The 144,179-nt window shown below is 40.8% G+C and overlaps 1 protein-coding gene across 1 annotated transcript; it reads right to left on the reverse strand.

Moving 5' to 3' along the window:
- Positions 1-23,755: 23,755 nt before the first annotated feature.
- Positions 23,756-78,578, reverse strand: LOC126335158 (juvenile hormone acid O-methyltransferase-like). Its single transcript, XM_049998132.1, has 7 exons — positions 78,540-78,578; positions 76,218-76,446; positions 72,111-72,331; positions 68,047-68,179; positions 57,517-57,664; positions 44,853-45,033; positions 23,756-23,869 (listed from the first exon to the last, which is right to left on the reverse strand). Exons 2-7 carry the CDS (start codon positions 76,368-76,370, stop codon positions 23,857-23,859), a joined length of 849 nt encoding a protein of 282 aa, XP_049854089.1. The 5' UTR covers positions 76,371-76,446; positions 78,540-78,578; the 3' UTR covers positions 23,756-23,856.
- Between the last annotated feature and the right edge of the window lie 65,601 nt (positions 78,579-144,179).

The raw sequence follows: 144,179 nt of genomic DNA on the forward strand, positions 1-144,179 counted from the left end.
CATTTCAGACACATTAAATAACATTACAGAATACAATCTTTCACTCCATTTGCTCCACATAAGAGAAAACACAATCATTTTACATTCGACAATAACAAGCTATAATTGAAGTGCCTCTTTTGTACACTATGGCAGGACCCGTTTTGCCAGTGTAATGCTATATCACGCTGGCGTTTAGAAACAATTAATTTGCGTCTATCTTGTAATAGAACCTCCTATAAGATTTTACTGTGTCTATCTCTTCCGATACATTGCTCCTTTTAATACAACCTCCTATAAGATTTTAATACATCTCTCTGTCTTCTGATGCTTCGAGAAACAAATGTTATCTTTGTGTTGACACGAAGCACATTACATATAAACGTATCACTCCATTGGAGCTGATGGGCAGTGGTCGAAGTCTCTTGCACAGATCTGCACAAATTTTTTCAACTGTACTGGAGGAAGACCATATCCAACAGACTATCAACCACAAGAGAGGATTTCTCTCTTATTCATTCATAAGCAATTTAGTATATCGTTTTGTCTTTTTTGTTGTTGTAAGCAGTATACAACTACAGCTTTGTGCGCTGCCACTTTTGCTACTTTGCCCTCAAGGTCAGTGTCACGTGCTAAACCGACATTATTACGTTTCAACCCATTGGCTCTTACAGAAATCTGAACACAGCATGGTGTAACTATGCAGCTACCACCACATACAGGTTGGTAGAAATAAAATGCAGAGGTGATGTTACCCACTGACAAAAGTCGGGAATACATCGCAACATGTTGAAATTGGAAGAGCTGGTGGCATTGTAGAACATTTCCAACAGCTATCTGAAGGTGGTACACTGTACAGTTAATCTCACCTTCCACAGTGATGGGATAACGGATATCTGAGTGTTCTGTATCGAAGAGCATTGTTCCCTCATTTTTCAGTCATGTACATGATTACTGTTCTAGTGTTGACCCTCGCCGGAAGGTGTTTTCACAGCACATGTGAGGAAGTAATAATAAAAAAGGTACTGTTATCTTACTGGTAGAAAAAAACATCTGAAGGCCATTGCAGCATATAGAAATAGGATGAGTCTGCAGAATTGAGGAACGCATCCAAATAACTGGGGAGGTGATGACCCCAACGTTTAATACCATACTCCAAAGTGACAAGTAGCATATATCCAGTGTTCCGCCTACGCTGTTTCCATCTCAGCCAAATGGTGTCAGTCAATATTATGTGGCACTGAAAAGCTTATCAGTGGATGGATTGGACTGTCAAACGTCGTTCAATATGGGATGATGTACTGTAATACACACTGCAGTTGACGGTAGGCGAATTTTTGTAGTTTCACCAGTCTTTCCGTAATTTCAATGCCAGCCAGTGACACAGCATAACGCTTCCCAGTTTCTATACCATCACTATATCAGCCCTCCAATACTTTGTAAGTACCTTATACCAGATATTGAATGCAGATATATGACTACCCAGTATGTTCACTCGGCCATATACACCACACACTACATTGCGAAAGCAAATAGATGACTGTACCGTATGTCCATTCAGTCACATACACCAGACTATACCACTTGTTCCACAGTTTCGACGCCACACAGTACAACGATTACCAGATTCTGTATCATCGCTAAACCACCCGTCCACAACAATGCAAGTACCGTATACTGAATTTTGACTGCAAGTAGATGACTGTGCTGTACATTCATTCGGTCATATGCACCAAAGTATATCAGACAGTGTTCCATACCGATCCAGGTAGGTTATCTATATATTCCACCACATCGATCGTAGTGCAGAATTTATGGTTACGACTGCTCATCATGGAATGTGTTAGTCCATCAAATAACAACTTAAACTAATAACAGATAAAAATAAATGGTCATGAACTCGAAAAAAATCAGTCGACAAGTTCAAGTAAACGCAATCAGCAATACAATAAGAATCAGCTTAATTTTTCAAGGAACTCCTCGACAGAAGGAGTCTCCCATGAGGAAACACTTTAGTTTCGATTTGAAAGAGCTTGGATTACTGCTAAGATTTTTGAATTCGAGTGGTAGCTTATTGAAAATGGATGCAGCAGTTATATTGCACACCTTTTTGCACAAGAGTTAAGAGAATTCTATCCAAATGCAGGTTTGATTTATGCCGAGTATTAAGTGAGTGAAAGCTGCTTATTCTTGGTAATATTTTTAACAAGAAATGACAGTAAGGAATATATATATTGAGAGGCCAATGTTAAAATACCCAGACTCGTGGATGGGGTAAACATGAGGTTCATTAACTTACTCCTCTTATTGCCCGAACCTCACGTTTCTGAGCCAAAATCATCCTTTTAAATATAATACCATGCGACGTAAGCGAATGAAAGTAAGCGAAGTGCACTAATTTTCGTGTCGAACGATCACTCACTTATGATACCGTTCGAATAGTGAAAGTGGCAGTATTAAGTCTTTCAACAAGATCCTGAACGTGGGCTTTGCACGAGAGCTTACTGTCTATCTGAAACCTAGAAATTTGAACTGTTCAGTTTCACTAATCATATGCCCGTTCTGTGAAATTATGACGTCAGATTTTGTTGAATTGTGTGTTAGGAACTGTGAAGACTGAATCTTACTGTGACTAAGCATTAGTTTATTTTCTACTAGCCATGAACTTACGTCATGTAGTGCACTATTTGAAACCGAGCCAATGTTGCACACAACATCCGTTACTACCAAGCTAGTGTCATCAGCAGACAGAAAGATTTTAGAAATACATGTAATACTAGGGGGCATATCATTTATATAAATAAGTAACAGGAGTGGCCTCAACACTGATCCCTGGGGCATCCCCCACTTGACAGTACCCCACTTAGACTCCACATCACAGCTGTTATCAACATTGTGAATAGTGACCTTTTGCTGCCTGTTGCTAAAGTAAGGGGTGAACCAGTTGTGAGCTACTCCTCGTATTCCAAATTGGTCCAATTTCTGGAGCAATATTTTGTGATCAACATGATCAAATGCCTTAGTTAGATCAAAAAATATTTCAAGCGTTCGGAATCTTTTGTTTAGCCCATCCAGTACGTCACAGAGAAAAGAGAATATAGCACTTTCAGTTGTTAAACGACTTCTAATGCTGAGCTGTACATCTGATACATAAACGTGTGATATAAATTGATCACATATCCTTACATACAAGCGTTTTCAATAACTTTTGCAAACACTGATGGCATGAAAAAAAATGGTTCAAATGGCTCTGAACAGTATGGGACCTAACATGAGGTCATCTGTCGCCTAGAATTTAGAACTACTTAAACCTAACTAACCTAAGGACATCACACACAACCATGCCCCAGGCATGATTCGAACCTGTGACCGTAGCGGACGCGCGGTTCCAGCCTGAAGCGACTAGAACCACTTGCCTTCACATGCCGGCACTGATGGCATGAAAATAGGTCTAAAATTATTTACATTTTCCTTTCTACCTTTTTATAAAGCGGCTTTACTACTGAGTACTTTAATCGCTCAGGAAACTGAGCGTTCCAAAAGGAAAAATTACAAAAATGGCTAAATACAGGGCTAACATGTGCAGCACAGTACTTTAATATTCTGCTAGACACTCCATAATAACCATGAGAGTCCTTAGTCTTCAGTGATTTAATTATTGACTCAATCACAGAGGAGTATTTCAGGCATAAATCTCGGAAATGCATTTGCCAAGAGAGTTATATGATTTCCTGTATAAACTACATTTTTATTTAATTCACCAGCAGTGCTCAGAAAAGATTGTTAAATACTGTACATGTATCTTATTTATCAGTAACAGAAATATTTTTACTGCGAATTGACTTGATATCGTCGACCTTGTGGTACTGACCAGACAATTCGTTCTCAACTAACCAACGGTTTTATTTTTATCCTGTGAATCTGCAGTTGACACATACTACATTCCACTTCTCGTGAAGAAACAGGGTGAGCTGTGTCTGTAACTGCCATTCAGTAAAGACTGTTCCGCATCAGTCTTACACACGGCATCCATCCAAATGCACAAGATGTCTCCAGATCAGTGCATATCGAGGAGCGTAGCACCTCTTATCGGTGTATAGTAGAGCAGACAGTGTTTCAATGATATAACGGATGGTTAAGAATAAACGTGTAGTTTATACACGATGGAGCTCCAGACAGAGGAATTTGAAACATTTCATGTATATCAACTGTGCTATCAAGTCTGAAGTATTATTGCATTGTCTGGAGTCACTAACAGGAAGGTACCAGTATGAGAGAAATGATTATAGGGCATAAACACGCATTGCTGTAGCTACAACGTTCTGCCCCTAAAAATGCTATATTATTAAAGCCATATGGTTTCTGAAGTATTAATCATGTGGAATGCAACGCTCTTAACACTCCAATGCACGATATATTTGTGTGACATCGGACAGTTACCCCGCAAGTTTACTGTCTCAATCACTAATTCGACAAACTTTAAAATGGTAAAACTACTTCGTTTTGCACTACTCTGGTGACCTAGGAAGGCATCGTCAGTGTATAACCACTGCTCGAGCAGCTTACAAACCAACTAGAGCGAAGACAGGACACTGCTGCCTGTCTCTTATGAAATTAATGGTTTTTGTATGTCTTTTTAAAGGGAGTTAGACCATATCCGAACAACGTAAAATTTAGTCACGTGGCTTCAATGCGTTTCCGGAACCCCTGTTGCCATTGTCATGAAACTTCTAGAGGACATTAAACTGTATGTTCTGAGTTTTCTGAAGTACAATAATTGCATTTCAGCCACTGCTTTCGGAAATACAATTTTTTAATTACACAGTTAAAATTTTGTGTACTTTTTTGTACGTTTTCCCAAACAATTTTAGTTATACAAAACGCTATGTTATAGCGTTGAGTCTACAGGCCAAGTGTGCTGCATACACTGCCTTACTAATGTAAACCTGGCCACATGTTATTACTCCCTGAAATTTGAATACTCCATTCAAAATGATTTTTGAGAAAAATGCAACAGAAAACGTAAATTCTCATGAACGGCTTCTGAAGTTTCGAAAGACTGTAACTCACTTAATATATGCTAATTTTTTTTATTTTTAGCCATTCAGAAGCATCCTGCACCATAGAGTGTATCATACTCTTGATATCTTTTGCGAGTTTTTTCTTCTTTTCTTCTTTCTGGACTCCTTAGTGGCCAAGTGTGCTGCATAGAGTGCCTTATCAATGTAAAACGTGCCACTTTTCAGGTTCTCTGATGCAGTTTCCTCCAGCATTAATTCTCACATGCTGCAGCACTTTCACCGTACCAATGTTGCCACCACTAAAAGCAATAACAACAGCGCTGAGTCCCCACTTTAGTGTCTTCATTCCAACAAAAACGCAAGGGAGTCCATATAAGATTATTTAACGACTCCTTGGGATTTTGAGTCTGACCATGCACACTTCAGTAATCCTGGATTTTCCAGGTATCTGTAAATATGTTTTATGATACCCATGACTGCTGCTTGGAGGGAAAGATTATGGCTGTATGAACTGTTTGTGTAGTGGGCATTGCGGTAACTGCACCATGACTCAGGTCCAGGAGGGCAAAGGTGGCGTACTTGGTGTTCATCCCCTTTACTACTATCATGAAACCCACGTTTCTTAAAAACACTTCATTTTGGAATCATACTTTACTTTAGAGAGATTTACCAATATATTCGACACTTAAGACGGTAAAGTGTGTACCCTCATTGAGATTTGTCCATTCAGTTGTGCTTATTATTAGTATAATTCACTAGAAAACAGAGCGTGGAAAACCGACTTGAATATTTTCGATAGCTGATACATTGTGGTACAACCCACACCCTGCTACACGAAGAAGCAGCTGCTTCGTACGAGGGACTAAGCACCACGAAAGGAAATGTAACTGTCTTGTTGCTGTTTACGTTAGCATCACCACAGCTCTGGTACCATTCCTCTTGCACAAAGAAAAACTGGTCGGATGTTAGGTAGTTTTGCTTATGTGGGATAATACAGCAATTTCGTCCTAACACCACGTATCTTGAGTATAATCTTATCACACTAATGACGGTGGTATACGTGGCTTCAGTCCACTCTCCTATAGAATACTCTAGGGAATGGGCTAAGTCTGATGAACGCATTGATTGTTCTTCTTAATATTTAAGGAATAACATTGGTTGTGGGAACCAACTACAATTCAGTAATATCTACATTTGACAGCATGTGTGAGAATACAGCTATGGATTGGGATATATATGTTTCGCCTGCTTTAAAATAACGAATTTGTGTAATACTTACGTCGCCTCTGTTGACGTATGTGCTACGAAAATCCGCATAGCTTACAGAGGGAGGGGTGGGTTGAAACTGAACGCAGCGAGAGCGTAATTGTTAAGCTTTTCTCAGTCTTCAGTGTCCTGATACTACCAACCCACCTCAATTCCTTGCATTTCATGTTATTTTTATGTTAGTTTGTATATCTTCAGTCTGTTTAACTAATTCTGAAAGCTTTAATCGCGATTTTACAAATATCGTCGTATGTCCCTATATTTTACTTATTTACTCATTTATTTGTCATAATTATATAAAGTTTACGTCGATTTTTAGCAGTTTTATGCCATCTGCTTCATATTTTTCCGTATGTATTTGGTCATATTGCTGGCGTATCCATGTGCCGCTTGATTTATACGAGGATATTTATGTGTTCTGTACACCAACCTATTAAGAAATGTTAAGAATTCCCCTCTTTCCAGTGATCTAAGCGCATGCATTTTTGGATACGAAGTTCATGAAAAGTTTGGTAATACTCTCCTCGTACCTAAATGAGACTCAACGAATGGTATAGATTGGAAACTCGTAGTATGGGAACAAATCATTGTACTGCCATGAAACATCTGAGAGATTTCTTGCAGACTCATGTAGCGATGCACTTGGTGGAAACTCAAAGTCTGACAATGCTGTACGCATTCACCTGATGCTCCCTCTGTAGTGTAGGGATATGCAACAGGAAGCTGACATGTGCACAGAATTGATTTCAGCTGCTGCTCTCATATCTTTTCCCATAAGAATATGCTCTTATTTCTTACCAGACGAGCTTAGCTACCTTTGTTTACTCCTTCTACCGTTGATACGTCCCGACAACCATGTCAGGACTTCTACAAACAGTATAGTTGGTTTTTTTTTTATCCTAGTTATATGTTATCCGTTAGCGGACAGTGTGTCAACTGCACTGAGTATCCTGGAATGCGAGAATTTCCCTTCCTCGTACTTACAGAGTACACACCCAGGCAACGTAATTTATATACAAACAGCAAGTTATGCTTTTGTACTGCATCCATCCACCGCTGACAGCTCTCCATCCATGCATGCATGATAACAACTGGGGAGTATCGGTTTCAGCAGCATGTACGTTATTTTAGACACTGCTACAGTCCCGCAAATAGCGAAAAACTCTTTGCAAAACGGTTCTATTTCATTCTGCTAATGAACATAGCATCTTCGATGCAAATTATATTACCAACATTTCGTAACAATATTGTCTATGTTCTCCAGTAATAACAAAGGCATCCTGCTACGGTTATCACAGCTCTTAAAGATGCACGATGAAGGCACTTTACCAACCAAATTTCGCTATTTTGTGTGCTAGATGTCCGCTGGATGGATGGAGAGTCCTTCGTGAGTATTATTCTTATGTACAAGGTAGAACAGAACATTAGTCGAATGGTGTAGTATAGCTCTGTACTCGAATGCGGCCACTCACTATCAAATATTCTACAGAAGCTATGTATTACCTCTATTTTCTGTATGTCTGTGTCCGTGTGGTTGTTGCATATGACTCCAATAAACCCGACCCGGTCTTCCCGCTGGTGGATCCACCACGCATTATATCCAGAATTGTGTCAAGAGGATTTTTGGCAAACCAGTGTGTCTGGGATAGAGTTCGAATGTGGAGCCACCAGCTAAAGGACGAGGTAAGATTTATGGCAGCCATCCATGACACTCGCATAGACATACACATGCAGAAAAATAAGCACATGCATTGCATCTGTGGAATACGTGGTTTTGAGGGACTGGGTGCATTCAAGGACGGTACGATACAATACGGTCTGACTTAATGCTATTCTCTCTTGTACTTAGGAGTAATACTCAAGAAAGGATTGTCACCCTCCGTAAAACTGACACCTAGTATTCCAAATAGCTGAACTGGGATGATCATGTTCATTCATTGTAGATCTTTAAGAGTGTAAAAGGAGAAGTGATAGGCGAGGCAGGATGCGATGGTTTGTTGTTAATACTAGAGATTACAAACAATATTGTTAAGAAACATCGGTAATACAATTTGAATCGAAGATGTTATGATCTTTAGCAGGATGAACTAAAACATGCTTACATCTCCGACAGAATCGTTTTGCAAAAATATAAGAAACTATCACCTTCGACTGCGGTAATGAATCCAACCTTTACCTAGGTTTCAGCCCAAATAATTGAGCCTTCTTCAGAAGATGTACCTAAATCTATAATTTGTCTAGGAGGTCATGATCTAGAAATAAAACTAAAGCAGTCTCAAAAGGCGTAGTCACGTTTTAAAAATGCGGTACTTAAGTCCTAAGTCACCATGAAGACTTGACAAGATCTGGGGTTCGCCTCGTCGCCATGGACGCAGTGCGGTGCGCCTCGGGTGGTCACGTGAAACTAAGTAGGACTAGTAGAAGCGCTGCAAATCAACATGGCGGGCCATTCTTACATTTGTGTCACTGGTCAGAGTCGTACCAAAACGTATCAGGGGTCTCTTACCACTCTAACTGCACAGGCCCCACTCCATTACAGAGCCTACACTAGTTTGAACAGTTCCCTGCTGACATGCAGGGCCCATGGATTCATAATGTTATCTCCATACCCGTACACGTCCATTCGTTCAATTCAATTTGAAATGAGACTCGTCCGACCGACCAGGCAATACGTTTCCAGTTATCAACAGTCCAATGTCGGTGTTGACAGGTCCAGGCGAGGCGTAAAGCTTGGCGTTGTGCAGTCATCAAGGGAACACGAATGGGCTCTCTGCTCCGAAAGCCCGTATTGTTGATGTCGTTGAATGGTTCGCAATCTGACGCTTGTGATGGCCCAGCATTGAAATCTACCGAAATTTGCGGATGGGTTGCACTTCTGTCGCGCTGAAGAATTTTCCTCAGTTGTTGTTGGTCCCGTTCTTGCAGGATCTTTCTCCGGCCTCAGAGATGTTGGAGATTTGATGTTTTACCGGATTCCTAATATTCACCGTCACTCGTGAAATGGTCGTATGGGAAAATCCCCACTTCATCGCTATCTCAGGGATGCTGTGTCCCATCGCTCGTGCGCCGACTGCAACACCACGTTCAAACTCACTTAAATCTTGATGACTTGCCAGTGTAGCAGCGGTAGCCGGTGTAACAACTGCACCAGACACTCGTTGTCTTGCATAGCCGTTGCTGACCGTAGCGCCGTATTCTGTCTCTTTGCATATGTCTGTATTAATGTACCCATGCCTATAGTAGTTTCTTTGACGCTTCAGTGTAGTAGTGAGATTGAGTGAAGAAGGAACGCTTACGAGAGGGAATGAAAAAGAAAGCCGACGCGCGAATACGGCGTCATGATGCGAAATCGCAATGTGCTAAGTTCGCAAATGGCCTCGTTCTCGTTAATGATAACGAGATATCAAGCGAGACTGATGATGAGATTCCAAAATTTAAATTTATTTAAGGTGGACCATTTATGATTGTCAGTATACCTCACAATAACGCTTACTGCTTAGCTTTTCGTAATTCTGGTAAGCTGTTAAGTGTACGTAACTTTGTTGGCCTGAAGTTGTATCACGCAAGAACTGATTAATCTGAGAAATAATTTCCAGTAAAGATCTAATTGGAACTGCAATTTTCAAAATTTGTTCCAAATTTATTTCTTGGACCAGACTGTCATCAACGAATTTTAAAAAAAAGTATAAAGAGAAATTTAGCATAAAAAGTAAATGTTCTGGAAGCAACTGAAATAAAAGGGAAACCCAAGCTGTGACCAATCTGTGTAAATGTCACTCTGGTATTTGCATCATGTGAATGTTTGTGAATAATATGTAGTAAAAATTCTTTGATACGATTTATTATGTAAGCGAATACCGATGCACTCAGAAAATGTGAGTTTCAGGTCTGTGTATACGTGTGAATATGGACAATGTTGAGTTACCCACATAGACAGAAATATGAGGATTCTTCTAGATTACTCTAGAGTGAGTTTCCGAAGCATGCAAAGCAGGTGGACGTTCTCGAATGTCACAAAACAACCTGAGAAATCAAACGTGCCACTGCGCCATACGCAACAACGCCAGGTCGCCACTGAGACGCTGCGGGCTCTTGGAACGCTGTGGCGTCCTTTGTAAATAGGCGTGTGGAACGCAGTGTTTCCCTTTTCAGCACAACCTCTGTAAACCTTTCTTGTAGACATTTAAGTTTTCTCAGGACGCTTGCTTGAAACAAAATCTCATAATGAGAAACGAAATCTGTTACTAATTGTGATATTTATGAAAAATTGTCTAAAGTAAACATTGTAATTAGAGATTTCTTACATTGCTTCTTATCCTTTCAGTCTTTTTTTGTATACCTTTAACTATGTTCCTTACGTCTTCTTGTACAGCACTGAATGAAGTTTTCGTTTCAGATGTAATGATTTTTTAAAATTTTATGGTATACTATGATGATTAGAGCTATAATGACACAGTGTTGTCATGCTATTTAAATGTCCACACTTAATTATGGTAATTAACGAGAATCTTAATAAATGATTAGAAAATTTTTTGTAGACAAAATTGAATGCATTTACCCATCTGCATTTCCTTTTTTATTTTCCAGACATTCCCCCGATTCTTTTTCTCCTTAGGAAAAAACTCATGGAATGTAGGGCACATGTAACACCAAAAATGTAGATAAAATACCTTCTGTACCATATAAAATTTTTCGCCTTTTAATATCCGTTGATAACATGTGCTGTATGTCTGATTCTGAATGTGTATGCTTTATTACAGAAACTATATTTAATACATAATTATTTAAGGTGTATTTATTTCTTACCGTCTACACACACCTTAAAAGTTTTGCATCACCTAGGTTCCGAGAGTTTCGTAACCTGTACAGAAAATTGAAATAGAGATAAACATAAACATCATTTCCGCCTTTTTTATTGTTTATGAAAACCTCACATCAAGTGTTGTATCACCTATATAGCGAGACTTGCACAGGTAGTGGTCCAGATTGCTGCACACACTGGTACCTCTAATACCCTACAGCATGTCCTCTTGCATTGATGCATGCCTGTATTCGTCGTGGCATACTACCCACAAGTTCATTAACTCACTCCTAACCGGCGATTCGGCGTGGATCCCTCAGGATGGTTGGTGGATCACGTTGTCCACAAACAGCCCTTGCTTGTGCTATAGGGTTCATGTCTGGAGAACATGCTGACCACTCTAGGCGAGCGATGTAATTATCCTGAAAGAAGTCATTCACAAGATGTCCACGATAGCGGAGCGAATTGTCGTCCCTGAAGACGTATGTCTCGCCAATATGCTGCCAATATGGTTGCACTATCAGTCGGAGGATGGCATTCACTTACCGTACAACCGTTACGGCGCCTTCCATGACTTCCAGCGGCGATCATCGGCCCCACGTAATGCCACCCAAAAACAGCAGCGAACGTCCAGCTTGCTGCACTCGCTGGTCATGTGTCTAAGGCGTTCAGCCTGACCGAGTCAACTCCAAACCCGTCTATGACGATTGTCTGGTTGAAGGCATATGCGACACTCATCGGTGAAGAGAACGTGATGCCAAGCCTGAGCGGTCAATTCGGCATGTTGATGGGCACATCTGTACCGTGCTGCGTGGTGTCGTGGTTGCAAATATGGACCTCGCCATGGACGTCGGGAGTGAAGTTGCGCATCATACAGCCTATTGCGCACAGTTTGAGTTGTAACAAGACGTCCTGTGCCTGCACGAAAAGAATTATTCAACATGGTGGCTTTGCTGTTGGTCCTCCTCCGAGCCATAATCCGTAGGTAGCAGTCATCCACTGCAGTAGTAGCCCTTGGACGGCCTGAGCGAGGCATGTCATCGACAATTCCTATCTCTCTGTATCTCCCCCATGTCAGAACAACATCGCTTTGGTTCACTCCGAGAAAGTCTGGACACTTCCCTTGTTGAGAGCCATTCCTGCACAAAATAACAATGCAGACGCTATGGAACAGCGGTATTTACCGTCTACGCATGGTTGAGCTAAAGACAACACGAGCCGTGTACCTCCTTGCTGTGGAATGATGAACTGATCTGCTGTCGGACCCCTTCCGTCTAATATCCGATGTTCGTGCATAGTTGTTTACATCTTTGGGCGGGTTTGGTGACATCTCTGAACAGTCAAAGGGACTGTGTCTGTCATACAATATCCACAGTCAACGTTTGTCTTCAGGAGTTCTTGGAACTGGGGTGATGCAAAACTTTTTTTGATGTATGTATAATTGATTGTAATTATAATAAAAATACTGTAAATTGCTGGGTAGTGTCCAAGGGAATTTTATTTAACTAATTCGATAGCATCGGCAAAGTGGTAGTAGCTGTCCCATTGTTTATCTTTGCGTATGGAGAGTCTCTGTAGCGTTAGGAGGAAAGAGGAAGCAAAGTAGCTTGAGTCATGAAAGAGTGCGGAAGTGTTTGTTGGCCACTCCCGCAGACACAGTGTTCCGCTATAATCGCGCCTGTGTATGCGCACAAATTTCGTTGATACGCGAGTATTGGCAGTACGGTAGGAGCGGACAGGCGGAGGAAGCTGCAACTGTATCTATTGCCTTTCCTATAATTACCTGTGGCTCTGGAGACGACTCGGTGTTACCAACCAGCAACAGCGACAGCTCAGTATTGTCGTCGGCTGCATTCACCGTCGTTTACACAGCTACAATTTTAAACAGATGTAGGCATTACCCATCGGCATTTCTGTCACAAAGTATCGCTAACCTGAATAATAACCTGCAATAGCTAAAACTTGTAGGGTACCTCTATTGTCATTGTACTCAGTTTCAGTCTACATTTTCTGCCTCAGTAACTGTTCATTCTCGTATTGCATAATAGAGGCTTAACTAACTTGCAATTTTGAGTAATAACTTCATTCATTTTAATAAACGCAAACTTTCACTGGGAAAAGTAGTAACTACGGATAGAGCACAAATTAAGTGCGCACAATTTCGTTTATTCAGTATTTAGCTTAGCGAGTGACTTCTTCTGGCTTGGTATGTATTTTATTGTTGTTATTTTAGAATTAAATCAGTTACTCACTTGCTTAAAATTAGGTCAATTAAATATTTCAATAATCAAAACTAAATTGCTCGAATTTTTCTAAATTTTGCATTATGTTGAACTGAGGTTACTGAAAGTCATTTTTTTACATAGTAAAGTTGAAGTTAAGCCAGTCATTTATTTAACAACTAGATTCCTTTACTTTACTTTCAAAATTTAGTATTTCAGAATAAATAACTACAAACTCAGTGTTTTCTGATTCATTTATATTTACGTGAAGTGTTCTGCTTTGGAAAAGCGTGACAGCCTGTAAGCATAGAACTGAATCGTTGACTATCGATAGTCGCCTCTCTGACGAGCGCAGAGCAGGGGTGGGGAGTGTGGCGTAGCTTTCTTGGAGCGTAGTCGGAGTGTTGTATTGATACCGTGGCTGCAACACGTATCTTAGAAGTTACCGTGAAATAATTGAAAAGGTTTGCCACACAAATTTTGCGTTTACTTTCAGTGTTTACGACGCAGTGTCAATACTAACCCAAAAGGTGCTGTTTCTCGGTTCCGTGTGTCGTGTAGGAACAAAAACGATCAACCGCGACACGACGGTTACGAAAAAATAATGTGGACTGGTATGATCCTAATTGCAAGTTCTAAGTGAAAGAAACACACATCTTTTTGACTGGCTGAATATCACGAGAGCAGGTACTTTCTCGTTCGTAGATCGGACGCGAAGATTTACGGAGCATCCGCGTAGCGATTCGGTCACGCTCATGGTAGTGTTGTTAGCTGTTCAATTGTTTAGCACTCTAGGAAGAACAGTGCCAATCGTCGACTGATAAAACATCCTTTGAACAGTGGTTACTTTTGGTTCTGTGCACCGTCTTTTTGCAATGCATGCCATCAATTAGACAGCAACCTTACACATCACAACCGACACCTACTTGGAGTACAAATACTGATCACGACCATCCTGGAATAATGTTAATTGTGAACAGTGCAGCCACACGCTGTGCGAATGTTTAACAGAATACAACGAATTCCACCAGATCAACTTGGTATTGTTGGTGTGAATGTCTCCTCTCCATGCTAGACAACAATTATTACAGGACACATCGCAGCAGGCAGTGCAGAGAGCAGCAGATCAACCGCCATGGGAAGGACCATGTACTTGGGTTTAGGCACACGGTCCTTAAATATCCAGCCCCGTTCCTCTGTCTAGGGAGTGTTGTACAGGCTCGAGTGCTAAAGGCTAGCTTTTATTCGGACTGCATATCTACCACCTTCTCTTCCCGGGCGTGTTAAGTCTTCTGTTTCTACGACAGTGGCATTTCTTTGCTATTACCTTTCTTAAGATTCTGGAGACTCATTGCCCTTGAGTGCTGGCGACCGTTTAATTATCCCCTTTTCAGTTAACCAGTACCTTTAGTGTTATTAGTATTTATTTTTATTTAATATTACTTGGTACGCTGTACCCCCCCCCCCCCCCCCCCCCCCCCCCCGGATCCGACTGTGTGGTTCGTGAGCAATTCCACCCATTCCAAAATTATCATCAGTAATTTGCTAAAGTTTAGACTAGAGTCATCCTTCAGAAGGGTCTGTTGTACACTTTCCTCCAACTAATCGGTGTCATTTTCATTCGATAACGATAGCGTTACTCACTGTAAAACTTTATTAGGCATATGCGATCACGGTCAGTTATAATGCAATCCAGCAGGCCGATTAGGAGGAGGGAGGTTACATGTTAGCCGTCAGTTTGCTACATGGTGCGCTTGACGGCCGGCTCTCAGGGAGCGGTGATATAGCTATCTCGTTTGCTGAACCTCTCAGACGGTGTAAAATTTGTCATGTAGGCTAGCAGACTCGGTTGACTGTGTGAACATCAACGCTCGCGAGGTGGCCGACCTACAGTCTTTCTCAAAAGTTTTCAAAGAAACTATTCGGTAAGGAAAATTTGATTCTTAATCATCTTATAGTTTCATTCATCAGCCTCTTGTGAACTGCCTATCGTTCTTTCAATGATTATAGTTGTCGAGATAATTCGAGAATAAGTAAGATACTGCAACAAATTTGAAAGATTTGCAATGAAAAAAAGGGTCGCAAGCCATTCAGTTTGATCAATGTTTGATCGTATGTCGCTACAAACGAAGTGTAGCTAACCTACTGAATTATTCTTTAAACTTTGGAGGATATCACCGTCGGTCTACAGTGTCGAGAAAATGGAATATACGTAAAGCACTGTGTTCCAAACACGCGTGACAGCGAAAAAGGCAAATGTAATATTTACAAATTCCTTGTATCTTATAAACGGTTTGAGAGATCGAAACAAGATTTTGGCAAATGATATCACGCAATGGGGAGAGTATTTTGTAAATAATTGATATGTGAAACATCTGTAACTTCCACAATATTTAGGGAACTAAAGGCTTTTCAATGAAATAATGTAATTTTAAAACCATCGATAGCTAGAAATGATGTGTGTTGTGCTGCAATATAAGTAAAGACATGTCACGTTTATTTTAACACTGACTATGGGTTTTTTCATAAGCTATTTACCTATCTTACCCTAAGCTGATAGTTTGATAATGCATTCATTCTCTTAGGACTCCGTCATAATTTTGACTTCATTAAAAGTTTAATGACATGAATATTTCTAAACAATATTGTGTTTTGCCAAGAAAAATAGATTTAAACATGGTAACAAGAGAAGTTATGTATAACTCAAAACTTGTCACTAACGACATTTCTATGAAGGAGAAAGCTCTGGCGAAAATAAATTGCCACTTTTGTTGAAATTTTGGTATAATCTTATAATGCAGTGTATTTCTGTTAAAGAATGATTGGTACTGAAACTGGATGGTGGGTTTTATATATATATCTCAGTTATTTGAAAAATATGAAAACATTTCAGTTTGCACACACTTGCTTTTTACACATTAAGGTATAACGAGAGTGTCAATAACCTTGATGTTTGTGGTGAAAAAATACAATCCTTTACTCTGTGTAGGGATAGTGACTAAAAGACCGTATACTATGTGCTTTTACGTTGTTTTTATATTTCTCAGATAACTGAAATACATAAATAACATCCTCTGGCCTGTTGCCGTGTCCTGAGAGGGAGTTAGAAAGACACGCGCAAAGCACGAAGACTTTGATAAGGAACTGTTTGTGCGCCGCCTACTGTTGCCGCCATCTTGGCTGAAAGTAGACTGATGAGTAGTGAAGAGCACGGAACTCGGTAGGATTCGGTCGGGAACTGGATGTAAATAAAATATTGGTAGGAAGGAATACATTCCCTGGAAGATTCCCCTGGCACGTCCCCTATTTTCAAGTATGCAGAAGTGGCCATATTAGACTGTACTACTCTTGTCTGCAAATGAAGGGTTTATTTCAATAGTGGTACAAGTCCATTTTTGTTCATTCTGAGATACAGAGTACTAAAGTTAAATGAGCGCTCAAAAATCTGCAGTTGAGATACTAGAAATATTCAAGTACACATACTTGAACAAAAATGGACTTGTACCACTATTGAAATAAGCCATTCAAATACAAGTCCTACTGCGGCTAAACCTCTAGAATTTTTCTAAATACTGCCTATTCCAAATAATACAAGTACAACCCTCGGCCCCGAGCGACACAGAGGTAGTGCCCCAGACAACTACCGATCTGTTCTCCCCCTGCAGGCGGTGGTTGGCCTATTTGTAAGGAGCAGTTGCACACTGCACCACCCGTGTCGTGTGTTCACTGATGATTGTGCCGATTGGGATCGTCATGGAGTTGCCGCATGACATCCGCCATACTTTTGTGACGTATGCTTGTCGGCGCTGGTGCCTGTACCGTTCAAGGGTCAAGCTGCTTAGCTCGCTGCTGGCGAAGTGACGTTCCACTTCTTGTTAGCTGATAAAACATTGGATACCGGCATCTAACACGTCACACAAATATTTCACTTCTTCTCTTCAAGAAACGATTTTTCAACTTTCTTACCAACATAAGCTGAATACGTTACTACTGAATATTTTACATTTCGCGACACTGATTCGGTACCAGTCGATCATTATCAAAAATACTCTGGGTCGTAGAATTACGCCGAAATTGCAACACAAGTAGTAGTTCTTCTTCCCCAAAGTTCATGTGCAATTTTCCCTTCAAAAAACAAGTTAGTAGTATGTGAAAATGGCCATTCTCCATATAAAAGTAAACTATAATTTCTTCACATGTGTTATCCCTAACTCACAGCAGTTTTCGTTTCTACAGCTATTGATGGTTCTTAAAAATTGCATTATTTCACTCAAAAAATCAGTATCGGCTTGACTGTCGCTATACATGTGTAAGTTTCTCAATATAATCATATGGAAAATGTGTACTGTAATTTCCAAACTCTTGTTTCGATATCTCAAACTGTTCATGAGATATGAGGAATGCTGCGAATATTCAATTCTAGCCTTTTTGTTGGCGTGCTTGTCTGAGATGAAGTGCTTTACATACATCCACCTTCTCGAGAGTGGAGAAAGTTAGCGATACTCTTCCAAGTTTAAAGAATAATTCAGTGTTGTCAGATACATTTCATACCAAGCAAATATGACTTAACATGCCCAAACGCAAATTCATAGTGTCACCTATTTTTCATGGCAAACTTAAAAACTTCGTGCAGTAGCTTATTTTATCTGTATATATCACAGTAACTATAACAATTAGCGAAACGGTAGACAGATCATCATGAAGCTAATTATTAAGCTGTGAGATGTGTGAAAATCACGTTTTTTTACCAAATAATGTCCTTATAATCGATTGAGACAGATAGCAGGTCGGTTGGGGGCGCGTGACATTCAGTTTCACCTCGACAGTTAACTGCGGTTGTCTGAGAGTTCTCATCCTGTAGGTATTGATATCAGATGCCGAAAAGGACTCATGACTGGCCAGCATTCAGGAATCGTTATGACTTACAAGGAAAACAGTAACAGAGCTATCATGAAAAATTTATCCACTATAAGGAAGAGTCCAAGAATTCTAGTGAAACAGAACGAATTGTCTGGAGAATTTAATACATTGTACGTGAGTTTACGATCAGATTCCAATAAATTCCATGAATACACAGGGTAACGCAAAATCAGTTAGGCCATCGAAATACATAAAACCCTAAGAACATGAATAGAGAGGATGGACTCAGGCTTGCCACATCTTGGCTGCCAGCAATCGGAGCCCAACAGACTGCACTGCCAACACGAGGCACGAGCACCACCGGCGAGTAACTGCCGCTGCGCGGCCGGCTTCCAGCATTTGGTAAACAGCAGCCAACCTCATTGGACGGTGACCACCAATCATGGTACATAACACAAGAGCCAATACGCAAAAGAGGGTACGCTCTCCCTCCACCGCAATAACCTATTAAAATAAAATTCCCTCCCCTTCTTCCTTAAGTGACCAATGTAACGAACTATCTTTTTAAAATTATGACGTAATGGCATGCCCAGTGAACAGTAACAATACAATATAAGAGACTCTACATAGCTAGAACGCACCAGTAAACCCAGAAGAAGGCCACTGCAACCGTGGCCGACACGTTGGTTTTTCTTCAGCAGCAGTAGTACCTTATGACGCGGCACCATACGCAGAAAACTATTATGTAAATTACTACTAACATCTAATGGTGTAAAGTCAAGCACAACAGAGGTAATTTGAGTAATGTGTGATGTGTAAATTATCAAGACTAATTTGCCTGATACTGTCATAGTCTGGGAAGAGAAGAATAACCAATCTGATTCTCACTCGCAGCTTCAGTCCACCACTCATCGCCCTTTTCCCCTGAAAACACAATTTCTGTATTGTAGATAACTTCTTCACAGAAGACAAAATACTCATGAGAAACATATGACCCTCATCTTCTTTTAATTTCTCATGTGGTTTATTTTCACTTGAACTTTTCTCAATCAGTAAAAGTTTGTGTTTTTGGAATGCCAGCATGTATTATTGCTTCCTTTTTGTAGAAGCCGATGAGTAAGCTGTGGGTTGAGATAATCCATCAGTCTCGTAATGTTCTACATAGCGATCTCGGTAGACGAAATAATAGTTTGTCACTAATAGCAAGAAATGTTTGTGAATTACTTTTGCCAAACCAGTGTGACACAATAACAATGTTTATTTACTATTAACATTAATCTTAAATGCTTAGAATCGACCTATTATTATATTGACAGTGACTAGACTGCCAAATTTCTGGCCTTTATTGTACCACTGTGATAATTTTTTCAATAGACATAGCTCATAGCTCCCTGAACGCTCTAGAAACACAAATTGGGCTCCATCACATGTGCACGCGGTGCTGGACGTTGATATTGCTAATTGCAAATGCCCCCCAAAATGCTTGCATCCAGGACACTACATCTAACCAAGTTTGCGTTGCTTGTTGCGGGGGAAATCACAATCATGCTGCTTGTCCCACTCCTTTCATACCATGCCTAAGGGCCAGATTTCAGCAGCTCAGGGAAACAATTTCTGCTAAGGAGACGATCATACTTGCCACTTACAGACAATGAATTACCTCAGCTGTAATTAGAATTATACAAATGTAGCATCGTAGCTGAATTGATTTTAGTCAACACTAGGTACAAAGCCATGTAATTACATCTACACAAGTTCAGAAACTACTACAGGCGTGTGCTTAATTGTAGGCACATCTACCAGTAACAAGTAAGAATGTGTGCACAACAGCAATCATGTTCCCAAATCTTGCCTTCTCATTAATTTCATTTAAATTTTCTACTATTTTCAGCACTAAAAAAATCACTCATAAGTATGAGAAATATTTTTGAGCTAATAGTAGGTTCACTCAATCGAGTTTGTAAGTTAAAAGATACAAAGTGAGGATCTGTATATGATCTACAAATTTGCTACAGATTCTAATTTGCAAATTAGTATAGTGTCTTTTTCATACTGTTTGCTCTTCCTGGAGCCTGTGTATGAATGTAGTCCATGCTTAGCGACCAACAGTCGTGCAATATCACATCATTAGAATTATTGCCATTTAACATACACAAAAAGGAAGTAATATATAACGGAGTACTAAAAGGTAGCATTTTCGTAATTTTGAGTTCCACCAAAATACAAAAATCACAAACATTAAGTTTTAACAGCTTATGGTTTTAGAAAGGAAACGTTCTTCTGTAACCTTGTTGAATTAGTTCCTTTGTTTTCCAAGTTATTGAACAAATCCTGTATTCGCGATGTAAAAACGCAAACCCTTTAGCGATTATGAACTCCTATTACTATTAAATTACAGAATAGGAATTTCAGCACATTATTCGCAACATAGTACAGGGTGTCACAGGAGGAATAGTCAACATTTAGGAATATTACAGGAATTCTCATTTGAAACTAAAAACTTCATATGGACATATGTCGTACTTAGAGTGTTAGTATGCAGACTGCAAATCATGTTATTGATTGAACACTAGTATGAAATGTTCCCCTGGTAATTTGGTTATGCTTAGTAATCATACGATATTTTACTAGCATCTGATGCAAAACCAGTTCCGAGGATTCATATCAATTACAAGGTAATAATTATAAACAATTCTCTTGGTGGAACATTCCCAACTGAGCAATATACCAGAGGCTGAAAATCCCGCTACAGTTGTAAAGTTCTTTTATTATCACACGACCGGCTTCAGGTTCTTATAAGCCCATTTTCAGGTGTCGTAACTTGGTGCTGTGACACCCAAGAGCCGAGGTGGTACACTTTCACCGCGGCGCTCGGGGTCACACCACCAAGTTACGACACCTGAAAATGGGCTTATAAGAGCCTGAAACCGGTCATGTGATAATAAAAGTAATAAACATAACTAATCTCTGAAGTATTTTCAGTCAGAATAAATTAAGTATCCTTAAAATCTGCAAATAAGAAAGAAATCTATGCTTGTGTGTCCTTTTCTTATTGATGGAGAGCGAGGTAGCACATACCGCATTTCCAGTTATGTACAGACAATAGGCATTGCACAGAACGAATAAAACAGTTCGCTTAATAAATAAATTCCTATTACAAAAATAATTAATTGGTTCCTACTATAAATAGCCATAAAATCTTGTTGAATGTCTAATACAGATTACTTTTTTGCAACACATTCTGAATAAGAACAACATCCATCAGTCTCCTGACGAAATATTTAGTGTAAGAAGATCAGTAATCGATTAACACGACAGAACCCACAGATATGATAACTACAGCCTTCACTGTGTATAGATTTCAATGCAAAAAACGTTTATATTAAATTTAAGAAAATTATTCTGTGATGTAAGTTATTTTTTCATGATGATGGCAGACCCATATATTGTCACTTCTTGAACTGATGATGATACTATCTAGCGACCGTTAGTCAGCACCAATATTGCACTTTTAAAAATCGGTTCAAATGGCTCTGAGCACTATAGGACTGCTGTGGTCATCAGTCCCCTAGAACTTAAAACTACTTAAACCTAACTAACCTAAGGACATCACAAACATCCATGCCCGAAGCAGGATTCGAACCTGACTGTAGCGCCTAGAACCGCTCGGCCACTCTGGCCGTCTATTGCACTTTCAAATCGTTATAGCTGATAATACCTATCTCAAGATACACGCTCATCTTCGCACAGGGAAGAAAAAAGAAAGAGGTATGTGTTAGTAATTATTTTTATCACCTGATACTCAGGTTGTTAAAGTTATTAAATATTTTTATAAAATGTGACTTAACAGAACAGCCATATGTTGTTGTTGTTGTTGTCTTCAGTCCTGAGACTGGTTTGATGCAGCTCTCCATGCTACTCTATCCTGTGCAATCTGCTTCATCTCCCCGTACCTACTGCAACCTACATCCTTCTGAATCTGCTTAGTGTATTCATCTCTTGGTCTCTCTCTACGATTTTTACCCTCCACGCTGCCCTCCAATGCTAAATTTGTGATCCCGTGATGCCTCAAAACATGTCCTACCAACCGATCCCTTCTTCTAGTCAAGTTGTGCCACAAACTTCTCTTCTCCCCAATCCTATTCAATACCTCCTCATTAGTTACGTGATCTACCCATCTAATCTTCAGCATTCTTCTGTAGCACCACATTTCGAAAGCTTCTATTCTCTTCTTGTCCAAACTAGTTATCGTCCATGTTTCACTTCCATACATGGCTACACTCCAAACAAATACTTTCATAAACGACTTCCTGATACATAAATCTATATTCGATGTTAACAAATTTCTCTTCTTGAGAAACGCTTTCCTTGTCATTGCCAGTCTACATTTTATATCCTCTCTACTTCGACCATCATCAGTTATTTTACTTCGTAAATAGCAAAACTCCTTTACTACTTTAAGTGTCTCATTTCCTAATCTAATTCCCTCAGCATCACCCGATTTAATTTGACTACATTCCATTATCCTCGTTTTGCTTTTGTTGATGTTCATCTTATATCCTCCTTTCAAGACACTGTCTATTCCGTTCAACTGCTCTTCCAAGTCCTTAGTCGTCTCTGACAGAATTACAATGTCATCGGCGAACCTCAAAGTTTTTATTTCTTCTCCATGAATTTTAATACCTACTCCAAATTTTTCTTTTGTTTCCTTTACTGCTTGCTCAATATACAGATTGAATAACATCGGGGAGAGGCTACAACCCTGTTTCACTCCTTTCCCAACCACTGCTTCCCTTTCATGCCCCTCGACAGCCATTTATCAGGGGAGAAACAATGTAACAGCCCCCATAACGTAGGCAAAATTCACGATAATCTGATGGTATGACTAAAAAATGACGCGATCTAGCTAGCTATATGAAAATGTGGCTTACCATTGTGAGATCACACTGGTTCGTTACACTGTTTCACTTAAGCGCCTTTTAGTCTCCACTGTGTGATAAAGAATGTTAGCATTATTAGCAGAAGATGACAGGTGTTTTGTACAACAAGATAACGATAATGATTATTCATTGCGGTCACTGTACTCTTTGACTCACTTATATATTTTAAAGGAATTAAAATATATTTTTGACATAATAATACAGACAATTTAGACTTAGACTTTTGTGCAAAGGTCAAACTATTCTTGTCGACAAGTGCACTTTAAGCTATAAGTTACGTCAGTAGTAACACCTGTAAGTGTTCTGTCGTGTTATAGAAGAAACTTCTATGTATTTCGATAAACAATACACACACTTTTGGTTTTATTGAAATTGTGTACCAAGATCGAACTTTCATCGACAAGTGTCATTTAACCTGTAGGTGAAATCAATAGTGCTTTGAGTGGGCCAAGTCTATTTTTCTAACAGTACAGAACAATCAGGCTTGGTGGGAATGCCATATCTATTTTGTACTCAAAATATTACGTATTTTGCTAACTAATTTTATTTTAGTCCAAAGATCGTAGTTTGGTTCACCATTAGAGATCTGAAATTTACTTACATACTGTGACAAACAAGCTGCAGGTTTGGTATGTTCTAGAAATCATTAGGTATATGATGAGCACTTTTAGTTTGATGCAAAGATCGTCTTTTCAGATACCAAACTTTTACCTCAGTGTGGAAGTTTGTTCCACCAATGCCTTTGGTGTTGTGGGCATTTTGTGTGTTTACAGCTCATATCTGGAACATTAAGAAGGCATATATCTGTACTACGAAAATGTGTAGTTAAGTGATACTATTTGTTAACTATATAAACAAAATGCAACATTTTTAGTAAGATTCCGTCTGCTAAAGTGTCAGAAAATGTAACTTAGGCGGATGACCATGCCACCACAGGTAGGCTCTAGTTCAAATGTGACGAAATCTATATTAGCTAGTCAGTAACACCAATTATATATTTCTAGTGTAGAACATGAACCTTATTCATCGTGCTTTGTGAGGTGATGTTTGCGTTACTGAAAAACTTCTGAAAAGTCAAGGCAATGGATTTGTGTACCACAACTAAAATAGCTCCAAGTATGCCTACACATTACAGAAAATTTAGACATGGAACAGACGTTCCTCTCTGTGTGGAACCTTGTCCTACATTTTCTTTGATCATTTTGTGTGTTTACATATCGTATTTTGATTTTGCTTGTCACGATTACATCTCGGTATTATTTGGCAGTTGATTAGGGAAAGAAAAAGGAAAACACGCTGAAATGTTTTTGGAAACCCTCTGCACCGTAGTTCCAATCAATAAATATCGCAGCCTTTCTTAAAAGATCATATTCGTGCACAGCCTTATCTATACCCAAAAACGAAGTATCAACAAATTGTTAAGCACGTTTTTTTAGCAATATGTGCTATATGTTGTTATATGACAATTAGGCATGGCAATAACAATTTGTCAGTTCATTTTAGAGTCTACAGTCAAGTGTCAGGCATCGCACATTAAGTGAACTGTTCCATTTGCTGACAGTTACAGAACAGTGATTCGGACTGCCTATTGTTTGCATGTTTGCATGCTGAGATTTGTATTGTAAGCAACATGTGTTTTGCACTGTTACAGGCCTGGTCAGTTCGTGTTTGGGCAGAAGCTCGTTTAGGTCTGCTTAGGAAGTTATTTTAGCCACATGTGTTTTTTAAAGTGGGATCACGTTTTTTTTTCTAGTTCAGAACTAATATTCTTCCCCCCTAAAATGATGCTTTGTAAGGTGTAGCATTACTGAGCTACATCCAAAGTGTGGTCTTCGTAACACTGCCTGAATAATGTTTAAAACTGAAATGCTGTGTTTGCGTGTGTGAATTTAATTCATCGTACATTAAGTGTGTGGTGTATTAATCGGAATAAGCTTATTCACATGAGTTGTTCAACGTGTAAGTTAGATCCTTAATCCCTAGTTACCCCACCATTGTCACACTTTTATCTGTTATTAATTAATAGCATTATACTGGACTTTAACATTTTTAGCTGAATGTTTTGTGACTGTAAGGTGTTATTTGACATATTTTCCATTCTGATTTTTGTTTTTCTGTACCGCGTCAGCTTTTCGTACATATGACATCTAATGTTTCAGGTGAAATCACGTTTTATTCTAAAAGGAGATTCTTTTATTCCATTAAAATTACTAATTTTGTATCATGTGTATGATTACTACACACTCCGTTAGAATAGATAACAGCATATCTTAACATAAAATGCTAATAATTAGGCGACTGATGACCTCAGATGTTAAGTCCCATAGTGCTCAGAGCCATCTGAACCAGCTAATAATTGTTACAAAGCACAACACATGTGTGGTAATTTAATTTCGCTTCGGTGGTTCCACTGCATGAGGTTCCTTCTGACAAGGGGCAAAACTTCTCGTCATTGATTGTCTGCCTTCGCAAATGCTATCTCTGTTTTGCATAATGTTTGCGTTTCGCCTTTCGTGGTGAAACCATTCTACTTGTTCTTCAGTAACAGTGCCCAGGTTTTCAGGCAAAATATCAGTATGTCAAGGCAGAAAATGAACCTTCACACTCATGTTACACTCACATTTCATGAAATCTGGCAACATTGTTTTAACCGTGGTTTGGCAATTTAGGTGTTTGTTGTTGCTCCCGAAATTGGTCACTACTTCTTCAAAAAGAATCAAAGACCTTTTCTCCACTGGATGCATTGTACTTTGAGACAAATTATCTTTCATTAAATTTCTTTTCTGTGGCCCCATAAGAAGCCGTTATTTATGTTTCTCATACGATACTTTTGGAAATCTTGTTACCAGCTACATGAAGCAGTCACCATTTCTTGGAAATGCTTTAGTTAATTCTTTCGTGAGTCCAAGCGTGATATGAAAAGGTCATTGTATCTTGGATGGTTGAACAACTACTTCATTTATTACATTCTATGAATTCAGTTGGAGGGTTTTTCTTTCACCCCCATTAGTTGCCCCTAAAAGCCTGTTTTTCGCTTGGCTGTCCCATTCACAAATGACATAAGGCATTTTTGTGAAGCCGGATTGTTGACGTTGTACCGTGCTAACTGCTTTCAAATCCCCACATATTGTGCCAAAATATTTCTCATAGTTCCTGTACTTCAACACAGCTTCGAGGTTTTCATATTCTGGGAAGCAGGTAGGCCCAAGGACAAATAAAAGGCTGACATCTATAAATTGAGTTACCAGTAAAATAATATCCGTCTACTGAAAACACTAAAATTACAATTTGACTAGCTGACAAACCTGGAATTACCCGAGTATTCATTTTTCCAATTTTCTGGTACATACGGCAACAAAAAATGAACTGTATTTGTAGTGAAGTATCGAAAAAACACATTTCCATGTATTCGTGAAAACAAATTTGAAGTTATGAAACAGTCGTATCAAAGAAATGTGTACGATGAACCGATGTATAAGTACAGTATTCAGATTAAGAAACGTGATCACGGATAGTTTCTGTACACTCGACTCAGCTATTCACGTGTCTACAAAGCGGTTCTGTAAACGTCTCCATGGCAACAGCTCTTCATAGCTCAATAGATAGCCGTCGTTACCGCCTACAACCGTTCGCGCTGCATAGTTGAAAGCTGTCAAAGGCGTTTCAAGGTGTCAGGGATTTCCTTAAGTTGACTGACTGTTGGAGTGCCTCATTGTTATCAGTCAAGAATAAATGTTTTAAAATTTCATGAGCGTTGTAACATTTTTTTTTCACACATCTCAATGTTTTTGACGTCACATCTCTCGGACTATATGTCGTATAGTAATATATGTGTGTAGGCACATTCAACGGCATATGTGGATACTGACAGCGAAATATGTTGTGGGCAGAGTTAGTATCAAAACCGTAAAAAATTTAAGCGTCTTAACACGATGCGGTAGTTTTTGCACGTCTCAGTGTTTACGAGGTCATATCTCCTGATCTATATATCCTATAATGATAAACTTTCGCAAATACATTCAGTGGTATATTGGATACTGTCTACAAAATCTGTTGCGCATAGAAGTAATAGAAAAGAAGTAATAAATTTAAATTTCATGCGCAATGCGGCAGTTTTTCATAAATCTCAGTGTTTATGACGTCATGTCTGCTGAAAAATACGTGTTTCCATGATGCAGTATTTAAAGTACATTTAGCGGCATACGTGGATACTGCCTCGTATTGCGAATTCAATACGTCACACACGACATGGCAGTTTCTCACGCATCTCAGTGTTTAAGACGTCATTACTTATTTCCTGAACTATAATATATAGTTAGTTCTTACCCCCACAGCGATTGTTGCCTGATAGTAAGGGCTACTCGTACTAGACTGATCCAGTGGCTTGGAAAAAATGTGGAACTTACATACATACACATACACATACACACAAACACACACACACACACACACACACACACACACACGCACGCACACATACACACTGCACTTTTATAATATGTATGGACTTACAACAAGGTACAGTCATTAAGCCTATGAAAATATTAGCCTCAAAAATTATAACTACAAAAGAATTTAATTTAAATTCTAGCCCCACGTTTAATATTGTAGCATTAGACAAAATGTTGGTCATGCGAACTTAGGACAGCAGTTAAATACATTGTTTTGCTCCAAAATTCAAGATATAACAAGACTCTTATGACAACGTTTAATTAAAACATTTCAGTGTCATAGCATACGAGGCAATAAGGTTCTGTAAGGTTCAGAATGGTCTGGACTCGATTTCATTTTGTTAATAATCACTCAATTAAGAATAATGAGGTAATAATTACAATAAACACAAAGCTCTCATTGGCAGGAGATCAACGTGTTACACAGGCCTTGGTACCGTAGCCACAGTCCATTAGTGAATACACAAATAAGGATATGTCAAAGGCTACCCAGAAACAGCTGAGTGGTACCAAAACTAAACTAGGAATTCTTGGCGCGGTAAGAGAGTATAACAACACTTTGTGCAAGTTTCACAATCTGGTTGCACATGGACAATGTGCCGTCCTACAAGACTCCAGTTACAGAACAGCTTTAAAATATATGTGCGATTCATACAAGGCTAAAGGTAATCATACAACTGTCTATCCACAACACACACTCACACAAAGTCTATCGCTATTAGAACCAGACGACACAACGTAGGGTCACGTGCCCTAAACATGATATAGCCAAAATTTTCCAATTATCTGGTCCATCGAGTCTGTTAATAAGAAAACTGTACCTACTACAAACATTCCTACTGTCAGTTATACAGCCAAAATTTAGATATAGGCAATCATAATTTGCTTTTCCAACAGAAACATCACTTTTGAATTAAAATACTGAAAATGAATATGCACACAGTTCTAAAATACTTGCCAGATTTACGCAATTAATGAAATTTGTGCTACATAAAAAATTGTGCGGTGTAGGTTGGATTATTCATTATTTACACATTTATTATAATGAGATAATTGTTAAGCAACCACTATAATACTTAAAAATGATACGCTTCATTCCAAAATACACGGAGGTGACAAAAGTCATGGGATAGCCATATCCATGTATACAGATGACGATAGTATAAATTACACAAGGTGTAAAAGCGCAGAGCTATCATTTGTACCCACCTGTTTCATGTGAAAATGTTTCGGATGTGATTATTGTCGCGCAGTGGGAATTATGGGGCTTTGAACAAGCAATGGTAGTAGGATTTAGACTATGGGACATTCCAAATCATTAGGGATTTCCACATTCCATGATCCACAGTGCCAAGAGTGTGGCTAGAATATTAGATTTTAGGCATTACCTCTTACCAGGAACAATAGTGTCACCGAAACTTTCACATAACAACCGAGAGCAGCAGTGTTTATGTAGAGTTGTCAGTGCTAACAATCAATGTGGGGCCAATGACTAACGTATCCATTATGACAGTACGAAGAAATTTGGCTGCAGAAGACCGGCGCTAGTTTCTTTGGTAGCAGCACAACATCGCCTCTCCTGGGCTCGTGACCATAATGGTTGCATCCCAGACAACTGGAAAACCGTGGGCTGATCAGATGAGACCCGATTTCAGTCGGTAAGAGCTGATGGTAGGGTTTGAGTGTGATACAGACCCCTCGAAGCCATGGACCAAAATCATCAACAAGGCACAGTGCAAGCTGTTGGTGGCTCCATAAAGGTGAGACGCGTGTTTACAGGGATTGGATTGGGTCCTCTTGTCCAACTGCTTGGAGACCATTTGCAGCCATTCATCGACTTCATGTTCCCAAACAACGATGGAGTTTTTACGGATAACTTAGCGCCATATCACGGGGCCACCATTGTCCCCTAATGTTTTTAAGAACGTTCTGAACAGTTCGAGCGTATGACTTGGCCACCCAGATCAACCGGCATGAATCCGATCGAATATTATGGGACATAATCAAGAGGCCAGTTCGTGCACAAGATTCTGCAGCGCCAAACTTTTAGGAATTATAGGCGACTGTAGAGACAGTACGGTTCAGTATTTCTGTAGAGTATTTCTAACGACTTGTTGAGTCCATACCACGCCGAGTTGCTGTACTACGCCAGGCGACGGCCGGTCCGCCTCGATATTATGAGGTGTCCTGTGACTTTTGTCATCTCGGTGTATGACACAGTTCATTTCAACAAGTGATACACTGTCAACTAATAAACAGCACCCAGCCTTACAGAGGTGTACCGTGAGCTGTCGTCGTTCCATAAGCAGTAAACTCATTGCTGAAAAAGAAATGCCTCCTAACAATGGAGGACCTCGAATCTCGGTCCTGCTCACAGTTTTAATCTGCCAGGAAGTTTAAAAAAATGATCAAGAAATATAGAAAGCTATGTTTGGACCAAAGTTACGACAAGTAAACAAAAAATAAAAGAAACTAAGGAGGCTTATTCTGTTTCTGACATCTCTTTCAAGAGTGATGACAGCTTAGCTAATGTCAACCCATTTGGAGAATCCACACTGGATCCTATTGTAATGACAGATCAAGACCATATTGTTGGAGGACTTTGTATCTTGGCTAAATTTCGACGTGGAAAGATGAATGCATACAGATACAGATATGTCTACAGCATACAAAGAGTAAAATAAATATCTCTTATTAATAAAACTGATTTGATACGGAAACTGGCGATTTCTTATGTCCCTACATGGGTTGTAAACATATTATACGACGGACCTGCTTCATGTTTAACGGTCCTGTTGATGTAAAACAGTGATTTTCTTTTGAGAATATCCTATTTTTGTATTACTGTCAGTATAGTCAGTTCAACTGTAAACAGTTCCTATCCATTGCTGGTTGACTATATAGTACCCACATTAAAACAGGAAAAAGAAATAGACAATTCTGTAGTTAAGTCTCACATATATTTCTTGCCATAAAGTTCCTAGAAATATGCCCCATAGGAATATAACATTTGCATTTATGTACCGTTTTGTAGGTTCTCTTACTCATTTTTAAGATCTCAATTTTCCTCTTCTGTGTACATACCAATATCACATTTATATTATGTATTGGAACTACGTATCATGTCTAAGAATTTTAGTCCACGAAAGTGATACACAGTTTTCATTCTTTATAGTCTGCATTTGTAACTTAAAACAATTAAATACATTTATTTTAAAGCAAACTCTCTGAAATTTACAATTTTTCGCAAGAATTACTCTTTTTCTTTCAAGCCTACAGACAAATATTGTCATTCTGTATCATATTTAAATCATCTTAGCATACATCGGAATCTGTTAACACAGTTTAAATAACTTGAAAGACATTGTCAAAAATTATTACTGTTGTAGGGCTAGTGATAGCTTCAACATCAAAAATTATTATTATGGAAACACATACAGGAAAATGTGTAAAGCTCTCTCTGACAGTATTATCGTTATCTACACTTTTTCTCCTACAGGTGCTATGCTATCTAGCGAAACTTTATTATCGTTACCATAAACTCTCATTAGATGGTTCATTCCATTCAGCAGAACATGTAACTCTTCTTCACCTTCTATCAGGATAGCAAGGTCATCAACAAATCATATCATTTATGTTCTTTCACCTTGAACTTTAATCCCTCTGCTGAACCTTTCGTCTACTTCCATCATTGCTTCTCCGATGAACAGATTGAACAGAAGGGGCGAAAAACTACATCCTTACCTTACACGCTTTTTAATCCGAGCACTTCGTTCTTGGTCGTCCACTGTTAGTATTCCCTCTTGGCTCTTGTACATACTTTGTATTAATAGTCTTTCCCTATAGCTTACCTCTATTTTTCTCGGAATTTCGAATTTCTTGCACCATTTTACATAGACTAACGTTTTTTTCAAATCCTACGAAGGTGTCTTGCTTTTTCTTTAGTCCTGTTTCTATCATAAACTGATCGTCATCTAACACATCCTCAATTTTCCTTTCCATTCTTATATATATTATTCTGTTCAGTTAACGGAATGTATGAACTGTTAAGTTGATGGTGCGATAATCCTCGCACTTCTCAGCTCTTGCAGTACCCGGAATTGTAATGATGTCACCAGACTCATACATTCTACACGTGAATAGTCGGTTTGTTACCACTTACCATAATGATTATAGAAATTCTGATGGAATGTTATCCATCCCTTCTGCTTTATTTGATCTCAAGTCCCCCAAAGCTCTTTTAAATTTTGATTTTAATACTGGATCCGCTGTCTTTTCTCAATCGACTCCTGTTTCTTCTTCTATCACATCAGACAAATCTTCTCCATCATAGAGCCTTCAATGTACTCTTTCCACCTTCCGCTCTCTCCTCTGCATTTAACAGTCGAATTACCGTCTCACTTTTAACGTCTTTTAATTTCACTGAAGCTTATTTTGATTTTGCTACATTCTGAGTCAGTCCTTCGGTGAATTATTTTCTTTTTCGATTCCTTTACTCTTTTTCTGCATCCATTTCTGATATCCTGTGTATCTCATACCTCAGCAAATTGTATTTCTGTATTCCTGAATGTACCTGAACGTATTTATACTTCCGTCTGTCATTGATCAACTGAAGTACTTCTTCTGCTACCCATGGTTTTTTCGCAGATATCCTATTTGCACCTATGTTTATCTTTCCAACTTCTATGATTGCCCTTTTTGGAGATGCCCACTCCTCTTCGACAGTACTGCCTACTGAGCTATGCCTTATGGCCGTACCTATAACCTTAGAGAAATTCAAGGGTAGCACATCATTCCTTAGTACTTCTGTATCCTACTTCCTTGCGTATTGATTCCTCCTGACTAATGTCTTAAACTTCAGCCTACTCTCCATCACTGCTATATTGTGATCTGTGTCTATATCTGCTCCTGGGTACGTCTTACAGTCCAGTATCTGATTTCAGAACCTCTGTCTCACCATGTTGTAATCAAACTGAAATCTTCTCGTATCACCCGGCCTTTACCTCCTCCTCATGTGGTTCTCGAACAGATTATTCGCTATTACAAACTGAAATTTATGACAGAACATTCTCCTGTAACCTTTGCTTCTACTTCTTCCCTTACAGCTGCATTTCACTCCCCCATAACTATTAGATTTTCACCTCACTTTACGTACTGTATTACAGGTTCAATATTACCATACACTTTCTGTGTCTATTCGTGTTTAGTTTGTGACCTCAGCATGTATACCTGAACTATTGACATCGGTGTTGGTTTGCCGTCGGTTGTGATGAGAACAACCTTATCACTGAACTGTTCACAGTAACACATTCTCTGCCCTACCTTGCTAGTCATAACGAATCCTACTCCCTTTATACCATTTTCTGCTGCTGTTTATATTACCGTATGCTCATCTGACCAGAAATCCTTGTCTTCTTTCCACTTCTCTTCACTGGCCCCTACCATATCTAGATTGAGCCTTTACATTTTCCTTTTCAGATGTTCTAGCTTGCCTACCTCGTTCAAGCTTCTGACTTTCCACGCCCCAACTCGTGAACGTTATTCTTTCGTTGGTTATTCAATCTTTTTCTCATTGTCGCGTACTCTTTGGCATTCGGCTCCTGGAGATACGAGACTATTCCAGAATAGAGACTATTCCGGAATCTTTTTCCAATAGCGAGTTCATCATGACACCTTTTCCATTACAGGTCAGACGTCCTGTGGATACACGTTATGTGTCTTTAATGCACGGTTTCCATTGCCTTCTGTATCCTCTTGCCGTTGTTCATTGCTGATACTTGCACCCTTAGGTGCAGATTCCCATCCTAAGGACAAGAGAGTGCCCTGACTCTCTGTGTCTTCCCACGTCCTCTTTGAAATGGCTGCTGGAAGAATGAGGGTGACATCCTATGCTGCAAAATATTCAGCTGTGAATGGTCATTATCAATCAATATTTAAGCTGTGGCAGTTTTCGAACTCGAGACTGATGCCGTTCCCGCTACACCAGGACAAATCAAGTCATTTGTATGTGACCGCAATTTTTAAAATATTCAGTTACATTGTAATGTTCCTGCACGCAACAGACAACTTAACTCGTCTTTCCGCTGCAACTGCTTAAATATTCTGCATCCAGCAACATGCTAAAATAATTCAAAAGAAATACGACGACCCATGCAGAGTTCACAACTAATGATGCAACCACTCCCCTTTTTTCATAGAAATGAAATGTAAGGAGTGGTTTAGTCAAAAACACTTAAGTGGTGAAAAAAATTAAAAGAATCAATAAAAACTTTCAATTTGCTGTATTCCGAAAACTGACGATTCACACACCGACAAACCTCAATCAGACCATTCTTTTCCTTGAAGAATAATTATGTATCTGCTGACAAAAAAGATATGAATATTACTTTCAATGTATGCACACACAAAATTGAGAAAATCCCTTCAGCGCTCAACTAGGCACACGAAATTGCAAATTACCGGAAATCCTCGACTAATACAGAGCTCTACCCCGGCGCCACCATCACGGTCAGGGCGGGCTGCAGCCTCTCCTGACGCGCGGCTTCTCCCCACGCCAGGCTGTGTCCCACTGCTGCCAACAGCTAGCTGTTAGTGCGCTACCACTCGCAATAATAATATTTCAAAGTTGCTGTATGCACACAGCAGCAGAATCAATACCCAACTCTCCAAATGACGATATGAACGTCCAACTTTCAAACTCTATCGACGCACAATCCGTTTAAATAGTAACTAGAAAATGGCGATATGGCCACTCCAAGACAAAGTATCTGTTTCAAACAGAAGCATACATGGATTCCTTCCTTACTACGAACTTGAGTAAACGCGCTACAATAGCTGCCGTTAAATTCAGACTGCTCCATTCCCAGAAGTCACACTACTCCAGGGCAGCAATCACTCAGTGTGTGTGGTGGACCCATAGACAACCACATTGAGAGCTTGTGGAAAAGCTCTTCTTGAGCTAACAAGTGGTTCCGACCAAGGACCAGACGACTGATCTCGTCTGTGTCTTGGCTGCTGCCACTAACCACCTCTGCCACCAGAGAGGAAAGAGCAGAAAACAGTAGGCAGTATAGGTACCCGATGGTCTTGGGCTGCTAATGCAAACCTAGGCAATACTGCCGCATGCGGAACAGTACAACTTATTACTGAGCCAAAGAAATTTCCATTACATGAAAGTACATCTTTCAGCTATGTTTTGACAAGACTATAAATAACCTCCACTGTTTTCGATCATAAACGTTCAGTGTCACAACAAAGAGCCATATGTTCTTCTATAAATAATATAACTTATTCTGTTTCTCTGTTCCCGTACAAAGAGAATGAGTCTCCAGGTAAGAGGTGTTTGGCTTCGAGTCTAAGCCTGTACAGTTTGGCAAGATCTCTTTTCAGAGTGAAGTCACGAGTTAAATCACTTAGATCGTAGTAACTAAATAATTATGATACATAATCTTTTCATAGCTTGTAATTATCACCATCATCGCATTCATTCTTGGATCTGCTCTCCTCTCGCAAATGCTTAAGAATCGTATGTAGGTTTGGAATAGGGAGAGATTCACAATGCATAACTGGCCGTAAGGGCGAAGAAATATTAGGATATTTTATATCCTTCTTTCTCTTTCTGTCCAACAATAACCATACATTAACAACAACAACGATATATATGTTTTTGCAGCTCCCTCTACACTATGCGAATTGCAAAAAGCACTGATTTCCTCTTCACATTATTCCACAATCTCAGTCCCTCAACATATATACGGCGCATCTTGTGTTGTGCTCAGTTTTTGTCTTGATTGCCAAGCCTTATACGAAAAAAGTTAGTTTAGCAGATATTGTTCACAAAACTATTAATGACCAGTCTTTTCTTACCAATTACATAGTTAACACAGACATAACAGAATACGTTTCTGTTATGCAAACATTTGTTGAAACTCATTTCTAAGAAACTGGAAAAGTACATATAACAATACAAGTGTAGTCTCACGACACTGTACCATGTCAACAATCAATTAATGCTTCCCCACTAACAGTCAGATGGTTGTCACAAGTGTAGCCAGCTACTCCATGTTATTAAAATACAACTTTCCTTACTTGCAACAAAATTTCTTCTGGTGAAACATAAATCCAAATGAAATATGAGTTTACTTCGCTTGTGAAAAAGCTGTGCACGATACAAAAAAATTAATAACAGATCCGAAATCAGTACTAAAACGTTCTCCATGAACAGTGAAAATTTCACATAATGAAAAATCAAAGTGGCTTGTATAATTGAGTGCATTTGAATGCGGCACAAAATCCAAATCGTTCAGATACTTTTGAGCATAGCGCCGTCCTGGACTGTAGAGTCAGCAGTCTTGCAACGTATAACTGGCATACTTTCTACGTTTTTGGATTTTTTAATTTTTCTCATTTAATTGTTTTTAATTGCCCAATAGCACAACTTGGTTAATTTCACATCTTCTAATTTTTAGTTTTCCACCAACGCCATCTTAAATTTTTGATTCTACCATCAACGTCTTTGTGAGGTGGGACACCGCTCAAACATACTTCAACCCAATAAAGACGAGGCATTAATTATCAATGAATCACACACCCTGGCTTATAATTTCCAACATATTTTGTTTAACAATTGCATGGCAACAGCAGACTGCTTTTACCCCAGAATAATATACATAATTATCCTAGAAATTTAAACATTACTAAACAGACAAAATGTCTACGGGCGTCAAAGCCCATACCAAACAAATAATTTCTGAACCCTCTTTAGATAAATCTTAAGAACTATACAAACAATAAATGGTTTACTGGCAAACACTCCCACAGAAGCAAGACACCTTTCTAAGATATAACTGCAGTAAGACATTAAAAACACAGGAGAATGAAAGGCATCTTTTAGATATTACAAAATTTCAGTGACAAGTAGTACCATATCAGGGGTTTGCGGAAACTAGAATTGAGATCGAGCCTGAATGAAAGCTGAAAGGAACAGTGAAGAAGGAAAGACGGACGCCTCGGCGTCACCAGGAACAAATAATGAAATACTCAACTTACATTCACGGAAGAACTGGTGTCTACTGGCAAACACGGCGACCGCGCTATCGGTTACAATTCAAACTGGATGCCGTCAAGGCATCGTCTCCCAGTGAAACGATCAGCTACAACAGAGGACGCGCACCACGGAAACACCAACATGAAACCAAAACAGGCAAACCTCATTCAGACAGATAACCACTGTTCAATACGTTGTGCACCAATGGTCAATACGAAACAGACCATAAGGGAGTCCAAACACTGTAAGATCCCTTAACTGCAAACAGCACGAAACTCAATAAACATGTATACAGCAGAACTCTAAGAACCTGAATAATTCCCACCGTTTGATTCTTTAGCGTATCTGGTTGCAGGCTGATGTGTATGAAAGGCACTTTCAAATCTTCACATTGTTTAGCAGCGCAGACGAGAACATCGCCCTCTCACAAGACCCAGTGCACACACTCTGACCGCACCCAAGTCTCTATCCACAGCCCCACTGCCCACGTGCACGAACAGGCAGAGAATGCGCGGAGAGCGACCGTCGACAACCAGACTGCACACCGGAGCGGCAACCAACTGGCCAAAACCAGCCATCTCCCCATTTTTTTCTTTATTGTGATTTCATTCCCCTGTGCCATATGGCCAGGGGAGGGCTGTCAGTGGCACAATCCGCTTTTCAACAGAGTGACATGACAATAATACGAGAATAAAATGTTACATATAAGGCGATAAAAAAGGGGGACAGAGTAAGGGAAGATAATGGAGGTAAAATTACACTGACATGGAGACGTACATGGGGGGCAATTAAAAAAGTCGACATAAAGTTAAAAAAACACTGTTGGCAATTCTCAAAACACTAAGAAGACAATGAAGGCAAACGCACAGGTTAAAAGTCAGCCACAGTGTTAAAAACACTCCAGAACAAAACACCTTAAATCCACTTGGAGCACATACGATGAAGAATAAAACTGACAGGTGGGGCCTGTCGAGGGAGAGGCCAGAGAGCATGGAAAAGGAGGGGAGTGCAAGAGGAAGCAGGGGAGGGGCGGGATGAGTAGAGTAGGGGTGTCAGGGGCTACACCAAGAGGCAGGAAACTGGTGGGGCAGGAGATAAAGAGAGGAAGATAAGGCAGGAGGGAGTGCAGGCACTGAAGGTGTAGCACAAGAGAGGGAGGGCAAGTAGGAGGGGAAACACACAAGAATGGAGAGGGAGAAGAGGGAGTCCTGAGGAGGAGGCATGGGGAAGATGGGGTTAGATTTGGTAGGAAGGGTACATGTCAGGTCGAAGCTCATCATCCGGAAGGGGTCGATGGTTGAAGTTGCGGTTGGGATAGGAGGCAGAGTGTGTGCAGATGGACAGAGGGTGGGACATGGCGGTAAAGGCACAGCAACAGGCTGGGGATGGAGAGGAAGGGAGAAACGAGGAGGTGAGGGGGATCAATGTGGTAGACAATATAAAGTGTGCAGGTGTGTTCAAGGAAAAGGAGAATGTGGGGGAAGGGGATGAGGTCGTAGAGGATGTGCATGGGGAATGGAATGCCGATGCAGAAGGCAAGGTGGAGCGCATGGTGTTCGGAAATTTGAATGGATTTATAGAACCTGGGAGGGGCGGAAATCCAAGCCACGCTTGCGTAACAGAGGATGGGGTGGATCAAGGATTTGTAGGTGTGATGGATGGTGGAAGGTTGCAGACGCCATGTCCAGCTGGAGAGCAGTTTCAGGAGGCGGAGTCTGTTGAGAGCTTTAAGTTGTATCTTAAGGAGATGGGGAGTCCAGGTGAGGGGGCGGTCGAGGGTGAGGCCAGGATATTTTAGGGTAGGACGGGATAGGACGGCCATAAATGATCAGGTAGAGATCATGGAGATGGAAATAGCGGTTGGTTCGACCTATGATGGTCGCCTGGGTCTTGGAGGGGTTGATACGGAGGTACCACCAGCAGTGAATTGGTCAATTTGGAGGGTACGTTGGGGCCATTGAAGGTTAGGATAAAGGGCTAGGAAGGCGGTGCCATCAGCCAACTGGAGGAGATGACATCTCTACCCACAGCGTCGTGTGCTTAAATAGCCGAAAAGCGACTAAAGAGGAAAACCACAGTTATGCGATACAGAATCGATGACAGATATCTAAATGGTGCATAAATTGACAATTCACCCTAAATAACGAAAAGTGTGTGGTCATGCTTTTTTTTTTTTTTTTGGTCATTAGTCTCTTGACTGGTTTGATGCGGCCCGCCACGAATTCCTTTCCTGTGCTAACCTCTTCATCTCTGAGTAGCACTTTCAACCTACGTCCTCAATTATTTGCTTGACGTATTCCAATCTCTGTCTTCCTCTACAGTTGTTGCCCTCTACAGCTCCTTCTAGTACCATGGAAGTCATTCCCTCATGTCTTAGCAGATGTCCTATCATCCTGTCCCTTCTCCTTATCAGTGTTTTCCATATGTTCCTTTCCGACTTTGCCGGTATTTGATATTAGTAGACTTCCTTACCTTATCAGTCCACCTAATTTTCAAAATTTGTCTATAGCATCACATATCAAATGCTTCGATTCTCTTCTGTTCCGGTTTTCCCACAGTCCATGTTTCACTACCATACAATGCTGTACTCCAGACGTACATCCTCAGAAATTTCTTTCTCAAATTAAGGCCGGTATTTGATATGAGTAGACTTCTCTTGGCCAGAAATGCCATTTTTGCCATAGCAAGTGTGCTTTTGAAGTCCTCTTTGCTCCGTCCGTCATTAGTTATTTTACTGCCTAGGTAGCAGAATTCCTTAATTTCATTGACTTCGTGACCATCAATCCTGATGTTAAGTTTCTCGCTGTTCTCATTTCTACTACTTCTCATTACCTTCGTCTTTCTCCGATTTACTCTCAAACCATATTGTGTACTCTTTAGACTGTTCATTCAGTTTAGCAGATCATTTAAATCTTCTTCACTTTCACTCAGGATAGCAATGTCATCAGCGAATCGTATCATTGATATCATTTCACCTTGTATTTTAATTCCACTCCTAAACCTTTCTTTTATTTCCACCATTGCTTCCTCGATGTACAGATTGAAGAGTAGGGGCGAAAGGCTGCAGCCTTGTCTTACTTCCTTCTTAATACGAGCACTTCGTTCTTGATTGTCCATTCTTATTATTCCCTCTTGGTTATTGTACATATGGTATATGAGACGTCTCTCCCTATAGCTAACCCCTACTTTTTTCAGAATCTTGAACAGCTGGCACCATTTTATATTGTCGAACGCTTTTTCCAGGTCGACAAATCCTATGAACGTGTCTTTATTTTTCTTTAGCCTTGCTTCCATTATTAGCCGTAACATCAGAATTGCCTCTTTCGTGCCTTTACTTTTCCTAAAGCCAAACTGATCGTCGCCTAGCGCATTCTCAATTTTCTTTTCTATTCTTCTGTATATTATTCTTGTAAGCAGATTCGATGCATGAGCTGTTAAGCTGATTGTGCGATAATTCTCGCACTTGTCAGCTCTTGCCGTCTTCGGAATTGTGTGGATGATGCTTTTTCGAAAGTCAGATGGTATGTCTACAGACTCATTCTACACACCAACGTGAATAGTCGTTTTGTTGCCACTTCCCCTAATGATGGAATGTTATCTATCCCTTCTGCATTATTTGACCGTAAGTCCTCCAAAGCTCTTGTAAATTCCGATTCTAATACTGGATCCGTGTCTCTTCTAAATCGACTCCTGTTTCTTCTTCTATCACATCAGAAAAATCCTCACCCTCATAGAGGCTTTCAATGTATTCTTTCCACCTATCTGCTCTCTCCTCTGCATTTAACAGTGGAATTCGCGTTGCACTCTTAAAGTTACCACCGTTGCTTGTAATGTCACCAAAGGATGTTTTGACTTTCCTGTATGCTGAGTCTGTCCTTCCGACAATCATATCTTTTTCGATGTCTTCACATTTTTCCTGCAGCCATTTCGTCTTAGCTTAACTGCACTTCCTGTTTATTTCATTCCTCAGCGACTTGTACTTCTGTATTCCAGATTTTCCCGGAACATGTTTGTACTTTCTCCTTTCATCAATCAACTGAAGTATTTCTTCTGTTATCCATGGTTTCTTCGCAGCTACCTTCTTTGTCCCTATGTTTTCCTTCCCAACTTCTGTGATGGCCCTTTTTAGAGATGTCCTTTCCTCTTCAACTGTGCTGCCTACTGCGCTATTCCTTATTGCTATATCTATAGCGTTAGAGAACTTCAAACGTATCTCGTCATTCTTTAGAACTTCCGTATCCCACTTATTAGCTCATTGATTCTTCCTGACTAATGTCTTGAACTTCAGCCTACTCTTCATCACTACTATATTGTGATCTGAGTCTATATCTGCTCCTGGGTACGCCTTACAATCGAGTATCTGATTTAGGAATCTCTGTCTGACCATGATGAAATCTAATTGAAATCTTCCCGTATCTCCCGGCCTCTTCCAAGTATACCTCCTCCTCTTGTGATTCTTGAACAGGGTATTCTCTCTTACTAGCTGAAACTTGTTACAGAACTCAATTAGTCTTTCTCCTCTTTCATTCCTTGTCCCAAGCCCATATTATCCTGTAACCTTTTCTTCTACTCCTTCCCCTACAACTGCATTCCAGTCGCCCATGACTATCAGATTTTCGTCCCCCTTTACATGCTGCATTACCCTTTCAATATCCTCATACACTTTCTCCACCTGTTCATCTTCAGCTTGCGACGTCGGCATATATACCTGAACTATCGTTGTCGTTGTTTGTCTGCTGTCGATTCTGATTAGAACAACCTGGTCACTGCACTGTTCACAGTAACTCACCCTCTGCCCTACCTTCCTATTCATAACGAATCCTACACCGGTTATACCATTTCCCTATCACGTTCAAGCTTCTGACATTCGACGCACCGACTCGTAGAACATTATCCTTTTGATGATTACTCAATCCTTTTCTCATGGTAACCTCCCCCTTGGCAGTCCACTCCCGGAGATCCGAATGGGGGACTATTCCGGAATCTTTTGCCAATGGAGAGATCATCATGACACTTCTTCAACTGCAGGCCACATGTCATGTGGATACACGTTACGTGTCTTTAACGCAGTGGTTTCCATTGCCTTCTGCATCCTCATGTCGTTGATCATTGCTGATTCTTACGCCTTTTAGGGGCAATTTCCCACCCCTAGGACAATAGAGTGCCCTAAACCTCCTCCGCCCTCTTTAACTAGGCCGTTGGGAGAATGAGGATCACTTCTTATGCCGGAAGTCTTCGGCCACCAATGCTGATTATTTATCAAAATTTAGGCAGGGGCGGGGATCGAACCCGGGACAGTAGACGTTTTGATTATGAATCAAAGAAGCTACCCCTAGACCACGGGTACGTAGGTCATCCATATGAGTGCTAAAAGCAATTCGTTTAACTTCCGTTACACGATAAATCAGTCAAATCTAAATGGATTAAATTCAACTAAGTACCTGGGAATTACAATTACAAACAACATAAATAGGAAAGAACACATAGAAAACGTTATGGGGAAGGCTAACCAAAGACTGCGTTTTATTGGCAGGACACTTAGAAAATGTAACAGATCTGCTTGTCCATCCTACTAGACTACTGCTGTGAGGTGTGAGATCCTTACCAGATAGGACTGACGGTGTACATAAAAAAGTTCAAAGCAGAGCAGCATTTTTTATACTAACGCGAAATAGGGGAGAGAGCGTCACTGAAATGAGACAGGATTTAGAATGGATATCTTAAAACAAAGGCGTCTTCGTTGCGTAGCAATCTTCTCACGAAATTCCAATCACCAGCTTTCTCTTCCGAAAGCGAAAATATTTTTTTGACGTCGACCTAGATATCGAGAAACGAACACCATGATAACATAACGCAAATCAGAGCTCGTATAGAGAGATATAGATGTTCGCTCTTTCCACGCGCTGTACGAGATTGGAATAATAGAGAATTATGACAGTGGTTCGATGAACCCTTTGCCAGACACTTAAATGTAATTTACAGAGTATCCATGTAGATGTAGATGTAGTGACTCTCCACGTTCGGTGTTTGATAAAGACCATTTAATCACATTAATTCATTTTATAAAAACCTGTTTTAGCAGATTGAAAATATCATTCTGGAAACATTCCCTAGGCTGTTGCTAAGACATGTCTCCGCAGTATCCTTTCTTCCAGCAGTGCTACCGAGCGAGGTTGCGTAGTGGTTAGCACACTGGACTCGCATTTGCGAGGACGACGGTTTAATCCCGTCTCCGGCCATGCTGATTTAGGTTTTCCGTGATTTCCCTAAATCGTTTCAGGCAAATGGTGGGATGGTTCCTTTGAAAGGGCGCCGCCGATTTCCTTCCCTATACTTCCCTAAACCGAGCTTGCACTCGTCTCTAATGACCTCGTTGTCGACGGGACGTTCAACACTAACCACCACCGCCACCACCAGGAGTGCTAGTTCTGAAAGGTTCACACAAGGGCTTCTGTGATGTTTGGAAGGTAGGATACGAGGTACTGGCAGAACTGAAGCTTTGTGGACGGGTCATCAGTCGTACTTGGGTAGCTCAATTGGTAGAGCACTTACCCGCGAAAGGCAAAGGCCCCAAGTTCGACTCTCGGTGCGGAACACATAATTAATCTGCCAGTAAGTTTCAGTAAAGTATTTCTTTCGCCCTCGTACCTTACATTATTTGCGATAATGTAAATGCACAGGTTTGACGTCATTTTCCTTTGTGACACTTCTCCAGCTTATTCTGCTTAGAAATGTAAACACTTTAAGATTTCTAGTGGCACTTTCTTCACAAACCTAAATAAATTCATGCCACTACTGCACACTCTGAAAACATTTAGATATGCATAGATATCAAATGTTGCGCAACAAAGAGCTTCGCTGAAGATTGCATTTCTGATCGGCTCTTAACTTCAAATATAGCACTGTTCGACTACAAGGGCGCGTTGAAAAGTAATGCCTCCGAAATTTCTTTTATTTTGTTTTCAGTATCGGCTGTTACGTTACACCGATATTAACCGGTAGACTTTTCCGCATCGCTAACGCAAGTTGCAACCCTCTGCCGCTAGATGGATCCTAACTATAGTATGCAGCATAGCGATGTGTAACGTAACAGTGTCAGCGTACTGCGAGACACTCAGAAACCTGAAAGCGCGAATTCCAAGAGTTTGTCCGCATATGGAACACCCTGTCCTTCAGCACGACAATGCCAGACCACACACGAGCGCTGCGACATCTGCAAGAATACCACGTCTTTGGTTCGCCGTTATCGACCATCCTCGATGCAATGTCGACTTGGCTCCATCCAATTTTCAGCTGTTTCAAAACCTTAAAGAACACCTTTGAGGACTTCAATTTGATAGCGATGAAGCGGTGCCACCAGAGGTGAGAGCGTGGCTCCGTCAACTAAGTAAAACATTCTGTAGTGACGATATTAACAAATATGTACCTCGTTGGAAGAAATGTGCTATTCGCCGCGCTGCCTACGTTCAGAAATAAATGTGTAGGCATGAGAAATGAAGATGCATTATCTTCATAAGGTTGGATTATTTAAAAAGTTGTAAAGAGTTTTCACATAGAAAATCGGAGACATTACTTTTTCGTACGCCCTATTAGTTCACACTATTTGCGGGGTAATCTTTCTGCTTGTGGAATTGTTGGTATTGCAAGGTTCACAAAATTTGCCATGAGAATAAATTATGCAATAGTAACCCCTTTAGTAATAATCTGAGCTGCATCTCTCAGTGAATACCAGTGAAGGCATAAATTACAACTCTTCTTAATAATATATTTCCTCTTTCGCCACCCTTGTAGACATGAAGAACGACTAAAGGTGCAAACCTTTAGTAGTCTCACTGTTCGGGTATTTCACTCCGTTCCATTGGTAATCTTTCTGCTTAGACTTCCGTTGGTGTTTATACTAAAGTAGCAAACCTATAGTAGTTCTTCATTTCGACAGAGGTGCGAAACGAATCATTTATGCCCCTGATGTTATTGTGAGAGAGAAGCCAACGAATAAAGGGAGCAAAGGAGCGTCCTGATGACATCCTGGTATTTAAAAACAGAACACTAGCACAGTTGGGAGGATACTCTTATAGTGCCATTTACACCTGAGAGGCTTTTTCAAACAGATAGTTTACGGGAAGATAATTACATATAAATGTCTATAGTTTAATTCTCTGTTAACAACAGACCAGCCGGGAAATTCTGTTTTTGCTCTGTGTTGTTTGTCATTTCCGTTATTAAGTATTGTTTCTTGTTCAAGCGGTGGAGCAAAACTCCCAATTACATTTTTCTAGCCATAGCCACCATTATATTAAAGTGGATGTAGTATTTCGGCTCTTCACTGCTTCCAACGTCCTTTGATAATCCACTCAGTTTCTCCACACGCTGTAGCCAATCATCTAAGAAGTTATCCTTCTGGTCTTCCGGAACTCGGTTCAGGAATGGACATACTGACTTCAGAAAATCTAAAAAAATAAAAAGGCAAATATTAGACGACGATGATAAAACCACAAAGCATACAAATGTTATATTTGAATAATGGTTTAAGATATCGAAAGCAGCATTTTACCAAGACAAAGTTCGCAAATGAAGGATGTTCTACAGTATGTTCAATGCTTCAGACTGTATCTATCGAGGCACTCTTAATTAGTGGTTTATTCATCCATAGACCATTTATAGACTGTGTCAGACATGTTATCTTAGTAGAAAAACCAAAGAATTTAAAAAAAATTGAAGGTATAGCTATAGAGAGCCTACACAATTAATTTTTCCCTTTATTGTCTTCTTTTATTCATTGTGTTTCGTAGTAAACGTCAAGACGTTCAGATAGTAGTTCTACGTGAAAATTAATTTTTCATTGTTTATGTTTACAATTATCTATGCTATAAAACTGCCCAGTTTAGACAACACTGGACGATTTTTTTCCACCGTGTACAAAGTCTATGCATTGATCAATGTTCACGTGAGCCAGGCTGCATCCGAAGTGTCAAAGGCAGCATGAATATCCTCCTTCCTTGTCTGCATACCATCAAGTAGCCACGACGTAACCCTTGGAATCATCAAAGGCACTTCTTCCAGTAAGGGAGGCAAAGTCACAAAGGCAGCCGCAAGAAACGCCGATAGTTCCGGCCCGTTAGGCAACGCTGAAGGAAGACTGGCCCACACATTCCGGATGCTCTGATGCTGATAATTTGCTGTCACCATACCATGGGGGTTCTGCATATTATGGCACAGATCACTCATACGAAAGTTGAACATACCACTCCTCGTAAAGGTGGTCTCAGCTGTGAATAGGGCAGGCGACACAAATCCCAGAGTCGTGGTTGCCTGGTGAAGAAACCAGCGACGAAATTGCTCCCGATGTGGAAAGTATGTCTCTAGAACGCCTTGCACACGTCTGAAGTGATGAGGGTAGTAACAACTGATATAGAGAAAGTTCCACACGCTCGTCTGACTTACCCCTTACTGGCGGGGAAACCGAATGGTACGGTCGCCTTCCTGATGTGTTAATCATATTTTCTTCCAACTCTGGTATTCGAACATTTCGGGTACGTTCTTCATGGTTTCCTGTTTTTATCTGCCAGGAAGTTTCATATCAGCGCACAATACCCTGCAGAGTGAACATCTCAGTCTGGAAACATCCCCCAGGCTGTGGCTAAGCCATGTCTCCGCAATATCCTTTCTTTCACGAGTGCTAGTGCTGCAGGGTTCGCAGGAGAGTTTCTGTAAAGTTTCGGAGGTGGGAGGCGAGGTACTAGCAGAAGGAAAGCTGTGAGGAGGGGGCGTGAGTCGTGCTTGGGTATCTCAGTTGGTAGAGCACTTGCTCGCGAAAGGCAAAGGTACCGAGTTCTAGTCTCGGTCGCGCACACACTTTTAATCTGCCAGGAAGTTTCATATCAGCGCACACTCCACTGCAGAGTGAAAATCTCATTCTGGAATATTAATTTTGATAGTGATGATGTACAATAACAGAATTTCCAGTTTGGGTGCTTCACAGTACTCATTGGTAATCTGGAATCACTGAAACAAAGTAAATACTACACGATGCAGATAGATGATTACTGTTACAATCGTTTTGATAATCATTTCCTTTCATCATGAGTGTAGTGTGTGGCTCACTAATAACTTCTACTTTTTATGTACTATTGCTTTAGGCTTTACACAATTCTCATATATACGTATATAAAAACCAGTAATCTAGAACTGAGCAAGAAACTTAGCTGAGAATATAGACAATAGTGTTGCTACCGTGCAGGGACAGTTACAGAAATATGAATCTGTTAATGGTGAGGTTACCATGAAATTCAATGTATTTAGCTTTCAGTAGAAGTGGGATTTCCACACAAAATTTGATGTAAGAATTTGTAATGTTGAGACTACACTTTCCATTGTTACACAGAATTGGTTAATCTCTGGCGGATGTTAATGAAGAAATAAGCAGTTGCAAAATAATTTTCAAAGTTTTAGCGAAGAGTTTTAAAAGGATAAAACGAAAGTGGAACCAAATCAAGCAGTAGTTACTCACATTTAAGAACAAATTGCAAGTCATGCTACATTAAAACCGGTGTTAGAAGATAATTCTGAAAAGTCAAGGCTTAGTTTAAAAAAATGTCAGAGGGTAAGGAAGAGATTACTAAAATGGATAAGAAAGTTCATGAATTAGGTTATTACTGTTATGGTTTTACTCTATTTGTGAGTATGAACAGATGATATCACTGTTGAGGTTTAAGGTAACGAAGATGGAAATTACCAGGAGGAAGAGGGAATTAGGACAAGATTGTCTATGACTGAAGAAAGGTTAAGTGAAGGTACTGCATGTCGCTGTTACAGTAGGCATCACGTACTGCACATTGATATGGATTCAGATCATGAAGACGTACCAGATCTTTTGTGCCATTACGGATTTGAAGAACCAAGTGTAGTCATAGAGATCTTGATGAAGGGAATGAAATTTATGAGGGTGGGTCTGAATTTGCTTATAGTAATTCCTTACATGTCTGGAATACAGCAGTTGTCATTCATCCTCATGTTTGTTGCAGCAATTTGATTTTGTACTTCTGCCTAGTCTCCCTGCTGGCGAAAAGACTGAATTTGTGTACAGTTACTTGGAAAGTGAATTTTCTGTGCAGATACATATATTGACTAGAAATTGTGAATCCTTTGAGGTGTTTAGGCCTATATGCCTGCCTGCTTATTGGTCTGAGGCAGCACAACACTGACCTAAACACGGACTTGTAATGATGTAAAATTTTTGCAATTGTGGTTTATACAGTCCTGCTTGATTATTTGAACATGTTGTTGTTGTTGTTGTTGTCTTCAGTCCTGAGACTGGTTTGATGCAGCTCTCCATGCTACTCTATCCTGTGCAAGCTGCTTCATCTCCCAGTATCTACTACAACCTACATCCTTCTGAATCTGCTTAGTGTACTCATCTCTCGGTCTCCCTCTACGATTTTTACCCTCCACACTGCCCTCCAGTGCTAAATTTGTGATCCCTTGATGCCTCAAAACATGTCCTACCAACCGATCCCTTCTTCTAGTCAAGTTGTGCCACAAACTTCTCTTCCCCCCAATCCTATTCAATACCTCCTCATTAGTTACGTGATCTATCCACCTTATCTTCAGTATTCTTCTGTAGCACCACATTTCAAAAGCTTCTATTCTCTTCTTGTCCAAACTAGTTATCGTCCATGTTGCACTTCCATACATGGCTACACTCCAAACAAATATTTTCAGAAATGACTTCCTGACACTTAGATCTATATTCGATGTTAACAAATTTCTCTTCTTGAGAAACGCTTTCCTTGCCATTGCCAGTCTACATTTTATATCCTCTCTACTTCGACCATCATCAGTTATTTTACTTCCTAAATAGCAAAACTCCTTTACTACTTTAAGTGTCTCATTTCCTAATCTAATTCCCTCAGCATCACCCGATTTAATTTGACTACATTCCATTATCCTCGTTTTGCTTTTGTTGATGTTCATCTTATATCCTCCTTTCAAGACACTGTCCATTCCGTTCAACTGCTCTTCCAAGTCCTTTGCCGACTCTGACAGAATTACAATGTCATCGGCGAACCTCAAAGTTTTTACTTCGTCTCCATGAATTTTAATACCTACTCCAAATTTTTCTTTTGTTTCCTTTACTGCTTGCTCAATATACAGATTGAATAACATCGGGGAGAGGCTACAACCCTGTCTCACTCCTTTCCCAACCACTGCTTCCCTTTCCTGCCCCTCGACTCTTATGACTGCCATCTGGTTTCTGTACAAATTGTAAATACACTTTCGCTCCCTGTATTTTACCCCTGCTACCTTTAGAATTTTAAAAAGAGTATTCCAGTCAACATTGTCAAAAGCTTTCTCTAAGTCTACAAATGCTAGAAACGTAGGTTTGCCTTTTCTTAATCTTTTTTCTAAGATAAGTCGTAAGGTCAGTATTGCCTCACGTGTTCCAACATTTCTACGGAATCCAAACTGATCCTCCCCGAGGTCCGCATCCACCAGTTTTTCCATTCGTCTGTAAAGAATTCGCGTTAGTATTTTGCAGCTGTGACTTATTAAACTGATAGTTGGGTAATTTTCACATCTGTCAGCACCTGCTTTCTTTGGGATTGGAATTATTATATTCTTCTTGAAGTCTGAGGGTATTTCGCCTGTCTCATACATCTTGCTCACCAGCTGGTAGAGTTTTGTCATGACTGGCTCTCCCAAGGCCGTCAGTAGTTCTAATGGAATGTTGTCTACTCCGGGGGCCTTGTTTCGACTCAGGTCTTTCAGTGCTCTGTCAAACTCTTCACGCAGTATCGTATCTCCCATTTCGTCTTCATCTACATCCTCTTCCATTTCCATAATATTGTCCTCAAGTACATCACCCTTGTATAAACCTTCTATATACTCCTCCCACCTTTCTGCCTTCCCTTCTTTGCTTAGAACTGGGTTGCCATCTGAGCTCTTGATATTCATACACGTGGTTCTCTTTTCTCCAAAGGTCTCTTTAATTTTCTTGTAGGCAGTATCTATCTTACCCCTAATGAGATAAGCTTCTACATCCTTACATTTGTCCTCTAGCCATCCCTGTTTAGCCATTTTGCACTTCCTGTCGATCTCATTTTTGAGACGTTTGTATTCCTTTTTGCCTGCTTCATTTACTGCATTTTTATATTTTCTCCTTTCATCAATTAAATTCAATACTTCTTCTGTTACCCAACGATTTCTAGCAGCCCTCGTCTTTTTACCTACTTTATCCTCTGCTGCCTTCACTACTTCATCCCTCAGAGCTACCCTTTCTTCTTCTACTGTATTTCTTTCCCCTATTCCTGTCAATTGTTCCCTTATGCTCTCCCTGAAACTCTGTACAACCTCTGGTTCTTTCAGTTTATCCAGGTTCCATCTCCTTAATTTCCCACATTTTTGCAGTTTCTTCAGTTTTAATCTACATGTCATAACCAATAGATTGTGGTCAGAGTCCACATCTGCCCCTGGAAATGTCTTACAACTTAAAACCTGGTTCCTAAATCTCTGTCTTACCATTATATAATCTATCTGATACCTTTTAGTATCTCCAGGGTTCTTCCACGTATACAACCTTCTTTCATGATTCTTAAACCAAGTGTTACCTATGATTAAGTTGTGCTCTGTACAAAATTCTACAAGGCGGCTTCCTCTTTCATTTCTTAGCCCCAATCCATATTCACCTACTATGTTTCCTTCTCTCCCTTTTCCTACACTCGAATTCCAGTCACCCATTACTATCAAATTTTCGTCTCCCTTCACTATCTGAATAATTTCTTTTATTTCATCGTACATTTCTTCAATTTCTTCGTTATCTGCAGAGCTAGTTGGCATATAAACTTGTACTACTGTAGTAGGTGTGGGCTTCGTATCTATCTTGGCCACAATAATGCGTTCACTGTGTTGTTTGTAGTAGCTTACCCGCATTCCTATTTTCCTATTCATTCTTAAACATACTCCTGCATTACCTCTATTTGATTTTGTGTTTATAACCCTGTAGTCACCTGACCAGAAGTCTTGTTCCTCCTGCCACCGAACTTCACTAATTCCCACTATATCTAACTTTAACCTATTCATTTCCCTTTTTAAATTTTCTAACCTACCAGCCCGATTAAGGGATCTGACATTCCACGCTCCGATCCGTAGAACGCCAGTTTTCTTTCTCCTGATAACGACATCCTCCTGAGTAGTCCCCGCCCGGAGATCCGAATGGGGGACTATTTTACCTCCGGAATATTTTACCCAAGAGGATGCCATCATCATTTAATCATACAGTAAAGCTGCATGTCCTCGGGAAAGATTACGGCTGTCGTTTCCCCTTGCTTTCAGCCGTTCTCAGTACCAGCACAGCAAGGCCGTTTTGGTTAATGTTGCAAGGCCAGATCAGTCAATCATCCAGACTGTTGCCCCTGCAACTACTGAAAAGGCTGCTGCCCCTCTTCAGGCACCACACGTTTGTCTGGCCTCTCAACAGATACCCCTCCGTTGTGGTTGCACCTACGGTACGGCCATCTGTATCGCTGAGGCACGCAAGCCTCCCCACCAACGGCAAGGTCCATGGTTCATGGGGGGGTATTTGAACATATGTTATTGAAAAATCAATTCTTATACAGTCCTTATAGTCTCGCTACGTCGATTCGTATCTGTGTAATGAAACTTTTGTCACATTTACACCAAATTATTCTAGCTGCTTGAGTGAAAGATGACTTAGGTTGTCGGAGTTTATTACAGTTATTGGAATTAGATAAAAGTGATGAGAATGCTTCTGGAAGGAGTAATAATCAGTCTGTGTATCTTAACTGAAGTCTACAAGGGATTAGAAATTTCGATCGCGAGCAATATATTGACGACGAAACAGATGTGGAAATGGGAAGTGGTAGCATCGAGATTCATGATGATAGGACAGGTAGAGACGGTTGGAATAGTAGACGCTTTATTTAAAATAGAGGTAGCAGGTTCATAGATTGGAGTAATCACGCAGAGATGAAAAGACTTGCACAACATTGACTAGTGTGGGGAACTGCATCAAACCTGCCATCAGATTGAAGATCACTACAATAACAACAAGAGTGGCGAGGTTTTTGCCATAACTGACCTGTTGATATTACATGCATGCACTATCAACTGAACCAAACACGGGCATATAATTGGAAAGGTACACTTATTTTAACGAGACCATAACCATGTTCAAAGAGTAATAACAATGAAGTCTAAAATACAAATTTTCAGGGAATATTCAAAGGGCAGATGCGATTAATTTTGGAATGTTAGCACCATGGAATAAATAAACAACGGCTATCCTGCAATGTCTGGCACTGGCGTTTGTTTAGCATTTCTGCAATGCTCTCTCGTCTACTTAACGCGCTGCTCCTTACTGGCTCTACCTGGTCTGTTGACCCAACTTGGTAAGGATCTTAGACTGATGAGCAGAACTCGCGAGTAAGCTTAAGAGTGTTTTGTAAGGTACTCGCTTCGTGAATGAATTACATTTCCTCAAGATTCTTCCTTTACTTAATTCTAGATGAGTGGTCGCAAACATTTCTCTTTAAGAGCCAATACTTACATTGTTGGGCGGTAGTTAATTCTGTTTTAGTGGTCGTCATACTTTTCTGTAGAACAGCCAATACTGGCATTGTGGGGTGTGTGATGCCATGACTAACAACGATATATAACTTATTTCTTTCTTTTACTACCTTGTACTCCATAGATATGTTTCTGATGACGTAGGATATTTTCATTTGGCTATATAGTGTACCACATGGAGTGTGTGTGCCTCTATCGGACATTCTTGTGTTACACATGTTTAAAATCTGACTTTATGGTGGATGTTCTAAACGGACGTTGTATTATGCAAACGCTGTTGGTTTTGGAGAACGATGAGTGTGGCAGTGACAATGCCCTCGTGAACAGACAGTATAGTCGTCGGTTTAGAATTGAGCAGCATTACATAAATTGTGAATCTAATATTGCGCCTTTTCTTGACTACGATATATGACATGTGCTAAAACACTAACTGCCAATGTGGAAACTGTGAACTGTTTTGCTATATTAGTGACTGTTTTCGTGAGAAAAGTGTTATTGTCAACCATGACTGTTAACGGTAGACTGGGAAAGTATAGCAAGTGAAAGGTTAATTTAAACACGATGTGGACTGTGCCAAAATATCCCCTGTGAAAGTTGCAGGTGAACTAATACCACCTTCAGGTGCTACAGCAGCAGTTACTTTGCTCCGGCCTACGACAAATGGATGCTACGTCACTTATTACCACTGCCAGCCAAAACAGCATGAAAAGAACGAGGATATTTTAATGCCAGGGACATGACTGGATGAACTTACAATAGTCATATCAGCAACTTCACATTGCTTACACCGCCGTCGCCACAGCACGACGAACCGGAATAGATAAAACTCAAAAAATGTTCCCCACTTCGAGAAACACAATTGTAAGCAATTTAATTGCTTTATGCTCTGTAGCAGACTAATGTTTGTAATTAAAAGTAGTGTATTGTAAAGATTGTTCACCTTTAATGATCGTTGACTCGATCACTAACAGCAGTAACTCCCATCATCTATTTGGTTTCGCTTTTCAGTGTATTTGTAATAGTCGTTGCATGCACTTTAAATGTGAACATTTTTAGGTTACGCTTTACCTTGACTGTTACAGACATTAAATGAAACAAAAATGTCACTGTTACCAGTCACCGTTTTATTTATTTCCACGACGCGTTTAGAAGGTTTAAACCTCCATCATCGGGTGGATTTACATTAGTAAGTATTACATTTGTATGATTTTTGGAGGAACTTGTGACACTGCCTTCAGTGGTCACAGGTTCCTTTTGCTGTCGTAACACATCACGTGTATACTGCCACATTTGTAAACAAATATGCATGCATTGTACGTGTCTTTTGGAAGGGTGTGCTTCGATGTGTATATACAGTAATTTAGACAGGAGAATTTATGTGTTGCATTGGCGAAATGTGGCCAGAAGTGTAAGGTGAGGCATCTTCCATTGAAGTTATTTACACCGACCAATTACTAAGATGTAGCTTATTCGCCATTGGTTCAAGTTAGCGTATTAGAAGAAACTTTGAATCCGACAACTGTCATAGTACGCGATTTTAATGTAATATTTCCATTCATTCATGTTTAGATGCATATTGATCAGGGTTTAACTATTACTGGTAAGCAAAGCTACAGTACATTGTGTCATTATTTATCAAATTATCTTCAGATTGTTTTACTGTTTTCCAACATCAAAGGATTTTATCATCAGTATTTTAACAGGGTCGGGAAACTTCTCATATAGAGGTGTGCTTTTGAAGTTTCCGGAAGTAAAACGGGTTCGTGGGGTTTACACAATATTAATTTATTTCATGTAGTTTTTCTTTAAACCATTTCTGATTACAGCTTCACGGTCATAGTCAATCTCCAGGAATCATTTCCTTCACAGGTGGCACCTGGGGCCGCATATGTACTGATATTATTATTAATCAGAAACCTACACGTTACACACCTACAATATACTAGCTGTAGAAAGGCCATGATTAGTTGGATGCTGTTCTCACCCCCCCCCCCCAAAAAAAAAAAAAAATTCTGACCGGTGGAAGTCGGCACCATTCGACTTCGTGTCGACTGTTCTCTTTTCGAGACTACTGCCACCATCACCGACCCCAGAGTTGTGACCCTGTAATTAATTGCATGACGAAGTGTTGTTGTCTTGTGTGTCAGCAAACGATTAATTGACTAATAACAGCAACTTTACGTATGTTTAAATGATGAGTACCCAGCATTTCCCTGATATGTATTTGTACCATTCCTCTACTATTTCATCTCTGCCTTCCTCATCTCTCTCTGTCCTTTTCCTCTTCCTTATTCTCTGTCTCTATTTTCTCCACCTGTCTGTCCACCTCCTCCATCCAAAAGTCCTAGGAGGATAAAAATAACAGGGAGACCAAGAGATGAATACCCTAAGCAGATTCAGAAGGATGTAGGTTGCAGTAGTTACTGCTTTCCGTGGTATTAATACATGTTCGTTTTGAGAGTGCCCTTCTAAATGTTAACCTGCTTTCCTTTTGTTGTTGATGGATTACTTACCGTATTAGAGTAAGGGAACTGAATGCTATTGAAGGTTCAATCTGCCTCGTTGCAGTACACCATATAAGACGGCAGTCAGAATTTGCTCACATTTGTTTTATTGGAGGCCATAGTGTAGATCTGGGAGCATGTCTGACAATTTTGTAATGACTGGATGTGTTACAAGAATTTATTTAAAGATTTTAGTAATTGTACTGAACAAGATGTCTTACAGAATTGATAAATATTGTCCTAAATGTCTGAGCTAATAAATATTGACGGACAGCTTCACAGGATTGCGTGAATTCCGATGCTAAGAGATCTGTTCGGGCAACTTGCAAGGAAATTTTGCGCGTCAGCGCGTAACTCGGAAAACTGTCTCGTCAGTAGCCTGGGCAACCAGGTGCACCGGCGAACGACTACGAGGTGGTCGGACCTTCTGCTTCATTAGTTACGAGCACCCCACGCAACAACAGCAAGAAAAACAAGCAAGGGATGCAACAAGATGACCTGCGAGAAGAGAAGTACAAGAACCAGCATATCCAAAAATGAAACAGGTAAGGCAGTCAGTCTGCTATAAGCTACAGTACGCGTAGCTCGGAATCCCCGAGAAGACAAAACGACAACACGATGCCGACAACAATGTTTAAATGAGCTTGTGTTTTGGTAACTGTGTCTTGACTTGCAGCAGACTTTAATTCTGCAGACATTAAATCTTATGAGTGTTGTTTACCAGTTGAATGATTGCGTTGTGATATTTAAACAGAGCAAAAATTTAGTAATGAAGATTGTCTTCAGGTTAATGTTTTTGTATTCTCAAATAAATTTGTAATGAAATGTTCAAACTGTGTGTAAAGTAGTACAGCCCTCCCCCCCCCCCCCTCCACCCCCTTCCACACACACACACCATTCCTCTCAGTAAGTTATGTTGTTCACCCCCAATGGAGGGAGGATAATTGGCACTCATTATCTAGTTTTAATTGAAGTCTCTCCTATGACAAGAAAACCAACCAACAACGACACTATGAAACACTCTGCACATCTGCTCCTATGGCTCGTTCTACGAGAAGTTGGGTCAAACCTGCAACCAGCTTGTCCTGGAACTGGGCCACCAAAAACACTGCCGGGCTGACTAGACATTGTCCGGAACTGATGCGAGAATAATTTTCTCCACAGAAGCCTGAGGGCACATCATCTTCGCACCAGCAGAGGTCAATGTTGCTGCGAGAGAAAATTTCTCCACAACAGCTGGAAGACAAGTATCTTCATATTCCCTGAGACCAGTCTACCAAGTCCGGGTAGTTATAACATCACATCGAGGGGTTCATCATTAATAACATTGTAATGTTTAACCTGCACACATACTGAGCAACGAATGCACACTAGATAAGCGATTAGCGACTAGAGAGGCAGGGGGTCTGTAAAAGCATTTGATTTACAGTTTGGACCCACTATTGCTGCTTTCACCCAAACCTCCAAGATGTCACACACTCAGATCGGTACCACATATTGTATGTCGATAGAGCATCAACCAAAACACCAATTTAGTTCGAGCTGCGTGCTGTCATCTGGTAGAAGATGCGTAAACGGTAATTAAAAGTAACACTACAGAACACTGGAAAAGCATATCTGTGAGCGATTGTTTTGTAGATCTCGGGGTGTGTTAGTTGGTAGAGTGTGAGGTCGTCGTACCATAGGTCCCGGGTTCGCTCACCTTTGATTAAAAATTCTTTTAAGTGTTTAAGCGTGAAATTTATATGGGAGAAACTTCTGCTAATACTGGATTCGTATGGACCCCACGAAGACATTAGTGTTCTTCGTGACAAGCATGCACAAAATAACCTACCAGGAAACAAAATCGCAATTCACGTAATTCCAGCAAACACAACCTTCATTTATCAACCGTCCGATGTTCGTTGCTTCAGAGTGTACAAGTATATGACGCATAAAATGTGTGATGGTGCTCTAGATCCTTCGGAAGAGATTAGTCAGCAACAACGGAAAAATCTTAAGCTGCAGCACGTCACATACAGTCAGTTTGGTTCTCCACCTTCGCATAGTTCTCAGCGTCACCGGTAGATAATGGCTTAAAAACTTCGACAAAGTTCTGTTTCAGGCACAATCTTTCATTCGGCAATCTTCAGGGTGGATGCACAAATGTAAGTTTTATCAAATGTGCTTGGTGAACAATAGTAATTTTCTTCATACACTTCTCCTTAAGCAGCCAGTACCGTGAAGCCTTAATTCCTTTATGGATCACGCTCTTTATTATTACGGCCATTACTTTTATTATTGTGACCATTATTATTATTATTATTATTATTACTTCTGCACATGTGATGCAACTGTTTCTTCCTTTTTGTTCTGGTTGTATATTCTGTGATATTGCAAATGTACTCTGTAGGTTTACCACCTGCTTTCAATGAAACGAAGCGAAAACAGACTGCCAAGTGCACAGTTCTATAAACATGACGTAGTACCATATAACACTTTCACTCGTAATATAGTAAAGAAAAATTGCAGTCATTGGGTTTTACACCCAGTATGCTTAGTACAAAGATTTATTGCTCTACCAACTTCCCCACGGAAACTATACCTGATAGTTACTGATCGGAATGCTTTTTGTGTGCTCCATAATTCTCCTGTTGCTTTTAATTAACGTTTACGTCGTTCTACTAGACGACAGCACATAGTACAAACTAAATTGGAGCTTTGGTTGACACACTATCGATATACAACGATTGGTACAGGTTTGAGTGTCGGACAGCTGGAGGTTTGGCGTTAGCTGCACTCAGGCACATGTAAAGCGTTGTTTCTGAGACACTGGCTGACACTAAAGGTAAAGGAGCTGCTCACCTCTACGCTGCATCTCACTCGGGAAGAAGACCATCTCCGGCGCTACGTCACAGCGCAGCACCTGGTAGCCCTCACTCTGCAGCAGCTGGCGGAAGTCTCTCTCTGGGTCCTCACTGTGCTGGTACGGAGATACGAACTGCTCCACGTCCTGAGAGGAACGGCAAAATCCGTGAACATCGACGCTCCACGACAACGCTTGCAAACGATTTGTCTTCAGGAAAGAATACATCACATACTACTCCCAACCCCATGCCTCATGGCACATATCCCCGTAACAGTCCTAGATGCAACAACTGTCCCATACGTCCTTCTATAACACCCCCCAACTTCCCGGGATTTGCGAAATTACAAGTTAACAATGACCGTGAACTATGAATTTTGCCCCGTGTCGGGATAAGGCATCCGAATGTGAAGTAAATAATGATTATTCCGCGGGAAACAGGAGACGTTACAACTAGATCGTTATTGAATGAGTAATTTCGTAATAATAGAAATGATGGTAATAAATTGGAAATAAATTTGACAGTGGAAATTTTGCCGAAAGAAATGATTAAGTTGTAAAAGCAATTAAAAAATCTGTCGCCAGCTCAACTTATGAGCGACAGTACTGTTAAGTACGTGAATAATTGTGCCAAAGATAAAGGTTACCTGTTTGTAGCGCTGCAAGTGGAACGTGAACCTTTACATGAGTGCTGTGTCAGGCTCAGTAGTCATATAAAATAATGTCGTAACAGACTAACTACACTTAAACATTAGTGGCTAACTTTCAATAAGTAGTTTGATTGTTATTTTGTTCATAACTTGTCAGCCAAGTGCAAAGCTGACAACACAGGTAATTATCTATCTAGATTTTGAATAATGGACTGTCATTCTGTCTTTAAAATTACGTACTTTGCACAGTTTAATCTACTGATAATGAAATATATTGCCAATAATTGATTAATTATGTTTTGAATGATAATAATTCATTAATTGGGCGATTGTCGGGTGGAGTAAGCTTTATAATTTCATGAATTATCCTTGAACTAACTTCAGCTGAAAAAATGGTTCAAATGGCTCTGAGCACTATGGGTCTTAACATCTGAGGTCATCAGTCCCATAGAACTTACGAACTACTTAAACCTAACTAACCTAAGGACATCACACACACCCGTGCCCAAGGCTGGACTCGAACCTGCGACCGTAGCAGTCGCGCGGTTCCAGACTGAAACGCCTAGAACCGCTGGGTCACACCGGCTGGCCACTTCAGCTGAATATGCATGGAAATAAATCCTAATAATCAATTTAATACTTCAGTCCATTATTAAGTTACTAAGGTAGGAATAAGGTTATTAAGTGCAACAGTTAACTATAATAACCAATCGTTCATAACAGTCTGAAATTTACTATTCACCGTCTATGCTAATAATTTGATAATTAACATATTTTCTCTTGATTGTGGCGTGACACACTCGGTTCAATCTTGGTGTTATTGTTGGGTGGAATGCAACACTTCATTATACAATGCTTGTTATTAATTTTCACCTCCAGAGAAAACCACAGTCACTGGCAAGCCTTCTACAGTTTTATCCTACGAAAATTACGTAGATCTTATTTCCCTCGTGGTCGGTGGATCGACGGAAGCCCACGGAGGCGACACAATGTGTCAGTGGGCTTTTACTGTTGCGACTTGGGCCCACAGTGCGCTTCACGTTTAAGGCCTCGTTTCTTCAGCACTATGCCCATTAATCCATAATAACTTACCCGGTCATGCTTCCAGATATGCCGACCATTACTTTCCCGTCGTACTTAGATCCATACACTAGCCGTTAGATGTAACATAGCTAGGAATAGCAGCATTCGACTGTACACCTTACTCCGAGCACGGCGTCACTGCTACTACTGCTCGCTAGCGCGCTCCCACACCCAGCGGCACGACAAAACAATCTCTCTGATTTCAACGTTAAATAAATATGCCCTGACTTGCCAGTGTTAAATATTACATAATTTAAACATAGTATTTCCAATACATATTTACACTAGACAATACATCGTAAACAAACCGTTCCATGTGTTACGTAAGCGAAAAAATTCATAGCAACGACTGCGTTGTAGCGTCACACTTCCACCATCACCTACTCCAGTCCATCAAAGGCAGGACCACCTGTGAAACAAGTCAAGTGATCCAAAAGCTAAGCTGCAATTACTGTGTTGCATTTATGTGGGCGTGACTGCTAACAAGCTGTCTGTCTGCATGAATGGCCACTGACAAACTGTGGCCAAGAAACAGCTGGACCACCACATTGCTGAGCATGCTGCCAGCACAACTTTCTTCATGTCAATGATTGCTTCACAGCCTGCACCACCTCGATCCTTCCCACGAGCAACAGCTTTTCTGGACTGCTCAAGTGGGAACTCTCCCTGCAGTATGTTCTACGTTCCTGTAACCCTCCTGTCCTCAACTGTCGTTAGTCTTTGTCCTACTCTCTAGCCCCTTGCATGCACACATTCCAGCACTACACAGACCTCTATTCACCAATGTACCGACAGCCTTTCTATTAGACTCCTTTTCCGTTAATCCCCCACCCCACCCTCCGTCTAACCTCCGGCCTGCACCTAGCTGCCCTACTCGCTCTCCATGGTGCCTGTAAGCTCCCACAGGTAGCACTTTAGCGTCCCCCAGTCGACACTGCTATCCCTCCCCCTGCCCCACCACCGAGTTCTGTCTCCCATCATGCGCAGCGGATCCCAGTGTTGCCCCAGCAGCCAGACAGGGCTGTGGTCTCTAAGTGGTGTAAAAATTTTAAGGTTCCAAGTCGATGCAATCAAAAGATACAGCTATGTATGTCACATATTTCCATATTCGCAAAACTCATTCATCAAGACCTATAGGATACTCCCGTTGACCTAGAATCATGAAATTTGTTAGAAACAAGGATTCACAGTACAATTGTAAAGCAAAAAAATTCGGAAAATGCTTAATTTGTAAAACTATAACACGAAAAATTATTTTTGGTTATTTTTCATCCGTCTGTTTGTGTGTCCATCCCTTAAGAAAAACTTTCTTTGTAACAAGTTGGCGTATCATATTCAAGGTCTATGGCCCCTTCGCAATGTAAAAATTTAAGCTTCTAAGTCAATACTATCAAAAGAATTGGCCGATTATCACATATTTTGATACTCGAAACCTCACTCACCAAAATCTATAGGGTACTTCCCATTGACTTAGAACCAAGACATTTGGCAAGAATCAAGGTTTCACATTAGAAGTAAAGCAGAAATTCGAAATTATTAATCTTTAATTATATAACACGAAGAAAAATATTTGTTTTGTCATATGTTATCGACTTCAAATTTGAAGGTTAAACATTATCGAAAGTCTTGGAATCCCTGCGGCCGATATCTTGCCAATATCAATAACGATAACAGGAACAACTAGTCAGCACCATTATCGATTCCCATAATAGAGGGAAATGACACCATGATTCCGTATGAGTGCGAGGGGTTGGAGATTACTTCCAAGCACGTTCCAATGCATGTAAGATATGATCAAAAACGTTCATGTCCGCGGAGTTTGGTGGCCAGCGTCAGTGTTTAAATTCAGAAGAGTGTTCCTGGAGGCACTGTGTAGCAATTCTGGACGTGTGGGGTGTGGAACTGTCCTGCTGGAGTTGCCGAAGTCCGTCGGAAGGCACAATAGACACGAATGGATGCAAGTGATCAGACAGGATGCTTACGTACGTGTCACCTGCCAGAGCCGTATCTAGGCGTATCAGGGGTCCCGTATCATTCCAGCTGCAGGCGCCCCAAACCATTGCAGAGCGTCCACCGGTTTGAACAGTCCCCAGCTAAAATGCAGGGTTCATGGATTCATGAGAAAATGTCCATAGCCATACACGTCCATCCGCTTGACACAATTTGAAACGAGAATCGTCCGACCATGCAATATGTTACCAGTAATGAAGACTGCAATTTCGGTGTTATCGGGCAAATGCATGGCGTAATGCGTTGTGTTGTGCAGTCATCAACGGTACACGAGAAAGCCTTCTGCTCTTAAAGCACATATCGATGAAGTTTCGTTAAATGGTTCGTATACTGACACTTGCTGATGGCCCATCATTGAAATCTGCAGAAATTTGTGGAAGCCTGTAATGCTGAACGATTATCTTCAGTCGTCATTAATCCCATTCTGGCACGATCTTTTTCTTGCCGCGGCCATGTCGGAGATTTAATGTTTTACTGGATTCCTGATGTTCGCGGTACACACGTGTAATGGCCAACCGGGAAAATCCCCACTTTATCGCTACCGCGAAGATGCTGCGTCCCATCGCTCCTGAGTTTACTATAACGCCACGGTCAAACTCACTTAAATCTTTGTAACGTGCCATTGTAGTAGCAGTAACCGATCTACCAACTGCACCAGACACTCTTTTGTCTTACGTAGGTGTTCCCAGCAGCTGCGCCGTATTTTGCCTGTTTACATCTCTCTGTATTTGAATGCTCATGCCTCTCCCAGTTTCTTTGGCTCTTCAGTGCAGCTTAAAAATATTCCACATCTGGTTCAATATGCATGGGTGTTAGATTTTCTATAGACAATGAGAGTAGGACGTTTTGGTAGATTATGTCTCAGTTCTAGCTCACTAGCTGATTCGTTCCTCGTGAGCTAGCTGACTAGAACTTAAACAAAACTTAACAAAACAACTACTTTTCAGGTCTAAACAACTTAATTTCTTTTAAAATACTTAGAAAAGTTATTAAACCTGAAAAAATTTTCGTATCACGTTCACCAATTTTCAAATTATTATTTTTTTCATACAAATTGTGAATGCAAGAAAATAAAATTTAATATTTCTTTACAAAAAGTGAACATAAGAAAATGAAACGTAATGAATTATGGTGAATATAAGAAATCTATCCTTTGCTTAAAATTTTCCTAATTCTTTCTTCTTGAGCAGCCATACGATTTTTATGAACTGTCGATTGTACTTGATTTTTTTGTGTTATCGTTTCACCAACCGTTCTACCACATTCACATGTAACTTTAATTTACTGATGTCTCGATACACTTTCTTTACAAATCCATTTTTCGTTACTTATCTTTATGAAATTCATTAATATTATTTTTTCTAGACAGTCACCACACTGCTTTAGTTGTTTGATATTGTCCATTTAAAGATTATGAAATTTAATAGGACAAAATTAACTTCATTCCTAAAAAGTGCAAAACGTTCGCTAGTGAGCACCTTCCACTGTGTTAGTCGTATAAACCGAGCTTCCGGGCTCAGACCTCCCCTACTTCCGTGCATCTTGCTTCTGAGATAACAGAGGGCTCCATTATTTCGGGATGAAACACACCAGCCGCCCTTTAGGATGGGTCTTAAACTTGCCCTTTACATGGTGATAGATCGTACAAAAGCGAGAATAGAAAAAGTTTTGTCAAATAGCTAGTTCTTCTCTAACCACTGAAGCTTTGATGATGTCATGAGATGATGGAGAAAATCCTTCAGTCTTCATGCTTGGTTTAGAGCTTTGACTCTGTAAATGTCCTCTAAAATGGTATATATATTAGGTATTCGAGTGACAAAGTATATTCTACAAGCACTATTTCCATCAGTTCATTTGGGATGTAAATAAGTTATTTTCTTCACATTTTCGTGTTTTATTTGAAGTGAAGAAATGTGAATAACATATAAATGAGAGTATGAATAATGAAGACAACGTTAAAAACAATTAATTTATCTTTAAAGTAAAACATGTTCCACAATTATAGTCAATGGATCGTCCATCAGCGCCATCTCTGAAAGAAGTTTTGAACTGCCTTAGATTGGCGCGAGAGAATGTTTCACGTAAGTCATACTACAAATAGAGCAAAAGAATGCTTATGGAAGTTCACTCAGTGCGCAACCTTTCTTTCACTGACGCATACTGTTGCTCTAGGTCAGTATTAACTTTAGAGGCCACCTGCCACCGGATAAAATACGAGTTGCAAACTACTAGTTCAGCTGAAGCTGACTTGTCCTGTAGCCAGCGCTTTCCATCGATCTCACGCAAATCCTAATTGATTATGAAAATTCAAAATGGTAATATAACCTACATAAAAAGAGCTATACACAAGAAATACAATGAGTAATCATTTTCTAATTAACATAGTAAACTTTTCAGTTTTGTTTTCTTTATCTTCCTGAAAATATTTTAAAATGAAATGAAGACAAGATGTTAAAATTTCTTTAACTTTTGCTAATTTTTTATTCATTTATATAGTTAAAAACTTTTAGTAAACATTCTGTTCCAAGCATTGTAAGTTAAATTTTTCTTACTATACATTCCTGCAAACGTTGAAGTATCTGAAGTAATTTGTTCACTAAATGTTCCACACAAAGATTCCTAGTCCTTTCCTGTGAACTTACAATATTATTTATACACATCACCTTAATCACATAGATAAGATAGTTCGTTATGAAATTACATTGAATTATGTCAGCATCTGATATGACTAGTGTAACTCATTTAAAATCGAGAAATGGATTGTATGCTTTGAGAATAAAATTTGTGGGTTAATATTCCAGATTTCCTGTGGGAAAATTTCATTTGTTCCATGTAATGTGGTCGAATAACGAAGAGTGAAGTAACAGATTATTTTTACGATTTGTCTGAAATGTAATAAATTCGAAATATGGCATATCAAATTCTGCAGAGTTATGTGATATCTAGTTCGAAATTTTTCTTACTACTCAATCCTGCTACTTCTACAGTTGTAATTCATAAAAAGATATCTTAACCTTCAATTTTTTCAGAATATTTTCTCGTTGTTCTAACTTGTAAGTTGATTCATATTTAATAGTTAGTACACGAATTGCCATCAGTTCTATTACAACTTTTATTTCCTTAGGAAGTCTATCTATAATTTCATTCCAGCAACGTTATAAACAGGCCATCGAAGAATTGCCTCTCCAGAACAAGAAGCTCTAGTAAAAATTGCGTTATCGCACATAATTTCTTTATAAACTTTAAAAAATCCCCCCAGAATTGATAATAGATAAGGTACTTTATTTTTCTTACTGTTTATTTTTCTGTTATCTAGAATATGTCCTTCTAAGCTTATTTTATCAGCAACAGATGAAGACAAATATAACAAAACTGTTGATGAAATCAAAGAATGTACTACCTTTGAATACATTACGGGAAAGGCAGTGATCTATGTCTTTCAAATATTTACTATTAAAACAGTTTTGATCACGATTTATTTATCAAGGTGACAGGTTTCCACCACTACTGTAGTCGTCTTCAGACCTACAGATTGTACACAAAGTTTTAATTAGAGGGCTACATACATTAAAGAACATACATAAAGTTATAAAGCTATAAAAACATCAATTACCATTGAGTAGGAATCTCTTTCTGTTGGAGAATCAATACTGGAGAAACCAGTTTTTCTTCTGTATTGTTATTTTAATCACCTTATAGAAAGGTGGGCTGTCACCAGCACATTACGCCGCTCTTCAGCCATGAGTGGTACAAGAAATATGACATAAAGGTGGTACAGGTGATACAATAAAAGTGGCGGGCAAAGACTGTAGACACGAAAAACAATAACCACGAAATTGTTCACACTGGACGGGAAAAAACACTAAAACCCGTTGACACGGCGCACAACACACGGGCGACCGCAACGGAACATGTGAAGAGTGGCAGCTTGATGGCGAAAGAACACTAAACACAAACAAAGGCACACACACAAGACACTGATGGCGATGATCTCCAGCCCACAAATGTCAACTGAGAGTGTACGAGTCCGGGGACCTGCTAAGAGAGGAGAATGTGGAGTGGGAGAGGGAGAAGGGAGAGCAGAGATGCCACAGTCAGGGAAGAGATGGGGGGCCGAAGGGAGGAAGGGGGAGGGGAAGCCTGGGGGAAGAGGGGTCGAAGAATGGGGGATGGGGGGAAAAGGAGAGAGAACGGAGGGAGAATGCCCAAAGGAAAAGACACGGGAAGTGGGAGGGTAGGATCAAAGTTAATAGGAGGGGTAGATGGAGGGTAGGAGGACGTTATCAGGGAGAGGGAGCTGGTGGTAGTCACCTTGGGAGAGGGTAAGGTGGAGAGATGGAGACCGGGTGGGAAGTGGAAATACAGGAGCTGCTGCAGGCAGAGGTGGGAGAGGATGAGGGAGACAATCGGGTGAGGAGGATCGAGTTTTTCGGAGGTGTACAGGATCCATATCGTAAGAAACCAGTGCACGTCTTACTGTATATAATGGAGGCTCCACCCACTTCAGACTGCATGATGTCATTACTAACCAATGAGTTATAAGAAGAATTACAATTTAAAATTTCTTAGTTAAAAGAATATAGTCAAGAATGAAAAATAAATACCCAATAAACTTAGCTTATTAAACAGCTATTTTCAATTAAGAAGCGTTAAAAAATTTTTAACTATGTAGGAAAAATGAACTTCGGTTTGGCTGTACAAGGGTTGCCCTCTCAAGGCCTGTTAGTGAACCATTTGGAACCACTGGTTGCCATGGTGAAGTTGGACGCCATTGCAAAGAAGAGGCAGCAGGCTTCTTTCCACTTATATTTGTTGTAAAGTCGATTGTCGAACTAGTGGTTGCCATGGTGAGGACAGACGCCAGTGCAAAGATGTGGCAGCAGGCTTCTCTCCAATGAAGTTGTTGTGAAAGTGGAATGGCGAAGATTGTCACGTCAAACGATGTATTATTGAGCAGCAACATGTCTTTATTGAAACGATTTTCAATGAGTAAGCTGCAATAATCTGTAGCTGACATGTATACTACATGCTGCACAAATACAATACGAAGTAGTTGTCTGTATATATGAAATATTGTCTATGAAGTTGGTATGTAAATTACATGTGACAATTTTTAAAAGCATTGCTATTCCTCAAGTCATATTCCAGTCTTATAAGCAAATAAAAATAATGAAAAAGGAAGAAAAATTATAAAATTATGAGCCATAGTATCAAGAATAGAAGGATGTGAATTAGCAATACGCAGTCTAAAAGCATATAAGCAAAAATTCTAAAACAGATAGTCAGTCATAAAATAATGTTTTGTGAATAAAATTACAATGTAAAGATAAAATATTTCCTAAAAGTCTTAATAATATTTTTAAGAATTTATAAACAAAGGATGGAAGAGTAAACATTCTAAAGAAGATAATCGAAAATCTCAAATAAATATTTATCTTTGAACTGAAGTTCTTCGTTTAAAACAGGTAATGGATTACTTTTGTGAAGTGAAAAGATTTCAATTTCTTCTAAGGTATTTAGCTATGGACCTTTCGGCACAGTATGTAATATTTTCTAATTGTTACAAATGCAACTCTCAGAATGATTGTAACCATCAAGATGTTGAGCAAATATTGATTTGGTACGTGCAGTACCAGTAGTATGTTCTTCGAAACGTGTTAAAAAGTTACAGCCAGTTTGGCCAATATACTGTTTCTCACAGTCATTACATGTTATTTTGTAAACGCCTGACTTTTGATATATATTTGAGTCTCCAATTGTGTGTTTCTGTTTCATTTGTTGGAGGTTATTAGTTTCCAATGATATTGTCACGCTTGTGTTCTTAAGTAATTTATTTATTTTATCTGAAGTAGGTTCTATGTATGTCATTTATGTAAATCTCTTCTTGGAATTTGTAACAGCATCACTTGTCTCTTGTAATTTTTGATATAACAGATCAACCTGAAGGGAATTATAATTGTTGGCAACCGCTATCTGTTTTAATGTGTCAATTTCATTCTGGATTGCATCATGTTGGAGAGGAAATTTCAGTGTCCTATGTATCATAGTTATAAAAAATGCCATTTTGTATCTTGATGGATTGCATGACTTAGCATTTATTATTATGTCGGTTGACGTGGGTTTTCTATAAATAGAAATATTATGTTTTCCATTCTTATTTGTAATTGTGAGGTCCAGGAAATTAATACTATTGTTACTTTCGTGCTCTACTGTAAATACAAGTTTTGGATGTAAATTATTTGAGCTGTTAGCGAAAGCAACAACCCGAAATAAGTACTGCAACCTACATCCTTCTGAATCTGCTTATTGTACTGATCTCTTGGTCTCCGTCGACGACTTTTACCCGCTTCATTACGAGCACGAACAACTCGGCATCGCACATTACTGATGTCGATACAATCATCACTGTACACAGTTTTCAGTCAGCTACAGATTTCAATTAGAGGCACTCGATTACAGCATGTCGTTTGTTACGCACCTACTTAGTGAACGTTACACACCTCTATTTTACACGCAACATCACAAAACCATGTCGACCGAGTAATGTGCAAGATCTTTAATGCCTCGAACTGTATAGAGAACAGAATTAAAAATTCGGAGTAATTACTTTTTAGCACACCCTCGTATCTGACAAACAGTGACATACTAGACCCATCAGCGGTCAGAAGCTAGAAATTTTACTGTAGCAAAACAAGTTGACTACTCCTGAGCTAGGGCATTTTTAGTATTATCATTTGCCAAGTATTTCTGAGATTTAGCAGGTTGTCAACTAGACCTAAGTTTTACCTGCATGTACTGGGCCCAACGCGAGTCTCTCGCCATTTCTTCAAACGCTGTGTAATGAGTCATGCTAGCCATTACGCTGAAGACAGCCTCTCCGCCAGAAACCAACAGCTTGTGAATGTTCTGGACAGCACGTCTGTGAAAATATTAATTTATTAAGGGGCTTTGCCCCAGTTCAAGATACGCAAGACTTGTTGGATTTTTCTAAGAATCGTATGAACGAATTACAACAAAACTATTTTGTGGTGAAAATATGCAATAACAACACTGAAAACCCAAAAAATAAGTTGTTTTTAACTTCATTAATTAAGTTATGCAAAAGTGGTTAAATTAATGAGTTTCAACTTGCTGTTCCCTGCACCGAACACATTATGAGAACGAAAGCATTGTAAATGTGAGCACAAAAATGAAATTAAATGTAACGGTAACTTCAGTGTCGTTACAGGTCTTCAGTCTAATCATTCCTTGTTCTCTGTTGATATCTTGTGCTATTTGGAAGCTATCAGACTGCACACACCTTGGTGAAAATTCAGAATGGCACGTCATTAATCCCATAAAAAATTACTGACTACAAATTTTTTGCTCCTGTGGCTTCAAATGTTGCATCAAATTATAGACAAAATTTTAAAATTGCAACCTTTTCAGGGACAAAGAACAGTTATTCTGAAAATTTAAGACGTCTGACTAGTTCATCCTCCAACCGATCAATGAAAGAGTTTTTAAATTCATCATAAGAAAATACCATCGTTGTACATAGCCTGGTATTAAAGGCAGCGACATGTTCTTCTAATGGACTCTTAGGGACACGGAGGGAGCCTGCTGTTGAATGTTGCAGCTAATCCGCTACTGACGGCATTTTTTCCTGTCACTGCATCCCATTTTGATTTCTTAGAAATTCTCATTCTGACACGATGTCAGGGACACGTTTTCACGTCCAACTTTTCTTCTGCTGTATGTATCACACAACTCGAATAGATGAATAAATGCCGTTACCGTGGACCGAGGGGGAGGGGGGGGGGGAGAGAGAAGTAACCACGGCGGGATATGCCGTTTTATTTTTACTGTGACCAGCAGCAGCTTCTCCCCTGTACCAATCGCTACTTTCCTTTCCATCTTTTTCCGTTGAGTTCAAAGCGTGAATGAGAATTTTTTTTCATGTCTCATGGAGATTAGAGGGGTTTACTTCCTCCAAAGTTGTTTTATAGCTTCTAGATCTATACTACTCTCCCCATAGTCTCTCGTACAAAGACGCCTTGCAGAACAACCTGTAGCGAATCATGAACTTTCGTGATTTTTATACATATCGAGAAGGAACATATTCAGTAAACAGTACGCCTTTGCAACTTTTATTTTTCTTCCAGTTGACCTGTCGAACATGTACCATGTCCTCTCCTCATAAAACAAAAAGGTCGCTTCTAACAGGAGAGGTGTGCTCCATCCCTCAAAATTTGTCTTCAACTAAAATGAAAAAAGGAAACATTTTATAGTGAGCGGACGCTAAAAGGTTTCAAAAAGGGGCTGGATTGGCAATAAAATATTGTCACTTCTACCACGTAGCGGCAGTACGCAAATTACTATGTGGAAAGTATAACATGGCAGTGTCTTTCCGGTGTGAGTAAGGGCAGCTCGGTGAAGGGCTAAGCAAAACACCAGCCGAGAAGACAAAGGAACGCACTATTTTTTGTAGAATACCATATCTGGGTGCACTACCCGCAAAAAATTCCAGTCGTAAGAGATGTAAAATATTACTTCAGATGTTTTACATTTTCGGATTTAAGCAGAAAACCCAGGCACAAACAAATATAATAAAGCGGCTGGATATTGTATTAGATGCAATGATTGCCGTAAGAAATATATAGGACACACCTGTAGATTATTTAAAATAAGATTTCAGGAACACCATATCTTAAATATCCCACGAGCTAAATTAACAGCGCACTTAGCGAAGAGGGATACAGAATCATAAGCCCTTCAGAAAATTTAAAAATATTCCATTAGAAAGCAAAAAGCCACATTCCGAACGTGTTAGAGAGTAGAAATTTTTAGATATAAAAACGAAAACGCTCAATTCACGTTGAATAACCAATTGGAATTAAAGCACCATATCATTCTGGGTAATTTCGATTGTTTGTATAATCTGGTTTTCGAACGTAATAAAATTCTTTATTATTCTCGTTTGTAAAGACAGACCCAGCGATCCTAGTCATGAGTACAAGACGTCACACCGTCCAAATCGAGGCCCACAAGAAAGTCAGGACGCAGCGCGTACGTCACGAAGCACTATAGGACTTAACATCTGAGGTCACCAGTCCCGTAGAACTTAGAACTACTTAAACCTAACTAACCTAAGGCCATCACACACATCCATACCAGAAGCAGGTTTCAAACCTGCGACCGTAGCGGTCGCGCTATTCCAGACTGAAGTGCAAAGGTGGGCCTTAACTCGCTCTCTGGCTCAGCTCAGCAGACAAAATGCGTTCCTAGACCTGTTAACTCGCAGCTGAGTGTGTACACGCTAACGAGAATTGCATCATCTCTGGAATTTGCTATTACGGATTCCTACTGATTAACAGTATTACAACAAAAATGTAATTTAAGACTAACACTCGATATAAATGTGTATAGCATTTAGTCTCGTCTGCTTAACAGTCCTCATTTCACACAACAGTTCTCATTTTGGCATTATTTTAATTGTATTGTACCCCAGTACAGCTGTAATAAATTATAAGTAGGCCTAAGGACTTACTTTCATTGTAGGACTAATAACAGTAATAATCCATAATAGCGGATTCCTGTAAAAGATGCAATTCTCGTTTGTACGTACACATTTAGTTACGAGTTAACAGATCTAGAAACGTAGTTTTTGTCTGCTGAGTTGAGCGACCGAGCGAGCGCAGGCCTACATTCGTGACGTACACGCCGCGGCCTGCCTTTCTTGTGGGCCTCGGTCCACATGGATAGCTTCCGTTCCGACAGGCAGCTAGTCTCTCCTTGTCGGGCATACATGGCGCTTTTGCTTTGTCCTACACTGAGCTGCCCTTCTATCACACTCGCAAGACACCGCCACCTGACACTTTCCACACAGTAATCTGCGTAGCGTCGCGACGAATCATGTTAGTAATGACAATTTTTTAACGCTAAGCTTGCCCTTTTTAAAAAGCTTTAAGCGGCGGCTCTCTATGAAATAGTTTCTTTCGCCTTTTAATGCAAACAAATTTTAAGAAATGGAGCAGGCCATATGACAATATTCACTGAACACTAAATCCTGACTAGGAGTGACGGGTATGCCTGCCATCTTTTTAAGTTGTGACTATATTTTAGACATTCCTTTATTAATTTTAATATCCACAAAACATGGTGACACTGTTCTTTGTTTTTTACCGCGTATGTTGCAAATGACGATGTGGCCTTAGGCAGCGAAACTTACTGTGTTTTAATGACAAACAACTTAACTATCTGTTAACGGACTTTTTCCTAACGTCATGCCTTTCAAAAGCTGCGATTGGCCTGAAAATAAAATAGTTTATTTCTATTTTAAACAGTGATCTTTACCTCTTGACATCCCCACGTAGTTACATGGTGCTCTGTGACATCGTTTTAATACATAATACACTCAAAAATGGCTCAAATTGCTGTAAGCACTATGGCACTTAACATCTGAGGTCATCAGTCCCCTAGACTTACAACTACTTAAACCTAACTAACCGAAGGACATCACACACATCAGTGCCCGAGGCAGGATTCGGACCTGCGACCGTAGCAGCAGCGCGGTTCCAGACTGAAGCGCCTAGAACAGCTCGGACACAGCGGCCGGCTAATACATTCTTCTGCCAGTCTGGCAACAACCCTTACATACTCTAGTTTTATCAGTAACGTAAGATATAAAAATCGATAAATTAAAAATTGTATTGGAGAAAATGTATGACTGATTGTTGCGGAATTTCTTACTCTAGGAAGTACCACAATAGCAATAGTTGGAGTGTTCAAGTATAACCCCTCTTGAACTACAATCGGAGAATTAAGACAGGCCACACAGTAGTTGATAAGGCGACAAAATGAGTACACACCTGTTGTCGGGTACCCAATGCAGCATCAGCAAACAGAACACCTTGCCGAAGGGCGCGTACTGCCACACGTCGGAGTTCTCCAGGTCGGGCTGAACCACGTCCAGCTGCTCGTACGTGATGGTGCCTGGCAGCGCGTTGTGCTGCCTGCAGAACTCCACCATCTCTGGGCTGATGTCGCAGGCCACCAGCTTCGTACCCGGTGGCAGCCGCGGGGCTAAAACCTGCCAGTGCAGAAATATACTTTCTGATTTGCTCTTCTAAGCTATGCAGCATATAAAGTTAATCAGTGCTTCCGTTTCTTTGAAGAGGCAAAGCGATCCACAGGTATTGCATATCTTTGATACAACCGTGCTGTGCAATTTCCAGATGTCGAATATTGAGAAAAGAGGAGGGTGATGAAAGAGGCCACAGTTTTCGAATGGAGAACACGGTGCATATTACAGAGCGTCCAGTCCGTGTGTCGTGGCCTGGTACATGGAGGCGGCTCGCCGCGCTGTCCGCGGAACATAGCTCACCGGGCCAGCTAAAGACTGAGAATTGTATAGGGCGGTAGGGGAACGGCCTGAAACGTTTGCAAGGATGTTGCAGGGTAGGTTGCACTGACAAATAATTATTAATCGTTTCCGATTTCGTTATTATTCTAGTTAGCTAGACAAGTAGTATAACGCGTGTATTCAAGCAGCGTACCGGAGAAGCTGTAGCCAAATATGTTCTTCCTTCGTTTCCTCAGACAGCACAAACGTAGCTTCTACTCACCTAGATAAAAATTTATAACTTCCGGAAAAGGCATATTTTAGCTGGTAGTGAGAACTTGAAGAAGTGGTAACTCACGGACTAACAGATGTCTGTGCATTACCGCACTTTTGCCCGTACAAATGCTTGAATTGCTAATTAAATCGGACTTGCTGCAGCGTATGAATTTTGTTCTCAATAATTATTTCTCAGTACAACCTACCCTGCAACACCCCTACAAGCTTTTCAGACTGTTTATGACCATCCTATAGAGCCTGCGTCAACTGGAAGGTAGTTCAGGCGGCGTATCATCAACGGGTATCTATTTGAAAACCCGTCGGTATCGTGGAAACTCCATGGGCTATGGCCGGCCCCTGTATACGTAGGGTGTGATTGCCGGGTCCACGTCTTCAGCAAGCGTTCAACGCTTGTGTGAGGAACATCGGCTGCGTTTGAGCTTTATTGGAGATGGATTCGTTACCAGATTTGTGTGCCCTTGTGTCAGAACATTGCTCATAAACTGATGAAAACACGATATACGTACAATTCGTTTCTTTTTAGCGTTCCTTACTTCAGCCAGTAAAAATCGAACCTCTGTTGGATTATTTTTCCGTCTGTATGTCTGCCTTACTGTGAAAATTATGTCACATGCTAAGATCTACGGTCCCTTGACGGAGTAAAAATGTAAAGGTTCCAAGACAGTGAAATCACAAGGTACAGCCATTTATGACACATTTTGACACTCGCAAGCTCACTCATCAAAAGTACAGTTACTTCCCGTTCATCTAGAATCATCAATTTTGGCAAGAAGCAAAATTGGACAGTTTAAGTAAAATTGCAATTTTTTCACTATAAAAATATCTTTTTGTCATTTGATATCCGACTTCAAACGTGAAATTAAAACATTCTCGAAAGCCTTGCAATTCCTGAGACCAATATTTTGCCAGTATCAATGCTGATAACAGGCAAAAGTTGTCGATATTCTCGGTTTCCGGTACGGATGAACTGTCTATATACATAATTAAGAGTGTATCGAATCCTCACAGCGCGAGACCTAAACGCAGAGTCCAATGTTTCGTTATACTGGAAGTTAAAAAAATCGTACCGTATGTTGAAAGGTGGCAGTATGGACTAAAACAAGAAGAAAAACTCCAGTATTCATGGGCTATAAAATGTATACCTTAAGTGCTATGAGCATTTGTTCATAAAGGCTCGTGTGAAACAAACTTCTAACACTGAACAAATGGTCACAGCTATTAATATATACGTTTTAGAAGCCATGTTTACTGGATATTTTTGTCTTGGTTTGGACCACACTCTCGCCTCAAAAAAATAGAAACTCCGTCCGAACAGGCCCTGAAAGACCCAACGTTGCCGCCTGGCCACGTGTCATCGTCCGCCCACAGGCGTCACTGAATGTGGATATAGAAGGGCACGTGGTCAGCACACCGCTCTCCCGGCTGTAAGTCAGTTTACGAGACCGGAGCCGTTACTGCTCTGTCTAGTAGCTCCTCAGTTTGCCTCTCAAGGGCTGAGTTCACCCGGCTTGTCAACAGCGCTCGGCAGACCGGATAGTCACCCATCCAAGTGCTAGCACAGCCCGACTTTGGTGATCTGACGGAGCCGGTGTTACCACGGCGGCAAGGCCGTTGGCATCGCCTCTCAAATTATGGGATAATTTTGTAAAATCTTGCATAAATAATCCCTGTTTAATCGTGAGCACCATGTTTTTTCTTGCTTTCGAAAAGGATATATTGATCTGTTACTTATTACGCAATGGAAAATTCAAGACAGAAAGTAACAGTACTACGAAAAAGGTAGTTGATACTCACTATATTATCTCATTTACTCAATCTGTGCAGCGGCGCGTTAAAGCTACCATTTACTCGTAATCTGGTATATCAAATTGTTGTTGAAGGAGAAGCTAATGAAATAGCTGCAATAGCGGCAGTGCAGCACAGCCCACGGATAAGCAATTACACCGCGATTCTAACATGTTCGTAGGTTCTATTGTATAATATTGCATTGTCATAGGGATTATCCACACCACAAGACGCTGCATCAAGAATTCCATGGCGCCGATTTCCATAACCGGGTAGTGGATTGTAAATGGACACGTCAACAAATGCAATCGATCTCCACGTTATTTGCCGAGAAACAATTTTCCCGTGAGTCTCCATTCGCAAACTATGGTTGCGTTATCGGGATAATATGTGTTACTGGGGTGACGACAATCGTCACTGGTTACAGCAAGTTGACTATCAGCGTCCTTGGTCGGTTAACATATGGTGTGGCGTCATAGGAAACAAACTCGTTAGTCCGCAACTTATCGACAGCAGGTAGAAGGGGCACAAACACGAACTATGGGTACAACTGAAAGATATTGCCCAGGACGTTCGACAACTTATATGGTTTCAGCATGGTGGTTGCCCAGTGCATTACACAATTGAAGCACCGGAGCTATTAAGCCGTGTTTCACTAGTCAGTGGATAGGAAGAAGTGGCCCTGTTAATTGTTCTGCTAGGTCGCCGGACTTGATGTCACTGGACATCTTCCTTTATGATATGTAAAAGATAAAGTGCAACAGCATGTGACAACAAGCCGTGAAGACACGGCCGACAGAATCGGAAACGGCGATGCTGCTATTCCCGCATCTATGCTTCTGTCCTGTGTACGGTCATTTGGAAAGTGGATCATTAAGTGTACTGGGGATGGCGATACTACATTTGAACACTTACTCGAAATGGAAAAGGAGAGTAGAGTTCGTCGCCAGCCATGGCCACAGTGCCGCGTCAGTTACTCCTCTGTTTGATGTGTCGGAGGAATACGATGATGCGAACGGGGTTCCAATTAAAATTTACGAAATACTGGCCTGGCCTAACTTCACAGCATGGAGGTGCGATCCCAAATGTCATTCAAGGGCCACTGAGTATCATGTTATAAATGACGATGGGGTACCCACTTCTGTTCCTCTGATTACAGCGTCATCTGTGTCGAAAAGAAGAAAATGCTTCAGACAAAAGTATACAGATTTGGCCGTAAAATCATAATCTGCAATAAAAAAAAACGGGGGTTCCCATTGAAGATTTCAAAGTTGCCCATACCAGCCAGGCGCGGGTTTGAGTGGCTGGTTGAGTATGGTATTATTGGATGTCCCCCTCCGAGAAAATCAAATTCGAATTTGAACTGTTTTTTGGTCCGAAGTGTAGTTTAGAGATACTTCAGTGTCTTCTGTGAAAATGAACACTGTGTATACCTCCATTTCTCTGTGGTCCTAGGTATCCAGGAGCGACGATACTTTACAAAACGCAAGAGAGTTGCTTAGTCGTCGATTTTCTGATGGAGTAGTAACGTGCCTGAAAGTGAAGAACCCACCTTCCTGGCGACGTCACCTGGCCCGCAGCCAATGTCGAGCACGGGCAGTGGCTGTCTCGGCCACGTGAAGACCGACCACAGGTCGTCAACCTGTTTGGCGGCCAGTTGCGTGAGGGGAACACACCCGAGGTTGTACAAGTCCGGTTTATCCATGCTGATGTACACCTCTTGTTCTTCCAAGCTGGTTAGAAGTCTATCCCCCTCACAGCCAGGAACAAGATGCTGATGCCTGGAAGAAAAAAGTTTTTAGAGAAATCCCCCTCCACGTCAGATACAGTTTAACGGGAAGGTGGACGTTAACCCTTTGTCATTAGAGACGGAATATTAGTCAGTTTATCGAAGAGGTCTTTAAACCAAAGGCGAAATAAACTGACTATGGCTTCCCAGTTATTGACGCGTTAATGAAATTTATCGTAAATAATATACCAACAGTTCGCTCCATGGGAACAACTTTTAAGTATCTTTACAAAAGTTTAAGGTTACCTACTCCGGTCCAGAAAGGTGTCAATTATTCAGAAGCACACATTAACAATATATTTCCAGCAGCCATAACGAATTTAGCTAGTAGTAAAGTTCAGTTTAAGAAGATCCTAAGGGATTTATTGGTGATCCACTCCTTCTATTTCATTCCTGAATTTCTTACTAGAACCGTTTGATGGACACTTTGTATATATTAATAACATCAATTAATATGAACTTTTCGTAAAATAAGACTTCTGTACATCTCCCGACCCGTAATGTAATCAGTATAAGTAACTGTTGTGAACCGATTTTGTCTTTGGTGGTGCACGGTTAGAACAGCATGAAAATTATAATATACACCACAGTGTACCGTACGAGTACGTTTACATGTTTCGTCACAAGTTGGTTACTAATAGCATACAGATTAGAATACGAGTTGCTGTTTCCCTTTTTCTGTGTATCTCATCGGCGCTGGGTTCATAATCATTTGCAAAACGTCACTGGTGGAAGAAACCGGTTTTAGTGTTCAAAAACATAGTTAAACTAATGGCGTGGTATGTTTCCAATTGGTTACAACATCCGGATACCATAGAAAATCATGTTAAAATATGATCATTAACTGCACATAATTTAACTTCCAATAGTCTTTTCCTTTGTTTTTGTATGATTTTTTATACGATAACTTTAATCATGCTACCGTGCACGCCGTTGTGCTCTCTAGCAGATGTGCATTTGTCTCTATGTTAAATAGTAGCATCATAGACCACACAGTAATTTTTATGACACTGTACAAGTTTGTATTACATTTGACGAGTTACTCAGTATAACGAAATTCTTATGCTACACTCATTCATTTTCTTTTCTTTTTATAAGTTAAATATTGTAAGTGCGTAGAAGTATTTGCGAACAATATTTTTTATGTCTATTTTAAATATGAAAATCATGAGTTAGCAATCGAGACAGAGCATATTTTTATAAATGTGCGATCAAGACTAATTTTATATTAAAAATCAAGATAAAGTGCTCCAGAAACTTTGATCGTGTCAGGTTTCATAGAAATATAGTTAACGTAACCTCGAGGGTTCTAGTCTAAATGTCACCAAGTGTCTGGCCATTCGTTATCTGGTGGTGATGATGGGTGGAGGGGGTGGGGGGGGGGGGCGAGTGAACCTGCATCCGTAAGTGTCAGATCTAAGTGGAATGTAAGTTGCTCCTACAAAGACTAGTATCATTTGTGGTCGTTCCTTGTGACTGTCGGAAGAATTCTTTTGGTTGTTTCTTTAATGGAAATTAAAAATAACTCGGCGGGTTAAATGAACAGCGCAGTTCACGCCAGCGTGTACTGAGACATACCATGTACTTTGGCAAATTTGTTACAAAAACACCATGGCACGTTAGCATTGCGTCCGCCAGAAGAAAATTTACATCTGCCTCTCACTTTTTTTCATGTGGCGCTCACACGAGCTTCTAATCGATGGTGAAGGATACCTGACAAGAAAATATGAAGATTAAACGCTACATAAAAGCACGAAACCTAAGGGAAGGTGTTTTATCGCAACTTGGGGAGTTCTGATGCAGTATAATAGCTGTAAGAGAACATAAAAGCATAAGAACATATCATTAGGCTGGTGACAGAAATGCAAGCGACTACAAATCTATGTAGCCAAGACGAACCCATTTCTGTTAATGCTACTGAACTTTGTCAATTAAACTGTTCTGGGTTGTTGGCCGCTTTGTCAATACATAAACTGTCCGACGTTTCGGCCACTATTGTAGACGGCCTGTCTCAGGGCTTTATGCTGAGCTACACTGACTAATGAGAGAGACATTAGATAGCGGACAGCGCGCAAAGCGACTTACACGTGCGAGCGGGGCACCGCGGTGGTCGTACACACACTGAGCGCGGGCACGCCGCTGCCAGCACCTGACAACGAGTAGGCGGTGCTACGTCACAACTACCGTCCGTTTCTGATTCATCTGTTTCCACCAATGGCAAGACGTGATCTAAACACCAGTGAGATACGTCTTTACCCACCAATGACAAGGACGCACCAATAACGAACGTCTAACACCCCTTCTACCATCAAGCGTCCCATCAAATTACGTAAAGCAGCTTTCTCTGGTGCTATATAAGATCTAAAGTCTCTCACATTCAACAGTCTAGCTTAATAAAAAGCCCTGAGGAAGATCTTTTGCATAAGTGACTGAAACGTCGGACAGTTTTATGTATTGACAGTCCTGTCGACAGCGCTAAAGAATTTTATTGAGAGTGACAGCGGCTGCAGCAGCCTACGCTTACGCTATTAAACTTTTTTTAAATTTTTTTTTATTAAAATGTCCATACGCTACTGCATGCTACTGGCACATATAGTGAGTCCAAACTGTCAGCTCAGCACCCAGGGTGTTTCCTAATAGTTAAAGTCTGTAGACGGACTCGAAAGTCCCTATACAATGTACTCATCACTGTCACATTAAGGGTGATAAAGCTCATAATCAATCAAAGTTAAATTTCAAATTAACCGCATCTTTCGAGTGTCTTTCATTCACGACAATAAAAAGAGCTCTCTGTTCGTTAAACCACTACTAAATCCATTTCCCGACGGTTGCGCCTCATGAAAAGCTGCAAAGTTCTGACCAGCAATTACTATTGAATAACAGCGCAAGTTCTCATAACCGGAGGGAGGAAAGAAAAAACCCGTTAAATATTATCGGAGAATGAAGTAGGTCACTGAAAAATTTACAAGCCCTGAGAGCACACATGTAAGACAGTGTGTCAGCCGGGAATGTGCTGCTGAGTGACACGCGAACCGACATGTATCCTGCCAAGTTCGTGGTCCGAAACTGAAAGTTCCAGTGCATTTTTTTTTTATCACGCAAAGGGGTCGAGCCCTTCCATGCCCACAATGACGTGGTGACCATCTCATAAAAACTATGTCACCTCCATATTTGTTAATTACTACACGAGGACTTCATGGAATGTGGGGTTGTGATGTTATCCGTATATCTGGGCAAGATTACCCACTAATACGGTGGCATCGAGAAAATAGATAGTGGACGAAAAACTAGCGAAGGGCAGCGGTTTCAAGGGCAGCGGTGAAAATGTGTCAAGGAAAGCGCCAAGGAAAACTACTTTTGCGGTCGTTTGGTCGGGTAGTAAGAGCAGTAGCGAATTGCTTGCTGTCAGTGACAGAGCATGCGAAGATAGGGTGGTTGTTAGTTTTGGGTATCGTGCAATGCCCCGTAATGTTGTCATATCTTAGGTCGATATAAAGAGTTTTCGAGACGGGGTACCACTGGGGCTTGGCACCTGCTAGGTATCCTGGGCCAGCTGCAGTGTCTGTGACAGGCCAAGAGTGTTATTTAAGTGGTCGATTGGTCGTAAATCGATTACGGTATAAGAGCTGTGGTTGGGTTTCTTTGCATTTAGTGTGCAGTTCCGCTTCCCTGCGTTGCCTCTTGGTCGACTAGTTTACACTTGACGGTATAAGTTAATTTTGATGTGCTGCAGGGATTCACCAGTGTTTATCGTGTTTGTGTGTTCGTGTTATCTATAGACAGTCATATGTCCCCAAGTAGTAATGTTCCACTGCAGCCCCTGGTCGGCCTCATATAGCCACGACCTGTACTTTCCGTAATGACCAGTTGTTGCACTCCAAATTATATACCCTTACACAATCTGATCAAAGGTCTCCAGGCAGCTGTTAGTGGACACTAATATGAGCTGTATCCACTAAACCCCCTTATGACGGCTTGAACTCTACTGGAGACTTTTCACTGAGGTGTATGGGTGTCTAGCGAGAAATGAGAGTCAATTGTTCCTCAAGATCGGGAAACCGGAGAAGGTAATTAGAGGCTGGCGTGTGGGACGAAGCCGATGCACAAACTCAAGCCAAAGATGTTCCATTGTACTCAGGTCAGGACCACGGGAGACCAGGCAATTGTCAGGAATGTTACTGTCCACAGACCACTGCAAGAAAGAGGCTACTTTATTACAGGTTGCATTGTCCCGCTGATCAAACACATAGTGCTGTCAAACGAGTTGTAAAATTCGTTCATATTATTCCGCATTTAGCATTGACTAAAGGGCAATTAGAGGAACACGCCCTAACCACGAGAAACACCCCCATGCGATCACAATACTTCCTCTAAATTTAAATACTCGCACTACACATGATGTTGTGGTTGTCTTCAGTCCTGAGACTAGTTTGATGCAGCTCTCCATGCTACTCTATCCTGTGCAAGCTTCTTCATCTCCCAGTATCTACTGCAACCTACATCCTTCTGAATCTGCTTAGTGCATTCATCTCTTGGTCTCCCTCTGCGAGTTTTACCCTCCACACTGCCCTCCAATGCGAAATTTGTGATCCCTTGATGCCTCAAAACATGTCCTACCAACCGATCCCTTTTTCTAGTCAAGTTGTGCCACAAACTTCTCTTCTCCCCAATCCTATTCAATATCTCCTCATTAGTTACGTGATCTATCCACCTTATCTTCAGTATTCGTCTGTAGCACCACATTTCGAAAGCTGAAAGAACCAGAGGTTGTACAGAGTTTCAAGGAGAGCATAAGGGAACAATTGACAGGAATGGGGGACAGAAACACAGTAGAAGAAGAATGGGTAGCTCTGAGGGATGAAATCGTGAAGGCAGCAGAGGATAAAGTGGGTAAAACGACGAGGGCTGCTTGAAATCCTTGGGTAACAGAAGAAATATTGAACTTAATTGATGAAAGGAGAAAATATAATTGAGTAAATGAAGCAGGTAAAAAGGAATACAAACGTCTAAAAAATGAGATCGACAGGAAGTGCAAAATGACTTAGCAGGGATGGCTAGAGGACAAATGTAAGGATGTAGAAGCTTATCTCACTAGGGGTAAGATAGATAGTGCCTACAGGAAAAATAAAGAGACCTTTGGAGAGAAGAGAACCACATGTATGAATATCAAGAGCTCAGATGGCAACCCAGTTCTCAGCAAGAAAGGGAAGGCAGAAAGGTGGAAGGAGTATATACAAGGTTTATACAAGGGCGATGTACTTGAGGACAATATTATGGAAATGGAAGAGGATGTTGATGTAGACGAAATGGGAGATAAGATACTGCGTGAAGAGTTTCACAGATGTAAAGGAACTGAAAATATTGTGATTTAATCGCAGGGGTGCTGAAAAATTGTTCCAGTGACACACCAGAGAAATATCTGGTAAACTTTTTATCTTTGAGAGACATAGGAACAATTTCGCCCTTCGTTTTTTATTTCTTGTTGAACGACTACTTTTTGTTCTGATGGGCTGGTGGGATGTCGTACTGTCTAATTACTAGTGTGTGTGTGTGTGGTAAATGAATGAGTTAAAAGACGCAAGATGTGTTTTATATTATTTTCATCGCACAACAAGCCTTATTCCCATGCCTATGGAGTATTTATGTTAAGCAGAGAAGGCGAGTTTTAGATGGAACCGAAGATCTTCAAAACGGCGCTGCTCAACAATAGAGGTACGTAATTGTGCTCTCTACTTTCCTTTCGTGGCCGCTAAAATTACTTCCGATTCGTTTTGCCGAGACATTCAGAACCTGCAAACTTCTTTTTCTTATAAAAATATTAGTTCGATGCAAAAGAAATACCTATAGATTTAAATAATTGCCATTCTTTTACCCAGGCCACGGGGAATGATAGAACGTACGTGCCTCTACTCTGAATGTACGTTCGCAATCTCCGAGTGTGTTACGACGAAATTATTTCACAATGAAAATTTCTCATCAGACCGCAACCACTCGCACGCGAATGTACGTACCCTCTGAATGTATCTAGCCAGTCACGCGCGTTGTTCAAAAGCTTTACTTTTAATATTCAGTGGATTACATTTCCGAAATTAATTTTTGTTTATGCTGCAAATCGTACTTCACGCGAAGTATTTATTACGTAAATTTCAGGCTCAATTTAATAAAAAAAAAGATTCCGCATAATAGAAACAAAGAATAACAATCAAACAAATCAAACCTAAATAAACAGAAAGAGGGAACGTTACACAGAGCACTGAAAGGCCTGAGTCGAAACAAGGCCTCCGGAGTAGACAACATTCCATTAGAACTACTGACGGCCTTGGGAGAGCCAGTCATGACAAAACTCTACCAGCTGGTGAGCAAGATGTATGAGACAGGCGAAATACCCTCAGACTTCAAGAAGAATATAATAATTCCAATCCCAAAGAAAGCAGGTGCTGACAGATGTGAAAATTACCCAACTATCAGTTTAATAAATCACAGCTGCAAAATACTAACGCGAATTCTTTACAGACGAATGGAAAAACTGGTAGATGCGGACCTCGGGGAGAATCAGTTTGGATTCCGTAGAAATGATGGAACACGTGAGGCAATACTGACCTTACGGCTTATCACAGAAGAAAGATTAAGAAAAGGCAAACCTACGTTTCTAGCATTTGTAGACTTAGAGAAAGCTTTTCACAATGTTGACTGGAATACTCTTTTTCAAATTCTAAAGGTGGCAGGGGTAAAATACAGAGAGCGAAAGGCTATTTACAATTTGTACAGAAACCAGATGGCGGTCATAAGAGTCGAGGGGCATGAAAGGGAAGCAGTGGTTGGGAAAGGAGTGAGACAGGGTTGTAGCCTCTCCCTGATGTTATTCAATCTGTATATTGAGCAAGCAGTAAAGGAAACAAAAGAAAAATTTGGAGTAGGTATTAAAATTCATGGAGAAGAAGTAAAAACTTTGAGGTTCACCGATGACATTGTAATTCTGTCAGAGACGGCAAAGGACTTGGAAGAGCAGTTGAACGGAATGGACAGTGTCTTGAAAGGAGGGTATAAAATGAACATCAACAAAAGCAAAACGAGGATAATGGAATGTAGTCAAATTAAATCGGATGATTCTGAGGCAATTAGATTAGGAAATGAGACACCTAAAGTAGTAAAGGAGTTTTGCTATTTAGGAAGTAAAATAACTGATGATGGTCAAAGTAGAGAGGACATAAAATGTAGACTGGCAATGGCAAGGAAAGCGTTTCTGAAGAAGAGAAATTTGTTAACATCCAATATAGATTTATGTATCAGGAAGTCGTTTCTGAAAGTATTTGTTTGGAGTGTAGCCATGTATGGAAGTGAAACATGGACGATAACTAGTTTGGACAAGAAGAGAATATCAGCTTTCGAAATGTGGTGCTACAGACGAATACTGAAGAAAATGTGGATAGATCACGTAACTAATGAGGAGGTATTGAATAGGATTGGGGAGAAGAAAAGTTTGTGGCACAACTTGACTAGAAGAAGGGATCGGTTGGTAGGACATGTTTTGAGGCATCAAGGGGTCACAAATTTAGCATTGGAGGGCGGCGTGGATGGTAAAAATCGTAGAGGGAGACCGAGAGATGAGTACACTAAGCAGATTCAGAAGGATGTAGGTTGCAGTAGGTACTGAGTGATGAAGAAGCTTGCATAGGATAGAGTAGCATGGAGAGCTGCATCAAACCAGTCTCAGGACTGAAGACAACAACAACAAAAACACACAGTTCAACAAAATCTGACGTTTTCATTTCACAGATAAGGTATATGTTTAGAGAGTTCAAATTTCTAGGTGTTCCGATAGTAAGCTGTCGTGGAAAGCCCAAGTTCAGGATGTTGTTCAAAGATTTAATACTGCCATTTTTACTACTCGAATGGTATCAGAAGCGAGTGATCGTTCGACACGAAAATTAGTCTACGTCGCTTACTTTCATTCGCTTATTTCGTATGGTATTATATTTTGGGGTAACACTTCCCATTCTAAAGGGATATTTTTGGCTCAGAAACGGCGGTTCGGATAATAAGTGGTGTAAATTCACGAACCTCTTGTCGACCCCTGTAGACGAGTCTGGGTATTTTGACACTGGTCTCTCAATATATATAGTTCTCAGTGTAATTTCTTGTTAACAATATTAGCTTATTCCCAACAATAAGCAGTTTCACTCAGTTAATCCTTGGTAGAAATCATACCTGCATTTGAATCGGACTTCCGTAACTCTTGTGCAAAAAGGTGTGCAGTATACTGGTGCATCTATTTTTAATAAGCTACCACTCGAATTCAAAAATCTTAATAGTAATCCACGCGCTTTCAAATCGAAACTGAAGAGTTTCCTCGTGGGTTATTCCTTCTACTCTGTTGAGGAGTTCCTTGAAAAATTAAGCTGATTCTTATTGTATTGTTGATTGCGTTTACTTAAACTTATGGACTGACTTTTTTCGTGTTCATGAACATTTATTTTTATCTATTATTACTTTTATGTTGTAATTTCGTGTACTGACACGTTCCATGATCTTGGAGATTTGCTTCTCAGTTTGGTCCTATGGAACTTGACATGTAAATAAATGAAAAAGAAATAAATTAAATTGGCAACAGTGGAGCAGGGAGGGTTTGTCAAGGACAATGTGGGAGGGATCTATCTATCTCCGATTTTATCCTACAAATGCGAGAATACCCTGTGACACCCATCCATACAGGGAAAGATGTCCAGTCGTAACCATAAATTCTGCAGTATCATCTATGTGCTGGAATATATAGATAATCTAATTGCATCGGTATGGAACGCTGTTTGGTATAGTTTGGTGTATATGACCGAATGAATATAGAGCACAGTCATCTATTTGCCGTCACAATTCAATATACGTAACTTGAAAAGTAGTGGAAGGGTGATTTAGCGATGATACAGAATCTGGTAATCATTCTACTGTGTGGCGTCGAAATTGTGGAACAACTATTATAGTTTGGTGTATATGATTGAATGGACGTATTGCACTGTCATCTATCTGCATTCCCAATCTGTTATATTGTACTTACAAAGTATTGGAGAGGTGATTTAGTGATGGTACAGAAATTTGGAAGCATTGTGCTTTGTCACTGGCAGGCATTGAAATTACGGAACGACTGGTGAAACTCCAAAGATTCGGCACACCGTCAACTGCAGTGCGTATTACAGTACGTCATTCCACATTGAACGACTCCTGACGGTCCATTGCATCCACTGATATGCTTTTCATTGCCACTTAATGATTGACTGACGCCATTTGGTTGAGATGGAAAGAGCCTTGGCGGAACACTGCCTGCTACTTGTCACTGAGGAGAATAATATTCAACGTTGGGGTCATCACCTTCCCAGTTATTTGCATGCGTTCCTCAATGCTGCAGACTTATCCTATTTCTATATACTGCGATGCCCTTCAGATGTTTGTTATTTTCACCAATAAGATTTTATTATTACAATCTCACATGTGCTGTGGAAACACCTTCCAGCGAGGCTCAATACCAGTACAGTGAACATGTATCTGAAAAATAAGAGAACAATGCTCTTCGAAACAGAACACTGAGATATCCGCTACCCCATCACTGTGATAGATGAGATTAACTGTATAGGGTACCTGAAACCTGGTAGTCAAGGAAAGCTGGATTCGGTTACGATTGTGGATGCGGCCACAATCAGTTACTGGTGGTTCCCTTTTGGTGAAATTGCACACATTTATTTAAAAACGGTAATTCCAGACTCAGCAATAAATAAAGATATCACACATTATTAATGAAGGAATAAACATCTGTGTAATTACCACTTCTTTCAGTGTGTTACAATTTACCAAATGAGTATAAAATACAGACACAGCAAATTATGTTTTAAAAACAAGCCAATGTGATCCCAATTAGAATTTTAAAGCAAGTAACCACAGTCACGGCTAAAAGCCTTTAACACCAAGAACGGCAATTATAAAAATTTAACAAAAATACTGTAAAATAGCAATGCAATTGCAAAGGTTAATTTAAAAAGACAGGCAACTGATCACCAAACCGGTAAGACAAAATGATGCTAAACTTAGTAGAACAATCATTGAAACTTGCTGTAACGCCAAAAATGGCAGTTAAATAAAAAATTTAGATACACACAATAAAACAGCAAATACAATAATAAAACACGACGACGGCATGCACGTCGCAGAGGCATTGCTGTGGCACGTTAACACAAGTGAACGTAGCAAGCCAACGCCCAGCGACACACCCAGAGCTAAGCGTCCGCACTCCTCGACGTTCGCAGAGCGAATGACGCTCCGTGCTGCGGCGCAGTGTAAGCCAGCACGCCTTATCAAACAACACATGTGTTATACTAAAGACAAACACAGACACCCATGCCCGAGGGAGGCCTCGAACCTCCGCCGGGACCAGCCGCACAGTCCATGACTACAGGATCTCACAATAGCGGAGGTTTCTCTACTTCAATCCAAATGCACTCAACTTAGAACATGCAGGATGCGGTTTACAACCAGGTCCTGCACCTTCGTGACCATGGACCTTCGATCCAGCAGTCCATGTGCGCTGCCAGCGGTCTCGGAGTGATCAAGCACCGTGCGGACCTGCTTCCTCCTGAGTCCTCAACTGAACTGCCCCACTCACACGACCCAGAAGAACAATGACGTCGTTCCAAAGGTAGGGCAACAGTTACTACATATCCATATCCTGCCACTAGCGGGCAGGCAACGCTGGTGAAGCCAAGTGGCGCCAGTCAGCACGAGAAGAAGACAAACGATACGGTCTGGTCTCCGACAGAGGGTGGAAACCAACCAACAGCACCAACGCGAGCCACAATACCACCTTTGGATATCTGTTGGAAATGTTCTACAATTCCGCAAGCTCTTCCAATTTCGACACGTTGCGATGTATTCCCGACTTTTTTCATTGGGTAACATCACCTGTGCATTTTACTTCTACCAACTTCTGTGTGGTGGTAGCTTGACAGCTACACCATGCATTGTTCAGCTTTCTGTAAGAGCCAATGGACTGAAACGTTTTAATGTCGGTTTAGCATGTGACACGGACCGGATGTAGTAGAAAAAGTGGTGGTGCACAAAGCTGTAGTTGTACACTGCTTGGAACTGTTACAACAACAAAGAACACAAAACAATGTACTAAACTGCTTATGAAAGAAGAATAGAGGAACCCTCTCTTGTGATTAATAGTCTGTTGGATATTATCTTCCTACAGTATTGTTGACAAAACTTCGTGCAGATCTGTGCAAGAGACTTCGACCACTGCCCACCAGCTCCAGTGGAGTGATACATGTATATGTAATTGCTTAGTGTCAACACAAAGATGATATTCGTTTTTTGATACATTAGGAGCAGAGAGGTGTGGTAAAATCTTATAGGAGGTTCTATTATAAGCAGTGGTATAACTGATTAAAGTTTGGATGCATATAGATCTCTCAAAACTACATCAATTTTCCTTATAAAACTAACAGAACTCCACTGTATTTATTCTAATGGAATCACAACTGTTTTAATTATTATCATCACAACTGTGTGTTTAAAAATGTGTTACCACAAACCCTATGTTATTTCATACTTCATAATTTCTAACTATACAGTAGACACTACCTTAATTATAACTCATTGTAGAACGTCGAAATGAGTGTTTTTACCGACATGTGAGTATAGTGTGTGAAATAAGTTGACGTGATCAAACTGCTTACAAAACTAGAACCCAAAAATCTGCTGCTATTACAAATGATAGTTGCTCTATGATAGAAACTTTACAGACAGATCAGTAGAGAACTGTTATGGAGCAAAAATCTCAATTTTTCTTTGGAGTTAAAATTCTCGCTTTTTCTTTACTCCAATGATGGTTTCGATATAATGAGGACACTCTGCGGTGATCAGTAGTTATCGCAGCAACGTAGTGGAAGTATTTTTTCCTCAGTTTTATGCAGGGTGCACATATGTAGGCCTCTGCAGTCTGGTCATCTATGATCGATGGCGGTGCTGTGTTTTTTTTTTTCTCTTTGTTAGGTGTCGCAAAATAATAAGATGCTGCAAACATAAAAACTATACTGAGTGTGTTTTCCTTTTTAAATGATACACACATACAAGAAGTGCATTGACGTTAAATACTATTGATAGAGTGAAGCTTTTTCACGTTCAGAAAGTTGGCCACTTTATTTGGTGGGTGTTCTGTGTGCGAGGTCACCAGGGCTACTACCCCACAACTGAAGAGGCAGAGTGAGGGGCAGTGCAGTGCAGCTACTTGTTTCGATGAACAAACAGTTTGTACTTGGGATGGTCCTGAGTTATCGCAACAGATGTTGGCGAACGGCTGATGCCTAGACCATTGCCTCAAGGCTGGGTGCAGCCTGTGTTCAAGGAGGATGGCAGTATGCTAGAGATAAATGCATGGCACACTGTAGCAGTTTATCCCCCCCCCCCCTCCCGCCAAAGGTGGAAGGAGGGGGGAGGGAGGTAGTGGAATGAATTAAGGGAGGTGCGAGTGCCTATAATTTTGCTAGTTCTCAGCCGTACTATGAGGAAAATGCATGTTCAACTGCCACCCCTCTGCCATCTTTCGGAACTACATTTTCCCCCATTGATTATGATTGCTGATTTTTGTCACCACCAATTCACTGTGTAATTAGAACAGTGAAACGTTTTCCATCAGCAGTAGTCACATGTATCTTTTTCGATTACCTGGGCTTTAGAGCGATTGCCGGTCAGGCATCTGTAGCGAACTCTGAAGTCATACAGCAACAGATACAGTCCTCAGCTGCGTGCTTGCAGCTAATACACTTATCAAACTCCTCTCTGTTGAGTGGTATTGTTAAATCTTTTCCCAGAGAAATAACATCAGTTGTATGGAAATTTTAGAGTCCCATTGCTATTTTATGCATTATTTAGGTAGTGCTATGTATATAGCTGTGTAATTAGCGTGATCTCTACAACTAAATATATAATTAAGACCAATCTGTAGTTCAACTTCTCAATCAAAATAAACAAAGTATACTAACCTAACATTCGTCTCCTGCATCTGGACAGTTTCCTTGTGTTGTGGGTGCACTTGGACTTTCTGTCCAAAAGTACCAGAGTTAGTGTCATGGAAATAGCAATATCATTTTGAACTTCAGACCACTTCCGGGTGCGGTGGGGTGGGGTGGGATGTCAGGGTAGCGTTGGGACAAACTAATTGCCATCAAATTTCAATATTTTCGCCATAATTCGAAATTGCCATCATATTTGCAATTCCTACCAATGGGAATGGGTGAGGGGCAGGGGTTGGAGAGCAATGTGCAGGCTGAGGAAAACACATGACGTCATCTGGTGATGTGGTGGGTTTCGGGTGGAGGTGTAGGTGTAGGTGGTAGTTGGTGGTGGGACTGTTATAGGGGTGGGGGTGGGAGTTATAATTGATCAACTGAATAAATTTACATATCAATCTGATATCAAAAGTGTCCTGGGAGCTTCAGTACCCTACTGCTCATATACTAGCATCTTAAGGATCTTACAATTGCAGTTGCGATAACATGAATAAAATGCCTGAAAACAGCTGAGACGTGCTCCTACACCCGCAGGGCAAGACAAGTAACACGAATTGTGGAAGGGGGACAGAATGAGCGGCTGTCAGTTAATCTCCAAACATAAAACTTTATGTAGTTCTCCCAACATTACAGTGCTTGATTATCGACAGAAAACGACATTAACTCTAAAATGGCTATAGACCCATGAATTACATACAACAGCTATTAATATGTTTTGAGACAGAGGGATCCAGGCTTTAACCTTACATAGTATTTAAGCCCAAGTGATGTAAGACATGATAAGTAAGAATCGAAACTTTTAAAGTATCTGAAGGACCATTATTTTAAGAACAACAGAACTACTATAAATTTTCAACAGGCAGACGGCCCACAGCTTTATCTTGAAAGAATGTAGTACATGATAAGTAAGAACCTTAAACCTTAAGGCGGCTGAAGGTCGATGCTTTAAAACAATACAATAAATTTTCATCATGCAAAAGGCCCAAGCTTTATCTTCAGACAATAAGACTTGCCCAGTTTAGAAAAACTTACTTTTATAACGGCTGAAGGCCTTTGATTTTAAAAACACAATTACAAGCATACAAATTCCAGCCATCAGCTATCAGCCATTAAAAATACACACTTAAACGCCAACACGAAAGGCAGTATAGGTAACGGCGCTCAGGAGTTTCCAGGGGCTCAGGGTGCCCTTGAAACCTTAACGTTCGCTTAGGCGAGACAAGAAGTCGGCCCAACTATACTCGATCCGCCGGCAACACAACCAAGAGACAGTCAGAGACCCACCGACATGACGACCTGCTAACCACCGACCAGAATACGAGATTTCCAAAGCCAAAAAGTTATAGCCGCCCACAACCAAAAATACATTAAGCTGTCAAAAAATACAAACCATGTTGGTCAGCGACAACAGGTGAGGTAAGGACACTGCCGAAAATTACGTCAACGACCAGGGCAGGTAACCGGAACACTAACGGCCACAAGGCAGAAAATTCCGCTGGTGAACTTGAATTTCAAACCGACAAATATAGTTAATTCCACCATACGGCGGCTAAATCTTCACCAATTCGAACACTGTTGCTTCCAGGAATACCGCCAACAGCGAACCATCAAACAAGGGAACAACGTGAACAGACGTGGCTTCGGTAATTAAATCACCACTCAAATTTCATGTCCTGTGTCGGTGAGCCAAGAACCTCGCAGCACTCAGACCAGCCCCCACACGCTCCGACACTGCACAGAGACTGCCGATTTCTCATACACAAACAGCAGTTGACCGGCGTTGCCTGGTGAAACGTTGTTGTGATGCCTCGTGTAAGGACCATCACGTTTCCGACTTTGATAAAGGTCGGATTGTAGCCTATCGCGATTGCAGTTTATCGTATCGCGACATTGCCGTTCGCGTTGGTCGAGATCCAAGGACTGTTAGCAGAATATGGAATCGGTGGGTTCAGGAGGGTAATACGGACCGCCGTGCTCGATCCCAAAGGCCTCGTATCACTAGCAATCGAGATGACAGGCATCTTATCCGCATGGCTGTAACGGAACTTGCAGCCACGTCTCTATCCTTGAGTCAACAGATGGGGACGTTTGCAAGACAACAACCATCTGCACGAACAGTTCGACGACGTTTGTAGCAGCATGGACTATCAGCTCGGAGACCATGGCTGCGGCTACCGTTGACGCTGCATCACAGACAGAAGCGCCTGCGATGGTTTACTCAGCGACGAACCTGGGTGCACAATGGCAAATCGTCATTTTTTCGGATGAATCCAGGTTCTGTCTACAGCATCATGATGGTCGCGTCCGTGTTTGGCGACATCGCGGTGAACCCACATTCGAAGCGTGTATTCGTCATCGCCATACTGCCGTATCACTGGCTCAATGGTATGGGGTGCCATTGGTTACACGTCAGGGTCAGCTCTTGTTGGCATTGTCGGCGCTTTGAAAGTGCACGTTACATTTCAGTTGTGTTACGACCCGTGGCACTACCCTTCATTCGATCCCTGCGAAACCCTACATTTCAGCAGGATAATGCACGACCGCATGTTGCAGGTCCTGTACGGGCCTTTGTGAATACAGAAAATGTTCTACAGCTGCCCTGGCCAACACATTCTTCAGATCTCTAACCAACTGAAAATGTCTGGTCAATGGTGGCCGAGCAACTGGCTCGTCACAATAAGCTGGTCACTACTCTTGATGAACTGTGGTATCGTGTTGAAGCTAAATGGGGAGCTGTACCTGTACACGCCATTAAAACTCTGTTAGACTCAATGCCCAGGCGTATCAAGGCCGTTATTGCAGCCAGAGGTGGTTGTTCTGGGTACTGATTTCCCGGAATATATGCACCAAAATTGCGTGAAAATGCAATCTCATGTCAGGTCTAGTACAATATATTTCACCAACGAATACCCGTTTATTATATGCATTTCTTCTCGTTGTAGTAATTTTAATGGCCAGTAGTGTATAAACACCAGACCAAAGATGGTATACGGTGCAAATATCGATACATCGCTGATGCCATATGTAGAAAGAGGAAGAACCACGGCATAACCGCAATAACCGCGGGAAACAAAACGCAGAGTAACAGCCAAGTTTTAAAGCAACGCCTAAGCCGGGCTCAGCACGGCTCAGCAACGACTTACACGTAGACGGTAGTGTGAAAGAAGCTGCAGCCATATATCCACTCCATCTTTTAAGGAACAGGCCATACAGATACATAAAATGTGTACCTAACCCACTTCTCTGAATGCATTACAGTGTAACAAATACGAGTATAATACTGTCGATGCCATAGTCTGTTAGTTCGATCAACATCCCATGTAACGGACAAATTAAAACTTTATTGAGCAACAAATATGTATGCTGAATTAAGGCCATGTGTATCAAGTGTACAGCCAATTTATACGCATTTCACTATTAGTTCTTTAAATCACCAGAGGACGAAAGCCACTTCGTAATTACATTTACCAAAGAAAAACAAACAAACCCTTAAAACAGCATTTTCTATTAGGGAATTAAGTTGTATAATAATTTACACAGTGAAATTTAAAACATTACTAAAATACATAAGTTTAGATAGCCAGCTAACCATAAATATTATACGAGGGTTGGAACTTAAATAGTGGCAATTATTTATTCGCAACCGATACAAAAGAGTTACATATTTGTACCTGTTACTGTCCTTCAAAGTAGTCACCAGCATTGTATAGAATCAGTTGCCAGCAATGTGGAAGGCGTAGTATACCGTTAGCAGAGCCTGTTCTGTTGATGGTACGAATGGAGAAGGTCTAAAGTTATGGTGATTCTCGTGTACGCCTGTGATGGTGTTATCCTAACGCATTACGTTCCTCCACGGCAGACCGTCAATGCACAGTATTACTGTTCGTTTTTGTAGCATCACCTGCGACCAGCTTTGCGAAAGAAGCGGCGATCATTTTGCACGACAATGTGTGGACGCATACAGCGGAAGCTGCGGCTGCTCTGTTCGGTCGATGGGACTGGGAAGTACTGTACCATGCAGCGGTCTACTGCCTGTCAAATCTCTGGAACAGTTCTGAAGTGAATGCCACGAAGTGGTTCCTTCATTTTCGCAATCAAATCAAAGTCACAAGGACGTAAGTCCGAGGAGTATGGTGGATGGTACAGTACTTCCCAGTCCCATCGACCGAACAGAGCAGCCGCAGCTTCCGCTGTATGCGTCCGCACATTGTCGTGCAAAATGATCGCCGCTTCTTTCCCAAAGCTGGTCGCAGGTGATGCTACAAAAACGAACAGTAATACTGTACATTGACGGTCTGCCGTGGAGGAACGTAATGCGTTAGGATAACACCATCACAGGCGTACACGAGAATCTCTATAACTTTAGACCTTCTCCATTCGTACCATCAACAGAACAGGCTCTCTCAACGGTATACTAAGCCTTCCACATCGCTGGCAACGGGTTCTACACAACGCTGGTGACTACTTTGAAGGACAGTAACAGGTGCAAACATCTAACTCTTTGGTATCGGTTGTGAATAAATAGTTGTCACTATTTAAGTTCCAATCCTCGCATCTATGGGCATTCTAGCCCACTTTGCACTTAAACACAATGTGGAAGTATGTGATACCACTGATGTCACACTCCAAGATAGAGGCCATTTGGCACCAAAAGAAAAATAAATGCAAATGTTAGAGCGGGCTGCCTGCATGGAGTGGCAATCTTATCATTAAATTCATCAACAATATCGATGGTGTCACCAAGCCACTCTTTCAGCCTCCTTCTCTCCTCTAAAGCCAATTATAATCCAAAGTTGCCGAAGCACTTGTGCTATCGTGAAAAAATAAATTAAAGATGGTAGAACTAGCACAACTGTGTTTCGTACCATCTCCCCTCCTCCTCTCCAGGCAGTCACACGGTAGAATTACAATGAGACAGTAAACTGTATTAAAATGCCGGCAAGTTCGAAGCAATGCAGTAAGGAACTACATAAACTTCATTTGAATAGGTAACAAAGTCAAGATATGCAGTATTTGGGATAAAGTCTAATATATTTCTGTACATATACGTACCTCTGTTTTTAATAATGTGATATTAAAGGTATGTGTAAAAATGGCCTCAAGTTCCATTATTTTCATGGCAGTCATTGATATTTGCATATACATACATAAGTCAGTATTTGATCAACGTAATATTAAAATGATGTGATAATTGGTTTCATGTTACATAATTTCCATGAAAGTCAAAGATATTTACATAAAATGGTATAAAATATTTTACATAAAATGCTATATTTGCCTTTCAGTGTAGGGCACTGCTTAAAGAAATGGTGAGGGTAGCCATTTACAAATTCAGAATTGATCACTGTTTTTTTTTTAAAAAAGGAATGGGTAATTATTTAAAAAATGGATCGAGTAACCATTTAAGGAAATGGAATGGGTCATCAAAATGACTCTGAATCGTACCTCTAACGCGTCAAATTTGGAAACTAAATGTAAGAAGTGTGACGCAGGGCGAAAAGCTGTGTTTCTGTCATAGCTGACTGTAGGAAGTGGAGCCGAGATTCACCGTTTTTCTCGTTTATAGCTGAAATCCAACACAGGTTTTAAGAAATGAAGGACCTGTTGTATTAGAAGTTAGACTGACAGACCTGGGGGAATGTTTCCAGACGCATTTTCACTCGGCAGCAGAGTGTACACTGATACGAAACTTCCCTGCTGATTAAAACCGTACACCTCATTGGGACTGGAAGCCAATTTCTTTGCCTTTCGCAGGCAAATGCTCTACCTACTAATCTACCCAAGCACAAAACACGACCAGTCTTCACAGTTTTACTTTCGCCAATACCTCATCTACCATACCTCATCTACCACTTCTTTCCAAACTTTACAGAAGCCACCAAATGGCAAGTGTGAAGAACAGGGGGGGGGGGGGGGGGGGACGAATGGGAGGGGTTGGTGGCTACACTTCCCTGTCCAGCCACCACTTTCGCTGTTCCCTATGAAGCGACTCATGCTACTGTGTTTAAGGGAGCTGGCTGGCTTTACGGGAGTGACAAGGACAGATACCATACAATAAATCCAGTTTCGGTCTTGGGAACAGGAGGCAGAGACTACGGTTGGCTTGCTTTCCTGATTAAAACAAATCTAGTAAATTTATATCTTTGTCGTGCATTTCGTTAATTCTTGCCGATTAACCCTCGCGATACCAAGGGGGTTGGAGGCGCTATTTTGTATCCATCTGTTGAAAATATTGTAATGTAATCAGGTAGTTCATATTCTAAAATTTTGCTTTAAATTTTTATCCTTCAGTCAAACGAAACCCAAAAACTGTCGTAGCAGTAAATGTAATGTTTCACAATGAATGTCACATTCAGCATTTCCAGCTTCACGACCATTTGCACATATTAATATCTCTTTAAAAAGTATGCGGTGAATAAAAGTCAACTATAATTAATGAAGTGTATATTTTATAAATTTTTTGTTGAGGTCATAAAATAATCCCCCACCCACTGGTTGTACACATTGCTCTGTCGAAGTCTTCACTCAGTATCATATATCCCATTTCGTCTTCATCTACATCCTCTTCCATTTCCATAATATTGTTCTCAAGTACATCGCCCTTGTATAAACCTTCTATATACTCCTTCCACCTTTCTGCCTTCCCTTCTTTGCTTAGAACTGGGTTGCCATCTGAGCTCTTGATATTCATACACGTGGTTCTCTTCTCACCAAAGATCTCTTTAATTATCCTGTAGGCAGTATCTATCTTACCCCTAGTGACATAAGCTTCTACATCCTTACATTTGTCCTCTAGCCATCCCTGCTTAGCCATTTTGCACTTCCTGTCGATCTCATTTTTGACACGTTTGTATTCCTTTTTGCCTGCTTCATTTACTGCATTTTTATATTTTCTCCTTTCATCAATAAAAATTCAATATTTCTTCTGTTACCCAAGGATTTCTACTAGCCCTCGTCTTTTTACCTACTTTGACCTCTGCTACCTTCACTACTTCATCTCTCAAAGTTACCCATTCTTCTTCTACCGTATTTCTTTCACTTATTCTCTTCAATTGTTCCCTTACGCTCTCCCTGAAACTCTGTACAACCTCTGGTTCTTTCAGTTTATCCAGGTCCCATCTCCTTAATTTGCCACATTTTTGCAGTTTCTTCAGTTTTAATCTACAGGTCATAACCAATAGATTGTGGTCAGAGTCCACATCTGCCCCTGGAAATGTCTTACAACTTAAAACCTAGTTCCTAAATCTCTGTCTTACCATTATATAATCTATCTGATATCTTTTAGTATCTGTGTGTTAGAAACTGTAAATACTAAGCCTTACTGTGATTTAACTTTAGTTTATTTTCTACAAGCCATGAACTTAGGTCATGTACTGCACTATTTGAAACCGAGCATATGTTGAACAAAACTTACGTTACTACCAAACTAGTGTCATCAACAAACCGAAATATTTTAGAGTTAACCATAATACTAGAGGGCATATCATTTATATAAATAAGGAACAAGGGTGACCCCAACACTGATCCCTGGGGCAACCCCACCCGACAGTACCCCACTCAGACTAACGATACAGAACAATCAGGTTAGGTGGGAATGCCATATGTATTTTGTACTCGAATTATTACGGATGTAGATTAATAATTTTATTTTGGTCCATAGATCGTATTTTCGTTCACCATTAGAGATCTGAAATTGTACTTACGTACTGTTATAAGTAACGTGTGTGCGTGTTATGTACTAGAATTCAATAGGTATTTGAGAAGTACTTTTAGTTTAGTCAAAGACTGTGTTTTCAAGATACCAAACTCTAACCTCTATGTGAAAGTTTGTTCCACCATCGCCTCTGGTGGTGTGGGCATGTTGTGTGTTTACAACTCATATTTGGAACATTATGAAGGTATATATATGTACTCCATCACTGATATATTGTGATCTGATTCTATATCTGCTCCTGGTTACGTCTTACAATCCAGAATCTGATTTCGAAATCTCTGTCTCACTATGAAGTAATCTTACTGAAACCTTCCCATATCACCCAGCCTTTGCTAAGTATACCTCCTCCTCTTGTGATTCTTGAAAAGTCTATTCGCTATTACTAGCTGAAACTTGTGACAGAACTCATATTAGTCTTTCTCCTCTCCCTTGTCTTGTTCCAAGCCCATATTCTCATGTAACCTTTTTTTCTACTCCTTCCCCTACAGCTGCATCCCACTTCCCCACGACTATTAGATTTACATCTACCTTCATGTACTGTATTACCGTTCAATATCGTCATATACTTTCTCTGTCTCCTAGTCTCCAGTTTGCGACTTCGGCATGTATACCTGTTTATCGGTTTTGGTTTTAGCTGTTATCAGTGTACTGTTCACTGTAACACACTCTCTGCCCTACCTTGCTAACCATAACGAATCCTACTCCCTTTATATCATTTTCTGCTGCTGTTTACATTACCCTCAGCTCATCTGGCCAGAATTCATTGTCTTCTTTCCACTTCTCTTCACTGAACCCTACTATATCTAGATTGAGCCTTTGCATTTTCCATTTCAGATGTTATAGCTCCCCTACCACGTCACGCGTCTGACTTTCCAAGCCACAACTCGTGAACGTCATCCTTTCCTTGGTTATTCAATGCTTTTCTCATTGTCGCGTCCTCTTTGGCAGTCCGTTCCTGTAGATACGAAGACTTTTCCAGAATCGAGACTATGCCGGAATCTTTTTCCAATAGCGAGATCATCATGACACCTTTTCAATTACAGGTCAGATGTCCTGCAAATAAAGGTTACGTGTCTTTAATATATGGTTTCCATTGCCGTCTGTATCCTTGCCGTTATTCATTGATGGCACTTCCGCCCTTAGGTGCAGTTTCCCATCCCAAGGACAAGAGAGTGCCATGAATCTACGTCTGTTCCTACGTCCTCTTTGAAATGGCTGCTGTAAGAATGAGGGTGACATCCTATGCTAAAAATCTTCAGCTGTCAACGGTCGTTATCAATTAATATTGAAGCTGTTAAATTATTCAGTTATATTGTAATGTTCCTGCACGCAACAGACAACTTACCTCGTCTTTCCGCTGCAACTGCTTGAATTTTCTGCAACCAGTAACATGCTAAAATAATTCAAAAGAAATACTGCGATCCATGCAGAGTGCAACGCATGTTCACAACTAATGATGCAACCACTCTCTATTTATCATAGTAATTATAGGTAAGGAGTGGTTTAGTCAAGAACCCTTAAGCGGTGAAAAAAATTAAAAGAATCAATAAAAACTTTTAATTCGCTATATTCCGAAAACTGACGATTCACACACTGACCAACCTCAATCAGACCTTTCTTTTCCCTGATCATTTTGAAAACATCAATTATTCTAGAATTTCGTACATCAATAATTACGTATCTAGTTACAACAAAGATATGAATATTACTTTCAATGTATGCACACACAAAATTGAGAAAATCTCTTCAGCGCTCAACTAGGCGCACCAAATTGCAAATTACCCGAAGTCCTCGATTAATACAGAGCTCTCCCCGGCGCCACCATTACGATCAGGGCGGGCTGCAACCTCTCCTGATGCGGGGCTTCTCCCCACGCCAGGCTGCGTCCCACTGCTGCCAACAGCAAACTGTTCGCTCGCTATCACTCGCGATAATAATATCTCAAAGTTGCTGTATGCTCGCAGCAGCAGAATAAATAGCAAACTCTCCAGAAGACGCCATGAACGTCCAACTTTCACACTCTATCGGTGTACAATCCGTTTAAATAGTAACTAGAAAATGGCGATATGACCACTCCAAGACAAAGTATCTGTTTCCAACAGAAGCATACACGGATTCCTTTCGTACTACGAACGTGAGTAAACGCGCTATAATAGCTGCCGTTAAATTCAGGCTGCTCCATTCCCAGAAGTCACACTACTCCAGGGCAGCAGTCACTCAGTGTGTGCGGTGGGCCCATAGACAACCACATTGAGAGCTTGTGGAAAAGCTCTTCTTGAGCTAACAAGTGGTTGCGACCAAGGACCAGATGACTGATCTCGTCTGTGTCTTGACTGCTGCCAATAACCACCTCTGCCTCCAGAGAGGAAAGAGCAGAAAACAATAGGCAGTAAAGGCACTCGATGGCCTTGCACTGCTAATGCAAACCTAGGCAATAGTGCCGCTTACGGAACAGTTCATCTCCTTATGGTACACTGAGTGTGCAACTAGTGTTGATCCAAACAAATTTCCATTACATAAAAGTACATCTTTCAGCTATGTTTTGACAAGACTATAAATAACCTCCACTGATTTGGATCATAAGCGTTCAGTGTAACAACGAAGAGCCATTTGTTCTACAGATAATTTTACTTATTCTGATTCTCTGTTCCCGTACAAAGAGAATGAGTCTCCAGGTAATAGGTGTTTGGCTTAAAGTATAAGCCCGTACAGTTTAGCAGGATCTCTTGTCAGAGTCAAGTCACGAGTTAAATCACTTAGATCGTTTTACCTAAATAATTATGGTACATAATCTTTTTCTAGCTTGTAATCATCACCATCACCGCATTCATTTTTAGTGGTGCTCTCCTCTCGAAAATTCTTAAGAATCGTATGTTGATTTGGAATAGGGAGAGATTCACAATGCATAACTGGTCGTAAGAGCGAAGAAATATTAGGATACTTTATATCCTTCTTTCTATTTATGCTCAACAATAACCATACAAAAACAACATCAACGATATATATATATATATATTTGCAGCTCCCTCTACACTATGCGAATTGCAAAAAGCACTGATTTCCTCTTCACATTATTCCACAATCTCAGTCCCTCAACATATGTACGGTGCATCTTGTGTTGTGCTCATCTTTTGTCTTGATTGCCAAGTCTCATACCAAAAAAGTTTGTTTAGCAGACATTTTTCACAAAACTATTAATGACCAGTCTTTTCTTACCAATTACATAGTTAACACAAGCATAATAGAATACGTTTCTGTTATTCAAGCACTTGTTGAAACTCATTTCTAAGAAACTGGAAAAGTACATCTAACAATACAAATGCAGTCTCATGACACTGTAGCATGTCCACAATCAGTTAAAGCTTCCCCCTAACTGTCAGATGGTTGTCACAAGTGTAGCCAGCTACTCCATGTTATTAAAATACAATTTTCCTTACTTGCAACAAAATTTCTCCAGGTGAAACATAAATCTAATTGAAAAATGAGTTTACTTCGCTTGTGAAAAAGCTGTACACGATGCAAAAAAATTAATAACAAATCCGAAATCAGTACGAAAAAGTTCTCCAAGAACAGTGAAAATTTCACATAATCAAAAATCATATTGGGTTGTATAATCGAGTGCCTTTGAATGCGGCACAAAATCCAAATCGTTCAGACACTTTTGAGCATAGCGCCGTCCTGGACTGTAGAGTCAGCAGTCTTTCAAGGTGCAACTGGTATACTTCCGACGTTTTTGGACTTTTTAATTTTTGTAATATAATTGTTTTTAATTGCCCAATAGCACAACCGGCTTAGTTTCACATCTTCTAATTTTTTGTTTTCCACCAACACCATCTTAAATTTTAGATTCTACCATCAACATCATTGTGACGTGGGACTCACGCCCAAGGATACTTCAACCCAATAAAGACAAGGCATTAATTATCAATGAAACACACACCCTGGCTCATAATTTTCAACATATTTTATTTAACAATTGCATGACAAGAGCAGACTGCTGTTACCCCAGAATAAGATACATAATTATCCTAGAAATTGAAACATTACTAAACAGGCAAAATGTCTACAGGCGTCAAGGCCCATCCCAAACAAATAATTTCAGAACCCTCTTTAGATAAATCTTAAGAACTATACAAACAATAAATGGTTTACTGACACGCACTCCTATAGAAGCAATACACCTTTCTAAGATATAACAGCAGTAAGATATTAAAAACACAGTAGAATGAAAGGCATCTTTCAGATATTACAAAACTTCAGTAACAAGTAGAACCATACTACTTTGCGGAAACTACAACTCAAATAGATCCTGAAGGAAAGCTGAAAGGAAAGGTGAAGAAGGAAAGGCGGAAGCCTCGGCGTCACCAGGAACAAATAGTGAAATACTCAGATTCACCGAAGAACTGGTGTCTACTGGCAAACACGGCGATCGCGCTATCGGTTACAATTCAAACTGGCCGCCGTCAAGGCGTCGTCCCCCAGTTAAACGATCAGCTACAACAGAGGACGCGCACCGCTGATTATACCACGGAAACACCAACATGAAACCAAAACAGGCAAACCTCATTCAGACAGGTAATCACTGTTCAATACGTTGTGCACCAGTGGTCAATACGAAACAGACTACAAGGGAGTCCAAACACTATAACATCCCTTAACTGGAAACAGAACGAAGCTCAATAAACATGTATACAACAGAACTCTAAGAACCTGAATAATTCCCACCATTTTATTCTTTAGCGTATCTGGTTGCAGGCTGATGCATACGAAAAGCACTTTCACACCTTCACATCGTTTAGCAGTACAGACGAGAACATCGCCCTCTCATAAGACGCAGTACACACTCGCCGACCGCACGCGAGTCTCCGTCCACAGCCCCACAGCCCACGTGACAGAAACAGGCAGAGAATGCTCGAAGAGCGACCGTCAACAACCAAACTGCACACCGGAGTGCCAGCCATCTGACCAAAACCAGCCATCTCCCCGTTTCTTTCTTTATTGTGATTTCATTCACCTGCGCCATATGAGCTGGGGAGGGCTGTCAGCGGCACAGTCCACCGCTTTTCAGACGAGTGACATGACAATAATACGAGAGTAAAATGTTACATATAAGGCGATAAAAAAGGGGGACATAAGACAGAGTCAGAGGAGATAATGGAGGTAAAAATACACTGACATGGAGACGTTCATGTGGGGCAATTAAAAAAGTCGCCATAAAGTTAAAAAACACATTTGGCAATTCTCAGAACACTTAGAAGACACTGAAGGCAAACGCACAGGTTAAAATCAGCCACAGTGTTATAAACACTCCACAAAAATAAACTTTAAATCCACTTGGAGCACATACGATGAAGATCAAAACTGACTGGTCTGGGAGGGGAAGATGGTTGAAGTTGAGTTGGGAAAGGAGGCGGAGGGTGTGGAGATGGACAGAGGATGGGACATAGCGCTAAAGGCAAAACAATGGGCTGGGGATGTAGAGGAAGGGAGACACGAGGGGGTGAGGGGGATCAATGTGGTGGACAATATATAGTGGTCAGATATGTTCAAGGAAAAGGAGAACGTGGGGGAAGGGGATGAGGTCGTAGAGGATGTGCATGGCAGACGGAAGGCCGACGCAGAAGGCAAGGTGGAGCGCACTGTGTTCGAGGATTTGGATGGATTTATAGAACCTGGGAGGGGCGGAAATCCAAGCCACGCTGGCGTAACAGATGATGGGGTGGATCAAGGAATTGTAGGTGTGATGGATGGTGGAAGGATGCAGACCCCATCTCCAGCCTGACAGCAGTTTCAGGAGGCGGAGTCTGTTGTGAGCTTTGTGTTAGATGGTAAGGAGAAGGGGAGTCCAGGCGAGGTGGCGGTCGAGGGTGAGGCCAAGGTATTCGAGGGTAGGAGTGAGGTGGATAGGACGGCCATAAATGGTGAGATCATGGAGATGCAAATAGCGGGTGGTTCGACCTACGATGATTGCCTGGGACTTTGAGGGGTTGGTACAGAGGAACCACAGGTCGCACCAATCAGTCAATTGTTGAATTTGGAAGGTACGTTGGGACCGTTGAACATTAGAATAAAGGGCTAGGAAGGTAGTGTCATCAGCCAACTGGAGGAGATGACAATTCTCCCCACAGCGTCATGTGCTTATATAGCCAAAAAACGACCAAAGAGGAAACCCACGGCTACGCAATATAGAATCGATGGCAGAGATCTTAAATGAATATTGCAGATGATGCTGTCGTTTATCGATTAGCAAAGTCATCAGAGGGTCAAAACAAATTGCAAAACGGTTTAGAAAAGATATCTGAATGGTGCATAAATTGTCGATTCACCCTAAATAACGAAAGGTGTGAGGTCATGCACATGAGTGCTAAAAAGAATTCGTTAAACTTCGGTTATACGATAAATCAGTCAAATCTAAAGGCACTAAATTCAACTATGTACCTAGGAATTACAATTACAAACAACTTAAATTGGAAAGAACTCATAGTAAACGTTATTGGGAAGGCTAACCAAAGACTGCGTTTTATTGGCAGGACACTACGCTTGCCCATCCTCTTTAAGACTACTGCTGTGAGATATGGGATCCTTACCAGTCAGGACTGACGAAGTACATAAAAAAGTTCAAAGAAGAGCGGCATTTTTTGTACTAACGCGAAATAGGGGAGAGAGCGTCACTGAAATGATACAGGATTTAGGATGGACATCATTAAAACAAAGGCGTCTTCGTTGCGTAGCAATCTTTTCGCGAAATTCCAATCACCAACTTTCTCTTCCGAAAGCGAAAATATTTTGTTGACAGCGACCTAGATAGGCAGAACAAACACCATGATAAAATAAGGGAAATCAGAGCTCGTATGGAGAGATATAGATGTTCGCTCTTTCCACGCGCTGTACGAAATTGTAATAATATAGAATTATGACAGTGGTTCGATGAACCCTCTGACAGACACCTAAATGTGATTTGTAGAGAATCCATGTAGATCTAGATGTAGATGTAGTGACTCTCCACGTTCAGGAAGACTTTCGGTGATTGATAAAGATCATTTATAACCTTAAACCATTTTATAAAACTTGTTTCTGCAGATTGAAAATATCATTCTGGAAACATTCCCTAGGCTGTTGCTAAGACATGTCGTCGCAGTATACTTCCTTCCAAGAGTGCTACCGAGCGAGGTGGCGCAGTGTTTGGCACACTGGACTCGCATTCGGGAGGACGACGGCACAATCCCGTCTCCGGTCATCCTGATTTAGGTTTTCCGTGATTTTCCTAAATCGTTTCTGGCAAATGCCGGGATGGTTCCTTTGAAAGGGCACGGCCGATTTCCTACCCAATCCTTCCCCAACCCGAGCTTGCGCTCCGTCTCTAATGACCTCGTTGTCGACGGGACGTTAAACACTAACCACCACCAGGAGTGCTGGTTCTGAAAGGTTCACAGAAGAGCTTCTATAAAGTCTGGAAGGTAGGATACGAGGTACTGGCAGAAATGAAGCTGTGAGGACGGGTCATCAGTCGTGCTTGGGTAGCTCAATTCTTAGAGCACTTGCCCACGATAGGCAATGGCCCCAAGTTCGACTCTCGGTCCGACACATATATTTAATCTGCCAGTAAGTTTCAGTAAAGTATTTCTTTCGCCCTCGTACCTTACATTATTTGCAATAGTGTAAATGCACGGGTTTGACGTCATTTTCCTTCGTGACACTTCTCCAGCTTATTCTGCTTTGAAATGTAAATACTTTAAGTTGTCTAGTATCACTTTCTTCACAAACCTAAATAAATTCATGCCACTACTGCCCACTCTGAAAACATTTAGATATGCATAGATATCAAATACTGGGCAACAAAGAACTTCGCTGAAGATTGCTTTTCTGATCGGCTCTTAACTTCAAATACCACACTGTCCGAATACGAGGGTGCGTTGAAAAGTAATGCCTCCGAATTATTTTCTTTTTTTTTTCAATATCGGCTGTTACATGACACTGATATTAGCCGGTAGACTTTTCCGCATCGCTGACACAAGTTGCAACCCTCTGCCGCTAGAGTGCTCCAAACTATAGTATGCAGCATGGCGATGTGTAACGTATCAGTGTCATTGTACTGCGGGATACTCAAAAACCTGAAAGCGCGAAATCCAAGAGTTTGTCCTTCAGCGCGGCATTGCCAGACCACACACGAGCGCTGCGACATCTGCAAGAATACGACGTACTTGGTTCACCGTCATCGACCATCCTCGATACAATGTTGACTTGGCTCCATCCGATTTTCAGCTGTTTCAAAACCTTAAAGAACACCTTTGAGTTCTTCAATTTGATAGGGATGAAGCGGTGCCACCAGAGGTGAGGGCGTGGCTTCGTCAACTAAGTCAACCATTCTGCAGTGACGATATTAACAAACATGTCCCTCGTTGGAAGAAATGTGTTATTCGCCAGGCTTCCTTCGTTCAGAAATAAATATGTACGCATGAAAAATGAAGATGCATTATCTTAATAAGGTTGGATAAAATTAAAAAGTTGTAATAGTTTCCACATAGAAAATCGGAGGCATTACTTTCGAGCAGGCCCTATTAGTTCACACTATTTGCGGGGTAAACTTCCTGCTTGTGACATTGTTGGTATTGCAAGGTTCACAAAATTTGCCATAAGAATAAATTATGCAATAGTAACCCCTTTCGTAATAATCTTAGCTGCAACTCTCAGTGAATACCAGTGTAGGTATAAATTACAACTCTTCTTAACAATATAGTTCCTTTTACCACCCTTGTCGACATGAAGAACGACTAATGATGCAAACCTTTAGTAGTCTCTCTGTTCGGTTACTTCACTCCGTGCGATTAGTAAGCTTTCTGCTTACACTTCTGTTGGTGTTCATACTAAAGCAGCAAACCTTTAGTAGTTCTTCATTTCGAAAGAGGTGCGAAACGAATCATTTATGACCCTGATGTTAAAGTGAGAGAGAAGCCAATGAATTAAGGGAGCAAAGGATCGTCATGTTCACATCCTGGTAATTAAAAACGTAACACTAGCACAGTTGGGATATCTTGGACAGCAGTATCGTCAAAACTGTACAGATCAGGATATTCTTATAGTGCCATTTAAACCTGACAGGCTTTTCCAAACAGATAGTTTACGGGAAGATAATTACATATAAATGTCTATAGTTTAATTCTCTGTTAACAACAGACTAGCCGGGGAATTCAGTTTGTGCTCTGTGTTGTTTGTCATTTCCATTATTAAATATTGTTTCTTGTTCAAGCGGTGGTGGAAAACTCCCAATTACAGTTTTCTGGCCATAGCCACCATTATGTTAAAGTGCATGTAGTATTATGGCTCTCCACTGCTTCCAACGTCCTTTGATAATCCATTCAGTTTCTCCATACGCTGTAGCCAATCATCTAAGAAATTATCCTTCTGGTCTTCCGGAACTCGGTTCAGGAATGGACATACTGACTTCAGAAAATCTAAAAAAATAAAAAGGTCAATATTACATTACGATGAAAAATCACAAGGCATACAAATATTATATTTGAATAATGGTTTAAGATATCGAGAGCAGCATTTTATCAAGACAAAGTTCGCAAAAGAAGGATGTTCTACAGTATGTTCAATGCTTCAGAATTTATCTATCGAGGCACTGTTAATTAGTTGTTTATTCATCGATGGAGCATTTGCAGACAGTGTCAGACATTTTATCTTAGTAGAAAAACAAACCAATTTCTCTAGGGAGCCTACATAATTAATTTTTCCCTTTATTGTTTTGTTTTATTCATTGTGTTTAGTAGTAAACGTCAAAACCTTCAGATAGTAGTTCTACCTCAACATTAATTTTTCATTGTTTTAATAATTATCTATGCTATAAAACTGGCCGTTTTCGACAACACAGGGTGATTTCTTCCCCGTGTACAAAGTCTATGGATTGATCGATGAGAAGATACGGAACAGAAAAGGTCTAATGAACATATGTTCGGAAATTCATGATTTCTGGGTATTTGATCGTACACTGATATACAGACTGCGGTCTAATGCACGCTGCACCATGCAGACATAGCTACAGTATGTGTTGAAAACGATTTTCGAGTGCCTCAAGGCATGTATGTACGCGCTGTAGCATGCTCTGTCTCACACGTTCACGCGGGCCAGGCTGCATCCGAACACTGTCAAAGGCAGCATGAATATCCTCCTTCCTTGTCTGCATATCTGGAATGGGTTCTGTGTACAGGACACTTTTGAGATGGCCCCATTACCAGAAACCACACCGGTTGAGATCCGGTGAACGTGAGGCCATGAAACTGGACACCTTCGTCCGGTCCACCGACCTCGCAAGACACGATTATGATGGGTCCAGTAGGCTGGAGAACCATCATTTAGCTGCCACGTAACCCTTCGAATCATCAATGGCACTTCTTCCAGTCATGGAGGCAAAGTCACCCGCGAGAAACGCCGATAGTTCCGGCACGTTAGGCGACGCTGAAGGAAGACTGGTGGCAAAAGAAGATCGTCAATTATTCCGGCCCTCGCATTCCGGCTGCTCTGATGCTCATAATTCGCTGTCACCATACCATGGGGGTTCTGCATATTATAGCACAGATCACTGACATAAAAGTTGAACATACCACTCTTCGTAAAGGTGGTCCCAGCTGTGAATAGGGCAGACAACACAAATCCCAGAATCATGGTTGCCTGGTGAAGAAACCAGTGACGAAACTGCTGCCGATGTGGAAAGTCTGTCTCTAGAACGCCCTGCACACGTCTGAAGTGATGAGGGCAGTAACAACTGATATAGAGAACGTTCCACACGGTCGTCTGGCTTACCCCTTACTGGCGGGCAAACCGAATGGTACTGACACAGCGTCGCCTTCCTGATGTATTAATTATATCTTCTTACAAGTCTGGTGTTTGAACATTTCGGGTACGTTCTTCATGGTTTCCTGTATCCTGAAACGACCCTGTATCAGACAGATGGCGATACACTGTTGCAAATAGTACAATCTTGCTGCTCCGCCCCCCCCCCCCCCCTTTGACATTTGCATTTCCGCAAGTGAACACTTTGTCGGAACCATTGTGTACAACACTGTATCACACTCACTTCAACATGAGTCACTCAGAGAAGTGAATCGGACACGAACTTTACAGAAGCTCTCCTGCGAACCCTGCAGAACCAGCACACCTGAAAGAAAGGATATAGCGGAGACATGGCTTAGCCACAGCCTGGGGGATGTTTCCAGAAAGAGATTTTGACTCTGCAGCGGGGTGTGCGCTGTTATGAAACTTACTGGCATATTAAAACTGTGTGCCGCACCGAGACTCGAACTCGGGACCTTTGCTCTACCAACTGAGCTACTTAAGCACGACCCACACCCCGTCCTCACACATTTACTTCTGCGAGTATCTCGCCTCCTACCTACCAAAAGGCAAAGGTCCCGAGTTCGAGTCTCGGTCCGGCTCACAGTTTTAATCTGCCAGGAAGTTTCAATGCAGTATGGTATCTGGTTTCTCTTTAAAACTGGATATGCTCCGGTCATAATATTTTGTCAATCAGGTTTCCCGTTAAAACAAAATTTGCTCCAGGCATAATTTTGGTCAATCTACGAGAATGTTTTCAAAATTTCTAGTGGAAGACTTAAGCTGAAGTAAACACGTGTGCTATGATCTTGTTAAAAATTTCACTACAAAACTTTATCTATGGGATGGATGACAGCCGTTAAAACAAACAATAATTTGGCTTGATAGTAGTCAAACAACAGTAGCGCCATAAACGTGGTGATCTTACACTCCTGGAAATGGAAAAAAGAACACATTGACACCGGTGTGTCCGACCCACCATACTTGCTCCGGACACTGCGAGAGGGCTGTACAAGCAATGATCACACGCACGGCACAGCGGACACACCAGGAACCGCGGTGTTGGCCGTCGAATGGCCCTATCTGCGCAGCATTTGTGCACCGCCGCCGTCAGTGTCAGCCAGTTTGTCGTGGCATACGGAGCTCCATCGCAGTCTTTAACACTGGTAGCATGCCGCGACAGCGTGGACGTGAACCGTATGTGCAGCTGACGGACTTTGAGCGAGGGCGTATAGTGGGCATGCGGGAGGCCGGGTGGACGTACCGCAGAATTGCTCAACACGTGGGGCGTGAGGTCTCCACAGTACATCGATGTTGTCGCCAGTGGTCGGCGGAAGGTGCACGTGCCCGTCGACCTGGAACCGGACCGCAGCGACGCACGTATGCACGCCAAGACTGTAGGATCCTACGCAGTGCCGTAGGGGACTGCACCGCCACTTCCCAGCAAATTAAGGACACTGTTGCTCCTGGGGTATCGGCGAGGACCATTCGCAACCGTCTCCATGAAGCTGGGCTACGGTCCCGCACACCGTTAGGCCGTCTTCCGCTCACGCCCCAACATCGTGCAGCCCGCCTCCAGTGGTGTCGCGACTGGCATGAATGGAGGGACGAATGAGACGTGTCGTCTTCAGCGATGAGAGTCTCTTCTGCCTTGGTGCCAATGATGGTCGTATGCATGTTTGGCGCCGTGCAGGCGAGCGCCACAATCAGGACTGCACACGACCGAGGCACACAGGGCCAACACCCTGCATCATGGTGCGGGGAGCGATCTCCTACACTGGCCGTACAGCTCTGATGATCGCCGAGGGGACACTGAATAGTGCACGGTACATCCAAACCGTCATCGAACCCATCGTTCTACCATTCCTAGACCGGCAAGGGAACTTGCTGTTCCAACTGGACAATGCACGTCCGCATGTATCCCGTGCCACCCAACGTGCTCTAGAAGGTGTAAGTCAACTACCCTGGCCAGCAAGATCTCCGGATCTGTCCCCCATTGAGCATGTTTTGGACTGGATGAAGCGTCGTCTCACGCGGTCTGCACGTCCAGTACGAACGCTGGTCCAACTGAGGCGCCAGGTGGAAATGGCATGGCAAGCCGTTCCACAGGACTACATCCAGTATCTCTACGATCGTCTCCATGGGAGAATAGCAGCCTGCATTGCTGCAAAAGGTGGATATACACTGTACTAGTGCCGACATTGCGCATGCTCTGTTGCCTGTGTCTATGTGCCTGTGGTTCTGCCAGTGTGATCAAGTGATGTATCTGACCCCAGGAATGTGCAAATAAAGTTTCCTCTTCGTGGGACAATGAATTCACGGTGTTCTTATTTAAATTTCCAGGAGTGAATATGCACCCACCATGAATCAAGAAAACCTGAGAACCAAGTATACTTATTCAAAGCAGCAAGTCGAACTGTAAACCTTGAAAACCTCAGAAATATATAGGATGAAGAAAGAACCACATTTCATTATAGTAGGAGTGTGTAAAACCTAGTTGTATGTCATCTGCAGGGCTTAGTGCCATCTAGTGAAGCGATGTTGAACACAGAGGTCCACAACAGCACACAGGAGTTCTGCTACCTGTCTCCAGGAGACAACACCAATGCTTGGTACAGTCACACGACTCACTGAGCAGACGGTCATTGGCAGGCAACCTTATGATTAGTGCCGTGGCTCTGCCAGCTAAGAGCTCAGTGGTAGCTTGCAACGACGTTCGACATCGTGACAGTAGTTCAGCGATATTGATTTTTGTAAGTTTTTTGTGACTGTTATATTTGTGTTATGAATAATTATTATTGTCCTAGCAGTACATCGCCAATCTCGTTTAATATCTCCTACCATTCTCTTCATAAGCCTCCAAACAACCCTGTATACTTGATCCTACTAGGATCTTTTATGCGTTTTTCTTTACAGTACGTGACTTTTTCCGTGAACTACCCCAACATATATAAGTCTCCAATTTTATTTTGCTAACATTGCTTTATGTGGTATATCTTATTTTTTAATAACCAAACCTGCTTTTCTACCATGGAAACTATACATTAAACAGTCAAGTATGTATATTCACTCAGCAAAAGAGATGGCACAAGGTTTTTGTAAAATTCCCCCCCCCCCCCCCCGATTCCAGTTTGGCAGTCGCAATTTTTTTAAAGTAATTTCAACAGTGTTGTGACGAAGCAAGCTGTGATATTTTTACTTTCCCTCTTGTTTTTCCATCTGCCTCTTTAAAATTTAATTTTTACCTTTTAACTAATTACCATTAACATACGTGAGCATCATCTGCATTTTCATAAAAGAGAAAGGCTGGCCCTCAATTTTAAAGAATACAACACTAGATCTAAATTTGTGCTTAGTTTTATATATGCAATTGATTTTGTAATTTATTTTGACTATTCCTATTACTATCTTTCATTATAGGACGAAATCAGTATTTTCTTCGTAACATAAATTCTGTTGTTGACGTAAAAACAAGTACAAATTCTGTACTAATTATAAACATTTGGAGAAACCACTAATTGTATTCTTAAAGGATCTATTTGGCTCTATTTGAAAACATGTTCCAAAGTAATTAACAGTTTTGCCAAAAATATTGTTTGTGTAACAATATTTGTTAATTGGATTATTTAAATAAATTATTCGGCCCAACTCTTGTAGTAGAAGGAACTTTTAAAAAGCCGGAATTTTTGGAGCTATTCAGTTAATTTAATGAGTTAAGTACTAATTGTAGTTTCTGTAAATTTAACCTAGAACAATGTGTAGTTTCAGCAGGACCCGCTTTTTGGCCACGAGGCAGTCAGATCACGCCTGAGTTTCAGACGAGGAACCTGTGTTAGTTAGAACGACATCAATGCGTGAACTTAACAGTGAAGTAAGTGTTACTCAATTAGGCCGTGTGTTAAAAATGGACGGTGTCTCCTCCATATATACCTTTCTTTTCTACAGGAACTCTTCGTAGATGTTTAATGGGAAATTATTGTAGCAGTATGTGGATGTTCGCCTGCAACTTATTAATGAGACTTATCGAAAGTTAAACAATAGTACACTGCCTATATTATATGAGTATATGGAAGGTTGTGAAAAGTGAAAGTTAACAGCTGTGACATGCTACTGGACACCTGTAGGCTACATTATTTAAAGTAGTCAGTATCGTCCTTCCACACTCCAGTTTTCAGCCAGGACAACAAACGAAGAAACAAAGCAGGCGAATGTCGTCTCAGAACTCACAAAATTAAGTTGTCAATTATGTAACAACAACCTACAGTCTGTAGACGCATATTTTAAAGTAAAATCATCCGACCAATACTACACTGGTCTGTACGACGCAGGCCTTTAAGCGCTGTATAGCCACCTGACGTTTTTCTCACAACGTAGGCAGAGCTACATGACCGGCAACATGCAATGTCACTCCATATAAGAATGTACGTACTAGGCAGTATAAATGTTCTGGATGTTGTGGCCGAATGTGAAGACATCAACGTGAGTGATCCTCAGACCACTGAAGTACGATTTCGGCATTATAGCCCAGTTAGTTATAAGGATGCTCGTGCAGTTAAATGTCCTATAATAGCTCATAAGATGTGTGGCCAGTGTAATGGACACTAGCAGTTATGATACTGGTAGTAGTACATTCATTCCGTAGATTCAAACAGTAGATTCCTTGGTGAATTCAATATGATAGTATCATTAGATTCTAACTGCAGATTAGAATCGGTCCGCAACTAGCTTCACTGCTATGACCTCAAGCCTTCCTGGTGTATGGCAGCATGACACTTATTCTTCAATATTGCTGTTGCTGTAGGTATACCTTTGTGTGATGGAAATTTGACCTTTTTCACGCAGAAAAAACGTTAAATTAAACAATCCGTCTTTTAAAGAGAAAGAGACCTAATATAAATACAAACATTGCAGTTTTAAGTGATTTCCGAATGATTCCGGGATGTGATCTATGCTTTATGACAACGCTCGACCGTCCACAGCTACCCGAAATCAATAAAAATTCATGAATTTTTGTGGACCACACTCGAATATCCATCCTACCGCCTGGAAATATCGCCCTACAATTTTCTTTTGTTTGGAACACTGAAGAAAGCAATCGGAGGTTGCAGATTTACGATGTTGGTGCTTCGAAGTGTTTGTGCACAACTGGCTACTGTCACAGCCACATTCATTTCACGAAAATGGGATCAAGTCACAGCCTGTCCACTGGGAAAAATGTGGTTGCCATTCAGGAGACTATATAGAAAAAGTAGTTGATATGTGTGAATTTTTCTGAAGCTTAAACCAACTCATAAAAAATTTCAATTGATATTTGATTCACCATCAACCATAGGACATCTAGCAATTATAATGGATTTCTAAATGGTGACATAAGAGGAATCTAGAGGTGTAATCGACACATTATATTCTGATGATCATAATCTATTGGGTAGGTAATGGGACTTTCATTTGTTTTCTCACGTGTTTCCATGGGATTTCTAAGTAATTTTCTATCAAATGCTCGTATGACCCCTTCAACAAGGGTTCTCGCACAGGAGATCTTCTGCTGGTAAGGGTTGCACGTTCACGAGTCGTGACATGCTCTGTATGTGGACTGTGAGGAATTTCTACTCATGTCAGATAGTTTTATATTCTGACAGAATGTAACTTTGCAGTGTTACTTGAAAATGGCCATAACGCCGAAGTTGCAATAGTAACAATAAATATTTTATAGAGTGTACGGCGACTATGATGTCTTTTAAGAAATATTATATGACTTTGAATCCCAGACATGAGAAGTTAATCAAATTCTGCAAGTCGGTTAGGTCGTGGGAAACTGAAAAATGTTCACAACAGTTACACCTTAAAGTATTTCTGACAGACATCGCACTCAGACTTTTTCAAGTTTATGATATCTTGAAATGCTGAAGAACCTGGTACACCTGCCTAATATCATGTAGGGCACCCGCGAGCATGCAGAAGTGTCGCAACGCTACGTGACAAGGACTCGACTAACACTTGAAGTAGCAGTGGAGGGACATGACACCATGACTCCTGCAGGGCTGTCCATAATTCCGTATGAGTGCGAGGGGGTGGAGATTTCTTCTGAGCACGTTGCAAGGCATCTCAGTTATGCCCAAAACGTTCATGTCCTCGGAGTTTGGCAGCCAGCGCCAATGTTTAAACTCAGAAGAGTGTTCCTGGAGCCACTCTGTAGCAACTCTGAAAGTGTGGGGTGTGGAAATGTCGTACTGGAATTGCCCATCGGAATGCACTATGGACATGAGTGGATGCAGGTGATCAGACAGGATGCTTACGTACGTGTCACCTGCCAGAGTCGTATCTAGACGTATCAGGGGTCCCATATCACTACACCTGCACACGCCCCACACCATTACAGAGCCTCCACCGGGTCGAACAGTCCCCAACTAACATGCAGGGTCCATGGATTCATGAGGTTGTGTCCATAGCCGAACATGTCCATCCGCTTGACACAATATTAAACGAGACTCGTCCACCAGGCTGTATGTTCCCAGTCATTGAGAATGCAATGTCGTGGTTCACGGGCCCAGTCAAGGCGTAATGGTTTGTGTCGTGCAATCACCAAGAGTACACGAGATTTGGCTCTGAAAGCACGTATCGATGATGTTTCGTTAAATGGTTCGCACACTGACACTTGTTGCTGGCCCAGCATTGAAATATGCAGAAATTTGTGGAAGACTGTCACGCTGAAAGATTCTCTTCAATCGACATTGATCCCATTCTTGCAGGATCTTTTTCTGGGTGCAGCTCTGTCGGAGATTTTATATTTTACTGGATTCCTGATACTCGCTGTACTCACGTGTAATGGCCACACGGGAAAATCCCCACTTTATCGCTACCTCGAAGATGCTGCGTCCCATCGCCCGAGGGCCGTCTGTAACACCACGTTCAATCTCACTTAAATCTTGATAACCTGCCATTGTGGTAGTAGTAACCGATCTAACAACTGCACCAGACACTCTTTGTCTTATGTAGGCGTTCGCGGCCGCTGCGCCGTATTTTGCCTGTATACATCTCTCTGTATTTGAATACCCACGCCTCTTCCAGTTTCTCTGGCGCTTCAGTGTAGCTTACAAATATTCCACATGAGGTTCAATCTGCGTGGATGTCAGATTTCGTACAGACTATGAGAGTAGGATGTTTTGGTAGATTCTATCTCAGTTCTAGCTCACTAGCTGATTCGTTTGTCTTAAGCTAGATCACTAGAACGTACACAGAAGTTAACAAAACTTCCTACTATAATCCGTTTTTCAGGTCTAACTCACTTAATATCCTCTAAATTACTTAGAAAAGTTAATGGTTCAAATGGCTCTGAGCACTATGCGTCTTAACTTCTGAGGTCATCAGTCACCTAGAACTTAGAACTAATTAAACCTAATTAACCTAAGGACATCACACACATCTATGAGCGAGGTAGGACTCTAACCTGCGACCGTAGCGGTGGCTCGGTTCCAGACTTTAGCGCCGAGAACCGCACGGCCACTCCGGCCGGCTAGGAAAGTTAATAAAACTCAAACTTTTTCGTACCACGTTAATCAATTTTTTTCATACAAAGGGTTAATGTAAGAAAATATAGTTTAATATTTCATATAAAATGTAAATTTAAGAAAATAAAATTTAATTCTTTATAAAAAGTGAATGTAAGGACATAAACATAATGAATTATGGTGAATGTAAGAAATCTATCCCTTGCTCAAAATTTTCCCAATTCTTTCTTCTGGAGCAGCCATAAGATTTTTATGAACTCTCGATTTTACTTGATATTTTAGCGTTTTTTTACCGACAGTTCTACCTTATTCACGCGTAACTGTAATTTTCTGATGTCTCGATACAATTTCTTCACAAATCCATCAAAAACAATCTTTTCGTTACTTATCTTTGTAAAATTCATTAACATTCTTTTCTCTAGACAGTCACCACATTGCTGTAGCTGTTTGGTATTGTCCTTTTAATAATTATGAAATTTAATAGGACAAAATTAACTTCATTCCAAAAGAGTGCAAAACGTTCGCTATCGAACACCTTCTACTCGGTTATTCCTATAAATCGAGCATCTGGCCTCTGAAATCCCGTACGTCGGTGCATCTCGGAACGTTGCCTCTGAGTTAACAGATAGCTCCATTATTTCGGGCTGAAACACACCACCCACTCTTTAGGGCGGGTCTTAAACATGCCCATTGGATTGTGATAAATCATACGGAAGCGAGGATGGAAAACATTTTGTCAAATATCTAGTTCTTCACTAACCACTGACGCTTTAATGATTGCATGAGATAATGGTCAAAATCCTTCAGTCTTCATACTTGGTTTAGAGCTCTGACAGAGTAAGTAAGCTCTAAAATTGTATGTGTATCAGGTATTCGAAGGAAAAAGTACATACAATAAGAACTATTTCCATCAGTTCATTATGGATATAAATAAGTTATTTACTTCACATTTTAGTGCTTATTTTGAAGTGAATGAATGCAAATAATATGTAAATGATAGTATGAATACTGAAAACAACTTTAAAGACAACTTTAAAGACAATTAATTAAAGTTTAAAGTAGAACATTTCAGCTATTATTTTCAATGGATCGTCCATCAGCGCCATCTCTGAAAGAAGTTTTGAACTGCCTTAGATTGGCGCGAGAGAATGTGTCACGTACGTCATGCTGCAAATATCGCAGAAGAAAGTTTACGTAAGTTCACTCAACGCGCATCCTTGCTTTCACTGACGTGAATTGTTGCTCTTGGCCAGTATTATCGTTATCTAGAGACCACCCGGTGTCGGATGAAATACGAGTTGTAAGCTCCTAGTGCCAGCTGAAGCAGACTTGTCCTACGGCCAGCGGTGTCCATCGATCTCACACAAATATTAACTGATATTGAAATTGAAAAGGCTAATATAATTTAGATAAAAAACGCTATTTAGAAAAAAAATATAATGAATAATCATTTCCTAATTAACATACTAATTTTTTCAGTTTCTATTTTCTTTATTTTCCTGAAAATTTTTCAAAATCAAATGAACACATAATATTAAAATTTATGTAATATTTTCTAATTTTTTATTCATTTATATAGTTAAAAATTTTCAGTAAGTATCCTGTGCCAAGAATTATGAGTTAAATTTTTCTTACAATACATTGTTACATACGTTCAAGTATCGGAAGGAATTTTTTCATTAACAGTTCAGCACAAAGTTTCTTAGACCTTTCCTTTGAACTTACAATATTATTTCTACATGCCATCTTAGGTGGTGGTTAGTGTTTAACGTCCCATTGACAACGAGGCCATTATAGACGGGCGCCATCTTAATCACATACATAGGATAGTTACTTATGAAATTTATGGAGTTATGGCAGCATCTAATTTGAGTAGTATAACTCATTTAAAATCGAGAAATGGATTGTATGCTTTGAGAATATTATTTGGTCGATTAATATTCCAAATTTTCTGTGGGAAATTTTCATTTCTTCCATTTTTCTGTAGATTAACGTGGTCGTATAATGAAGGGTGAAGTAACTGATTATTTTTACGATTTGTCTGAACTGTAATAAATTCGAAATATAGCATATCAAATTCAGCATAGTTATGTGATATCTAGTTCGAAATTTTTCTTATCACTCAATCCTGCAACTTCTACTGTTGAACTTTTGGAATTTTCAGAATATTTTCTCGTTGTTGTAATCCGTAAGTTGGTTCATATTTAATAATTATTACACGAATTTCCATCAATTCTATTACTACTTATCCTTCTTTAGGAAGAGTATCTGTAGTTTCAATCCAGCATCATTATAATGAGGTCATCTAAGAATTGCCTGTCCAGAAGTAGAAGACCTAGTAAAAATTACGTTAAGTCTCCTTCGCACATAATTTCTTTATAATCTTTAAAAATTCGTGAAGAATTGGTAATGGATAATGTACTTTATTTTTCTGTTATTTAGAATGTGTCCTTCTAAGCTTCTTTTAGTAATAACAGTTGAAGTCAGATATAGAACAGCTCTTGATGAAATCAAAGGATGTTCGATTATGGGTAAAACATTATTTCTTTCTTTTACAGTCACAAAATCAAACGGTTTTGCCACATAATTATAGGATTTTCCATCATACGATGGATAATACGATTCTGATCCATCTGGACTAGCTACAACAATTCTAAAGTTCACGAAAAATTGTGCATAGTTTGGATGAAGTCATCAATATTTATTTCAATCTCTGTACCATCGTTGGGTACAGTTAAATTATTTTTACTTTTCTCTTTTGCAAGAAATGTCTTTTTTTCATTTCCCGCCACTTTAAAGTTAAGAAAAGTGACCTAGGAAGTGTATTCGTATTTTCAGGTCCACCATCTTCGATCGCCATCTTGGTTTCTGATGTCATGTTAAAAATCACATTATATCCTCAAGTTATAGTAATTACGATAATAAGTGAAATTGTGAGATTACATGACACATACACACATACTCTGCAAACACCTGCACAAAGCTCGGCAAAGGATAGGTAGTATTGTAGCACACGTTAACGGTTCTCTGCCACACGAAAAGCTGTCCCGAGTAGCGATGAGCCGGGGCAACGTCTGACTGATACGAACATGGCGCCCTTGGTAGTAGAGGGGGCGTGGCACAGTCGCTTAAAGCTGTCACTGCAGAGAAGACTCACCTCGCGATGGACAGGTATAGGTAGCGAAGCGGAAATGTCGGACTTACGTGTGGCCAGTGCGTCCAAGTACTGGTCATCTGATTACGTGCGTTGCTTCTATTCGAAACGATTTACTTTTGTGTTTGTGTTGCTGCAACATACAAAGTCAGGGAAGCATAGTATATCCTCTTAATAAAGCTCCACCCACTGGACATTTCAGTATAGTTGTATCAGTAGCACGTAAAATTAACGGAGATTCATTTAGGCGAAAAAAATGGCAATAGATACATTTTGGAAAGATGTTTAATGATACGTGATAAATTAACAATCAAGGAGTCAGATGGACCTGTTACAAGAAATCTGATTATGTTAGCAGAAAGGGGACGTAATTTACCATTAGAATGATATGCTTCTTTCTTTGCTAGTAATAAATTTTAAGCAGTTTTAATAATTTAGTAACACTGTGCAGTCATTCTAGCTACATTTGTTATCATTTGTGGGCCGACTGTCGAGCAAACTGGTGTCTCTCTCGGCTTCGTCTTCGACGCCGCCAACCTGCATCGCATCTCTGTTCAGTGTGTTATCGTTAATCCATCACCTGCGTCCATGCTGGTTGCCGCGGTATCTTGCTGAACCCACAGAGGGTCTCCCGATATACAGCCAGAGGGTGCAGAACAGGGGTCACTCCAGACATGCACCTCTTGCTGCACCCGCTTCGGCTTCGCTAGCTGCAACTTCGCTAACCAGATGGCAGTAATAAGAGTCGAGGGGCATGAAAGGGAAGCAGTGGTTGGGAAAGGAGTGAGACAGGGTTGTAGCCTCTCCCCGATGTTATTCAATCTGTATATTGAGCAAGCAGTAAAGGAAACAAAAGAAAAATTTGGAGTAGGTATTAAAATTCGTGGAGAAGAAGTAAAAACTTTGAGGTTCGCCGATGACATTGTAATTCTGTCCGAGACGGCAAAGGACTTGGAAGAGCAGTTGAACAGAATGGACAGTGTCTTGAAAAGAGGATATAAGATGAACATCAACAAAAGCAAAACGAGGATAATGGAATGTAGTCCAATTAAATCGGGTGATGCTGAGGGAATTAGATTAGGAAATGAGACACTTAAAGTAGTAAAGGAGTTTTGCTATTTAGGAAGTAAAATAACTGATGATGGTCGAAGTAGAGAGGATATAAAATGTAGACTGGCAATGGCAAGGAAAGCGTTTCTGAAGAAGAGAAATTTGTTAACATCGAATATAGATCTATGTATCAGGAAGTCGTTTCTGAAAGTATTTGTTTGGAGTGTAGCCATGTATGGAAGTGAAACATGGACGATAACTAGTTTGGACAAGAAGAGAATAGAAGCTTTCGAAATGTGGTGCTACAGAAGAATACTGAAGATAAGGTGGATAGATGACGTAACTAATGAGGAGGTATTGAATAGGATTGGGGAGAAGAGAAGTTTGTGGCACAACTTGACTAGAAGAAGAGATTGGTTGGTAGGACATGTTTTGAGGCATCAAGGGATCACAAATTTAGCATTGGAGGGCAGCGTGGAGGGTAAAAATCGTAGAGGGAGACCGAGAGATGAGTACACTAAGCAGATTCAGAAGGATGTAGGTTGCAGTAGGTACTGGGAGATGAAGCAGCTTGCACAGGATAGAGTAGCATGGAGAGCTGCATCAAACCAGTCTCAGGACTGAAGACAACAACAACATGAAATAAAATCGTCATAACTTCTGAACGGTTTGCGTTAGGACGTTCAAACTGCACTGTTGGACGCGTGACATAATGGGAATTAGTATTCCCATTGTTGTTTGGTTTAGTGACGAGGCCCAATTTAACCTGGATGGGTTCTGCAATAAGTGAAATTGACGCATTTGGGGACTGAGAATCCGCATTTCACAGTTTAGAAGTCCCGTCACCCTAAACAGGAGACTGCATTGTTTGCAATGTTCAGTCACGGAATAATCGGTGCCATATTCCTTGATTGCGAGGACACTACCGAACGGTACGTGAAGGTTTTGGAAGATGATTTAATCCCCATCCCAGATTTCGACAAGGTGTGGTTAATGGAAAACGGAGCTCGGCCCCATCGAAGCAGGAGAGTGTTTGATGTCCTGGAGCAGCTCTTTGGGGACACACATTGTGGCTCTGGGGTACCCAGAGACCAATGGCTTGGGCCTCTACTGGCCGCCATATTCTCCAGGTGGGGCTGAAAACAACCATTTAGGAAGTCATCGATACTATCGACGTTCCACCACTTCAGTGGGTCATGCAGAATTTTGCTCTTCGTCTGCCTCTCATCACCGTCAATGTGGTAGGTATATCGAATATGTCATAATCTAAATATGAATATCCGTAGTGACGATGTTGAATAAATTGTGTGCACACGTCGTAGTTTATAAGTAATTTACGTTTTATTCAACTAGTTCAATAATTGTCATCCTGTAAAAGTCATAATTATCTACTGGTGCAGAGTCTGCGCCTAAAAACTATTTATTATGGAATGTCCCACAACAGGACGTCGGAAGCCCCTTTTACGTGGACGGTTTTGTGGCTTCCTTTGACTACACGTGGCAATTGATTCTACTGCAGCGCCCTGCCATTTTATTCCTGTAGCGAGTGTCATCTGTCGTGAGTTGTTGCCCTTTTTGACACATCAGGGCCAAAATTGCTTCCTTGTGAGAGCTGTCTGCTCAGCAGTTTGTATCTTATTTGGTGAAAATGAGGTTATCAGGAATAACTCTATTTACTAAAATAAAATCTACATATAGTAACAGAAGCAAGAAATAGCAACGAAAATCAGTTAATGACCAAGACGAAATTCATAGCTGATGTTCTGGACAAAGAACGTATGCTGAATTCTCCTCACTCTGTAGAAATGAAAGAATAGGTAAAGTAGTGTAACCCAAACATTTCCAAACATCTACTTTTAGTTACTCTAAAAAATCCACTCAACATCAGAAATTTTGCATTGCCCGTTTGTTTGGAAATCCACGGCACAGAAAACAAAATTTGGGTCTGAGACAAGCGTGTATTTTCATTTGCGATGTGTCCAGAACACCAAATCAGAAACACAGACATTTTTGTAATGGCAAAATCCCCTGTTTCCCATGAGAGGTTTTTCACAGCACTCCTGAGCCAAAGTTAATACATGGTGGAATGTTTCGTTGTTCGGATGCAGGCTTGAAACTGCAGTTTGTGTACCATCGATGAGACTGTCCAGCCTGGTCCAGATTGCCCCACTCTCCAGTGACGATTCTGCGTAAGTGGCAGAGGACGTGGTCGTTGTCGATGTCCGACTGGTTTCACAGTATCGGAGAAGAAGAAGAGCTAATAGCTTATAAGATGCCAATTTTACAGTCCATGTTTACTGGACACTTGTTCTTCGTGTCATATTCGTAACTACTGATCATTTCTCCCGGGGAACGCCCCTTCCCCCTCCTCCCCCAGGTTTGTGGCTCGATTTCACTAGAGAATCGTAATTAAGAGGGTGAGAGGGTATACTGAATTTTTTAAATTTGAAAACTTGTAAGGCTATTTAAATAAACCAACTTTATTAACATTCTACTTCATTATTCTTCATGTCTACATATTTACTGCTCAACAAAGTCACCTTGGAGAGGAACACAGGACCCCATTGAGAGACCAGATTGTTGATACAGTCATTGTAGAGTGTCTGACGTTATTGACTCAGCTAAAAACTTACCTCTAATTGCACTGATTCATCACTATCAAAGAAAGGAGGTGTTTCTGAAGTTTTGGAAAGAGATGATGCTCTGCCACACACAATGTGGTTGTTGTTGTTGTTGTTGTGGTCTTCCGCCCGAAGACTGCTTCGATGCCGCTGTCCATGCTACTCTATCTCTGCGCAAATCTCTTCATCCCGAAATAAGTACTGCTACCTACATACTTCTGAATCTGCTTATTGTACTCATCTCTTGGTCTCCCTCGACGACTTTTACTCGCTTCATTACAAGCAGAAACAGCCCAGCATCGTACATTCTGATGTCGATACAATCATCACTGTACACAGTTTTCATTAATCTACAGATTTCAACAAGAGGCATGTTGTCTGCGGTTAGAAACTTGATTACAACACGGCGTTTGTTACGCACCGACGTACTTAACGTTACACACCTCTATTTTACAAGTAACAGTTCGAAACCATGTCGACAGAGTAATGTGTGAGATCTTTAATACCTCAACCCGTATAGAGAACAGAATTAAAAACTCGGAGGAATTAGTTTTTAGCACGACCTCGTATCTGCCGAACAGAGACTTTCTAGGCACATCAGCGCTCAGAAGCTAGAAATTTTACCGTAGCAAACAAAGTTGACTACCACTGAGGTAGGTCGCATTCGGGAGGACGACGGTTAAATCCCGTCTCCGGCCATCCTGATTTAGGTTTTCCGTCATTTCTTTAAATCACTTCAGGCAAATGCATGGATGGTTTCTTTGAAATGGCACGACCGGTTTCCTTCCCCATCCTACCCTCACCCAAGCTTGCGCTACGTCTCTAATGACCTCGTTGTCGACGAGACGTTAACACTAATCTCCTATCCCACTACTGAGGTAGGGCATTTTTAGAATTATTAATCATCATGTGCCAAGTATTGCAAATGGCTCTCTCGCTCAGCGCAGCAGACAAAATACGTTCCTAGACCTGTTACCTCGCAGCTGGGTGTGTACACGCTAACGAGAATTGCATCATCTCTGGAATTTGCTATTACGAAGTCCTACTGATTAACAGTATTATAACAAAATTTAATGCTCGATATAAATGTGTATAGCATTTAGTCTCTTCTGCTTAACAGTCATTTCATACAAGAAGTGGTTCCTTCTGCAACTGATAATCATTGTGGCATTATTTTAACTTTATTGTACCCCAGTACAGCCGTAATAAATTTTAAGTAGACGTACGGACTTCCTTTCATTGTAGGACTAATAACAGTAATAATCCATAATAGCGGATTCCTGTAAAAGATGCAATTCTCGTTCGTACCGTACGCAACTAGTTATGAGTTAACAGACGTAGAAACGTAGTTTTTGTCTGCTGAGTAGAGCGAACGAGCGAGCGCAGGCCTACATTCGTGACGTACGCGCCGCGGCCTGTCTTTCTTGTGGGCCTCGGTCCACACGGATAGCTTCCGTTCCGCCAGCCAGGTAGTCTCTCCTTGTCGGTCATGCAGGGCGCTTTTGCTTTGGCCTACACTGAGCTGCCCTTCTGTCACAGCGGTAAGACACTGCCACCTGACACTTTCCACATAGTAATCTGCGTAGTGTCGCGACGAATCATGTTAGTAGTGGCAATTTTTCAACACTAAGCCGGCCATTTTTAAAAAAACTTTTAGCGGCGACTCACTACAAAATAGTTTCTTTCGCCTTTTTTGACGTAAACAAATTTTAAGAAATGGAGGTACGCCATATGAAGATATTCACTGAACAGTAAATTCTGTTTAGGACCGACGGGTATGCCTACAATCTTTTTAAGTTGTGACTATATTTTAGACATTCCTTTATTAATTATAATATCCACAAAACATGGTGACACTGTACTTTGCTTTTCACCGCGTATGTTGCACCTGACGATGTGGCCGTAGGCAGTGAAACTTATTGTGTTTTAATGAAAAATAATTTAACTCTCTGTTAGCGGACTTCTTCCTAACATCATGCCTTTCAAAACCTGCGGTTTCTCCTGAATATAAAATAAGTTATTTCTATTTTAAACAGTGATCTTTACCTTTTGACTTCCCCTTGTAGTTACATGGTGCTCTGTGACATCGTTTTAAAACCTAATACATTCAAAAATGGCTCAAATGGCTCTAAGCACTATGGGACTTAAGATCTGAGGTCATCAGTCCCCTAGACTTACACCTACTTAAACCTAACTAAACTAATGACATCACACACATCAATCCCCGAGGCAGGATTCGAACCAGCGACCGTAGCTGCAGCGCGGTTCCAGACTGAAGCGCCTAGAACCGCTCGGCCACAGCGGCCGGCTAATACATTCTCCGGCCAGTGTGGCAACAAGCCTTACATATTCTAGTTTTATCAGTAACATAACATATACATATAAATAAACTAAACATATTATTGGAGAAAATGTATGACTGATTGTTACGGCATTTCTTACTCTTGGAAGTACCACTATAGCAATAGTTGGAGTGTTCAAGTTTAACCCCTCTTGAACTACAATCGGAGAATTAAGACATGCCAGCCTTTACACAGTAGTTGATAAGGCGACAAAATGAGTACACACCTGTTGTCGGGTACCCAATGCAGCAGCAGCAAACAGAACACCTTGCCAAAGAGCGCGTACTGCCACACGGTGGAGCTCTCCAGGTCGGGCTGAACCACGTCCAGCTGCTCGTACGTGATGGTGCCTGGCAGTGCGTTATGCTGCCTGCAGAACTCCAGCATCTCTGGGCTGAGGTCGCAGGCCACCAGCTTCGTACCCGGTGGCAGCCGCGGGGCTAAAATCTGCCACTGCAGAAATATGCTTTCTGATTTGCTCTTCTAAGCTATGCAGCATGTAAAGTTAATCAGTGCTTAAGCTTCTCTGAAGAGGCAAAGTATTTCACAGGTATTGCAGATCATTGATACAAGCGTGCTGTGCAATTTCCAGACTTGTTGAGGATTGAGAATAGAGCAGATTGATAGAAGACGCTGCAGTTGTCAAATGGAGAGCACGGTGCATGTTTCAGATCGTCCAGTCCGTGTGTCGTGGTCTGGTACGTGGGGGTGGCTCGCCGCGCTGTACTACGGAACATAGCGCACCAAACCAGCTAAAGCCTGAGAGATGTACAGGGCGGTCGGTGATGTGTTGGAAAGCTTGTAAGCGTGTTGCAGGGTTGGTTGCACTGGAAAATAATTATTAATCGTTTCTGATTTTGTTATTATTGAAGTTAGCTCGACAAGTGTTTGAACGCGTGAATTCAAGCAGCGTACCGGAGAAGCTTTTTCTAAATGGGTTCTTCCTTCGTTTCCTCAGTCAACACAAACGTAGCTTCTGTTCACCTAGCTTAAATTTCTAACTTCCGGGAAAGGCATATTTTAGCTGGTGAAGAGCATTTGAAGATGTGGTAACTCACAGACTAACAGATGTCTGTGCATCACCGCACTTTTGCCCGTCCAAATGCTTGAATTGCTAATTAAATCGGACTTGCCGCAACGTATGAATTTTGTTCTCAGCAAACATTTCTCACTACAGCCTACCCTGCAACCCCCCTACAAGCCTTTCAGACTGTTTATGACCACCCTGCGACAACTGAAAGATAATTCAGGCGGCCCATTATCAACAGAAGTCTATTTGAAAACCGGCCTGTATTTTGGAAACTGCATCGGTGGCCGACTTATGTACACAGGGTGTGCTTTTCGGTTCCACGCCTTCAGTAAGCGTTGAACACTGATGAGAAGACATCGGCTGCTTTTGGGATTTATTGGAACTGGATTCGTTTCCTGATTTGTGTGTCTTTGTGTCAGAACACTGCTCATAAACTGGCGAAAACACAATGTACTTACAATTCGTTTCTTTTTAGGGTTTCTTACTTCAGCCGGTAAAAATCGAAACTCTGTTGGATTACTTTTCTGTCTGTATGTCTGCCTTACTGCGAAAATTTATGTCACATGCTAAGATCTACGGTCCCTTGACGGAGTACAAAAGTGAAGCTTCCAAGACAGTGAAATCACAAGGTACGGCCATTTACGACACATTTTGACACTCGCAAACTCGTTCATCAAAACTATAGTCACTCCAGTTCACCTAGAATCATAAATTTAGGCAAAATCAAAATTGCACAATTTATTTAAATTTGTAATTGTATCACTAGCAAAAATATGTTTTTGTCATTTGATATCCGACTTCAAACTTGAAATTAAAACATTCTCGAAAGCCTTGCTGTTCCCGAGACCAATATTTTGCCAGTATCAATGTTGATAACAGGCAAAAGTTGTCGACATTCTCGGTTTCCGGTACGGATGAATTGTCTATATACATAATTAAGATTGTATCGAACTCTCACAACGCGAGACCTAAACGCAAAGGCCAATTTTTATTTATACTGGAAGTTAAAAAAATCATACCGTATATTGAAAGGTGGCAGTATGGACTCAAACTAGAAAAAAAACTCCAGTTTACATGGGCTATAAAATGTATACCTTAAGTGCTATGAGCATTTCTTCATATACGCTCGTGTGAAACAATTTTCTAATACTGAACAAATGGTCACAGCTCTTAATATATACGTTTTAGAAGCCATGTTAAGTGGATATTTTTGTCTTGATTTGGACCACACTATCGCCTCTCGAACATAAAAACTCCGTCCGAACACGCCCTGGTGGAGCCAACGGTACCGACTGGCCAACGTGTCATCGTCCGCCCACAGGCGTCACTGAATGTGGGTATAGAAGGGCACGTGGTCAGCACACCGCTCTCCCGGCCGTAAGTCAGTTCACGAGACCGGAGCCGTTACTTCTCCATCAAGCAGCTCCTCACTTTGCCTCACAAGGGCTGAGTTCACTCCGCTTGTCAACAGCGCTTGGCAGACTGTGTAGTCACCCATCCACGTGCTAGCACAGCCAGACTTTGGTGATCTGACGGAGCCGGTGTTACCACTGCGGCAAGGCCGTTGGCATCGCCTCTCAAATTATGGGACCATTGTGTAACATTTTGCATAAATAATCCCTGTTTAATCGTGAGCACCATAATTTTTCTTGCTTTCGAAAGAGATATATCGATCTGTTATTTATTACGCAATGGAAAATTTAAGACAGAAAGTAACAGTACTACGAAAAAGATAGTTGATACTCACTATATTATCTCATTTACTCAATATGTGCAGCGGCGCGTTAAAGCTACCATTTACTCGTAATGTGGCATATCAAATTGTTGAAGGAGAAGCTAATGAAATAGCTGCAATACCGGCAGTGCACCACAGCCCACGGATAAGCAATTACACCGCGATTCTAATATGTTCGTTGGTAGTATTGTACAATATTGCATTGTCATACTGATTATCCACACCACAAGTCGCTGCATCAAGAATTCCATGGCGCCGGTTTCCGTAACCGGGTAGTGGTTTGTAAATGGAGACGTCACCAAATGCAATCGACTTCCACGTTATTTGCCGAGAAACAATTTTCCCGTGAGTATACATTCACAAACGATGGTTGCGTTAACCTGGATAATATGCATTACTGGAGTGAAGACAATCCCCACTGGCTGCAGCAAGTTGCCCATCAGTGGCCTTGGTCGGTTAACATATGGTGTAGCGTCATAAGAAACAAACTCATTAGTCCGTATCTTATCGACGGCACGTAGAAGGGGCACAAACGGGAACTATCGGTACAACTGTAAGATATTGCCCCTGACGAACGATAACGTATATGGTTTTAGCCTGACGGTTGCCCAGTGCATTACGCAACTGAAGCACCGGAGCTATTAAACCGTTTTTACACTGGTAGGTTGATCTGGAGAAGTGGCCCTGTTAATTGTTCTGCTAGGTCGCCGGATTTGATGTCACCATATTTCTTCCTGTGGGGATATGTAAAAGATGAAGTGCAGCAGCAAGTGCCAACAGGCCGTGAAGATTTGGGTGACAGCATCGGAAAGGGCGATGCTGCTATTCCCGCATCTATGGCTCTGTCCTGTGTACGGTCATTTGGAAAGTGGATAATTAACTGTACTGGAGATGGCGATACTACGTTTGAACACTTACTCGAAATGGAAAAGGAGAGTAGAGCTCGTCGCGAGCCATGGCCACAGTGCCGCGTCAATTACTCCGTTGTTCGATGTGTCGGAGGAATACGACGATGCGAATGGGGTTCCAATTAAAAGTTACGAAATACTGGCCTGGCCTAACTTCACAGCATGGAGGTGAGGTCCCAAATGCCATTCAGGGGCCACTGAGTATCATGCCATAAATGACGATGGGGTACCCATTTCTGTTCCTCTGATTACAGCGTCATCTGTGGCGAAAAGAAGAAAATGCTTCAGACAAAAGTATACAGACTTGTCCGTAAAATAATAATGTGCAATTAAAAAAAACGGGAGTTCCCATTGAAGATTGCAAAGTTGCCCATACCAGCCACGCACGGGGTTGGGTGCCTGGTTGAGTGTGATATCATTGGATGTCCCCCTCCGAGACAAGCAAATTGGAATTTGAACTGTTTTTTGTTCCAAAGGGTAGTTTCGATATACTTCAGTGTCTTCTGTGAAAATGAACACTCTGTATACCTCCTTTTTTCGGTGGTCCTAGGTATCCAGGAGCGACGATACTTTACAAAGCACAATAGAGTTCCTTAGTCGTCGATTTCTCTGATGGAGTAATAAAGTGACTGGAAGTGAAGAACCCACCTTCCTGGCGACGTCACCGGGCCCGCAGCCAATGTCGAGCACCGGCAGCGGCTGCCTCGGCCACGTGAAGACCGACCACAGGTCGTCAACCTGTTTGGCGGTCAGTAGCGTGAGGGGAGCGCAACCGAGGTTGTACAAGTCCGGCTTATCCATGCTGGTTAGAAGTCTATCCCCCTCACAGACAGGAACAAGATGCTGATGCCTGGAAGAAAAAAGTTTTTAGAGAAATCCCCCTCCACATCGGATACAGTTTAATGGGAAGGTGGACGTTCACCCTTTGTCATTAGAGACGGAATACTAGTCAGTTTATGGAAGATGTCTTTAAACTGTAAGTAGGCTGTTTCTGTTTTTTTATTGGTAATGCCACGTAGCGCTCTGTATGAAAATCACTGACTGTGCTGTGTGCAGTCTGTGGCTGGTTTGGATTGCTGGAATTTGCTGTTGTAGTGTTGGGCAGTTGGCTATTAACAGCTCGTAGCGTTGCGCAGTTGGAGGTGAGCCGCCAGCAGTGGTGGATGTGGGGAGAGAGATGGCGGAGTTTTGAGAGCAGATGATCTGGACTTATATATGATGATGACTTTTGAACACTATTGAGGTAAATACATTGTTTGTTCTCTATCAAAATCTTTCATTTGCTAACTATGTCTATCATTAGTTGGTGCCTTCAGAAGCTTGAATCTTTCATTTAGCTGGCTGTAGTGGCACTTGCGGTATTGCAGTAGTTCGAGTAAGGAAGATTTTTGTGAGGTAAGTGATTTGTGAAAGGTATAGGCTAATGTTAGTCAGGGCCATTCTACTGTAGGGATTTTTGAAAGTCAGATTGCGTTGCGCTAAAAATATTGTGTGTCATTTTAGTGTTGATCAGAATAGGGAAAGAGAGAAATGTCTCGGTACGTTCAGTTATGCTCAGCTGTTTGAAAATCAAATAATGTAAGAGGTTTATCAGCACAGTAATTAATTAATTTTTCTAAGGGGACGTTTCATATGTCGACACTTCGCCGAGGATACCTCACTGGAATCTTCTACTTTTTCTTGTAGTTTGTGTAAATAGTGTAGCTTTTGTTTATTGCTAACGCGTAATTGTAGAGAGAATCTCCTTTGTAGTTGCAGTCTTTCATTTTGTTGTACAGTAAAACAGTTTTGGCTTGCATGTAGTTTTGCGCCAAGTATTTCGCAGCTGCGCTTGCAATTAACTACACTCCTGGAAATGGAAAAAAGAACACATTGACACCGGTGTGTCAGACCCACCATACTTGCTCCGGATACTACGAGAGGGCTGTACAAGCAATGATCACACGCACGGCACAGCGGACACACCAGGAACCGCGGTGTTGCCCGTCGAATGGCGCTAGCTGCGCAGCATTTGTGCACCGCCGCCGTCAGTGTCAGCCAGTTTGCCGTGGCATACGGAGATCCATCGCAGTCTTTAACACTGGTAGCATGCCGCGACAGCGTGGACGTGAACCGTATGTGCAGTTGACGCGGTTTGAGCGAGGGCGTATAGTGGGCATGCGGGAGGCCGGGTTGACGTACCCCGAATTGCACAACACGTGGGGCGTGCGGTCTCCACAGTACATCGATGTTGTCGCCAGTGGTCGGCGGAAGGTGCACGTGCCCGTCGACCTGGGACCGGACCGCAGCGACACATGGATGCACGCCAAGACCGTAGGCTCCTACGCAGTGTGTCAATAAAGTTTCCCCTTCCTGGGACAATGAATTCACGGTGTTCTTATTTCAATTTCCAGGAGTGTAGATTTTATTTTCAGTGCTATGTTAATGTGTTCTCTTGTTTTTGCTACGTTCGCAGGTTCGAATCTTGCCTCAGGCATGGATGTGTGTGATGTCCTTAGGTTAGTTAGGTTTAAGTAGTTCTAAGTTCTGGGGGAGTGATGACCATAGATGTTAAGCCATAGTTCTCAGAGCCACATGAAACATTTTGTTTTTGCTCTTCAAATTGTGCTTTTCCGTGTTATCGAGTGTTATATTGTGACAATAATGGCGTGTAAGAAACGTACCACTACGCCCCAAAGTAAACTGAGAAATAATAGTGACGACAAATGTAGCTTATCAGCACCACTGTGTAATGAATTATCAGACATTCGAAGTAGTAATTTGGTAATTATGCATGGGGAAATGGAGCGGGCGGCAAATAATGGTGTAGACAGTGAAATAAATAGTGAACAGGGAAGCATTATCGATCGATCGGTCGGCAACAGCTCGCCTCAGGAATCCGGAATGACAGAACACAATATTGCAAATACTTCTGGCTCAGGTTTTGGGTCCTCACCGTTTCCTCAGATGAGTCAAGACTAATTTTCTGCTTGTCAAAATGTAAATGTTGCCGGTGAAAATGCACTGCCAAAAAACATAGAGATACAGATTCCAGACACTAATACATTATTATTGCAATTAATGCAACAAATGGAACAAAACCAGATACAAACAAAGCAAAAGCTTCAAAAGTTAGACACAATGGAACAAAATATTCAAAAGTGAGCCAGCACACTTGAACAAACACGTGAAGATTTAACTACTGAGTTACATAAAATCGAATCGAAATGTCAAAAAGTCTGTAATGATGTAAAAACACAAATTTTTGAGCATTTCCAACCTATTTTTTTGCCTCATGAAAATGCATTACAGAATCACGAAGCAGCCATAAAGAAACTGCAAACTATAGTTCATGAAAATCACTACACCTTGCAAGCTAAAATTGCATCTACCGATTCGGTTACGCAACTTGCAAAAACTCAGCAAAACTTAAAGGACACAGTAGATACTATGAAAATTGGTGCACAAAGACACATGGCGGAAATTAGTTCATTATCAGCTAAATAATTTATCTACGAAGGTAGATGATAATCTGAATGACACAAAACCGTTAGTCTTTAATGTCACAGAAGAGTGCGAACAAATTAGGAAATTCAAACAAAATCAGAGTCAAATTAAAACGCAACAGAACAGTGAAATCCGGGAAGTACTAGATCTGCTGACACAGGTAATACAAGAATTACGTATTTCAGAGGAAACTCTCGCATCAATACGGGAAGAGGGACATAGAAATACGGAACAGCCACAAAATAATAACACGGGGTACTTCGGAAATTATGAAAGAAATTGGCAAGGTACACAGAATTTTGAGATGGAACCGCCGAAACGAAGTAACAATGACCGACATGCGACTCGCCGACATGATGATTTTGACTATAAGCTGTTTATTACTACACGTAAATTGAAAACATTTAAGAATTCCGGGAACGACATTCATCCACAAGCGTGGCTTCATCAATTCTCTCACTATTTTCCTCCCAACAGGTCATTAGAGCACAGATTAGAATTTATGTGTAGCTATTTAGAGAATGAACCAGCTGTAAGAATGCGACCGATCATTCACGATTGCCAACAGTGAAGGACAATTTTACCATGCCTTCCTCTCAGCACACTGGTCTCAAGCTACACAAGACCGAGTAAAACATAGCATCATAATAATGAAACATTACGAACAATCTGAATTTTCCAGTCTTGTGAAATATTTTGAAGACACGTTGCACAAGAATCAGTACCTGTCAAACCCATACAGCCCCTTAGAACTCATCCGCATTTGCTTAATCAAATTACCTTAACATTTGCGACATAATATTTTGGCAGGACGTTAAAAGACGACATTGAAGCTTTTCAGGGACTCTTACAAGAATTGGAAATTGACACTGACAGTTGCGGGATGCGAAAACAGAAATACAACAGTTACAGGTAACATCCGTCACAATTCCGCGATGACAGAAATAATAACCTAAATCGTGAACAAAACAGACACCACCCATATGAAAACCACTGGCAGAGTAATAGTTACAGAGAAAGACCGCATTTCCGTAGTAATGAATATAACAGAGAGAATCATAAAAATAGACAATATGGCAACCAGAACTATTATTATCACGATAGACAGAATAACTTCAGACGCAACGGTCCACCGTGCAGTGATAATTCGGCGAGAAATTCTCCACCACTTAACCGACAAGAAAGAAACTACAGGAACTACCGACATGACGGCAGACGACATAATCGTAACGACAGACTTGAATTGCATCAGAACTGGCGACATTCAAACAGGGCTGGGCCCTCTCGACAAGGTGAATTTATAGAAGTTAGGTCTCCAAATCACAATAACGACGCTAGCCAACAAAGAGACAGACAATGACTCGCACCGCAGGCAGCCACGTGCGCCGGCTGGCTCAGAGAAAAATAACATGGACGCTAATCTTGAGAAAAATTCCAGTATTCTTTACCGACGTATACCGCATGATAATTGCATCAAGTTCAAACTCTGAGTACTATGAAGAGTAAAGGATTGCACCACACTTCACATGTAAAATCGTTTGTTGAAAGATAATCTGCTTTTTAACTTTGTCTTTGCCATAAAACTTTCCACTTCACACTTCTAGTATGCTTTGTCAGACTTAAGAAACTGTTACTATGCAACAATGTTTGTAGTTAAATATCCAGTCAAGAACCTGGGCAACTTATTTAGACAGTAATTACGAATGCATTGTTATAATGAACAGACGACACAGTGTTATTATGTGTGCACATTTTTGCTTGTTAGTTGCACAATTACGTAACGACTATAAGGCTCACATACTTACAACATCTTCTGGTACCGCTAATGATATTTTAATGCAACATTTTGGTTTACTTGAAAATACATTCTGAATTTAAAGTACTTCCTGAGAGATACCAGATGACACAGTGGTTACTTTATTTGACAGCTACACGATTATATCACGAAGATACTAATGAGTGACACAATTTACATTATTGCTTTTGTGCTGTATCTGCTTTATATCTGCACAGTTTTTCTGAATTCTTCTGGAAAGTAAAACATGTTTTAGTAGTAACTTTGTGGTATAGCTACAATAAGACAGCCTTTTTTGTAGCACAGCAATACGTTACAGTGTAGTACATTCTTGATCACGGAACTGTACGTAATAACTACGATATTTATGCGCATACCATTTCGCTTTTGTTTATTACAAGGTAAGTACATTGACTTCCACAGAACTATGATTACGGACGACGATAATTACGACACTTGGCAAATTTTTTACCTTTACGTAATGACAGAGATTATGTGACCACAAGACGCACAATTTAGCGCTACAGGACACGCATTTGAGTGATTAATTTTGAAGAGAGTTCTCCGTGATACATTTCATTACATTGCTGTAATCTCTAACACCTGAGGGTATAATTACATTAATCCTCAGGGGGGTAACCGCTTTCTTTGTATACGATGTGTTTGGTAAGCACAAGGAGCCCTAGCTAATATGGTATTTGCCAGCTTTACAAATCGATACCACATTTCTCTGACACTTAAAGTACACAGTTATCTGATCATTTAACTTAGAGAGACAAACGTTTATTTTACTACATCAGTGACAGATGGTTACGTAATTACACAGTTGGATAACTTCACCCTTATGAAATTGTATTTTGACTGTACTTTGTGAACTGTTCATATTTTTTCAGAACCATTGTGATACTATGAGAGCTCTGAATGATGTATTTGATATGGGATTATGATTTTAAAATACGTTTGAGGTAGATGACACTATTGAAATGAGCAGAGAATTATTTTTGGGTTTTGAAATTATTGGAGGAAGCTACGACGGTTTTGAGACTTGGCTGAGCTTTTATGATGTTATTATTACGATGACGATGTGTATTATGCTGTTGAGGTATGTTCATGATAAATAAGCTGAAGCTATATGAGGAATTTGATTATGCTACGTATTTATTATGACGAAATATTGATGTCGACAAATATGTACATGTGTAATAAGGTGTAGTGATTAGGGACTCTGACTTGTGAAAAAAGGATGTAGGAAACCAAGAATCGTGCTTTAAGAGTCATGAGTTGTGTGTAAATGAGTGAATGTATCACAATGCCGGCGAAAATTTTTTGGACACTGTTATAATTATAGGATTTTGTTTCTACACATTTGTAATGCAAATATTTCGACCTGTGAAAATTTATTTATATCAAACTGTCACTGTAGCAGAAACTGATGTAAATATGCACCTGTCTGCACGACAGTCACCAGGAAAAAATCCATTAGTGTGTGCCTTTCGGAGGCACAGGTGAAAAAAAGAGGACATTATCCTCACTACTGACATTCCTTTGTAGAACGCATCGCAAATTCGACACGCGCAAACTGGAAAACATATGATTACACTGTGGAGATCTTAATTTATGATATTTACTAAACTGCCTAATGAAATGATGAGAAACATTTCTACATCTATTGTCTTTCTAGTTGAGAGATTGCTCATTTTGTTTAATATCTAGTTTCTAGCTGCACTGCAGCATTGGTTAAAATAAAATTTTATAGATGTACTAATATCACTACTTTCTGTCTACAGACCCAGTAAATAATAATTTTATGATGTACCTTCTTATAAAAGAGACCACAAATAGACATTTCTCTTCATAGGAATTGCATAAATAATTTTCTAATGACTTGGCAACTTTCTTGCAGAGTAAATTTTTGTGATGCATCACTCTAGTGTTAAGATGTGACATAGGTATTAGACATGGCCATTTTTAATGTAATATTTTTTCTGCTTGAGCTTTGCCATGTTTAGGTATAAGTTATAGCACTTTCTGTTGCTGTTTGCTATGCATAGTGCTACTGAATGTAACTTTGTATTACTCTGTTAAGCCAGTTTTACTACTGATTTACTTTTCTTGTTGCTGCACATTGGCTGATATTAGTTGTAATGTTGCATTTGCTCTGGTAATTTAGATTTTCTGCTGCTTGCTTTGACAATTTCCATTTTTTCATTGCTGTTTGTATTAATTATTTTGTGCTGCTGCATTGCTTCGTCCCTTAGTTATGCGTCTGAGCTCAGTAGATTTAAGCTACTTTAAGATGGGATAGGCTATATAAGAGAACGAGTTGTGATGAATTGGAAGAAATGCACTGACAATCTATAAGAAAATGGTTTGGCAAAAAAAGTATTTTGAAAGAGGATATGAGCAAAGTGGTAGGGTTTGTGGACAACAGGTTTAGGTAGGATTTTCTTGGAAATAAATGATGAGGCAAGATAATGGAAAATAAATAATGAAGAAATATATATGTGAACATATAAATACAGAAAGCATACTTGGATAGGATTTTTTTGGTGGAAACAAATGTTGAAATAAGAGAAAAGATCTATGGAATGAAGTTTTCGGTTGGACTGCAGTACCAAATGCTACACTGAAAACGAATCCTGTCTTTCCTTTTGTAATTTTTTGCTATGTGTTTATGTACCCTTGTCTATTTGTCTTTTTCCTGTCTTATGTGTTTAGATAATAAGATTTATATTGTAGAATTTTCCAAATACTATGTTATTTTCTTCGTAAAGATATTTAGTCATTATTTATTCTATTTTGTTTTAATGCTCATATGTGAAATTAATGTTTCGAAAACTATTCTCATTATTTTATTTATTTACTTATGTCATAATTCCTGTAACACTGATGTATGTGTAATTTCCATTCTTTTGTAAAGCCTGTATTACTACAAATGTTATCTGTATTGTTATGTTCTTTAATGATGTATTTTGTACCTTTGTTATTGTATACTCATGTTATAAAATTGTAATTGACACCAGTTCATCAAATTAAGTAACTTGTAAGCATTGATTTCACTACACATATTTCTGTTGGTTATGGTATATGGACAATATGTGAAAAAAAGATGTCCATTGGTGTTTGGACGTGTGTTAATAATTCAGCAAGAGACTGATTAACAGCATTGCTGGTCCTAAGGACAATTCCAAAACTTTGTGAGTGGTTTGTGAGTGGTTTATGGACTTGCTATATTCTCTGCAAGACTCTTCAATGGTGATTGTGCACCTGCACAGTCGCAACAGATGGCTGCTGGCCGTCTCTACAAGGACTAAAGTGGGTCTGCATCTTTAATGGCCCACCAATACCATTATTTCTACAAGGACTGCAGTGGGTCTGCAACTCTGGTGGCCCACCAATCCCATACACTCTACCAGGTCTACAGTGGGTATGCTGTGTGGTGACCTACCTACCAACATTCTTCAAAACTTCGACTGACTCTGTGGTGGGTTTGCTCTGTTGTGGCCCATTACCTGTCTGCATGTCAAGAGTCAGCACTGTCTTTCCGTTGGAAGGACAACACTACTTCTTCAAGACTGCATGGAAATCAACTACTTCTGTGTGCATTTTCTTTTATTGCTCAGACTTTCAGAAAAACACTGCTATTTTACTGTGATGAACGATTTGGACTGTATGGACTGTGAGAAAATTTTAGGTTTTGACCAACATTGTATCAATACGTCTGTTCATTTTATTTCATTGTTATTGTAATTATGAAAAAAAAATTCAAATATGTATTAGCCACTGCCCAAAACAATTTGTAAATTTTTTTGTGGGGAGCATGGGGACTATGTATGTAGGCTGTTTAGGTTTTCTTATTGGTAACGGCACGTAGCGCTCTGTATGAATATCAGTGACTGTGATGTGTGCAGTCTCTGGCTAGTTTGCATTGTTGTCTACCATTGTAGTGTTGGGCAACTGGACGTTAACAGCGTATAGCGTTGCGCAGTTGGAGGTGAGCCGCCAGCAGTGGTGGATGTGGGGAGTGAGATGGCGCAGTTTTGGACAGAAACAGTAAATTTGTATGACTGGATGCCATGAACTGATATATATATATAATGACATTTGAACTCTATTGAGGTAAATACAGTGTTTGTTCTGTATCAAAATTAGTGCTTTCAGTACTTTGAATCTTTTATTTAGCTGGAAGTAGTGGCGCTCGCTGTATTGCAGTAGTTCAAGTAACGAAGATTTTTGTGAGGTAAGTGATTTGTGAAAGGTATAGGTTAATGTTAGTCTGTTCCATTCTTTTGTATGGATTTTTGAAAGTCAGTTTGCGTTGCGCCAAAAAATATTGTGTGTCGGTTTAAGCACAGTCATTTATAATTGTTCTAAGGGGACGTTTCAAAACCAAGGCCGAAATGAACTGTCTATGGCTTCCCAGTTATTTACGCGTTAATGAGATTTATCGTAAATAATATACCTTATTTTTGAAACCAACAGTTCGCCCCATGGGAACAATTTTTAAGTATCTTTACTATAGTTTAAAGTTACCTACTCCCGTCCAGAAAGGTGTCCATTATTCAGAAGCACACATTAACAATATATTTCCAGCAGCCATAACGACTTTAACTAGTAGTAAAAATCAGTTTAAGAAGATCCTAAGGAATTTATTGGTGACCCACTCCTTCTTTTTCATTTCTGAATTTCTTACTAGAACTGTTTGATGGACACTTTTTCTATATTAATAACATTTAATAACACGAACTTTTCGTAAAATAAGACTTCCGTACATCTCCAGACCCGTAATGTGATCAGTATAAGTAAGTGTTGTGAACCGATTTTGTCTTTGGTCGTGCACAGTTAGAGGAGCCTAAAAATTATAATATACATCACAGTGTACCATACGAGTAAGTTTACATGTTTTGTCACAAGTTGGTTAATAATAGCCTACATATTAGAATACGAGTTGCTGTTTTCCTTTTCTGTGTATCTCAACTGCGCTGCGTTCATAATCTATTGGGAAACGTCCCTGGTGGATGAAACCGGTTCTAGCGTTCAAAAACAAAATTACAACTGATGCCGTGGTATGTTCCCAATTGGTTACAACATGAGGATAACATAAACAATCATGCTAAAATGTAACCCTTAACTGCACATAATTTAACTTCCAATAGTATGATTTTTTAATACGATAACTTTAATCATGAGACCGTGCACGCCGTTCTGCTCTCTAGCAGCTGCGCATTTGTCTCTATGTTAAATTGCAGCATCATAGACCACAGATTAATTTTTATGACTCTGTACATGGTTGTACTACATTTGACGAGTTACTTACTGTAACGAAATTCTGATGCTATTTTTTTTCTTTTATTTTTATAGTGTAAATATTGTAAGTAGGTAGAAGTATTTTGCTAACAATATTTTTTCTAGAATGAGATTTTCACTCTGCAGCGGAGTGTGCGCTGATATGAAACTTCCTGGCAGATTAAAACTGTGTGCCCGACCGACACTCGAACTCGGGACCTTTGCCTTTCGCGGGCAAGTGCTCTACCAACTGAGCTACCGAAGCACGACTTCTGTAAAGTTTGGAAGGTAGGAGACGGATACTGGCAGAAGTAAAACTGTGAGTACCGGGTGTGAGTCGTGCTTCGGTAGCTCAGTTGGTAGAGCACTTGCCTGCGAAAGGCAAAGGTCCCTAGTTCGAGTCTCGGTCGGGCACACAGTTTTAATCTGCCAGGAAGTTTAATATTTTTTCTATTTTAAACATGAAAATCATGAGTTAGCAATCGAGTCAGAGCACCTTTTTATAGACGTGCGAACAAGACAAATTTTATATTAAAAATCAAGATAAATTACTCCACAAACTTAGATCGCATCACGTCTCATAGAATTTTAGTTAACGTTCCTTCGAGGGTTTTACTCTAAATGGCACCAAGCGTCTGTCCCTTCGTTATCTGGTGGTGTTAGGCCGTCTTCCGCTTACGCCCCAACATCGTGCAGCCCGCCTCCAGTGGTGTCGCGACAGGCATGAATGGAGGGACGAATGGAGACGTGTCGTCTTCAGCGATGAGAGTCGCTTCTGGCTTGGTGCCAATGATGGTCGTATGCGTGTTTGGCGCTGTGCAGGTGAGCGCCACAATCAGGACTGCATACGACCGAGGCACACAGGGCCAACACTTGGCGTCATGGTGTGGGGAGCGATCTCCTACACTGGCCGTACACCTCTGGTGATCGTCGAGGGGACACTGAATAGTGCACGGTACATCCAAACCGTCATCGAACCCATCGTTCTACCATTCCTAGACCGGCAAGGGAGCTTGCTGTTCCAACAGGACAATGCACGTCCGCATGTATCCCGTGCCACCCAACGTGCTCTAGAAGGTGTAAGTCAACTACCCTGGCCAGCAAGATCTCCGGATCTGTCCCCCATTGAGCATGTTTTGGACTGGATGAAGCGTCGTCTCACGCGGTCTGCATGTCCAGCACGAACGCTGGTCCAACTGAGGCGCCAGGTGGAAATGGCATGGCAAGCCGTTCCACAGGACTACATCCAGCATCTCTATGATCGTCTCCATGGGAGAATAGCAGCCTGCATTGCTGCGAAAGGTGGCTATACACTGTACTAGTGCCGACATTGTGCATGCTCTGTTGCCTGTGTCTATGTGCCTGTGGTTCTGTCAGTGTGATCATGTGATGTATCTGACCCCAGGAATGTGTCAATGAAGTTTCCCCTTCCTGGGACAATGAAGTCACGGTGTTCTTATTTCAATTTCCAGGAGTGTATAAAGACTAACAACGTACGCCGAACATCCCTTCTCCTATCCTCAAGTGCCCCATCAAATTACGTAAAGCAACTTTCTCCGCCTCCTGAGGAAGCTCGTTTGAAGCAGTGGCCGAAACGTCGGAGAGTGCAGTAGTTTCAGAAACGTCGTACAGTTTTATATATCGATAATGCTGTCAACAGCTCAAAAGAATTTTATTGATAGTGACAGCAAACGGGCTCTGCTAACCGGTATACTACGCCTTCCACATAGCTGGCAACTGTTTCCACACAATGCTGGTGTCTACTTTGAAGGACAGTAACAGGTGCAAACATGTAACTCTTTTGCGTCGGTTGTGAATAAATAGTTGCCACTATTTACGTTCTAACCTTCGTATAATACTTATGGTTAGCTGGCATTCTAATCTTACGTATTTTACTAATGTTTTAAATTTCACTGCGGAAATTATAATACAATTTTATTCCCTAACAGAAAATACTGTTTTAAGGTTTTGTTTGTTTTTCTTTGGTAAATGTAATTACGACGTGGCTTTCGTCCTCTGGTGATTCAAAGAACTAATAGTGAAATACTTATAAATTGGCTGTACACTTCATACAAAATGGCCTTAATTCAGCATACATATTTGTTGCTCAATAATGTTTTAATCTGTCCTAGAACAGCTGCAACTGACACAAAAAGATCATTACATGAGACATTGATCGAACGAACTGACTATAGCATCGGGAGTATTATACTCGTATTTGTTATACTGTAATACATTCAGACAATTAAGTTAGGTACACATTTTATGTATCTGTATTGCCCGTTCCTTAAAAGAAACTTAACGACAGAAAGAGTGGACATTTGGCTGCAGTTTGTTTCACACTACCGTCTACGTCTAAGTCGTTGCTGAACCGTGCTGACCCCGGCTTATGCGTTACTTTAAAACTTGGCTGTTACTCTGGGTTTGGTTTCCCGCGGTTATTGCGGTTATGCCATGGTTCTTCCTATTTTTACGTGTGGCACCAGCGGTGTGTATCGACATTTGCACCGTATGCCATCTTCGGTCTGGTGTTTATATTTCCGGCTTGACGGTGCGCAGCCAGTAAGTCAGTTGGAGCGGATCAGCAAGCAAGTCTCCGCGTGGCGCAGTCGGCCGGGCCCGCTGTCGGTCTCTGTGCAGTGTCAGGGGATGTGAGGGTGTTCCCAGTGCCACGAGGTTCGTGGCTCACCGACCCAGGACATGAAAGTTGAGTGGTGATCTAACTACCGAAGCCACGTCTGTTCACGTTGTTCCCTTGGTTGGTGGTTCTCTGTTGGTGGTATTCCTGGGAGCAACAGCGAGTGTTCGAGTTGGTGAAGATTTAGCCGCCGTGTGGTGGAATGAACTATATTTGTCGGTTTGAAATTCAAGTTCACCAGCGGAGTTTTCCACCTATTGGCCGTTAGTGTTCCGGTTACCTGCCCAAGTCGCTGACGTAAAATTAGGCAGTGTCCTTTCCTCACCTGTTGTCACTGTTGAACATGGTGTGTTGTTTTTGACAGCTTAATGTACTTTTGGTTGTGGGCGGCTATGTCTGTAACTTTTTGGCTTTGGAATTCTCGTATTCTGGTCGGTGGTTAGCAGGTCGTCATGTGGGTGGGTCTCTGACTGTCTCTTGGTTGTGTTGCCGGCGGATCGAGTATAGTTGGGCCGACTTCTTGTCTCACCTAAGCGAGCGTTAAGATTTCAAGGGCAGACCGAGCCCCCTGGAAACTTCTATCTCTCTCGGGATAGATTGCCTTTACTGCTTTTCGTGTTGGCGTTTAAATGTGTATTTTTAATGGCTCATATCCGATGGTTGGAATTTGTATGCTTGTAGTTGTGTTTTTAAAATCAAAGGCCTTCAGCCGTTATAAAAGTAAGTTTTTCTAAACTGGGCAAGTCTTATTGTCTGAAGATAAAGCTTGGGCCTTTTGCATGATGAAAATTTATTGTATTGTTTTAAAGCATCGACCTTCAGCCGCCTTAAGGTTTAAGGTTCTTACTTATCATGTACTACATTCTTTCAAGATAAAGCTGTGGGCCTTCTGATTATTAAAAATTTATCGTACTTGTCTTGTTGTAAAACAATGAACCTTTGGATGCTTTAAAATTTTCGATTCTTACTTATCATGTCTTACATCACTTGGGCTTATATACTATTTAAGGTTAAAGCCTGGATCCCTCTGTCTCAAAAAATATTTATAGCTGTTGTATTTAATTCATGGGCCTTCAGCCATTTAAGAGTTAATGTCGTTTTCTGTCGATAATCAAGCACTGTAATGTTTGGACAACTACATAAAGTGTTATGTTTGGACTGCAACTGACAGTCGCTCATTCTGGCCCCCTTCCACAATTCCTATTACTTGTCCTGTCCTGGAGGTTTAGCAGGACGTCTCAGCTGCGTTCAGACATTTTATTCAGGTTATCGCAACTGCAATTGTAAGACCCTTAAGATGCTAGCATATGAGCAGTAGGGTACTGAGGCTCCCAGGGCACTTTTGATATCAAATTGATATGCAAATTTATTCAGTTGATCAATTATTACTCCCACCCCCACCCGTATAACAGTCCCACCACCCACTACCACCTACACCCCCACCCCAAACCCACCACATCCCTAGATGACATCATGTGTTTTCCTCAGCCTGCACGTTGCTCACCAACGCATCCCCCACACCCATTCCGATTGGTGGCAATTTCGAATTATGGCAAAAATATCGAAATTTGATGGCAATTAGTTTATCCCACCGCTACCCTGACATCACACCCCACCCCCACCTTACCCAGGAAGTGGTCTGAAATTCAAAATGATGTTGCTATTTCCAGGACTCGAACTCTGGTCTTTTTGGACAGAAAGCCCAAGTGCACCCTCAACACAAGGAAACTGTCCAGATGCAGGAGAGGAAGCTTAGGTTAGTATACTTTATTTAATTTGTTTGGGAAGTGGAACTACAGATTGGTCTTAATTATATAATTAATCGTAGAGATCTGCCCTAATTAGACAACCATATGCATAGCACTACGTACGAAATGCAGAAAATAGCAATAGGACTCAAAAATTTCCGTTCAACTGATGTTATCTCTCTCGGGATAGATTTCACAATACCACTCAACAGAGAGGAGTTTGTTGTTGTTCTGGTCTTCAGTGCTGGGACTGGTTTGATGCAGCTCTTCATCCCACTCTATCCCCTGCAGCTTCTTGCTTCCCAGTACCTACCGCAACCTACAACCTTCTGAATCTGCTGAGTGTATTCATCTCTTGGTCTCCTTCTACGATTTTACCGTCCACGCTGTCCTCCAATACTAAATTGACTAAATTGGTGATCCCTTGATGCCTCAGACCATGTCCTACCAACCGGTCCCTTCTTCCTGTTACGTTGTACCACGAACTCCTCTTCTCTCCAATTCTATTCAATACGTCCTCATTAGGTATGTGATCTACCCATCTAATCTTCAGTATTCTTCTGTAGCACCACATTTTGAAAGCTTCTATCCTCTTCTTGTCTAAACTATTTATCGTCCATGTTTCACTTCCATACATGGCTACACCCCATACAAATACTTTCAGAAATGACTTCCTGACACTTAAATCTATCCTCGATGTTAACAAATTTCGCGTTTTCAAAAACGCTTTCCTTGCCATTGCCAGTCTACATTTTATATCCCCTCTACTTCCACCATCATCAGTTATTTTGCTCACCAAATAGAAAACTCCTTTACTAGTTTAAG

Source organism: Schistocerca gregaria, chromosome 2 (assembly GCF_023897955.1).
Source record: "Schistocerca gregaria isolate iqSchGreg1 chromosome 2, iqSchGreg1.2, whole genome shotgun sequence".
In the NCBI taxonomy this organism is placed as follows: Eukaryota; Metazoa; Arthropoda; class Insecta; order Orthoptera; family Acrididae; genus Schistocerca; species Schistocerca gregaria.

What these genes read in the sequence shown, in the direction of transcription:
- LOC126335158 (XM_049998132.1), bottom strand. Translation starts at nt 76,370, where the DNA reads ATGGATAAACCGGACTTGTACAACCTCGGGTGTGTTCCCCTCACGCAA. An exon ending in CAGGTGACGTCGCCAGGAAG is followed by an intron (nt 72,332 to 76,217) that starts GTGGGTTCTTCA and finishes CTGCACTGGCAG; the next exon opens with GTTTTAGCCCCGCGGCTGCC. An exon ending in CATTGGGTACCCGACAACAG is followed by an intron (nt 68,180 to 72,110) that starts GTGTGTACTCAT and finishes ATATTTTCACAG; the next exon opens with ACGTGCTGTCCAGAACATTC.